The sequence below is a fragment of the Leucoraja erinacea genome, chromosome 30, assembly GCF_028641065.1.
Source record: "Leucoraja erinacea ecotype New England chromosome 30, Leri_hhj_1, whole genome shotgun sequence".
Lineage (NCBI taxonomy): Eukaryota > Metazoa > Chordata > Chondrichthyes > Rajiformes > Rajidae > Leucoraja > Leucoraja erinaceus.
Genome location: NC_073406.1, coordinates 5,166,930 through 5,288,825, shown reverse-complemented (window position 1 = coordinate 5,288,825; position 121,896 = coordinate 5,166,930). Strand labels below are relative to the sequence as shown.

Sequence of the window (121,896 nt, the reverse complement as noted above, 5' to 3'; positions counted from 1 at the left end):
AACTTAATATCATACATATATAACACTATTTTAAATATAGAAATACCTACAACTGACGGTATTAGAAGAGACTGGGAACAAGAACAAGCTATAAAAATTTAAAAAGGGAGCTGGGATAAACACTTACTATATGTGCATAAATGCTCGATCAACATAAGACACACTCTAATTCAATTCAAAACATTACACAGACAATACTATTCAAAAACCAAAATGCAAGATTTATAATGGTGTTTATAAGTTTCCTGTGAAGTTAGTAGAAACAAAGTTCAAGAGCAACGAGGTGATAAGATGGTGGCATGTTGATAACAACAGTGAGGTAGTGATCTTAAGGTTACAGCTTAAAATCACTGAATACATTTATTGAATTTAATTATAAAACATGGATAATCGTAGGTTATTGAAAACTAAATGGCTCCATTAGAAGGCATCAGTCAAAGCAAAACCGAGCCCAAAATTCACATGGCCCCACTTCCACATCACAAGGTTGTTCCCAGGCCCTCAGGCCCATTGGAACAGGCAGTAACTAAGTGTTTGCCCATGTCAAAACATTTCCAGTGCAAGCTAAATTTTTGCTAGATGATTCACAGATGTGATTGAAGCTTTTTTCCAGTCCAACCTTCTTCATTATTTAAGCATAAAAATTGAGGTATTTTAATTTGTGGAATATGGAGGGAGAGAATCGCAAACTGAAATCTGGGGTATGGCTGGAAACAGTGGTGACTTCAAGGAGAGGACATAAGCTGAGGAAGGTTGGAAGATCCAGTTTATGTGAGAGTGGGGGAAGCTGACGATTTCTTCACCTGTACATCACAGAACATATCGGAGATACAAATGTTCTATTTGGTTCCAGATAACCAACGTTGTAAACAGTGAAGTAAGATTGCAGGCGCCCTTCATCTACTGCTATCCACGGTGGTGTCCATGATATGTCATCTTCAAAACTAATGACAAATATATCTATCATTTGATGGGTCAACTTTACCACAGTTCCACTGGTGAAGTGTAACTCAAGTTTCATAAAAGGAGAATAAAAAATGTTCCAAATACAGGGTAGTCTTGCTGAGACGTCTGTTCCACACTTCTATAAATCAAAGCAGTCGAATTACTGTCCTACTCGGAGTTTGGTTACAAAGTTCTCGCGTGAAATGTCTCTTGGGTTTTGTGAACAATCCTGGTGCAGGAAGTTTGTATCCATCCAAAGCTTCTACATGAGATGCTGCTTTAAGAATGCGGCATATATCATCAAGGAACTTCACTATCTGAGCCATGCTCTCTGATTGCTACTACCATCGGGCAGTAGGTACAGGAGCTACAAACCCCGATTCAGGAATAGTTACTTTCCTATTCAGGAATAGTTACTTTCCTACAACCATCAGGTTCTTGAACCAATGTTTAAGAAAGAATGCAGATGCTGGTAAAATCGAAGGTAGACACAAAATGCTGGAGTAACTCAGCGGGTGAGGCATCATCTATGGAGAAAAGGAATTGGCGACGTTTCGGGTCGAGATCCTTCTGTCAGGGGACAAAGGACCTGCATAACCCTAATCCTACTTCGCTAATGGTACACCAGGAACCATTTCTTGCACTACCATGGACTTGTATTCTAATTATGTTTTGCACTAAGGTTTTCTTCTCTTTATTGTTGTATGTCGTTTCCATGTAGCCTGATCTATGTACCTGAACCTCCCCGTGCGTGCAAATGACAATAAACATGACTAGACTTGTTCCCTTCATGGCTTAGCAGTCTGGCGCCAACACCCCTATCCCACCCATTCCACCCTTCAAGGCTCCCTCCCCTTATAGTTATTTCAACTGTTCTGGTAAATTTGTCCTGTCATTGAGGCAGAAGACTGGGATGGTGCCTCCTCTGTATGTGTGAGTGACACATCAGTTTCAACTAGTTTGTGGGACCACTCTATGACTGTTATCATGTCCCTCCCTCCTGGTGAGATGCCAGATGAGCGAAGCACAAAAAAAAAAGACCATCTCCCGATTGCCAAAGATTGCCTTTTTAATACCTCTTCGCAATAATACATGCAATCTTACCTCTGAATTATCAAAGCAGGGGATGTTATTCCACAGGCTCAAGACATAAACTAGGATGCCACATCAATGCTGAGGTTGGGTGTATAACCTAAGGGGATTCTTCAATGCTGCATTGCCTTTAATTTAAAACATTTATGACCCATCTGCCTTTGCAAATGAATGCAAATAATTTCATGAATTTGTAGAGGAGCACAATAGCTGTCCCTGTTTGGGTAATATTTATTCTCCAATAAGCCCTGCAACAAGAGATTATTTAGTCACCTACCTGTTCCTCAATCCCCCAAATAATCCCACATTTCTACCTTTTCCTATTCACCATGACACATTCACACCTCCTCCTAAGGCGCATTAATACCACTCAACCCATTTAACTTTCTAGCCCCTGGTTTCCCCATTCCACCTTCCCAGCCTCCTCACCCACTATAACCCTGTTGTTTCCTCATCTCACCACTTTATCCCTTTCCACCGACCTTTGCTCCTTCACTGTATCGTGACTTAATCCACTCTTCTATCTGTCAAGTACGTGCCATACCACCCACCTTCTCGGCCCCATCCTCTCCTCCCATCCCTCTGCCCCGCAGCCCTCTCCATAAGAAGGTGTTACTCCACGGTCTCAAGGTGTAATCTCCCTCTCCCCTCCCCCCATGCCCTCCCACCCTTTCCCTCATCCCAACCAACCACCCCCTCCACCCTCTCCTCATCCCTCCTGTTTTCAAGAGAGTTAGATTTGGCTCTTAGGGTTAAAGGGTTATGGGGTAAAAGCAGGAATGGGGTACTGATTTTAGATGATCGGCCATGATCATATTGAATGGCGGTGCTGCCTTGAGGGGCCGAATGGCCTACTGCACCTAGTTTTCCGTTTTCTACTGTTTCTTCATCATCCCCCTCATCATCATCCTCATCCCTCCCACCTCATCCATCCCCCTCCTAAGGCGCATTAATACCACTCAAACCATTTAACTTTCTAGCCCCTGGATTCCCCATTCCATCTTCCCAGCCTCCTCACCATGATCATATTGAATGGCGGTGCAGGCTCGAAGGGCCGAATGGCCTACACCTGCACCTATTTTCTATGTTTCTATCCATCCCCCTCATCCCTTTCCCACCTCTCTCCTCATCCCCCTCCCACCCCCCATCTCTCCCACCCACGCTGCTCCTTTACCCCCATCCACCCTTCAGATCTTCCCCCAATATATACACACTCAACCCGCCTCCATATCTTCTCCCTCCCCTCCCTTCCAGAGTGTACTGCGGCAATTAAAAACAATAAACAAATGGCATCTTGAGGCAAGAAGCAGCAGCAACACCTCTTACCCGGGTGGGGGGGCTTCGGTTGGAAGGCTCTATAATCTTCGGTTGGAAGCCTCGGCGGTTCGTGCAGTCCGCGAGACAAGGGGAGGGCGGGAAGCGCGAGGGCGGGCGCTGGGGGCGTGGCCGCCGCGAGACCACGCCCCCCCGGTGCGGACTACAGTCGCCTCCAGACGCCCGCGCCGTTATTTCGCTCCGGACCGGCGTCTGAGGCCTTGATCCTTGTCTTCCCGCAGTCTAGGCCGAGGCCTGGCGTCGTGTCTGTTTTAGCCTGTGGACGATCTATCCCCCACCCACCCACCGAAGGATATGGACCGCCAGCGGTGTCCGCTTCATTGAGTTCCCGATCGTCGGCGCGACCATGAACCCGGCGGCGATGCTGAGCTGCGGCCTGGTGGAGCCGAACCCCGTCACCCTGGCGCTGCGGAACGACCTGGGCTCCAACATCCACCACCTCAAGACGCTCAACCTACGCTTCCGCTGTTTCCTGGCCAAGGTCCATGAGCTGGAGCGGCGTAACAAGCTACTGGAGAAACAGCTGCAGGACGCGCAAGAACCGCGGCGGAGCCTGCTCGGCCGCTCCCGGTCCATCGCCACACAGACTCCACTCGACTATGGTGCCGGCTTCACGCTGGGCTCATGTTACAGCTACTCGGGCTACGGTTATGCCCCCGGCTCGGGCAGCGGATACACCCCCGGCTCGGGCAGCGGATATACCCCGGGCACTGACACCGGCTACACCCCGGGCAGCAGTTATACCCCCGGTCTGGGCACCGGCTATACGTCTGGCCTGGGTACCGGCTCCGGCTACACCCCGGGTACCGGCGCCAGTTACACCTCGGGTACCGGCTCCGGCTACACCCCGGGTACCGGCTCCGGCTACACCCCGGTCACCAGTTCCAGCTATACCGGTTCCAATTGCACCCTTAATTCCAATTACACCCCCAGGACTGGTACGGGATTTTCTCCAAGTGGGGTCTCTATGCCTCATTACTCGAGCCGCCTCCCCGGTACCATTTGGAGCTTCACCCACGTTAGGAAGGTGGGAGGCGGCCTAGAGACTGTGCAAGGTCCTGGGGTATCCTGGACCCACCCGGACGGAGTGGGCGTTCAGATCGACACCATCACCCCCGAACTGCGGGCCCTGTACAACGTGCTAGCCAAAGTGAAGAGAGAACGAGACGAGTACAAGAAAAAGTGAGTGACCGCTTTCAATGCGGAGCTTGGCGCAATGTCGGGCAATAGGGAGCAGCCGGCAGATTGGTGGATGATCCGCCTGCTGTGTGTTGCTGATACTGGACTAAAACACGAATTTCCCGTTATTAAATAGGCTCTATCTAACATGAACACCATAGAAATTGATTTCTATAGGCATGATTAATTGAAAAGGGATGCCTGGAGATTTGCAGGAAATAAATTAGAATGATCAAGTATTACACGAGAGAGAAAGGATTTTCAATGAGATCATGACTGACCTAAGTCCACAAACCAACCTCTTCCTCCATATCCCTTAACATGTTAACAATCTAATAATCCCAAATACACATTTTGCAAATGTTTAGCATAAGTAGCCACCACATACAGAAACGAGTTCCGATTTGTATCACCTTTTACATATTGCATTGTTTTATAACTTCACTCGCAAAAGGATCTTGATTTTTAGACAACCCATTGAGGTTGGCTTGAGTTAAGAGTAATTTGATTGAATATCTTAAACTTCATTCAAATCATGAATGTATTTTCCTGCAAACCTACCTTTCAAAGGCAATGCATGAGTCACTCATTAGGTGTGGTACCCTGAATTGTTCACATAACTATGGTAATAGTTGCAACATTTAGTTAGAATTCAAATGGAAATATTTTGTATTTGACAGAAGGTAATTGCAGGAATTTGGGGGTAAGGATATTAAAGATCAAAATTTATGAGTTTCTTCCTTTACAAGGAGTATCCCCTTTTAAAGTTGCTAAATAAATTCAGTTCAGAGAACAATTGTAGCTTCATGAGCAATAAGAGAACTAAAAAAAATCAATGTATTTTTGATATTGGGGTCATTGAGTCATTTATAGGTTTACAACATGATCAAAAATGATGAAGGAAGTTTCTTGAGTGCGAGGGAGGGCTGTCACATTTTAAATAAGATGTTGCTAGGTTCTAAGAAATTAATTTATTAATTGAGATTTCCATAAAACATGCAATATGTGTATGAAGGTCCTCATTTCATCCAGGAACAATGCAAAGTTGTCTGCCATCACTGTCCAAAACAGTAGGATAAACCACATCACGATGTGCATGCTAATGTGAAACTTGAGCTGGGTATGTCTGCAATATGCGAGGTTGAGAGCCAACATTGATGGGCTGTGGTTCTTGATTCTTTCTCTGTAGGTAATCCAACAAGCTTAAAAATCAGGGAAGCTGATTTAAACTAATTTCACTCAGTATCTCCACTTCTTTAAGGGTGATTTACATGTAAATCCTTTAAAATGAAGTCTAGATTTTTAAATTTAAGATTGTTCAACGTTCTGTCAGCATGCCAATCTGTATAGAAATTGGTATGTGTCATGGTCTGAGTTTGGAGACGTTTGATTTGGTTTGCTTTTGTCAAGTATCAAAGAACAGTTTGTTACTGGCTTCAGTTCCACAATGAATAGCCGCATAAATGTGGGGAAATTATGGTTAAAATATGCAGCGTTTTATTGTAGTGTTACTAAATGATGTTATGAGAATGATTTGAGTCTCAAAATTACATCAGCTTTTTAAAGGAATAATTTGAAGTTAATGTTATCCTTTCAAATGATGTAATTTAAGATTGACTGGAGGAGCTGGAAGTTAGTTGTAGAATATAAAACCTAACATTGTAATTTCCGCAAATTAAATGGAAAATTGTTCTTCGTTCAGCAGCTCCTGAATATTTTTTGTAGTAAATTATGAATTATTACTCTTAGAAGGAGCTATTCAAGTTTTTTTTAAATATCAAGGTCTTTCGTTAACAATGTATATATAAAGTGAGCGCACACAATCTAGAGATAAATCAATATGCAGTCTGATGGCTTCCTATTTTCCCTTGCAGTCCAAATGCAGAAAATTCATGCCAGGTGTTTCTCATTTTGGTGAATCTCTACAAATGCTCTGCTTTCTCTGCTTTAGTAAAGCATCACAGCATAGCAACCAGTCAGTAAGATCTTCAGTAAGATCCTGTTGTATTTAAAATTCTTTCTCACTATTGTAATGATCCCTTTCATGCATACTTTAACTTTGCAGGCCACACCAGGAATTGAATACTTTCAGGTTGCCTTGAATACTTCTGTAAATACCAACAAGTTGATTAAAGTAAAATGTTGAATGTCATTTTTGGGTTGGATTCTGTACCGAAGGGATAATTGCAGAGGTACTGACTGCATCTGCGAATTATTACCAAGTATATCTTGATTAAAGCAAATTAGGTGAAAGAGAATAGAAAGTGTTCAGCTGCAGTATGTTGATACCTATTTATAAAGCGCAGGGTGAAAAAACCAGGGGCAAGTTTAAATGATGACACCTTCCTTCCAATGGATATTTGGAGTGTTGGCAGGCAGGTTACTTCAAATTCAGCCCTTCCAGACTCGTCTGGTGTTGATCACATTTTGACATCAACATCACTCATCCATTCTTGCTAAACTCTTTGATTCACTTGTACTTTAACATGTCTGACCATCCTTGACTTTAATACATTCGATAATAATGTCCCTGAGCTCTTAGAGAATGTCAAAGATTCACGACTCTTGGAGAAGAAAACATGTCTTTAATGGGTGACCCTGTAGTCTGAAACTCTGCCCCCTAATTCTTGGCATTTACACTGAGGGCAGTATTCTCTCATCATCCATCCAGTCAATCCCTTTCAACATTTTGCATATTTCAATAAGATCGCCTTTTATCCTTCAATAGTAGAATGGGTATTAGTTGAACTTGCCCAATTTTTTTTAAATCACAGTGTTACCTCTAGCTCAGCAATCAACCTGATGAACCATCTCTGCACCACCTCCAATACAAATGTATCCTTTCTTGGATAATTAAACTAAAACTGTGTGCAATACTCCAGGTGCTCTCCCATCAGCGCTTAGAAAGTTGCATCAAAACTTTTACCATGAAGAGCAATCCACAATAATAAGAAACTTCGCCTTTTCTAAATTCCCCAAAATTATTTTGCCTCCTTTTCCTCTGATGTCAGATACTCTATTTTCATGATACCGATTGAAGCGTTTACTTTCTATATTTGCTAATTTGATCATCCATTATCATCTCCCTCTTAATAATTATTTCAATCAAACTTTGCTGCTTTCAAAAAAAAATTCTAGCCAAATAAATATTATTTATTTATTCCGGTTTGACACCATCCTCAGAAGGTGCCTTTCTCTTAGAGCTTTGTTTTCCTTCACTGAAATGTACTTTTGCTGAGAATTTGAAATATCTTTTTAAATGTATGTCACCACTGATGAAACATTTTGTCATTTTGTCTATTTTCCTGATAGATACAAACTTTGCCTTATAGCACTGTAATTGCCTTTTATTTCAATTTAGGATACTAGTTGCAAACCTAATTTTCTTGAAATTCTTTGGTGCGATATTCATTCTTTTCTAGGAGATCGTTTATTATAAGATCATTAATTAATCCCCTGTCATTATATATTATCAGACAGAAAATAACCTGTTCCCTTTTGATTCACTAAGGAAGACACAAACAATCTGTCAGAAATACTAGGGGACCGAGGATCTAGTGGGAGGGAGGAACTGAAGGGAACCATCATTCATTGGGAAATGGTGTTAGGTAAACTGTTGGGACTGAAGCCAGATAAATCCCCAGAGCCTGATGGTCTGCATCCCAGAGTACTCAAGGAGGTGGCCCTAGAAATTGTGGATGCATTGGTGATCATTTTCCAATGTTCTCTTACGCTGGATCAGTTCCTGAGGACTGGAGGGTAGTCAATGTAACCTCACTTTTTAAGAAAGGAGGGAGAGAGAAAACGAGAAATTATAGACCAGTTAGCCTTACATCGGTGGTGGAGGAAGAGGATTGAGTCAATTGTTAAAGATGTTATAGCAGCGCATTTGGAAAGCAGTCACAGGGTTGGTCAAAGTCAGCATGGATTTATGAAGGGAAATCATGCTTAATCTGGAATTTTTTGAGGATGTTACAAGTAGAATGGATAAGGGAGAGCCAGTGGATGTGTATCTGGACTTTCAAAAAGCCTTTGACAAGGTCCCACACAAGAGATTAGTGTGCAAAATTAGAGCACATGGTATTGGGGGTAGGGTATTAACATGGATAGAGAACTGGTTGGCAGACAGGAAGCAAAGAGTAGGAATTAACGGGTCCGTTTCAGAGTGGCAGGCAGTGACTAGTGGGGTGCTACAAGGCTCAGTGCTGGGACCCCAGTTATTTACAATATATTAACGATTTAGACGTTAATTAAATGTGACATCTCCATGTTTGTGGATGACACAAAGCTGGGTGGCAGTGTGAGCAGCGATGAGGATGCTATGAGGCTGCAGGGTGGCTTGGATAGGTTGGGTGAGTGGGCAGATGCATGGGAGATGCAGTATAATGTAGATAAATGTGAGGTTGTCCACTTTGGTGGCAAGAACAGGAAGGCAGATTATTATCTGAATGGTAGACACAAAATGCTGGAGTAACTTAACGGGTCAGGCAGCATCTCTGGAGGGAAGGAATGAGTGAGGTTTCAGGGTCGAGACCCTTCTTCAGACTAATCTGATGGTGTCAGATTAGGAAAAGGGGAGGTGCAACGAGATCTGGGTGTGCTTGTACATCAGTCACTGAAAGTAAGCTTGCAGGTACAGCAGGCAGTGAAGAAAGCTAATTGGCCTTCATTGCGAAAGGATTTGAGTTTAGGAGCAAGGGGGTTTTGCAGTTGTACAGGGCCCTGGTGAGACCGCACCTGGAGTATTGTGTGCCATTTTGGTCTCTTAATTTGAGGACAGACATTATTGCTATTGAGGGAGTGCAGTGGTTCACCAGGTTAATTCCCTGGATGGTGGGATTGACATGTGAAAGAATGGCTCGACTGGGCTAGTGTTCACTGGTATTTAGAAGGATGAGAGGGGATCTTATAGAAACATATAAAATTCTTAAAGGATTGGACAGGCTAGATGCAGGAAAAATGTCCCCGATGTTGGGGGAGTCCAGAACCAAGGGTCACAGTTTAAGAATAAGGGTTAGGCCATTTAGGACTGAGATGAGGAAAAACTTCTTCACCCAGAGAGTTGTGAATCTGTGGAATTATCTGCCACGGAAGCTAGTGGAGGCCAATTCACTGGATGTTTTCAAGAGAGAATTCATTTTAGCTCTTAGGGCTAAAGGAATCGGGGGGATATGGGGGAAAAAGCCGGAATGGGGTAATGATTTTCGATCATCAGCCATGATCATATTGAATGGCGGTGCTGGCTCGCACGGCCGAATGGCATACTCCTGCACCTATTTTTCGTTGTTTCTATGATTCGGCAGTTTTAATGAGCCTTTTTATTTTTTCCCCTTACAATCTCAGTTCCCTCTATGCTCATTGGTATGGGAATAAAGTTACTCTTTTCTCTCTAAATAACAATCAATTATTTTTTGATTATCCATTTGTCACTATACTGCTCCAATGGGTCTTTAACTACTTATTCATGCCCACCTTTAACTCTATTCTGGTTAAAATTTTAAATCATACCCATCCTAATTAATGATTTGTGCCATTGAAACTCGGAACAGAATAAGATTAGAACTACCTGTTTTCACACTCTCTTCTCAATTACAAAAATAATCTGTCACATCTAACAATCAGGGAATCTTTTGTGTTCTTTGTCTTTGTCACAGGTTGCAATACTCTATCAACAAATTACAATATTTTTATATTGAAATTTATGTAACTGAAATGGAAACTCCCAGCATAGTTTTAACGGATACACCATTAAATCTCATTGAATAGCTCAAGGAATTCTATATGTCAATCAGAACCAGATGCTTGTAATTCTGGAATATAAATCTCAGCAATTGAGCTCTGTGCTCCCTTTACAGGTCCCTGTTGATCACTGTAGTCTCTGTGAAAGAGAGAAAGAGAGTTCCATATGATGTGGTGGAAGACATGAGGAAGACTAATTTATGTACTAGTGGCCCATTATACGATACACACAACTGTCAGTGTTGTTCTCAAAGATTTCTGAAAAATTGTCACTTTTCTCAACCTGCTGCAGTCTTCTGGGATGGGCACCTTTGGAGCATCATGACTTTTTCTCTGTAGTTACTTATTGGTGGATTTTTTTCTCAATACCTATGCAATATTTGACTGCATATTCTGAAACTATCTCTTCCACTATCAACAAATTCTGTGCACTTCATTTGGTAGGAGTTAAACCATATAAATCACAATCTTCAATCTCAGCTTCCCAAGTAATACTGATTTTCACCGTGTAGGTTGAATTTGTGTTGGTATTTGATGCATCAACAGAGGGCTCATAGATTTATGCATTACTGAAGGGGTGCAGTGTTCCTTTGTGGGATATCAGCATGATATCAATGTTTCTTAGAAATTATTTAGCATTTCATGTTAAATGGTTGAATTTGAATAGTTCTTGTCTATCTTCCCATAATTTAATATTTGATTAAAATATATGGTATGTTTTGCTTGATTTGTTTATTATTTAACAGGGTGTGCTTTAAATTGGTGTTACTCGCACAAATCATTTATGATTGTTTATAACTGAGAAAGAAGTGAAAGCTGGTACAGGTATATAAAGATTCAGAATCAAATTAAAGCTTATTTACATGGCCTTTTGGGAATAGCATTGAGGGGGGGAGACTGAAGGAATATTCATCAAAATGGAGCATCAGCAGGAAAATGGTCTGTTACAGCACCTGAAAGAAAACTGCAGTTCAGTGTCATGTCACAAAGACAATTTTGCTGAGGAGTATTCACTTGTGTATTTAAGTGTCCACAACTTTAATATCACACAATTGAGCATACAACCATCTAAGCCAAAGACAAAATGCTAACCTGCGGAGAAGCCGAGTGAGGCATCTTTGAAACCCAAATAAAATCTAAAGGGCCTGTCCCACTTACGCGACTTTTTCGACGACTGCCGGCGCCCGTCATAGGTCGCCGAAAATTTTCAACATGTTGAGAATTCAGTGGTGACCAGAAAGACGCTACGACTCTTTGGGTGACTACGAGATCACTCACGACCATACAGGCGACCCCCTGGCGCCATGTTTTCGGCGACCTATGACGGATGCCGGCAGTCGCCGAAAAAGTTGCGTGTGGAACAGGCCCTTAAGTATAAGGTCAAGAAGGAAAACACCAGCATACTATTAAACCAGGTGTAAAACTAGATTGGAAGGGAAAAAAGTTATCCCATTGATATTTTTTAGAATTGGTGTGATTTTGGAAATTCTCACATTCATTTACATTGCTACGGAAATCTGTATACACCTCTTTTAAAAAAAAAAAAAAATGTTTTAAATGGGCACATGAGCACAGCTATTGGCCTTCTTGTTAAGTTGACAGTTCTGCTAACTGTTGACCATAGATTGATATAAATTTAATACCTCAAGGCAAATTGTATTTAAAACTGCTACTCCATTTGTACTGGGAATTTCATTCAGCCAGCAAACAATGTGTATTAGACCAGCCCTCGAGTTATTTCAAAAAAGCTTTGCTCTTCTGTCCTACTAGTTTTTGTTTGGCAGTACAAATTACAAATGTCGAAGTTGTTGTGTTGGACCAAACTTCAACCTTTCAGTTAGTTATGCTGGAGATTCTTTTGAACTAAGAGGTTCATTACAAAGAAGTCCAGTTGTAATAGGGCTTTTCAGAACCAGAATAATGCAGTGGTGTTTTTTTTCTGACCCGAATACTAATGTAGTGTAATGTTCGGAAGTCTCTTTATTTAACACAGGATATTTTTGGTTTCCATGTTTACTGATCTTGTAGGTAAAGCCTGATTCCCAATATTTAAGCGGAGCGTATTTCCTTCGCCATAAAACATTGACTTGTAGTAAGATTGGGGAATGAATAGAGAAACATTCTAGCATTTTTTCAAGTTACTGTCTTTTCACTCTTTGGAATATTTTTATCCAAGTTTTTAATCTGACAATATCATTAACTAAAAGGAACAAGTAAATTACATAATACCTCAAACAAAACATGGCAGGCATTTAATTTTTAATCCCTTCAGATTCCCTGGTAATTTTTGTTTATATTTCTGGTATTCTCTATTGGTCTTGCGCTATTGGTGGATTGTGAATGCTTAGCTAATATATTTATTTACAAGCTTTGAAAGAATGAGATGTAACACCCTATCTTGATTTTAGATTTAACTCCAATGTACCCTACACTTTCATGAAATGCATACACGTGATTAATCGCGATTTGCATCTTGAATGATGCAAGGAAAGGCAAAAATTTGTTGGGCAATTATTAGTAAGAGTGGTGTAGGAAAGAACTGCAGCTGCTGATTTAAATCGAAGGTAGACACAACATGCTGGAGTAACTCAGCGGGGCAGGCAACATCTCTGGAGAGAAGGAATTGGTGATGTTTCGGGTCGAGACCCTTCTTCAGACTGAAGAAGGGTCTCAACCAGAAACGTCACCCATTCCTTCTCTCCAGAGATGCGTCCTGTCCCGCTGAATTACTCCAGCATTTTGTGCCTACCATTTATAAGAGTGGATTGTCTTTAGAAAAAAAATACTAGTTTCTCAGTTATAAATACAATGGATAAATTAGGTTGCATCCTTTTTGGATCACAAATTGGCTAGTAATATTTTTATAATTCAGCATGAAAGTTGCATTCAATTTAAGCTACTCAATTTTATTTCTGGTTTTATGCAGTTATCTAGAATTTTACCCACAATTGTGTTTCAGAACTTACCAGGATCATAAAGGAAAGTAACATTTTTACAGCTTGATCGTTATTATGCTCCAGTCAATGTGGCGATTGCAAGTTAGGGTCAATAGATTACAGAAAAACAATCAAATGTTATCAATTTTATCCTAAATGTAAAACATTGCAGGTTTTGTAAAAAAGAATGACCCGAGTAACCAGTGAATATTGCAGGGAGCTAAAATTATCCAGACGACTTTAGACTAAAGAATGTGGAAAGGAAAGTATATTAGGAAACAACTTAAAACTATTTAGGGGACCAAGAGCTTGTTCCTTTAAATATTACACAGCATGTTGCAGCACCTGACAGCATAGATCTCGCAGCTTTACGCTTATACAATAAGTCTGAAAAACAGAAATAAACTCAATGTTAAAAAATAAACTGCTGTAGGAACTCAATGGATCATACAGCATTTACAGAGGGAAATTACAGACAACGTTGTGGATCGGGACCCTTCAAGACTGTGTCAAACAGTTTGCTTTTTGCTCAAGATTCCACCTTCCACGGTCTCTTGTTTCTAATAACCTAATATTGTTAAATTACATTTATAATAATGCCTGTACGATCACAGCAATCTGCAATTCACACCCTTCAATTAGTCCAATGGATACTGGAATAATAGAAGCCTTTAAGATTGAAATTTCTGGATTTTTGTTCACCTGTGTATGCATCTGTTTTGATTGTATGCACCTCTACAAGATCACTCCCCAGCCTCCTGCACTGTGAAGGATAAAATCCCAGCCTGCCTAACCTTTCCCTATAGCTAAGGCCCTTGTGTCCTGGCAACATCCTCGTAAATCTTCTCTGTACCCTTTCCAGCTTAAAGGCATCTTTCCTACAGGAGGGTGACAAAAGCTGAACACGATTCTCCAAGTGTAGCCTCACCAATGTCTTAGAAATTGTAACTATCCGATGACTTGTGCAATTATAACATTACATCCTAACTTCTATATTCAATTTTCTGACTAATGAAGGTCAGTGTACCAAGAACCGCCTCACTGCCCTATTACTTTAATTACCCCCTCTATCTTTCGCCATTCTACGTTCAGAAACTGTGTACAGGTACTTTGAGATCATCTTCTCTACCACACTTCCCAGAGTCCTGCCATTCACGGTGATGATCCTGGCTTTATTTGACTACCCTAACCCCTTGCACTTCTCTGACTTAAACTCCGTTCGCTATTCCTCAGCCCATTTGCCCACCTGATCAAGATCCCTCTGCAATTGATAGCCACTAGTCACAGCCCCTCCCCCCCCCCCAGTCTGAAAAATAACCTTCTGCCAACACCTTCTGCATCCTATCAAGCCAATTCTATATCTAGTTTGCTAGCTCTCCCTTGATGCCATGTGACCTTGCCTTCCAGAGCTGCCTACCATCTGTAACCATGCTAAAAAGAGATATGTCTACAACCCTGTCCTCATTAACCTTTATGATTACTTCTTCAAAAAAGCTCGATTAAATTTGTGAAACATGATGTCCCTTGCATAAACTATGCGGACTGTCCCTTAACAACCCGTCTTTCCAAATGTATGCATATCTTTTTCCTCTGAATCATTTCCGATCACTTTTCAATCACTGATGATAGGCTTGGAAAGTGAGGAGGCAATTACTGTAATTCAATGTTAGTTGAGTTTTTTTAAATTCTGCTCCATTATTAATTCTGCAGGCAAGTTGTAACAAGCTTTATCCGAAGACATTGTAGTTGAAACACGTCAAATGTTGACTCCAAGAAGAGAATTTCTTCCATTTATTTTGATCATTGGGTGTACATCTTGACATAATTATATGGGTGTGACTGAAACCCAGTGTGAGTAATGTATCTTAGAAACACAGAAAATAGGCCCTTTGAGCATGCACCACCATTCAATATGATCATGGCTGATCATCCAACTCGGTATCCTGTACCTGCTTTCTCTCCATAACCCCTGATCCCTTTAGCCACAAGGGCCACATCTAACTTCCTCTTAAATATAGCCAATGAACTGGCCTCAACTACATTCTGTGGCAGAGAATTCCAGAGATTCACCACTCTGTGTAAAAAAGTTTTTCTCATCTCAGTCCTAAAAGATTTCCCCTTTATCCTTAAACTGTGACCCCTTGTTCTCGACTTCCCCAACATCGGGAACAATCTTCCTGCATCTCGCCTGTCCAACCCCTTAAGAATTTTGTATGTTTCTATAAGATCCCCCCTCAATCTTCTAAATTCTAGCGAGTACAAACCGAGTCTATCCAGTCTTTCTTCATATGAAAGTCCTGACATCCCAGGAATCAGTCTGGTGAACCTTCTCTACTCCCTCTATGGCAAGAATGTCCTTCCTCAGATTAGGAGACCAAAACTGTATGCAATACTCCAGGTGTGGTCTCACCAAGACCCTGTACAACTGCAGTAGAACCTCCCTGCTCCTATACTCAATCCTTTTGCTATGAATGCTTACATACCATTCGCTTTCTTCACTGCCTACTGCACCTGCATGCCTACTTTCAATACCATGACACCCAGGACTCGTTGCATCTCCCCTTTTCCTAATTGGCCACCATCTTTGATGGTGAACTTCTCTCGAGACAAATTCCACTCTTTTAAATCTGCAAAATGTAATAACACCCGGTGGGGCAAGGGAGAGCTGTCCGAGGAAAGAATATAAATACTTTATCATCCTGATTGGGCTTTAAAAAAAGGCCTTACCTTTTCATTGTGCAAATTAACTTCTTTGTTGTTTACTGTAGGATATTTAATCTCTAGCTGATTTGACTACTACTGGTTGTATGAAATGGTACTTGCAGCATCGAAGAAGATTATTGTTATAAAGTTAACCAGAAAATTATAAGTATCTCAAGATAAATGGCCCTATGTTGTGCAGTTCTATTTCTGCTGTTTCCCTCCATAGCACGTTTTGGCGTTTGGTTGGGGTAAGCAGAGTCCCTTTGAAGTCATTCAAGGGACTCAGCACTTCAACTCCCCCTCCCACTCCGTCTCCGACCTCTCTGTCCTGGGTCTCCTCCATGGCCACAGCGAGCAGCACCAGAAATTGGAGGAACAGCACCTCATATTCCGTTTGGGGAGTCTGCACCCCGGGGGCATGAACATCGAATTCTCCCAATTTTGTTAGTCCTTGCTGTCTCCTCCCCTTCCTCAGCCCCCCTGCTGTCTCCTCCCATCCCCCAGCCTTCGGGCTACTCCTCCTTTTCCCTTTCTTGTCCCCACCCACCCCCGCCCCCGATCAGTCTGAAGAAGGGTTTCGGCCCGAAACGTTGCCTATTTCCTTCGCTCCATAGATGCTGCTGCACCCGCTGAGTTTCTCCAGCTTTTTTGTATAACCTCCCTTTGAAGTCAAATTGATTTCAAAATAATAACCCTTCAAGTTAATATTTAAACCTAATCAATCCTTTTGATGAATATCTCAGACTGAACGAAGTGTGGAAATAGCTAGGGGGCAATAAAAGACAATGGCAATCTGTAGCTAATCTCTCAAATTGCAATTATACGTAGAAAGAACTATACAAAGGATCCATTTGGATATACCAAGGAAAAAGTATTAATGTTTATCAGCTAACGTTAGCTATTATTAATAGCTAACGTTTATTAGCTATTTGCGTCTCAAAACTTTTGTATCCATTGATTATATATCTGAACTGGAGTGTTGTCTCTCGAATAGGAGGTTATTGCTCCAAATAAAACAGATCAAGATAAAGATTAATAAATGCAAACATTCTAAACTAGGGTGGAATGGTGGCGCAGCAGTAGAGTTGCTGCCTCGCAGCGCCAGAGATCCGGGTTTGAACCTGACTGAGTGCTTGTCTGTACGGGGTTTGTACGTTCTCACCGTAACCTGCGTGGGTTTTCTCCGAGATCTTCGGTTTCCTCCACTCCACTCCAAAGATATACACGTTTGTAGGTTAATTGGTTAAATGTAAATTTTCCCTATTGTGTGTAGGATAGCATTAATGTGCGGGGATTGCTGGACGGTCGAAGGGCGTGTTTCCGAGCAATATAAAGTAAACTAAACTTTGTGTATTTGTACTGGTTAGAAGCATTTTTATATAATCATGTGGAACTTGAAACTGTAAAATAGTTTTTTTCTTCAAAAGGTCTTGACCAGTTTCTACAAGCAAGTAGACTCGACAGATAATGTGTTTGGAGATAGACCAGGGTAATCCTTTGAGAGTTGGCTAGACAGTCCAGAGAGACCAATGAACTAATGTGTGAAAATTGTTGTTATGTTATAGTTATTTTGGGAATACGTAGCATCTTCAATTAACTGACTTGGCCATACCACTTTGATCCAAAGACCAGGCCTGCCATCATTTTTTAAAGCATCTGTCAATTATCCTGTTGCACTGAGTATTCAATTTTGTTTTGAAAGTTGTGATTGAATCTGTTTGCTGCTCGCCACACAGCAAATTCCAGATCCCCGTTCAATATTTCTCTCAAACTGTTACTTTTAAAGCCAGTCATAAATTTTTAACACCTGTGGTGGTTAATCTGTGAATTATATTACCACAGACTGTTGTGGAGGCCAAGTCAATGGATATTTTTAAGGCGGAGATGGATTGATTCTTGATTAGTAAGGGTGTCGGGTTATGGGGAGAAGGCAGGTTGAGAGGGAAAGATAGATCAGCCATGATTGAATGGCGGTGTGGACTTGATGGGCTAAATGGCCTAATTCTGCTCCTATAATTTATTAATTTATGAACCTCCAATAAATCACCTTTTCCAAGAAGAAGAATCCCTGCCTCTATAATCTTGCATATAATAAAATGTTTAATCTTTTGCATCATTATTGTAAATCTACTCTGCATACACTGTAATCATTGGCACTCTTTCAAAAGTATATTAGACCTATAATCTCTGGTTTGGAAGAACAGGAATGCCACACAGTAGGCATAATAAAATGAGATTAGATGTATTTTTAGTTCAGAATAAAATTCAACCCATTGAAGCACACAAAATTCTGAAGAGCCTTAGTTGGTGTTTTGATGTCTCTCACGCCTACCCTTGCTGGGTTAGATAGAACTCACGCAGCTAGCATGTGTGAATCGCCCCATGCTGATGTATATCTCACTCTAGCTCAGATGCTATCTCTGTCTTGATTCTCTAACCTCTCAAATGATCTGTGTTATGGGAATCTGATCTGTCTCCCTCATACCATTTCTTCAGCCATACAGTTTATTAACCAACTTTAATTTTCAATTCCTTACTCACTTGACAGCATTTGCTGCTGGTATTTGTGACCAGCAGTGGTTCAGAGCTTATACCTTTGAGGAAATGTTCTTTAGTTTTCGACCTCAACCCTAAAACCATAAAGCCATGTAAGGGCATATTTATTTTGTCATTTGTTCCTTTATGGCTAATGACTTCTGGCTGACCCATCCACTGCAGAATATCCCGCACCTGTTCTACAATATTGTGTACTGTGCCACCAGTGAAGCAATGCAATGACAGATGCTTGTTAACAGTTGCAATATTACTTGGTATTGGCACTGCTTTAATGATTGAAATGATCTGATCGAAGTTTGGCTGCTTTTTTTTCCTATTAATTCCTTTATTTGGCTACGTGATATGTTGGATTGCAGAGAAAAGCATAGTTGGGTTGCAGAGAAATGCATCAAGATGAATTATTGACGGTGTTGATTTTGACAAACTGCTGCTCAAAAACTATACATGCATTAGGTCTTGTAATGTTTGAGGAAGCCTAAGCGACAGAGGTTTTATTTGATATGTTTTTAATGATGGGAAGCGCTGGGGGATTACAGTGTCCAGCAGATAATTTATAGTATGTTCAATAGTGGAACAAGACCCTATAGTTATTTTATTTTACCCTGAATGAACACTTATTATTCACTAAACGAGTGTAATTATGAAGCATTGTAAGATGTTGATCCAATAATTATTTTAATATGATCTCTGTAATAACTATACTTGTATTCTTCCTTCAGATGGGAACAAGAACTCAACCTTAGGCAGCATCTGCAGGAGATTGTAGCTGCTCTACAGGTGGTAAGTTATGAGTAAAAATATAAATGTTGCTTGGGATATGCAAAGTCATCTGAGCAAGTTAATATGTACATGTATTCTGGATTGGTTTACTGGGATTGGGGTATATATAACACATAAAAATGAGATTAAAAATAAAATTCCACTTATATTAAATGCAAAATCTGATTTGTTTAGTAAGCAACGAAATTAAGAGTGGAATTCAATTTCACCTGAAGATTTAGGAAAGAACTACAGATTCTGGTTTAAATCAAAGGTAGACACAAAATGCTGTAGTAACTCAGCAGGACAGGCAGAGTCTCTGGAGGGAAGGAATGGGTGACGTTTCGGCTCGAGACTCTTCTTCAGACTGATGATCATACAGTATGGGGTATTTGGACAAATTGATGGATGCCAAATTTATTCTCGTCTTATCCAATCCTCATCCATTTAATCAGCATTTTTTATACTTAAGATAGACACAAAATGCTGGAGTAACTTGGGTCTGAAGAAGGGTCTCCACCCAAAACGTCACCTATTCCTTCTGTCCCGCTGAGTTACTTCGGCATTTTGTATCTATCTTCGATGTAAACCAGCATCTGCAATCCTTTCCTACACATTTTTTATACTTTCCCTTATTTGGATCCCATTCAATAACTCCAGTTTATTTGGGCTTTACTGTTTTGGTAGCAGAATTGTTCAGGTAATAGCTTTTGATTTCCCTTTTGCACTTATTCTTGACTGTCTAGCATTTCCAGCTTCTTGCACTGGTCTCTCCTATAAGTGGGAACATTTCCGTCTTTACTCTTTGTGCTGAATAGTTTCAAATGGACGTGGAATGATAGAATTGGCATGGCCTTCAATTGTTAATATTTAAATTGTGCAATTTAATAGTTATAGGACTATTCAAATGCAGAAATGTCTGACTGCTTTGCTAAATGAGAATGTCGACTATGAAGTGACTCTAAAGAGGTTACAAAGGAATAAAAAATGATTGAGTAATTTGGAAGGAATTAGCAAGTGCATATTATATGGGAAAATGTAAAATTATCCACTTAGATAAGAAAACAAACAGAATATTCTTTAATCTGACGGAAGCAAATGTGTAGGAATGAACTGCAAATGCTGTTTTAAACTGAAGATAGACATAAAAAGCTGGAGTAACTCAGCAGGTCAGACAGCATTGCCAGAGAAAAGGTGATGTTATGAGTTGAGATGGGCCGTCTGAAGAAGGGTCTCGACCTGAAACGTCACCTATTCTTTTTCTCCAGAGACGCTGTCTGACTCGCTGAGTTACCCCAGCTTTTTTTCTCTATGTTCAGATAGAAGCAAATGTTTAATAAATGTATGAGTTTTCACAGGCCTTTTGCAGTGGAGAATTCCAGTTTCCTTGGCCCACCGAGTCCACACCGATCATTGATCACACTAGTTCAATGTTATCTCATTTTCTCATCCACTCCCGTCACATTAAAGGCAATTTTACAGAGGCCAATTAACCTACAAACCGGCACATCTTTGGGATGTGATTGGAAACCGGTGGAAATCCATGCAGTAACAGAGAACGTGCAAACTCCAAACAGGCGCACCCAGGGACAGGATCAAACCTGGGTCTGGGGTGCTGTGAGGCAGTGGCTTGACCAGCTGCATCACTGCCATCTCACCCAAACAAAAAGTGGAAGTAAAGCTTGTAAATGCCTAGAACTTTGAGAAGGGTTTAGGTTTCTGGACTCTTTCTTCAATAATTGAACTTCCTTGTAGCTGGTTACACATCAACTCCATCCTTTTGGCATAGTTCCATATCGTTTGAAATCTTTTTCCAATGAATTCACGTGTCCCACTATTCTCAGAGATTGTGCAGAAATCTGATTCTTCAGCAAATAGCTGCAGTTTTGATATCTACCACCCCCCTCCACCAAAACCAACCTGTCCTGCTGCAGAGGTTGCCGTGGCCCTGCTGCTGACGTATTGTCTGTGGAGGCAGGCTACTGGAGACAGTTGGCAGTCGGACTGGAGACTGCAGAACGAATACTGCAATTTTCATATGTACTTGAGTTTTTGTTCATGTCTGAACATGTATATTTTTATTATTTGTATTAACATTATATATTTGATCTTCATGACTGACTTTATTCAGTATCTTTTCCATTGTATTTTTTTCATTTCATGTTCAAAATGTTTTTTTTGCATTTAAATGCATCAACTCATTGTCCTTTCTGTTAATACAAACATGTGCACTGTCTCCTCACTGTTGTCTATTTGGAATTTGCATGCTCTCCTTACTGTTGTATGAACATTTTAATACATAGCTATTCATTTTCTGCCTCTGTAATATTCTGGGGTGGATATGAAATTTAATTCCATGGGAATGTTTTTGAACTAATCAGAATCACTTTTTTTTAACCTGATCGTCACTATACTATAGCAAGTCTAAAGCAAGTCATTGTGATTTCCAATCTAATGATTTTCACTGTGCAGGAAAGATTTGGTGATGTTGGATTGACTAAAGTTTATCAGCAACTTGATGGTGATGTACTGCTATGTCAAATGTCGTGACTGCTATATCACAACTAGAACTGTACCCTCATTTTTGAAGCCATTTCTTATTTTTTCTGTGAATGATAATTTGGGCTTGCAGCTGAGAATGCAGATGTCTTTTTAATTTCAGGATTCACAAGAAGCTGAAGCCATTCAAAAGGAACTCAATGAGAAAGTGGAAAAATTGAAATCTGAGCTGGTAGTATTTAAGAGCCTGATGAGTGATGTTAGTAGTTTGAAGGTGAGCAAATAGTCGTTGATGTTGAGGACATAAATTATGTGGTATGATTGTTTTTAATATAACACTAAATTTGAATTCATACAGTGAATAAGTGAAGTTTTGTCTTGTCAAATTCACCTAGGTGAACCCTGAAATCAATGTCAATCCCTGATGCATTTCTAACCCTGCACTCCCTGTTCTCAAAACAATTAATTTCTTAAAACCTCTAGCTCTCCCTGCTATGTCGATTATCACTTTCTTGCAGCTACCTGCGCTCCCTACGCTTGTAGAACAGCTTCCTAGCCCTAACTACCCCTTCCCCCAGTGTCTGTTCTTTTCATTTTACAGTTATTCCTCCATTTCTCATCACTCCCCTCCCCCCTCTTCAACCAAAGCACCTCTTACATCCATGATAAAGTCTTGATTAATTTCATCTTCAACCCTACCCGCTTCCTATTCCTGCTTTCAGGCTGCTGACATTGTCACTTGTTCCTTGGCGTATGCATATGATATATTATCAGAGCAAACCATTTAACCACTCAAGGTTGCTGCAATATTCAATAAGATTATAACTGATCTGTGACCTAACTGCATATACTTGCTTTTCCTCTGCATCTCTTAATAAGTTCAATTAACAGAAATCTTTCAGTGTCAGATCATAAATTAACTAAGCATCTGCTGCTATCTGTGGAATAGTATTCAAAACTACTGCTTCTGTGGAAAGTTTCCTTAATGTCTAATAGGCATGGGCTTGGGAAAATGAATGCTTTTTGTTGAGGAGATTTGTGTCCGTGGTTATTTTACACTCCAGCCTCTTCTCATCTCGCATCTGAATTTACATCTCCTTCATGCAGATACCTAGCTTCTCCACATCCTGTTTTCTTACTCTCCTGAAAATAACTTGCTTATGAATTCTTTTTGATTTATTGATGATCTTAGATTTATAGAATCATTGAGGGCAGCTATTTAGCCCATGGCATTATAGCTGATTCTAAAAAGAGAACCATCCAATCTAATCCCATCTTCTGGTCCTCGATCGTTAGCTTTGCAAGTCAGTTTTTCAAGTATTTTCAACTATTGGTCAAACATGATGAGGATATCTGCCACTAGCACTCATTTAGGCAGTGAATTCCAAACTTCTCCCTTGTGTGTGTGTATTAATTTAGCAATTCTCTTTATTCCTTTAGCAATTCTCTCAATCACTTTAAATATCCTGCTAAGAGAAATAAATCCTTTCTATTTACACCATCTTAACCCCTCATTTTTATGCACCTCAGTGCATTCAGTGCCTTCCATAATGTTTGAGACAAAGAACCATCATTTATTTATTTGCCTCTGTACTCCACAATTTGAGATTTGTAACAGAAAAAATCACATGTGGTTAAAGTGCACATTGTCAGATTTTAATAAAGGCCGTTTTTATATAGTTTGTTCCATCTATAATTTCTCACTTGTTGACCTTAATGACAAAATGGATATCATCCTGCTCTTTTATTCAAATTATTCAATAAGGATGTCACCATCTCCTCCACTTCGCAGGCCTTTTTGGTTCTTTAATAGGCCCTTGTTTGTTATCCCCTTGCTCTTTGTGCTGATGAAGTAGCTTTAGATTTTCTTTGATTTTGCTTGACTTTTCTTTTTTGGCTTTCTTAATTTCACTCTTATACTGTGTGCTCTCCAATAATTTCTTTATTACGCTCTCTGTGTCTGTTATCTGCTTTCCTTTTTTGTTATCCCTGCACCTTGTCATGACGATTTGATAGTTCTACCCTTTTGCCTTGTGAGAATATTTACCCAGAACCCCTTTAAAATCATTGAACATCTCTCATGGCTGTGAAACCGATGGATAGCTGATGTAACCCCACTTTTTGAGAAAGGAGGGAGAGAGATATCAGGGAATTATAAACCATAGAAGAAGCTTGAGTTGATTATTAAAGATGTAATAGCAGCGTATTTGGAAAGCAGTGTCAGGATCAGTCAACGTCAGCATGGATTTATGAAGGGGAAATCATGCTTGACTAATCTTATGGAATTTTTTGAGGTTGTAACAAGCAGAATGGACAAGGGAGAGCCAGTGGATGTGGTGTATCTGGATTTTCAAAAAGCCTTTGACATAGTCCACATAGAGATTAGTGTGCAAAATTAGAGCACATGGTATTGGGGTTAGGGTATTGACATGGATAGAGAACTGGTTGGTAGGCAAGTTATTAACATGCAATTTGTATGTATCTCCACTATCCTTTCATTCGTCACAAAGTAATTGTAAATTTCTTTGAAGGACCTCTCCATTACCCTTTTTTTGCTTTCTTGAAACTTATGCTTTCAACTAGACTTTTTGCAATCATGGTATTTTTAACTTCACTTTTTGTAGTGCTGGGAATGTTCATTCTATCTGCTAACTCTTCAAATTGTGATCAGTCATTTCTGAGAACTTGCACTTATTTTTGGATCTTTAAAAAAAAAAACTTCCTTTGACCACATGGTTTCCTGTCTATGGAAATCGTATATTGTTTAACGTAGCAGTTGAACAGATTTCTAACTGGTGCAAGACTGATTAGATGATTAGGTCACTTTTTATACTTCCTATGGGTAAGCTGTTGCTTTTGTTCAGACTGAAAAGGAAAACCCGGCTACCATTGTGCAAGGAGCAAATTACACATTTACACGCTGACCCCACTCGTAAATATTTTTTGTACTTCACAAATTACAGTAAAACGGATTGAATATGAACTCCATTCGCAGAGCTGAGATTACAATGGAACTGGAGATAGTGTGGTGTTATTTTCTTTGAAATAATATCCATTTTGTGGTTCCCAGGAGGGTCCAACTTGCTTGTGGGAGACAAATTTGGGTTTGATTTTCTCATGGATAGCATTGTTGTCTTAATTTTGGAAAAAGTATTAATAGGATATATTTAAGTTTAATATCTTTAGATTGCTGAAATAATTTGGAGGTGAGATCAAGCTGAAAATTGCTTCAGCTAATCACCTTCTGAATAAATTTAGTAACGGAAAAGCTCAGCATATGATATTTTTAAGAATCATGTTCGACTGGATATTCTAGATAGCCGCTAGGTAGAATTGGCTAAGGTGTAGTATTTGTGATAAAACCTTAAGCATCGAATAAAGTACCAAGGGTAAATTTAAATGAACAAAAACTCCAAATATTACAATTTTGTTGGCCATTTCCCTTATCTGGAATTCTCATTAGTGTTGCTTGAATGGTTGAGGCTACAGCTGGTTATATACTATGCTTGACAGTCTAACTGCAGACATGGCAGTAATGGTTTCAAGATGTTATTGCAGTTACCACATGATTAATCTGATGCCAAATTTGGTAGAATTCCCATTGGATTGTGGCCATGTAATTTTGGGGAGAGGTTTCACATTTCAGACATTTTTTCACTTAACTGCTGTGCATCATATTGCATTAAAAGGCAAAGTCAGATAGCTGCTTCACCTCATGACTTGCCTTTCCCACCCCTCTCCCAACATCTGTCTGGTAGGAAATAGTTGTGACGAATGTAAAGCCAGGGGAATGTTAAGCCTGTTCCTAGAATTCTTTGCTGGCACATATTCTCAGTTTAGATCCAATAATACCATTGTTTAGTTTTGTCTGGTACTTCACAAAAGAATGAAGGGAGGACTTAAGGTCATGAGTAGGGATTTTATTAATAGTAATGTGTGAGCTGCAGACTTCTGGTTTTAGAAATGTTGCTCAGTCAAAAGACTGCCAAGATCACATGTATGACGGAAAGGGGGGAAGCCATGATTGCGATGAGGGCAAGAAAGTAGAAACAAGCTCTTTGACCTATGCCGACCAGAAATCACCGCATACAACAGCACTACCCTACACACCAGGGATAATTTAGAATTTTACGGAAGCCAATTAACCTACAAACCTGTACATCTTTGATGTACCCCTTCCCAGTTCTCCCACTAGTCTTACTGTCTCCGACTACATTATATCTTTGACCCCACCCCCGCTGACACGAGTCTGAAGAAGGGTCTTGACTCGAAAAGTCGCATATTCTTTCTCTCCGGAGATGCTGCCTCACCTGCTGAGTTACTCCAGCATTTTGTCTACCTTCGATTTAAACCAGCATCTGCAGTTCTTTCTTACACAATCTATTTTATAGATTCTACAGATCTACTAATTATATAGATATCTATTTCATCCTTGCCTCCATCCATTTTTCCTAGTGTTCCCCCTTTTTCGTTGGAGCTCCCCAGCTGCCTTACCCACCTCTTTATACCTGCCCCATCTCCTTCCTTACCCTCTATTCCTGCCTTGCTACCTCTACCCTGTCCTCTGTACCTTGTACAGCTGGCATGATTCAATTTTTTAAAATCAGAAATGCACGTAATAAATCACAGAAACTAAGTTGTCAGGTTGCTGGCTGTTATTGCTATATACGTGAAGGTAGAAAAATGATTTTGTAAAGTTTGAGGTTGTCTTAAGCAGGTGTTATTTAATTTCATTAGTGCATTAATTAAAGATGAGTTTCACTTTGAGCTGTAGTATCTTACTGCACAGGAAAAGACCCTTCAGCCCAACTTGCCCATGCTGACCAAGATGCCCCATCTACACTAATCCCACCTGCCTGTGTTTGGCCCATATGCCTTTAGCCCATATCCGTGTGCCTGTCCAAATGTATTTCAAATGTTGTTATGCTACCTGTTTCAACTACCTCCTCTGGGAGCTCATTCCATATACCCACCGCCCTCATTAGTGTGGAAAAGGTTGCCCTTTGGGTTCCTATTAAATCTTTCCTCCTCACATTAAACCTATGTCTGCTGGTTCTTGACTTGCCTGTCCTGAGTAAAAGACTCGGTGCATTGAATCATTGAATTGAAAAGCATAATTTTAGCACAGCCTTTATAAGTCGTCTTCAATGTCACTTCAGCAAATGTCTGACCTGGATACCAAGATTCAAGAGAAAGCCATGAAAGTGGATATGGATATCTGTCGTAGGATTGACATCACTGCCAAACTCTGTGACGTGGCACAACAACGAAATTCTGAGGACATGAGCAAAATATTCCAGGTGAAAATTGAGGATGTGAATAAAAGTGCATGTGAATAAAAGTTTTTAATATTACTGGCCAGCAGATTAAAACATTCTCTGCATGGTGTCAGATGAGATGTAGTATAATGACAAATAATGTTCACTGAAATTCAAGATTCTCCTGATGTACATTGTCTTAAAAGATTAGTTAAGACAAATAGAAACATAGAAAATAGGTGCAGGAGTAGGCCATTCGGCCCTTCGAGCCTGCACCACCATTCAATATGATCATGGCTGATCATCCAAATCAGTATCCCATCCCTGCCTTCTCTCCATACCCCCTGATCCCTTTAGCCACAAGGGCCACATCTAACTCCCTCTTAAATATGAACTGGCCTCAACTACCTTCTGTGGCAGAAATGTGGCCCCCTTGAAGACAGAAACAGGTGAATTTATTATGGGGAACAAGGAAATGGCAGTCGAGCTGAACAGGTAATTTGTTTGTGTCTTCCTTAGTGAAGACAGAACCAATCTCCCAGATGTACTAGGGGACAGAGGATCAAGGGTGACGGAAGAACTGAAGGAAATTCACATTAGTCAGGAAATGGTGTTGGGTAGACTGTTGGGACTGAAGGCTGATAAATCCCCAGGGCCTGATGGGCCCAGGGTACTCAAGGAGGTGGCTCTAGAAATTGTGGACGCATTGGTGATCATTTTCTACTGTTCTATGGGTACTGGATCAGTTCCTGTGGATTGGAGGGTAGCTAATGTTATCGTACTTTTTAAGAAAGGAGGGAGAGAGAAAGCAGGGAATGTAGACCAGTTAGCCTGACATCGGTGATGGGGAAGATGCTGGAGTCAATTATTAAAGATGTAATAGCGGCGCATTTGGATAGCAGTAACAGGATCGGTCCAAGTCAGCATGGATTTACGAAGGGGAAATCTTGCTTGACTAATCTTCTGGAATTCTTTGAGGATGTAACAAGTAAAATGGATAAGGGACATGTCACCTGTGGATGTAGTGTACCTGGACTTTCAGAAAGCCTTTGATAAGGTCCCACACAGGAGATTGCGCAAAATTAAAGCACATGTTATGGGGGTAGGGTATTGACATGCATAGAAAATTGGTTGGCGACAAAAAACAGAGTAGGAATTAACGGGTACCTTTCAGAATGAGAGGTAGAGACCAGTGGGGTGCTGCAAGGCTCGGTGTTGGAACTGCAGCCAATTACAATATTAATGATTTAGATGAAGGAATTAAAAGTAACATTAGTAAAATTGCAGATGACACGAAGCTGGGTTACTTGGATAGTGTGAACTATGAAGAGGATGCAGGGTGACTTGGATAGGTTTGGTTGAATGGGCAGATGCATGGCAGAAGCAGTATAATGTGGATAAATGTGATGGCAAGAACAAGAAGGCAGATTATTATCTGAATGGTGTCAGATTAGGAAAAGGGGAAGTGCAACGAGACCTGGGTTTCCTTGTATATCAGTCACTGAAAATAAGCATGTAGGTGCAGCAAGCAGTGAAGAAAGTTAATGGCATGTTGACCTTCAAAATGAGAGGATTTGAGTATAGGAGCAAATAGGTCCTTCTGCAGTTGTACAGAGCCCTGGGGAGACCACACCTGGGGTATTGTGTGCAGTTTTCGACTCCTAATTTAAGGAAGGACATTATTGCAAGAATCCTTGCAAGAACTTTGGTGTCAGCTCTGAGTAGCCCATCTGGTCCATCTCAGTATACCATTTCATCCATGTATTAACGTCTTATTTTCCTGCTGCTGTACCATCCAGCATTAGAACTCTGGGAGTTACTGAGAGATTGCTACCATTTGGGATTCTACTTTTTGATTTACAAAGGTGCCAACTGTCAGCAAAAAGAAAGAGAAAGATAAGGAGAAAGAGAAGAAGCCCGCATGTGATGATGAGAGCTCTGAAACTGATGGAGATACAACGCGGCATTCGGATGATGATGTGAGCACATCTATTAATATAACAGATGAAATGAAACGGATGCTCAATCAGCTGTAAGTAATTAATAGTTTCCTCTGGTTAGTTAATGCACTTTGTATACATTTGCGGTATCTCCTCTGTGTCTAATGACAAAGCTGCCGCCTCATTAATTTTGTGGCTTTACAGAGGGTTAGAAGATGGACCATCCTTTGTGGTTCCTTTAAAGATTTTAATTCATTTAATTTCAGAGGCTAATATGGGCAATTTATGTAAGATGAAAGTAGAAGAGAACGGAAGATGGTAATTCCCAAAATGTTACATAACTCTACACTTACATAGTGCTCTACACTTACATAGTGCTCTACACTTGCTCTACACTTACATAGTGCTCTACACTTCGAGACTGTTTGTAAAAGTCAAGAGTGTTTAATTGTCATATGTACTGACAATCATATGTACCAACTAGAGCAATAGCATTCTTACTTGCAGCAGCATAACAGACCTGTTAATACAATACATGTAGATAATATATAACAAACTAAAATTCAATAAATATGACGTGTTGCGGGTGGTGATCTGAGGCTGCGGCAATGTGTGTATTTTGTTGAATTAGGATTGATACCTGCTGTTTCTTTTTAACTCATTTCAGTTCTAAGGGCAAAGCATACACTGATATGATGAGCCACCTGTTCATATGAGGAAAGGAAATACAATTAATATCATTTTGGGCATTGTTTAGAGTTTAGTTGGAGAAAAAATAATTGTATCTCTGAATTAAAGTTGAATCAGGCCTATTACATGACATGAATCGGGTGAACAAGAAGTTCTTGTAATACTGGGGAAATGTTTTATTATTGAAGATATCCTCATCTTGAAAGGTTTAGATCTGAGACTCTTGCTATTTGGATGATGGTATTTCAAGTTTTATGTAAGTGAAGTATTTCTCACATTTTTATGGCAGCATTCCACACAGTCGGCATTCCATACACAGTCAGGCTAGTTCTCTGAAGTCTGAAGAAGGGTCTCGACCCAAAACGTCACCCATTCCTTCGCTCCGTAGATGCTGCCTGTCCTGCTGTTATTCCAGCTTTTTGTGTCTATCTTTAGTTTCCTAAATGGTTGCTTCTGAGCTTGACTGGATAGTCAAATTGGCAATATGGGATTTTAACCTGGACATAACCAGAACACATTAAGTGGAAAATGGCTTTATGCATTAGAGATTACGAAGGATTTCTCTTCAACACAGATGCAGATTGACCTGCTGACTATTTCCAGCTTTTTCTGTTCTTATTATTTTTCTGTCAAGTTGTCTGAAAAGGAAGGAATTTATTATTTTTTCCTAACTGTTTGTTAGCATCATTGATTTGTAGGCAGACCACAATACATCAAAGTTATATGATGTGAAATAACAAACTTGTACAAATGCAGATATTATGGCTTTTCACACCAAGCAATTATTTTGAAAGAGGGCAAATGGATAAGCATTGAGTAGCTGGAGAATTTGTTGCAGGCTGATGTCGATGTCAACTGAAATGGGCCAGTCTTCATAGCATTACAGGCTCACTGGATCTTTGCTACAGGAAGGATATTGGAACAATGGAAAAAATGCAGAGCAAAATTTATCAGCTGACGTCAGTCCTATCCTCCAGTTATTGACAATTACCTTAAAGTGCATCATCTTTTTTTATGGACCCTTCTATCACTGAAAGCAGTTGGTGCTTATTTATGTCAAAACCATTGAATCTTTATTAAATTTCTTTGTGATCTTCTAAGGAAGACAAGCTGCAGACTTTAAACAACAGAATTCCTGCATTCATGGTCCTGTTCTAGTATTTTTGCCCTGTACTCTCAATATTTCCTAAACTCCAGTGCCCCCCGGTGATTCATGAGGGTTTAACACGTATTGTGCTGTTAATGAAACCAAGGATCCTGTCTGCCTTTTTTAACAACTTTTTCATAGATGCTGGTTTAGTATTTTTGCACAGGCATTTGCTTTGTAACCTACTTTAAAATATTCCTGGTTTGGGTTATATACCTCCTTTCATTAATCTGATAGAAATAAATCACTTTACACAACCTTTGATTAAATTTCATCTGTGATGTGTGTCCATTTCATCAGTCTGGCTTTCATGGATTATTTTACCCTCATTAACGTTTTTGGATACTTCTTTAAAAAACTCATAAGACATGATCTCCCACAAGCAAAACCATGCTGGCTATCCATAATCAGTCCCCGTCCATCTAAATACATAGCTAACTTATCCCTCAGTGTCATAGTCATAGAATCATAGAGCGTGAAAACAGGTCCTTTGGACCAACCTGCCCACACCAACCAACATGCCCCATCTGTACTAGTCCCACCTGCCTGCGTTTTACCCATATCCTTTTAAACCTGTCTAAATGTTTATTAAACATTGTGATAGTCCTCTGCAGTATTTGCTGACACTTCAAGGGAGAATTGCACAACATGTTGTTTTACCTTTGCATGTATCTATAATTAATATTATGTGTGTTTTTCCCCAGGCGAGAGACTTTTGACTTTGAAGATGATTGTGACAGTTTAAGCTGGGAGGAAAACGAAGAGACTCTACTACTCTGGGAAGATTTCTCTGAGTACACAAACATTGTGGAGCCTCCTGCAGAGGTATTCTTATTTGTGAATTAGTGAATAATTCAACATAATTTTGCTGGGATTCTTTGAAATTATCCTATCAGGCTATCAATATCTTAAAATGTTCTGATCTTCAATGCTATGTTAATATAGTGGATTGTTTTGTATGAAATATCTGACCCAGACATTCTGAAGGCATTATTTCTTGCACTCGAGAATTTGTCAAAACTAATAGATATCTGTAAATAATGTTTTGTACCATTCTGAAATACAGAAAATACAAGAGGTCTGTTGCTACCTTCCTTGGCTCACATTAACTCCAGTTCAAATATTTCAACATTAATCAAAGTTGAATTTTCTTTTGAGGTTCTGTATGATGTCTCTATTTGCCTTTTCTCAACTGCCGGTGCAAAGACAGGGTTCTTTTCTGCTAGAGATTCAGTTGGTGATCATTGAAAAATATGCTGAACAATCTTGGCTTTGTTTATCCTTTTATATTTTATATTCTTCCATATTCTTTCTTCCCCCTCCCCCTCCATCTGAATGACATGTTGTATGAAATTGACTGTACCCCCATGATATTAATATTTGAGGGTTACACTATAATTCCATCTCCAGTCGTTACTGCTATTCTAGAAGAGGTATTGAGTCTCGCTCCCTCATTGCCAATCCAAGTTATCTCTGAACAGATATGGCATTATTAAAGCATGGATGAAAAAACCTGTCACTCTCGGGTTTCAACTTTACATCTTAACTATGTCTGGTGTACAAATGCAGTCTCCTGCACTCAAGTATAGAGTATGGGCACGTGACCCAGTGGGGTCTTTCAATGTTTTATGGATTTTGTAAAGAATAGTTAACCATGTCATTGTTTTAACCAAAGGATGAAACTTTGGAAACGGTGATCAAAGAAACAGAATCACTTTTCAAGACCAGAGAAAAGGAGTATCAAGACACTATTGGCCAAATAGAGGTAAGATTGTTTCAACGAACATTAAGTATTGTCTGAAAGTTTCAGATTTCATTAACATTGCTGACTCCATTTGCTGAAGTGCACAACATCTGAACTGCTTAATCTGTTTCATTGCATTTTTTTTTTTCTGGTGTAGCTGGAGCTGACCAGTGCCAAAAGTGACATGAACCGTCACCTCCACGAATACATGGAAATGTGCAGCATGAAGCGTGGCCTAGATGTCCAGATGGAAACCTGTCGTCGGCTCATTAAACAGTCAGGAGGCAGGTCAGAAATTCTTGATGTTAGAGCGCAGAATCTTAAGATTTGTATAAACGTTAAGTGCAAGATATTTCAAAGCGTTACTGGCACACTGTCGTGGTGCATAGAGCATAGCTGTGATCCAACTGTTTATAGATGGATGGGTGAATAATAAACCCTATCATTGCTGCTGTATATGGATATTGGGGAATAGTTCAAAACTATCATGGTGGCCTGTTCTCTAATCAGCACCTCTTCCTGACTGAAAGACCAAGACCAAGAAAATTGTACACAAGCACAACCTGTAGCTTTTTACCTTCCATGACAAAATGCATTAGAGTAATGCGCCATGTTCTATGAAATGCCTAGAAAAATGACATTCCCAAGAACCATTGGAGAAATTAGGAAAGCTAAGAATGTTTTCTCTTGAGGAAAACATTACAGGGACATTCAGATGATGCTCAAAATTATTTGGTTCTTTCGACAGTAAATTTGGAATAGGAGATTGTCATCAGAGGGAATCATTTAATGTAATGGCAGAGACCTGAGAGAAGATTACATTTTTTTATGAATTGCATTGTTTCATCTGAAATTTGAAAGGGATTCAGTTAAAGAGCAGTACAGTGAAACAAATTGGAAAGATCTGCTATAGGCATCGTCAGCTGAATGCTCTCTCGTGTACTGTAGGATTTAGTGCATGACATTTATCACTTCTAACATTTCCTTTTTCTCTTTCATTGGACAGAAATTCCCCATCAGTCAGTTCTGCCGCAAGTAGTGACTCAGGAAACACAGATGATATTACAGATGAACTTGAGCGCGATGGAGAAGGCGATAGTTCTGTCAGCTGATGAATGATACAAGTGAAGTGGACACAATCTGCCTGTACCCACAACAATCACCTTTTAACCCTATTTTTGGTAGGGTGCAAAGGGCTTTGTTCATATACATATAGTCAAGCCCTAAGCATTGGTGCTGTACATTTGTATAGTTGTACAGAATATCATCGAACAGAATTGGAAAAGCAATGACAACTTCCCACCTGGTGCAGAAACCCACCATGATAACTACTATGCAAGTGGCTTGCCTTACACGTCGACAGCCTTCATCTTGATGAGGGAGCTAAACTCCACAGCATTTCTGAAAAAATGCTGAACTATCTTTGAAATGCATGTGGCAGCTGATAAATATTAATGTCTGGGTTAAAGAAGTGGATTATTCGTATAGTTTGTTTATGCTAGTTGATAGAGAGGATCAGCAAGGACCATTCTGGGTTTCTGCATATCCTTAATGTAAAGTATTTCAATCAGATTAAACTGTAATTAATTATGTAATTACCAAAAACAGTGTGAACTGTTTGATGTGGTCTATTCATCTGCACTGGAAGTTAGTAACGCCATAAAGCTCTACTGTCTTTATTCTCTGCAAACCAATGTTGCTAAGGAACTGGATTATTGTGTCCTGCACAGAATTGTTATTTCTTTGGGCTGTATTTAATGTCCTAACATTGCCAGGGCTTTGAGAATGTACAATGTTGTATTTGGAGGATAAATTATAAACTCTTTGTAGGTTGCTCTTCATATCTGAAGAACCGGATTAAAGTTATAGATGGAAAACTGTATATTATGTAATTGTTAGCCCTTACTCCCACAAAAAATAAGGACAGCAATCAGTAATACCTTCAATATACCTCTTATTATTCATTTAGCTTCACTACCACAATCTGAGATTCTAAAAAGGAGCTAGATGGAGTTTACATTAAAACTGTACAGAATGGGAACTGATTGCAGTGAGAGATTCAGGACCATGAATAATTGATGGTTCATGCTTCTGTTCTGTAAACTTAGCATTTTACTTCAATTACAATTCCTAGAATCCTTCAACAATTCAGTTTTGAGCAAAACAAGGATACCTCAAGGTCCTATTATTTATGGATAAGAATAGTTCTTGAAGAAGTTTGAACGCGTTAGCCACTAACCAGCAGTGGATGCATGTGGTCTATTGTCTCAGTGATAGGATCTCAGATGTGAATGATCCAGAACCAGGTGATACTACAACCTTTTGTCTTACAAGCAATGGATCTTCCTGACACAGCTTAAGATGGAAGGCTAGTGCTTCACTGCAGTCTTTCCTCTTCATTAATTTATCGTATATTATTTGTTTAAAATGAGCATTTGGTTGCTTAAATGTATCCAAGTACTTGACATGTACTTTTATTAAAACAAAGGAGCTGGCATATTACCAGAGTTGGAAACTGATCATATACTGACAAAACAGTGCTACTCCTAAAAGTACAAAATGGAAGAGCAACCTTCCCCACCAATGCTTTCCATTTGAAGCTTGCATGTCTTAGTCTTTGGGAAATCGGGTTAGCAGGTAGCCTGCTAATTTAAAGCTAGTGTTCGATAATTTATACCAGAAACGTGGATAACTGGTTGGGTCTGGGGTGTAATATCCCATCTGTCTTCTTTGAATTATTTAGACTTTTATCAACATTCAGTCATAGGAAGAAAATTACTGTTATTGCATGAGGTTCTGGGAATTCACTCTATTTTTGTACATTAAACGCTTCCTGTATAAGATGTATAATGATTAACATAATTAAAAGAGGGAGTTGTCTAACAGGAAAGCAATTCTTAGTCAGTTATTATTTGATGTGATCCCATCTTTCAAACAGCTGTTGAGCTCCATTCTTTCTCTAAAACAATATACATTAATGCAAGCAAATCTTTTTCCAAAATCAAAATACATTAGTACAGTAAATTAAGTGTTCTCTCACTCGCAGAGTTTGATTTTAAATGTCAAAGCGGCACAGTAGCGCAGCTGGGAGAGATAATTCCTCACAGTGCCAGAGTTCGATCCTGACCTTGGGTGCTGTCTGTGGATTTTCCTCATCCAAAATACGTCCATTTTGTGGGTTAATTGGCCTCTATAAAATTGTCATTTGTGTGTCGGATGTGGATGAGAAGGTGGGATAACATAGAACTAGTGTGAACAGGTGATCGATGGTTGGCATGGACTCAACGAGCCAAAGGACCTGTTTCCATGTAGTATTCAATCAATCATTATTGACAGTGTCATGTTATAATAGTAGTTGAAAGATGGGAGTGGGGCTCTAATTCAATGGGTAGTGCTCAGCTCCCTTAACATGTGGCACATTAAAGGGAGATTTGCTCTGGGGCAGGAGAAACCGCTTTATGCTGCATCATAAATAGCCATCACCTAGCACCAAAAAAAATGATGCAGTTTAACCGAGAATAACCTTTTTATAAGTATTAACATTTGCTATTTGAATTGAAAGCATAATTTAAAGAGCCAAAAGAAAGATGGTAGTGCATTCAATTTTAATGCCTTTAAATATTGGTAAGTAAATTAGTGTGTCTGGACTTTTTTTCTCGTGAATTTATGTTATATTGAAATATTGAAGTATTTATTTCACTTGGCAACTCAGGCAAGCAAAGTACTTCCATATATTAAAACAATAATTGCTTATGAGATTGATTCTCAAAATGCTGTTTTTTATTGTCCATCTGCAATTGAACTTGAGTGGAGGAGGCAATTAAAAAATAACCACCATTGATGGGTATGGAATCATGATATTACAAATGGCAGGTTTCCTTCTCTGAAGGGCATTAATAAACCATACAAGTTTTTATGACAATGTGGTAGCTAAATAATTACCACAACAATTACTGGTGCTTTGTTTCAGATTTGTTCAATTGAAATATAATTCCCCAATTGGTGGATTTTAAACCTGCTTCTCTGGATCAATGTACCAGTTTTCAGTATACAAGGCAAATAATGTAACCGGTTGTGCTATCATGCCCTATTTAATCTCTGTTTACATTTTTTCATCCAAACAGTCTTACCTAAGGATTAAAATATTAAAATATGATAGTTTAATTATTCTTTGTCGAATCAATATATATGTGGAGTAAATTTGCAATTTTATTTTCATTCACTTGTGCCTTGACGGTGTTTTTTTTTACATATAGGCTGGGTTAGCTTCCCAGTCTGTCTCTTTCGTGAGAAACACACCCAACAAAGCTACGAAAAGGCCTAATGAACCACCGTGGCCTAAAAATCCATCGTGAGAATGAAATGCTCGGAGAAGGCGAAAGAGGTGCAGCGCACAGGCCTTGAACCTGTGGAGATGCAGGAGGGGCCCAGCCACGATTCACCCCGCAGAGGCCCAGTCCCTCCACGCACTAGAGTCTCCAAACCCCTGCAGAGTAGTTATTAAGAGGGCTGATCCGTGGGCAGTTGCTGCTGGGACGCTAGTCGGGGCCTGATCAACCCCGGCTGGGTCGCCTGGACGAAGGTGTCTGATGTTGTGAGACCCGAAACACCCGATGACCCCTGGTCACATCACTGAGGATGCGTCCTAGCACATCTAGAAGATGTATCTATCTGTCACATTTTGGAGTTATAGCTTATCCAACTGGATGATAGTTTTACAATCACCTATTAGAGGCAGGGAGAGAATGAAAGCTTCATCTATATATATAAAAATACACGCCAGAACTAAAGCCGTCGCTTAGAGACACCAAGGCCTGGGTTGCAGCTACAATCTATATTAAAAATATAGACGCAGACTCTCGGTACTCTGCCTTCATTTATTGGAGATGGAGCCAGAGACTTAAAATATAGTAGTCAAGCTTTCATCCATGGGAAACACAGCAGCATTACAGCTTCTGTCTGTCAGAAGCCAGGTGAGGGACAAAGCCCTCATCTGGAGAAGACCTGATCAAGGTTCAGATCAGAACAGCTCATCTAGATCTAGGTCAAGGATTTAAGAAGGAACTACAGATGCTGGAAAATCGAAGGTAGACAAAAATGCTGGAGAAACTCAGCGGGTGCAGCAGCATCTACGGAGCGAAGGAAATAGGCAACGTTTCGGCCCGAAACCCTTCTTCAGTCTGAAGAAGGGTTTCGGCCCACAACATTGCCTATTTACTTCGGTCAAGGATTTATTAGATTCTGCGGAAGAACACATCTGACCTGATGAAATCCAAGCTAATCCTTCCAGTGGAGGCCTGCTTGATCAGCATTTGACTGAAAAAATACTGGAGAAAAAAGATGTGTGACGTTTTGGGTTGGGGCCCTTCAAACAATTTAATTATGTTGTGAGCAAAGCAACGGCCTGTGAAAGGATGGCTAACTATATTTATTGAATGCTGATTTGCATGTTATTGACCTCTGACTCCTCATCACACACGCCTCATCACCACACAAGTTTATTTCTGTCTGGAAGAAATTAATTTAGAGGGAAATTAATGGAAAATGAAAAGCGGAGACTTTGCAGGTTTGCTTTGAGATTTTATTGCATGTTATGGAGAGATGGCTGCAGTAAAATTACTCACCAGTTCTCTGATTTCACAGCAGAATTAGCCGACAGTTATACTGTGTGGTAAACAACTTTTGTTAGATACCACTCTACGAAAATATTCTAACAACTACATGGGTACCAATTATTAATACAACAGATGGTTAATACAAGACAAAGCCAATACAAGGGCATCTTCCAGGCGGCCCGCGTCACTATCACTTCTCCGAACCAATCATAAGCCTCATAACTTATGACATAAGTAACGTATCTACGCTACAAGCGGTAGGGGACGCGGGTGATCTACTGTAACTCCTCACAGAAGGGAAAACAAGCTTTGTTATCTGCTCTGCTATTTCATGTTTATGTTTACCATCCATCCTTCAACACATTCCCAGACAAGAGGTAATATGTTTAATCTTACTTTGCTGATTCCCACAACCTCTTCTGCACATGGTCAAGCAAGAGCTGCCAATTGTCTCATCCAAAACACCCGTTCGTTACCTTGTTCAATTCCAATCAAAATTAAATAAGGAAGGATATTAATTTTTCTTCCACACTGTCTCATGTAGTTGACTGGGCAATTTGATATTGTTTTATTTTGTAAATAGAATAAGCTTATTTTAAAGCTGTTAAATGTCATAAATATTTATCAAAAATGATATTTTGAAAGGATAAAACATTATCCAATGTTGGTGAACGAACTGATCAGACTGCTGGATGCACTAATTTGATTTCAGAAAATTCTGAAAATAAACTATTCTCTCAAATTGCTTTTGTTGTGATGGTCTGTACAATAATGAAATATTAGGAATGTTGCATGTCCACCTGGTTTTGGAGATTGCAACCCAAGCAGCTGATTATTCAATTCCTTTTGTGGCCGTCAACTTTTACAGTGGTAGCCTGTCTTTTCACTACTTAAGCTTGGTACCTGCAGTAAGGATGGTTTGTCGTGATCAGTGAAATTACTATTCTATGCATTTTGTTTTCTTGTTCTGTACTTGTTGCTAGGGGTTAGCATTTAAGGTGATCCAATGGAACAAAATAAAAACAGGATGCGGGTTGTGGGATGTTGTTTTATCTTGAAAAAATAAGATATCATCAATAATTCTCCTGCTGGTCAGGAATAGATATTACAAGTTAAGATGGTAGGATAAATTCCAACAACTGCTGCCACCATGTGGCAATGTTTGTTCCGGGGAAGGAACTGTGATGAATAAAGTTTTATCGTAAAGGAAATCGACCCTAGTGTTGTAAAAGTGGTGAGATGTATTGGATTTCTTGGAATATATGCGGGATAATTTTCTAAACCAACATGTAGAGGAACCAACGAGAGAGCAGGCTATTCTAGACTGGATATTGAGTAATGAGGAAGGGTTAGTTAGCAGTCTTGTTTTGCATGGCCCCTTGGGCAAGAGTGACCATAATATGGTTGAGTTCTTCATTAGGATGGAGAGTGACATAGTTAATTCAGAAACAACGGTTCTGAGCTTAAAGAAAGGTATCTTTGAGGGTATGAGACATGAATTGGCCAAGATAGACTGGCAATTGATTCTTAAAGGGTTAATGGTGGATATGCAATAGAAGGTAATTGAGGACCGCATGGATGAACTACAACAATTGTTCATCCCAGTTTGGCAAAAGAATAAATCAGGGAAGGTAGTGCATCCATGGATAATAAGGAAACCGCATCAGGATGAACATACAAAAAGCCAGAAAAATTGAAATTCATCCAACAGAGGAGGACAAAGAGAATTAGGAATCAGATTATGGAAGGCAGTGCATCCCTGGATAGATATGTGAAGAGAAAAAGATTAGTTAAAACAATGTAGCTCCCTTGCAGCCAGAAACAGGTGAATTGATCATGGGGAACAACGACATGGCAGATCAATTGAATAACTACTTTGGTTCTGTCTTCACTAAGGAAGACATAAATAATCTGCCGGAAATAGCAGGGGACCAGGGGTCAAATGAGATGGAGGAACTGAGTGAAATCTAGGTTAGTCGGGAAGTGGTGATGGGTAAATTGAATGGATTAAAGGCCGATAAATACCCAGGGCCAGATAGGCTGCATCCCAGAGTGCTTAAGGAAGTAGCCCCAGAAATAGTGGGTGCATTAGTGATAATTTTTCAAAACTCTAGATTCTGGAGTAGTTCCTGAGGATTGGAGGATAGCTGATGTAACCCCACTTTTTAAAAAGGGAGGGAGAGAGAAAACGGGGAATTACAGACCAGTTAGTCTAACGTCGGTAGTGGGGAAAATGCTAGAATCAGTTATTAAAGATGGGATTGCAGCACATTTGGAAAGTGGTGAAATCATTGGACAAAGTCAGCATGGATTTATGAAAGGTAATTCATGTCTGACGAATTTTATAGAATTTTTCGAGGATGTAACTAGTAGAGTGGATAAGGGAAAACCAGTGGATGTGTTATATCTGGATTTTCAGAAGGCTTTTGACAAGGTCCCACATAAGAGATTAGTATGCAAACTTAAAGCACACGGTATTGGGGGTTCAGAATTGATATGGATAGAGAACTGGCTGGCAGACAGGAAGCAAAGAGTAGGAGTAAATGGGTCCTTTTCAGAATGGCAGGATCCTCGGCAAAGGATCCGCAAGGCTCAGTGCTCATACAGCATGATCTCCAAGTTTACAGCATGGCAGTGTAATGCTAACTTGCACACACTGGACCTAACATGTACCATCTACATTAGTCCCATATGCCTGCGTTTGGTCCATTACCCACCAACCCTATGCCACCTACAGTATGTACCCCAGATAGACACAAAATGCTGGAGTAACTCGGGCAGCATCTCTGGAGAAAAGGAATAGTTGACTATTCTTGCTATTGAGGGAGTGCAGCGATGGTTCACCAGTTAATTTCCGGGATGATGGGACTGACATATGATGAAAGAAGGTGTCAACTGGGCTTGTATTCACTGGAATTTAGGAGGATGAGAGGGGATCTTATGGAAACATATAAAATTCTTAAGGGATTGGACAGGCTAGATGCAGGAAATATGTTCCCCATGTTGATAGTCCAGAACCTGGAATCACAGTTTAAGAATAAGGGGTAGGCCATTTAGGACTGAGGAGGAAAAACGTTTGTAGTGGCCATTCGGCCTGTTTTGCATGTCATTGTGGATGGCATGTTCCTTTAAATTTTAGCCAGCCCGTTATAATGTGGGTGGGATTTTATGACGTGTCTTGGGGCGTGTTTATGCAGCTTAACTGCTTGCGTGTTAGTTTAGTTGGTGATTCGTTTTGGACAGGAGAGGGAGAAGGTTTATCCTTCGACCATGTCAAGCATGTCAAGCCTCATGTGAAGAAGGAGACACGAGGAGTTTTCTAGTATCTGAAGCAATGCGCTGGAGTTCGAAGAAGATTGCTGGAACAAGTCGGAAAACCTTGGATGTATCTTACTGTTTTATATCTACAATAAAGAAAATATTCATTAAAAGACTGTGTGCTGAAGCTTTATGAAAGTAGAAGCTCTGAAAGTCTCTGAGGCAGCTTGCATGCGTACCGAAGATATTCCCCTTATCCCCTCTCACCCAATTAGTGGCTAGGGAGTTAATTTCCTGAAAGATCTGAAAAATCTGCTGCTACAACGTTTTCACCCTGAGAGTTATGAATCTGTGGAATTCTCTGCCACAGGAAGCAATGGAAGCCAATTCACTAGATGTTTTTAAGAGAGGGTTAGATTTAGCTCTTGGGGCTAATAGAATCAAGGGATATGGGGAAAAAGCAGGAATGGGGTACTAATTTGGAAGATCATATTGAATGACGGTGCTGGCTCGAAGAGCCGAATGGCCTACTCCTGCACCAATTTTCTAGGTTTCTATGACATTTCAGGACAAGACCCTTCTTTAGACCTTGGGTCTCGACCTGAAACGTCGCCCATTCCTTCTCTCCAGAAATGCTGCCTGTCCTGCTGAGTTACTCCAGCATTTTGTGTCTGACTTTGGTTTAAACCAGCACCTGCAGTTTCTTCCTACACTCTCTATGTACCTGTCAAATTGTTTCTTAAACGTTGCGTTCGTTAGTCTTGTTTCATTATGTTCTGTCTCTATCTGGACGATACATAATGGACGACCCCCGTACAGCAGTACTTAAATAAACAATCCTATTGTTACAAGTCTCTGCCTCAACTATCTCAACTGGGGTCGTTCTATGCACCCACCACCCTTTGAGTGAAAATGTGACCCCTCAGGTTCCTCTTCAATCTCCCCCTCCCCCTCCCCCCCTCACCTTGAACCTGTCCTCTGGTTCTTGATTCCCCTGCTCTGGGCAAGAGTCTCTGTGTGTTTACCCTATCTATTCACCTCATGATTGTATACACCTCTATAAGATCTTCCCCCCATCCTCCAAGGCAGAGGCTACCAAAGGATCTTTGGAGGCTACTGGTACCTTTGCTCCAAGGCTCCCACGCGGGGGGCGCACTCCTTCCTGCAGCGCGGAGGGTGCCCGCTGACTAAAACCAGCGGAAAAGTTGGCGCTCAAACTCCGCCGCCCAACGAGATGTCAATTTGATGTGAATGGTGGAATTAGCAAGGAGTGAGAGAGAGAGAGAGGGGGAGAGAGAGAAGAGGGGGGAGACAGGGAGAGACGGATAGAAAGAGGGAAAGAAAGAGGGGGAGGGAGGGAATTTTGTGGAGCGCGCGCTCACGGTGATGCGGCCCGGCGCCGACCGCATCGCGCGGCCAACCCCCCCCCGTAGCATCACTCCGCGCCTCAGACCGCGACGACGACGACGACATGTTGACGGTCAGGCGGCTCCTGGCCCGTGGACGCCCGGGGTGAGTGAGAGAGTGAGAGAGAGGGTGAAAGAGGAAGTTAGGCACCGCGGGGCGACACCCTCAGTGGCAGAGAAAGGTCATGTGTCTCTGCCGGGAGCCGGCGGTTCCCTCAGTTGTATCCCGCACCTCCCCATTCCATACGTCCCCTTGACCTCTTCCCCTCACTCAACCACGACCCCCTCACCCCCCGCTCCCTCCTATTCTCTGCTCTCCTATTCCCTTTTCTTCCCCCCCCCCCCTGTCCCTCGACCCCCATGTCCCCTTTGCCCCCCTTATTCCTCGCCTTCCCATGTCCCCTATTCCCTCACATTCTTCACATGTTCTCCCATTCTCTCACCCCCTTCACCTGCCTCCTATTCCTCGAACCCCCTCTATTCCTGAACCCCCCTCTGTTCCTCGCCCCCCTCCATTCCTCCCCAATACCTTCTATCCCTCCCGGCCACTCTGTTCCTTGCCTATTCCTATCTCTCCCCCCGCCCCTATCCCATGCCTCCCCCCACCTCCCTTCCCCAATCAACCTTCCAGCTAGTCCCAGACCTCAAGGTCGTTCACAGCGCAGTCCAAATAAAAAGGTCGAGGTGGCTGACAAGATTAGTTAAATAAACAGTTTGCGGAGGTATGGGATAGGTTTATTCAGAGGGATTTCTAACGTGCTGGAATCTTGTGCAAAACACAAAGTAGTGGAACTCAGCAACCTGTGGAGGGCTGAGAGTCTGAAGCAAGGTCCAGACCCAAAATGTTGGCTGTCCATTCCCTCTGCAGATGCTGCGTGACCCACCGAGTTCCTCTGGGATTTCTCTAGGGTGGGTTTGGCAAAGAAGGTCAGATGAAGCCTGTTTTTGGAATCTGGTTTAAGATGAGAGGATATAGATTGGAGGGATGACTTATAAACCTGTAAGTTATTGGTAAATTAAGTTGGGTTTAAACTGCAGGTGGATTCTAAAACAGTTCTGTTAAATTTATTTTTAAACCCGATGGATGCTGGAAGTCTGAAACAAAACAGTAAAATAATGGAAGCTTGGCAGGGAAGCGTTACACATCAAGGAAAGATAATCTTAATGTGTTGACAACCCTTCTGAATAAATTGTTTCAAATGGCATGGGGGAGGTGGATGAGGAGGATGGATGGACATGACCGGGAATATCTGTGTTGGGATGAGGCTAAAGTTACTATGGGGATAAGTTATAAGGGCAGTTAGACAGTGACAAAATGTGATACTGTAAATAGTACATTAGGATGTGCTGATGGGGAGGGAAAAAACTAATGGAACACAAGAAATAGATGCAGGGATAAGTCGCCATCCCCTCATGTCCGTGAAATTCTCTGCCTCGGTATAGGCAGGTTCAATGGATGCTTTCAAGAGGGAGCTAGATAGGCCTCTTAAAAATAGCGGAGTCTGGGGATATAGGGAAAAGGCAGGAATTGATTGTGGATGATCAGCCATGATCACATTGAATGGCGGTGCTGGCTCGAAGGGCCAAATGGCCTACTCCTGCACCTATTGCCTATTGCCTGTTCTGCCTCTCTTCTGTTTAAGCCCAACATTTTCTTATTTCCTTAAAATGCAAATATATTGATCTCTGCCCCGATAACACTCAGCAATTGAGAATGTAAAACTCTTTTGGGTAGAGACTTTCAACAATTCACTGAATGAGGACATTTCTGCTCATCTAATTCCTGAATAACTACTTATTTTGAAGCCACGTGCCCTGATACTACAAATGTAATTCCTGCATTTACATTGTCAAGCCTGTTAAGAATTAGAGAACTGATGAATTCTTGTTGGAGGTGGAAATACAAAAGTGAAGGGGTCTAAGGGCATAATACTGGTGGAAAGAACAGCAATTAGTATTCTAAGATGACTTGGGAGTAACTGACAGTTTACGTCAGAGGTAAAGCATTACTGATAATGATTGATGTAGTCCAGATGACTGACTTGGGTGCCTTTCCTCACAGTGGGAAACTTTTGATTCTGCTGTGTGAGGATGTTTTATGTTAAACTCTATTGTGTGTTGTGTTCTTTATGTTATTGTATGGCTGTATGGTGATCACATTTCACTGTGCCAACTGGTACATGTGACAAATAAATGTATCTTGTCTTGTATCAAATGTGTTAATCAGTTAATCATAGGCTCACAGTTAAAGGAGGTAAGATGTTTCACATACAAAGGGAAGGATGGGACAGTTTTATGTTGGGTGGGGAAGACAGTTTTATGTTGGGTGTTAGCTGCAGAAATGTCATGGTGAAAAGAAGTGGCAAAAGGGAGGCAGCAGGCATGAGGCTTTTATCACAGGAGACACAAGGAACTGCAGGTGCTGGAATCTTGCATGGAAAAAGTGCTGAAGTAACTCAGCAGGAAAGGCAGCATCTCTGGAGGACATGGACAGGCCACATTTCAGGTCGGTACCCTTCTTCTCTGGAGGACGTTTGTAGGCAATGTTTTTTTAGGTCGGGATGCTTCCTTCTCTGGAGGACGTTGCTAGGTGATGTTTCAGGTTGGGGCCATTTTCTCGGGAGGACATGATAAGTGATGTTTCAGGTTTATACCTTTCTCTGGTCGATAAGTGACTGACCCAAAACATCACCTACCTAAGACCCCCAGAGATGCTCCCTGACCCACTGAGTGACTCCAGCACTTTGTGTTCTTCGTGAAGTTTTAGTCAGAGGGTAACAGATCTAAGTAGCTTTTAGTGGGTTACAGGAATATAGATAATTAATAGGGACGCTGTAACAATAATTTATGATTGTGAGAATGGAATTTGATAGACCACCTCAAATTTGCATGATGAAATGCAAAACCATTGCACTGTGCAATAAACATTATGCAAACAGTACAGTCATTAAAAATGGACCTGAAGTAAAAGATGTACCTTCTGAAAACTTGAGGATGTAAAATAAAATTATAACATTACTTTTAGCTTTTGTTTTATTATATTTGCATTTTGTATTTGATGTGGGACTCAGTTGACTGGATGTTGAACATTAGCCTTAAGGATGATTGTTTGGCCATTTGTTGCAGATTCTGCTTGACACACACGGCTGCAGCAGCAGTAAAGAATGAACCTATCCTTGAATTCAAACCGGGAAGCTCAGAACGGCAAGCTCTGCAGAAGGTGTGGTTATAAGCTTTATACAGCGCAATGAAGCAACCGCACATCCAACAAGAAATGCTACTTGACTTCAGTAAAACAGACAGTCAGATGATCCAAATTTGTAATTCATTTCAATATCGAAGAAGGTCGTTAGTTCTATCAAGTCTAGGCCTGGCTTTAGAGCAATCCCAGTTCCCCACTTATTTCTTGTAACCTATTCTCTTTCATTTCCTCATTAACACCCCTAATTCTCCCACCATCCATTTGTACCAGCTGCAATCCCCATTTGCCATTTAATCTATGAATCAGCATATCTTTGGGATTTTGGAGAAAGTTGGAGCACATGAACGAATCCCAACAGTCACAGGAGACATGCAATTCCACATTGGTGATAAGATCATAAAACACAGGAGAGGAATTGGGCCAATCAGCCAAATATGTCTGCTTAATCATTCGATCATGGCTGATCTATTTTTCCATCTCTACCTCATTCTCCTGCCTTCTCCCTGTATACTTTGATGCCGCTACTACTCAAGCACCTATCAATCAGAAAGAGATGTATCTTAGCGCATGAACAGAAATGTCCACGTTGAACTGAGAGCCTGCTCATGTTCAGCTTGATGAAACTGATATGGAATTAATTGTGATATTGTCAACAAAGTTATTGTATTTCAGGTCATGTGATAGGAGCAGAATTAGGCCATTCAATCATGGCTGATCTATCTCTCCCTCCTAACCCCATTCTCCCCATGACCCATGACACCCGTACAAATCAAGAATATATCTATCACTGCTATAAAAAATATCCATTAATTTGGCCTCCACAATCGCTGTGGCAAAGAATTCCATAGATTCGCCACCCTCTCTCTAAAGAAATTCCTCTCCATCTTCCTAAAGGAATGTCCTTTAATTCTGAGGTTATGACCTCTAATCCTAGACTCTCCCACTAGTGGAAACATCCTCTCCACATCCACTCTATCCAAGACTTTCACTGTTTGGTAAGTTTCAACGAGGTCCGCTTCATGCTTCTAAACTCCAGCGAGTACAGGCCCAATACCATCAAACACTCATCGTATGTTAACCCACTAATTCCTGGGGATCATTCTTGTAAACGTCTGGACCCTCTCCAGAGTCAGCATATGGTGTGTGTCTTGGTTCTTTGTTTCTTGTATGGCTGCAGAAACCAAATTTCGTTTGAACCTCATATGAGGTTCAAATGACAAATAAATGGTATTGTATTGTATATCCTTCCTCAGATATGATGCCCAAAATTGCTCACAAAATTCCAAATGCGGCCTGATCAGCGCCTTATAGATCCTCAGCATTACATCCCAATTTTGTATACCAGCCCTCTTGGAATAAATGCGAGCATTGCATTTGGCTTCTTTACTAGTGGTTCGACTTGCAGATTAACTTTTTGGGAATCCTGTACCAGCACTCTCAAGTCCTGTTGCACCTCCAATTTCTGTATTTTCTCCCCATTTAGAGATTTCTATGCCTTTAGTCCTACTACCAAATGACACGACTCCAAATATCGCTACACTATATTCCATCTGCCACTTCTCTGCCTCTCCCAACCTGTCCAATCCTTTCTGCAGAGTCCCTGCTTTCTTTACACTATCTGCCCCTCCACATATTTACATATCATCCACAAACTTAGCCACAAAGCCCTCAATCCCCTCATCCAATTCATTAATATATAACGTGAAGAGTAGCAACTCCAGCACCGAGCCCTTTGCAACTCTGCTCGTCACTGGCGGCCAACCTGAAAAAGCCCCCTTTATTGCCACTCTGTCTATTTCTATTGTCTGGTAATGTATGTGTTCATTTCTTCTCTACCTGAAAAGGTAATAGTTATAATTTTATTCTGATCCTAGTTCACAGTCCTGGGACAATGAGCCCTGAGTTGAGCTAATCTCATGTTCTCTTATTATTATTATTATTACTGTATCCATATTTACATCATTGCACTGCAACCCAAGACTGACTCGTACACACTGTACAGCTTGGAGTTTCATTTATTCCCAACCTTATCCCCTCCATCCTCAGTATGCTCGGAGGATAAATTAGGTAAGATAATTGAGGCATGTTCAAGGAGAAAGTTTAACAAGCTTGAACGGATTTTGGAAGATAATTATGTAGTGCATGCCAATGATGGCTTAATGTCCTGCATTGAAAAACAGTGTAAACAAGAAGGAAACGCATGGCAGATAAAAATTAGAAGAGTAGGCGTATAGGTGGATCTGAAGGCCTTGGCTAATTTGTGGATTAAGTTGGTGCATTACTTTCCAACATGTAACACAGCTGTCTTAGATATGGAAATGTAATAATTGCTCTCCCATGATTCTGATCTGTAGATTATCTTTCTGTTAGGCTCTGAATGATTTGAAGGGAAGAACACTCGAGATCCCATGTGTTATTGGGGGAGAACATGTCTGGACTAAAGAGATACGATACCAGCTATGTGTAAGTACAGAAGTGAATTAAACATTTATTCACTTTTACTTCATTGAGAATACTTCTGAAATCCAACGTTGACTGGCTGGCGAGCTGTAGCAAAGCTGTTAATTCAATTTCAATTTTACTCCATAAATTTGAATTTCTTGATCTTTTGAATATGAATAATGTTTTGGGCAGGTTGATTTACAACCTGGAGACAGGCCATTTAGTACATTGAGTCCATGCCAACTCTCCATAGCAACAATCCAGCCATTCACACTCTCCCACCCCATTCCCGCAGACCTGCATTTTATTTTTCTTTCAATTATTTAACCAGTTATTTTTTAATAATATAATTAAATCTTACTCCACTATAGTCATGGGCATTTGAGCCACTTTCTTAATAATATTTTTTTGCTCGTGCTGTTTTTGATGGATTTGTCTATTTTCTTAAATCGTATGCTCATCAATTCTTCAGCCTTTCACTAATTTGGTTTTAGATATGCAGCGCGGAACCAGGCTCTTTTGCCCACCGAGTCTGCGCTGACCAGCGATCACATGTATACTAGTTCTATCCTATACACCAAAGACAATTTACAGAAGCCATTTAACCTACAAACCTGCACGTCTATGGAATGTGGGAGGAAACCGGAGGAAATGTTTTTTATTACCGACTGTATATAGGCATTTTTATTAATTTAAAATCTCTATCAGATTCCCTTTCAATCTTCTCTATTCTGGGGAGAACAATCACAACCTCAATCTGCCACACAAATAAAGCGTCACATCCTCACAATTATTCTCCTAAATCCATTTTGTTCCCTCTCTCTGACTTCACATCTTCCCCAAATGGTGGTGCCCAGATTTGTACTTATGGTGTCGCGATGAAATGCCTACACCTTAAATGCCATGTATCTTTGTAATTCTTAAAATTAAATCATTGTCTTGTATTTTTCTGAATATGCTCATGTTTGATTTGTAGGTTTTCTTACATACAATGTTATAGCTAAGTACATATTCTAGCAACACAGCATCATCACAAAATGAATGTTCTTTTCTTTTATTTTAGCCATTTAACCATTCGCACAAGATAGCCAAATTCTGCTATGCTGACAAGGTAAGCTGAGCAGCATGAATAACTGGATTGATATATACAGTAACAGCACCCCAGGTTTATGGATTTTACAATAATATATTAAAATGATCTAAGTGGGTACCACTGTTGCATCCTGAATCAGGCTGCTATGGGTTTGAGCTCCAATGGGCTGCGACATTGGTGCTCTAATGAGAGAATATTGCATTGTTGGAGGTAGCATCTTTCAGAGAAAATCAGATACATATTCATTGGTGCTCTTTTGAGCTCTCTGTCATGTTGTAGCTATTTTTTTCTCATTTAATTAAAATCAATTAAAGGTAGCAGTTTAATTGACATTGTCCTTTGGTATCATGGGACCTTGCTGCATGCTAATAGGCAGTCACATTTCCCTGAGTTACATGGTATAATGCTGAAGTGCTTTGATGAATATTGAAGTTGTGAAATTGGCTGTGAAATGGAGATTAGTTTTGTATTGCATTAGAATACCGTGGGTTAGAATTAGTTTCATCCCCAGACAAAACTGAATATAGAATGATTTTCTGATCGGCAATAAAAGATTCAGGGTTTGGGAAATATGTTTTCAGTCTGTGGCTAAAATGCCTCTTGCATTGAAGTTAAAATAGCTTCCAGAAGTATTGATAGGCAATAAAGGGTATGAAAAAAAGTGTATTCATTCTGCATAATTTATAGTGACCAGGATCCAGTGACAAAGTCTGGCCTTGGACTTCAAGATCTTTTCACTTAGGAAATGTGATGGAACAGTGGTTATCCACGTTTGCCTCCCAAACCACCCCCTCCTCCTTAAAAAAGGGTTTTAACTCTCTGATTTCCTATTATACATGATGGAATGTTATAGCTTGTCAGTAAAAAAAACTAGCGAATGTGGGGGAACGTAAACATTTGATGTTCATCATAACTCCCGAGATTAAATGTATTTTAACCTAAATTATTTTCACACAAGTAAATGCTGATTTTACGTTTTTCCTTTTGCAGGAATTAGTTAACAAAGCAATTAATGCGGCGCTGTCTGCTCACAGAGAATGGGATCTCAAACCCGTCGAGGATCGAGCTCAAATATTTTTCAAAGCGGCTGACCTGATCAGTGGGTCAAGACGTGCAGACCTGTTGGCTAGAACCATGGTTGGCCAGGTATGTCGAATGGATTCACAACAGCAAGGAAGAGGAAAAGGACATTCTTAAGCATATGTTCTTTAGAGCTAATCCAAACGTCTTTATAGACAATTCATTAAGTATGTGTGGTGAAATTTAAAATGCAGCAGTCCATTTGTGCACCTCAATGCCACTCACTGCATTATGACCAGATAATTATTTTAACTTATGTTAGTTAAGGAATTGACAACTTCACTATCCTATTTATGTGGGATCTTTTCCATCTACTTGAGAACATATAAGGCCTCAGACCAAAGTCTTAAGTGGTAATCTATATGAAATTATAAAATGTTCATATTGGTCTTTTTTTTCAGGGTAAAACAGTCATTCAAGCAGAGATTGATGCAGCAGCAGAACTAATTGACTTCTTTCGATTCAATGCCAAATACGCTTTGGAACTTCAGCATCAACAACCAATCAGTGAATCGCCAAGCACCAACAAAACTCTGTACAGGAGTTTAGAGGTGAGGGTGTAACGAGGTGAGGGTGTAACTAGGAGTAAGCAAAACATAAAGATACAAGAGATCTGCATTTAGTTTCGTCAAAACACTTGGGGGGAAAAAATTGCCAGAACAGTGTATTGCAGTAAATGATCAATAATAGTATTTTTTGTGTTGAGCTCCGATACTGAACTGACTATTTTTTTTCCTGCAGGGCTTTGTAGCAGCTATTTCGCCTTTTAACTTCACTGCAATCGGTGGGAATCTGGCAGGAGCTCCAGCTCTTATGGTAAGAAACAAATAATATATTAAAAATCCGACGTTACACGAGAGCACATTGCAAACAGAATCCCAAGGGTGTAGAGGGTCGCCTTTCACCGTATTCACAATAAACCATTTTAAAGATTGTGACTCATCTGTTCTCTTTCTATCCTGGTTTATTTGCTTTTAAGTATTTTGTTTATAGTTTCTCTCATTCCTCCATTGCAGTTGGAATTCATAAACAAATAGGCTAGTGGGTGCTTGTGGCAAACTGATAGAGTATTAAGACATTTGAAAAAACATATTGTAGAAACGATTGCTGTGGGAAGCTATTATATTCCCTTTTAAACTGAAGGATACTTGGTGCTTTTTGGGATCAAAACCTGACCAGGCAAAGAACTGTATATACTATCCCTGTAATTGCTGGGTGATTATCTCAGTAAGATTTGTAGGTTTCTTGATACGTAAGTGCTGTGTATGTGTAGTCCGTACCTCTATCTAGATATGCCATGTAAGATTCTACGATAAATCAAGTTAATTTGTCAACTATATAATTTGGCTATATTCACATACCAGACCGTCATACAACAAAAATGATAAGGGAATAACACAAGGGAGCGCAAGAACTATTTATTTTCCTGGGGCTAGTGGAATCCTGTTATTTTTGTGATAACAGGTGTGCTTAGTTTCTACAAATCCAGCTACAGCCAGTATTGCACATCTTTATGACGCTCTTCTGTTCAAGATGCCACAATTTATTCTATCATGCAGTTTTGATAATAAATTAAGAATTTCAAGTAAGATGGTAAACTTGTATATTGTTTCAGGGTAACGTGGTGGTCTGGAAACCCAGTGACACGGCTATGGCTGCTAGTTATAAAGTGTACGAAATACTACTTGAAGCCGGACTTCCGCCGAATGTCATTCAGTTTGTCCCAGCTGATGGGCCGTTATTTGGCGAAACAATTTTGGATTCTGAGCATTTAGCAGGAATCAACTTCACTGGCAGTGTCCCGTAAGTATTGACAAACTGCATTTATTGGTGAATAGCAGCTTCACATGAATGTTGTTGAAGATTGACATCAAGTCAAAGGAACTGTGGATGCTGGCACATAAAGTGTGGAGTAACTCAGCAGGAAAGGTAGCATCTCTGGAGGACATGGATAGGTAATGTTTTGGTTAAAGGCCCTTTGGGATATTAGAATAGTGTCTGAAAGCCAAGTCAAAAAAGTTGGGTTTAAGCTCCTGCTTAAGGGAGCAGAGAAAGGTGAAAAACTAATAAATCTTTTCAACTGTATTTGAAAGTAACTACCATTAATTATGAAATGTATAACATTAATCTCCGATGAGACAGAAAAATAATGTTGTAATATTCATTTCCTGGGGTGGGGAGGAGTCTGCAAGATTTCAAGCATTTGATGAAACATGCATAACAAGATTGGAGAAGAAAGTTATGCTTATTTTTTATTCCTTCGATTACAAAAAAGTCCAAATGTTGTATCTTCAGAATGTATATTGTCTAGTTTCTTGTTACTTATGTAAAAATAACACAATCACTCTTGTAATTGCATTTCAAAGTGAATAGGATTTTTAGTTTTCACTTTAGCTGAGTTCGAAGACAATGTTACTGAAGGCATGCAGTAATAATATCTCCATTTAAAATTTCTACTTTTTCTATGAAATCAATATGCTTAACTATAAATAAAAGTAAGAATTGGGAAGCAGAACTGGGGTATACAGGCATAGGGGTACATAATTGAGGTGATACTGCAACAGTAGTATTGGAATTAATTATACCAGCACAGGATTACATAAATGTGGACGTGAATTTTTCATTGAAGCACATATACAGGCCGCAGAAATTGGCTTTGTACTTATTCAGCAAAATACTTTGGGCCTGTTTGCCCTGATGTGCATATGCCTCCTTTTTGGTAAAACTGAAGGGCTATTATTCAAACCACAAAGTGCTGGAGGAACTTGGCGGTTCAGGCAGCATCTGGGGAGTGAATGGATGGACAATGTTGATGGTTGGGACCCTTCAGCTATTTGTATTCCTGTTTTCCCCTTTTCCTGTCTCCGTAACACTTTAACATTCAAGCTTTTATCCAGATCTCTTTTGAATGTTATTTCTGAGCTTGCTTCTACCCTGGTTTTGGATTCTGCATTCAGATGGTCATAACTCACTGATCTGAGTTTCTTGTGCCTCTGATATATATCACCACTTAATACCATCCAAACAAAAACTGGATTTAAACACCTCTTTTGAATCTTCCTTCAACATTCTTTGCCTTGCATTTTATTTATGGTGTAAGGTGATAAGTTTTTTTTTCCAACTTGGGTTTTAGAAGTGTGAAAAACTATGGTGTATATTTTATATAACTTGGCACTCTTTTTCTTCTCCAGAACATTTAAGTATCTTTGGAAGCAGGCTTCTGCAAGCCTGGAAAAGTACCGTAGCTTTCCTCGTATAATTGGAGGTAGGAACATTTCTTCTTAGTTCTGACCAACAATCTTTTGAAACAATCCCATACAAATTAACATTACTAAATATTTAACATGCCCAATGTCTTTTCTATATTTCCGAGATTCCTACTTGAAGTTCCTGAGGTCTTAGTTATAATGTCTAATTGATTTCTCAAATTAGTGCGAATACAAGGAAAGTTCATCTGAGGAAGATGTTATTATAAAGATATTGATTATATTAAAATGTGGAAGGTTTCTGACCTGAAATACCACCAATCCAGGTTCTCCAGGTATGCTGCATGACCCATTGAGTTACTCCAGCATTGCGTGTTTTTTCTTTGATTGTGTTAACTTACCCGCATACAATGTGGCAGTATACTCGTCTTGTAAATAGTTCCAAACCAGCATTACATCGCGCATTGTCTGTCATTTATAATGTGGGTAATGATGTAGATTGGGATCATTTATGTATTCTTTCTTAGAAGATAACCTGTAGCTTTTCCAGAAAGAACAAGGGCAGCACGGTGGTACAACGGTAGAGTTGCTGCCTTGCAGTGCCAGATACCCAGGTTTGATCCTGACCATGGATGCTGTCTGTATTTTCCCGTGACTGCGTGGGTTTTCCCTGGGTGGTCTAGTTACCTCCCACACTACAAAGACGTGCAGGTTGGTAGGTTAATCGACTTTGGTAAAAAAAATATAAATTGTCCCTAGTGTGTAGGGCTGGTCGGCGCAGACTCACTAGGCCGAAGGACCTATTTCCGCATTGCATTTCTAGACTAAACTGATTGTTGTGGTCAACGTGTCAGGAAAAGAATTATGAAACCACTTCAATTATGCATTAAAAAAAAGCCCAGGAATAATGTCACAAATAGTGCGACTCTTTAACTAAAATACGCCAGGAAGGAAAGTGTAACTGGTAGACCTGAGGGCAAGGTTTTAAAAACTGAGAAGGAAACTATATTCAATTATAGATGTGGTTAATTCACAAAAGTAACTGAATAATATCAACAGTGGATAATATGTAAATTTGTTCAGAGCCAAGGAATTTATCGTTTTAAAATGATTTTCTATCCCAAGTGATTAGTGGTCAAATCCTCGTGTCATAAAATAATCTTCTTCTTATCGAGTCCACACACAAGATTAGAAGTTGTTCAACCAGAGCTGAATACACTTCTCGGCATCTGCATACAATGGTGTCTGTCTTGTCGCTCGCTTCTTGTGCGTGGTGGTGGAAAGATTGGTAGAAGCAGGTCCGCGACGTGAACGCTCTTTCCTTGACTCCATAAAATATTTATAAGCCTTAATTCATTTATTATGCTCTGGAAGCTTTCTCTACAAAGTCTGTCCTCTTCTGGTAGCACTTTCATATAATATCCTCGGACAAACCAGAATTAAAACAGCTTCTAAGATCTATCATTTTGGGAACCTCTGTTTAAAACAGTTTAAAGCAAATGCAAACTGGTCATGTCTTTTCCTTATTCAACTTGGTTCCTTTTGCTTTGTTGGATTATTTTGGAACTTTTACAAAAAATATATAATTGGAAACCTTATTTATTCATGCTCCAAGTTAGGGGATCAGAGGGATTTAAGATCTTGTCTGTTGGCAAACCTTTACCTCTTGCTTAGCCACATTGGTATGTTCTAAATCAAATAAATTTATCAGAAAACTCTTGTTTTTTTACAGAATGTGGCGGGAAAAACTACCATTTTGTGCATAAATCAGCTGATATTACCAGTGTAGTAAATGGTACAATTCGTTCTGCTTTTGAATACGGAGGGCAGAAATGTTCAGCGTGCTCAAGGATGTATGTGCCTGATACACTGTGGCCTGAAATTAAAAAGAGTCTCCAGGATGAGCAAAAGAAAATAAAAGTAGGAAATGTAAGTATGAGAAAAATTCAGCCAATTTGTCCTTTTTTATTCTTGAGAATCCAGGATGAAATGCAGGATCCTACGAAGGTTAAAAATGGTAATTAAAAAGTACGATAAATTAGAAAGTGCTGATTAAATGAGGTTAAGCTTGTATTTAGAAATGATTTGTATTATGGAATGGAATGTGACTAAAATATTTTTTATTTGGATTTGTGCTCATGATTTATTATTGCTTGTGGTCTCATTGAAAAAAAAACATGAATCCAGAAGATTGTTGTGGTATTAGATCAAAGCTGACACGTCATGTTTAATCTCAAAAGTTGGTCTCTTTAAAGCAGCAGGAGAATTTGCTGATCACTCAATTTTACCACTCAACTGGCTTAAACTGTAGTGCTGTGTATCCACCCACTTCCCTATGCGCCACAGTTGCCCTTTGCTCCACTAACTGCAGATGAAGTGAGCACAATGAGCATTTCTTTATGCTAAAATAAATGTTTGATCCAAATCCCATTTGCACAATTGCAGCTTACTATCATAATAACCAACTTTGAAGTAGTAAAATCCTCAGTGTGGGGATATTAGTGCTATTATGTAAATTTTGTTTTTCTAAATGCCAGTGTTTCTACACATCCAACATGCTGAGTCACACCACTCTTACCACAAAACCTGTTTGCCATCTTAATTGACCATCTATGTTTTAAATGATGGTCAAAGTGTTTTCCATGCACTGCTGCTGGAAGTGTAGTTTCAGTATGCTGCTTTACTGGCATGGACGTGACAGGTTGTATAGGCTCCATCTGTGGTGAATTTCCTTGCCTTGAATCATGTAGAATGCTCGGAAAGTAATCTACGTTAGAGATCGCTTTGGTAATGGGATAAATGTTTGTATGGGGAAATAATACATGTTGGGTGAGGACAGATGATTTCCATGAACTACAAAATAACCTTTATTTTTAAAAAAAATACACGCAAGTCACTTTTATCCTATCCTAGAGGGATTGCTCCTTGGCTCTGGATTTTGCTGACCTTGCCATATAAAGTTAAAATAGTGTCTGAGTCGTGTCGCCAAACTGTAAGGCTTGCATTTCAGTGGAGTTGTTTCCCATTAAACTGCCAATCCAAAGGTATGAGTTCAGCGTGGGGTGACAGGCTGTGTAGTTGTCAATGCTTCAGTGCTCCATCTTATTGGATGTGGTTATGATTGGCGAGCTGAAGGCATAGTCAGTTTGTGCAGCAAACAAATAAAGACATGGGGATATGTTTGAAGGCGCTTTGCCATTTGCGGAAATTATGTCTGATCTGCAGTTTATCTCCACCTAATTTTGCAACCCTTTCTACGTCAAAATCACCATTTGTTTTTCGGTTGACAGTCTACCTTTTACAGCTTTTTAGAGAGAGTTCCAGTTGTTTCCCTTGTGTATCAACAGTACTTCTGACATCAGTTCTAAACAGTTTCTCCAATGTTAAGGATGGTCCCTTTTTTACTGGACTTTGGTCAAAAGCTGGTTTTGATTTTGTAAATTGCTGGTAATCTGACTGGAACTAACCAGACAGTTGCCTTGTGTGTAACTGAATTGGTTTGCGATCCTAAGACCTTCATATTTGAACATGCTTCTGCTAGAAATTACCATCTATTAAGATTATTTTAACATGGGACTCTGGGTGTAGGTTGATCTAATTTGAACCATGTGAGGCAATGCAGAACATAATGAAATTTATTACCCAACTCTAACCTCTGGATAACAATTTGTCAAATGATCTCTCTTTGCAGAGCTGGGATTATTTGTTATTGTGAAATGTAGCTTGGGTTTGTGCTGTCAATTGAATATTGTGTATAAAGTTGCAATGTGATTTTGATCTCAATAAATGTTTTGTCTTTTTTTTTTAGCCAGTCGATGACTTCGAAACATTCTTTTCAGCAGTCATTGATAACAAGGTAAAGAATGCTATTGGAGATTTAATTTTTGGCACTCAATCGGAAGAAACATCAAACGAAAACAAAAAAATACTTGGAGAACACAGCAGGTCAGGCAACATAGTTAATATTTCATGGTGGAGAGAGTGAAATAATTTAGTCCAGGTAGCAGAGAAGTTGGCAGAGGGCAATGAATGGCCTTTAAGGTAGTTAAGGTCCCTCTTGTAATGTGTCTGTGTTATGTTATATGGTCTGGGTATGCCCAATGACACCATGATCAGGGGAACTCTTCTTGTCCTGTGAAGAAGAAGGATGCGAGCAAATCTGTGGGAAATGGCTGATCAAGGGTCTGTCTACCATGGTAGAAGTATCTTCTTGCATATACAATACCGTTTATGGTGTGCACAGCCTAAAGTTGTAGGTCAATTTGTTCTATTTGATCTAATTGTTTGTGCACGTTGGGTTGATTGCATAAGTCGAAACAGGTTGCAATCTCCCACCCCGGTAGAGGGGTAGTCATGGTTCAGGAAGAAAGAGAGCAGTTCAAAAGCATCTGTGGAGAAAATTGCAGTGTTTTGCTTGCTTTACATGTTGCAACATTTTTTTTTCTTTCTTTCAGTCTTTTGCTCGAATAAAGAAATGGCTGGAGCATGTAGAATCCTCCCCAAATTTAACAGTAATTGCAGGGGGGAAATGTGATGATAAAGTTGGTTATTATGTGCAGCCATCAATTATAGAGACAAAAGACCCACTGGATCCTATAATGAAAGAGGTAAGGATATCACCCACCACAGATCTTCTGCAAATAATAGGAAATATCTGAATTTCAAATACTCAGTCCATATTATAGAGCATCTTTAGACTGATTATATGGACAAATTTGGGCCACTCAAGCCTATGTGAATGTTATAATATCCTTCTGTATGACATTTATTTAAAATATGTACTTTAAATGATCAAACTACTTCCAAAACATTTGCGTGCATATCAGGAAATTTCTCCTTATATCTGGTATTGAGAATATCTGCTGGTTTTCCTTTACAATGCTATGTGATTGCTATTGTATGTACAAATCGTACTGGGTACAGTTTAGCATTTATCTCAGCCGGGCAAAATTGCATTTTAGTTCTGGAAATTCACAGCAATGCTCTTTCTGCTTAAGCAGGACTATGGTTGTATGCTACTTTATGGCCCAGAGTTTGGGAAGCAAGTGAATATCTTGCTAATGTCGATGTCAAAAGATCTCACTTGGTCCTCGTTTGCTATTTTAATCGCAGACTGCACAGACCAAGCTAGGAAACTTGCTGTGAAATTGACTGTGGAGTGGCCAAGAAAGAAATATCTTCAAAACATTTATGATTTCCTTTTAGATCAAGAATGTACCACCATCTGTAACTAAGCTCAGTTTAGTTTATTGTAACATGTACTGAGGTATAGCGAAAAGCTTTTATTGCATGCTGACCAGTCAGCAGAAAGACATTACATGATTACAATTGAGCCAGTTACCGTGTGTAGATCCACAATAAGGGAATAATGTTTAGTGCAAGATAAAGCCAGTAAAGTCCAATCACAGATAGTCACTAAGCATCACTAAACTCAGTTACCTCATTCTTTTGACGCTTCCTTATGTATGAATCTGGTCAGGAATTCTGCTCCTGACTGCTGGCCTCAACGTCATGGAAGCCTTCTTTGGAATATACTGATGGTCAGGATTAAGGAGGTTCACCTGCACAACAAACCAGCTGCACCGTTCGAGAGGCATTCATACCCTCTAGTTAAAACCTGGGCTTGTGTCTCAGCTGCTGCTGCTGCTGCTGCTGCTGCTGTGGAATTATCGAGTAGAGTCATAGTGATAGTGTCGAAACAGGGCTTTTGGCCCAACTTGCCCACACGAGCCAACATGTCCCATCTATGCTAGTCCCACCTGCCAGCATTTGGTCATATCCCTACAAACCTGTCTATCCATGTGCCTGTGTAACTGCTTCTTAAAGGTTGGGATAGCACCTGCCTCAACTACCTCCTCTGGCAGCTTTTTCTGTTCATCCACTACCCTTTGTGTGAAAAAGTTACCCCTCAGATTCCTGTTAACTATTTTCCTCTTCACCCTAAACCTATGTTCTCTGGTCCTCGATTCACCTACTCTGTGCAAGAGACTCTGTGCATCTACCCGATCTATTCCTCTCATGATCTTATACACCTCTATAAGATCACCCTCATCCTCCTGCGCTCCAAGGAATTAAGTCCCAGCCTACTCAACCTCTGCCTATAGCTCAGACCCTCTAGTCCTGGAAACATCCTCGTAAATTTTCTCTGTATCCTTTCCAGCTTGACAACACCTTTCCTATAACAGTAGAGCACAACTGATTATGAACAAAATGCTTTTATTGCTTTCAGGAAATCTTTGGACCCATCGTGGCTGTGTATGTTTATCCAGCTGATCAGTACCAGGAAATTCTTCACTTGATTGACACAAGTACCCCTTATGGTCTCACAGGTGCAATTTTTGCACAAGATAAGTGAGTTTTTGGTGGATTTACAATCATTATATTGAGTGTGATCAATGCCTTAAATCATCATGCAATATGCAGACAATGCTTGTGCTATTTATTTAGATAATAGCCTTTAGAATAATCGCAAATGCTCTGATGCAAATTTTTTAAATGTATCTGTCACAGATGGGTGATTATACTTTCAAAACTTTAAAAGGGGGTGAAGCCTATTATTTCTTGCTAGTTTCCCCTAGCCAGAGGGGCAAGATTTGCAATTCAGGAATGGTTTGTTTTCCAGAGCTCTCCCCAGCATTGCTACTGGCTGCCCAAAGGCTTGATAATTGTCTCTAACATGGCACAAAAAGCTCTTAGATGTCCTCTCTTTGGCTTCTCTGATTCGAATCATAGAACCATCGAGCACGAAAAGACACCATTCATCCCAGTGTACTCTACCACCCTTGAAAGAAATATCTATTTGTCATTTGCTCTTTTACACCTGCAATTTATTTCCATTTTATTATTATTGAAGGTATTATTGAATCTGGTTCCTCCTTTTTAAGGCATTCCAGATTGGAAGGAACTGCATTAGAAAAATATTCATCCTCTGTTCTCAGGGGGTGTGGTGGAGGGGGGGGAGGGAGTTGGTGGCTGCTAATACTCTTTTGGGGGAGTTTAAATTAATGTGGTAGACGATGGGAACCAAACAGTGGAAACTAGAAACATCACAAGTAATATAAAAAGACAGTGGAACAACAGACCCTATGTATTCATCCTATCAATTCCCCTCATGATTTTATAGACCTTTATCAGATCACTCACCCTTTGCACTCCAAGGAATAAAGCCCTAGTTTGCCCAACCTCCCCCTATGGCTCGACCTCTCATGTCCTGGCAATATTCTCATAGATCTTGTCTGCACTCTATCCAGCTTAATGCCATAATTCCCATAGCAAGGTAACCACATCTATGTCTAGTTCATCTATAACATAACGATCCACTTCGATCCTCAATACCTTGATTGATGTTGGCCCTTTCACCACGCTATCTACCTGTGACGCCACTTTCAGGGAACTATGTACCTATATGCCTAGATCCCCCTGCTCTACAACACTCCCCAGAGCCCTACCATTTACTGTGATGGTCGTGTCCTAGTTTTACTTCCCAAAATGAAACCTCTCGCACTTAGCTACATTAAACTTCATTAGCCACTCTCAGACCACTTCCCAAACCGATTAAGATCCTGCTGCAATTTTTGATAACCATCTTCACTTTCTATGATACCACCCACATCAATCATCTGCATTTCCTATACGCATTCCCAATGTAGTTTAGTCTCATGGAGACACATGGCAGAGAAACATGCCCTTTGGCCCATCACATCCATGCTGACCAATGTACCTGGCTCCACCAGTTCCATTTACCTGTGTCATTTTCAATTAGTTTAATGTTTGATTTGCACCTGCCCAAAATTAAAGTAATCCATTTCCCTCCAGGTATTAATTGAAAATTTGACGCATTTTGTTTCAGAAATGTTATAGCTGAAGCAAGTAAAGTTCTGCGATTCTCTGCTGGGAACTTCTACATCAATGATAAGTCGACTGGCTCGGTTGTGGCACAGCAACCATTTGGAGGAGCTCGTATCTCTGGTAGGTGAACTTGGTTTAGAACAATCCATATGATAATTTCTGTTAAACTGTTTTAATGCCTGTCTATTTAATTCCGTTGAATGTCACATTTATTTCACACTGTATCTCAGGCTCTTGAGTCCTGGCAACATCCTCATAAATCTGCCATGCACTCTTTCCAGCTTAAAGATTCCTTCCTATAGCAGTGTGACCAAAACTGAACACAATACATCAAATGCAACCTCACCACATGTTACACAACTGTTACATAATGTCCCAACTTCTATATGCAATACGCTAACTGATGTAGGGCAATCTACCGAAAGCCGCATTGACCACCATATCCATCTGTTGTGCCATTTAAGCATTTATTATTGTATTTATTACCAATGTATATTTTTTACAAGGCATTTCATCGAACCCCTGTGTCTGATAAACCAATAGTAAGTTGATTTGATGAAAACATGTTGTTGAAAACTCTCTGTTGAAAACATCCAGTGAATTGGTCTCCACTGCCTTCTGTGGCAGAGAATTCCACAGATTCACAACTCTTCTCAGTCCTAACTGGCCTACCCCTAATTCTTAAATTGTGACCCCTGGTTCAGGACTCCCCCAACATCGGCAACATTTTTCCTGCATGTAGCCTGTCCAATCCCTTAAGAATTTTATATGTTTCTATAAGATCTCCTCTCATCCTTCTAAATTCCAGTGAATACAAGCCCAATCGACCCATTCTTTCATCATACATCAGTCCCGCCATCCCGGGAATTAACCTGGTGAACCTACGCTGCACTCCCTCAATAGCAAAAATGTCCTTTCTCAAACTAGGAGTCCAAAACTGCACACTATTTGTCTCACCAGGGCATTGTACAACTCCTTGTTCCTGAACCTCCTTGTTCCTGAACTCAGTGCTCAAAGATTTGATTAAACTGCAATTGCAATTAATTGATTCGTCATCATTAACTCTTTCCCTCTCTTAAGGAACAAATGACAAGGCTGGAGGACCCCACTACATCCTTCGTTGGACATCACCTCAATCTGTGAAGGAAACACATGTTCCATTGACGACATGGAGATACCCATATATGGGATAGTTAACCAAAATATTATATCAAAGTGCTCCACTAAGCATTGTTACAGTGTGATACTTCCAGCTGCTAAACTACTGCCAGAGGTTTATTTGGGAAGTAGTCCGTCCATAATACTTTCTGAATACTGTGTGGCTGAATTCTCGTGTCTGCTTCGTTCATGGTCCGAAGAAACAACAGGAGTAGAAGACTAGAGATCAACCGAGGACAACTTTTAAACTATTTTAATTTTTTTAAGAAATTCTGTATTCAGAGTTTATTATTTTACGACTAAGAAGTGTAATCAATGGCACTGATACAGCAAGATTTTTATTAGAAAGAATTCTCTGCAAATAATTATTATTTGACAAAAGATATGTTTCATTTTAATCTCACTACTTCTGCCTAACTACTCAAAACAAAATCACTATCTTCCAAAATTATAAATGCTTAATCTAAAGCTGAATTTAAATTGCACTGAAGGAGATGCATTTGTTCAGACGATAAGACATTCAGTGAATCACCAGGATTGTTGATGTGGTTGTGAAGAAAAGCTAGCAATCTGCTGGCTTTGAAATGTTGTCATTTTCTGCAGTGGATTGTTTTAACCAGAATTTTGTTTTATATTTGTAGTTCTGTGCAATAATCAGAGCAGTCTGTGAAATCAGAATGGAGGAGTGTATGGAAATGAGTGTTTTTAATTGGTTCATCTTATGCCTTATTAGGAATGTCGAAAAAACTATCAAAAATATGACTGCAGAAAAATTTGTTACTAACTGTATCTAGATGATGATTCAGAATTTAACGATTGGGGAAATTATAAATGTGAACGTCACTGAGAGAACATGTTCTGAACTTTGTGAAAATGACTGTGTTGGACTGTGTAGCTAATCAGCTGTTGACTTATTTTGACTGATGGATGAAATTAAATATATGTGGAAAACTCCTTTGTTGGTGTTTTTGAACCTAATAATAAAACAAATCAACCCTAATTCTTTCCAGAAAACAAATATAATTATTCAGTCACTCTCCCACGATTTAGAAATGTGCCAATAAATACTGCTCCATTCAGTGTCAAAAGTGTTTTTAAATTACTGTCAGGCTTTATTACTGGGTGCGTAAGAAGGAACTGCTGATGCTGGTTTAAACCGCAGATAGACACAAAAAGCTGGAGCAACTGAGCGGGCGGGACAGGCAGCATCTCTGGAGAGAAGGAATGGGTGACGTTTCGGGTCGACCCAAAAAGTCACCCATTCCTTCTCTCCAGAGATGCCTGTCCCACTGAGTTACTCCAGCTTTTGTGTCTCTTCGGTTTATTACTGGGTGCTTCAGTTTGGGGTAGAATAGTCATGGTAAATTTTCAAAAATTGAAGTCTCAGTAAATTAAAGGGTATAGGGTCATTTCTACTTAATATTACTTTAGGGCTTAACATTAATGTAGGGTGTGTTTCAATCATTGGGCAGCAAAAAGCAAAGAAAAACATACTTTCTTAATCACTCTCAACGTTGCTACTTTCCCTAATGTTATTTCCATCTTCACTCTCAGTCCACGGTGCAATGACGTGAAAACATAAAATGCTATCTATTCCCAGCTAGCTGGACCACACCCAGTACCATCAGCAATGGGTCAACTCTTGCTAAAACAGCTTACCACATCCGAATCGCATTGCAGAGCACCTTTCTCTGTCCCCGAAAGCAGCTACCTCTAAACCCTATTAAACTGCTCCATTTCCTCAAGCCCTATAAACACTTCCATGTCTACTTCTAGTCGGCGCAGTTGAGGGGGCTATGGATAGAGTTTTTGGGAATATTGCGTGTGGGGAGAACGTTTCGTCAGATTGTGGTGGAATATTTTGTACAAAACCCTACTGGGTGAACGGCAGTTAGCAGCGTATGGGTCCCACTGCCCTTCTAGTAAATAACAATATCTCATCGTCGCAAATGAGGGAGGGTGAAACCCTCCAATTGTGCGCCTGCGCAGTTACAGATTACCCTTTTAATCGTCGCAAATGAAACCCTCCAATTGTGACTACAGATTACCCTTTTAAGATGCCTTTGATGTGGTAAAAACTGCTATTCCTTGACAGTGTATCCATAGATCATCTGATTGCCAATAATTATTTAATAATAACCAAAGGGTGATCTCCAACAACAATATCTGTTCCCCAAGCTGTTTTTGTTTTTCCTTCAGAGACCTAGAATTTTTCCTTGACCTCTCCCGCATGTTATATGTCTGAAGGAAAAGGTGATGATGAACCTGACAGGCAGATATAAAATTATGAGAGACATTAATATGACACAGTCGTAACCATTTTCCCCAGGGTGAAAATGTCAAAGACTAGCGGGCATAGCTTTAAGATGAAAGGAGCAAAATTTAAAGGAAATATGCCGGTCAATTAAAATAGAAATTGTGACAGGTGCTTGGACTCGCTGTCAGGGTTGGTTGTGGAGACAGATAAGATTGTGGCATTTAAAAGGCTGTTGGATAGGCTTATAGATAAGGATGGCCATGGATCATGTGCAGGCAGAGATTACTTGAGCAGTATGTTTGTCACGGACATTGTGGGCTGAAGAGTCTGCCCTGTGCTGTTCTCTTCTGTTTTATGATGTGGGCAGCCTGGTCAGTTGGACAGAGCGTGATAAATGAAATTGAAATCAGAAAAGTGAGAGGTTTAGTATTCAGAGAGTAGCAATAAACTAAATGGCAGGGCATTAAGGGGTATAAAACGGTGCATGTCCAGGTAGAAAGGATTGTTAAAATATATTTGGAATGCTTTCCTTTATTAGCTAAGATTTGGAACGTAAATACCGAGAGCTGTGTGGGAATTGTTTATTGTACTTCATAGGCCACTGCTTGCCTAATCCTAAGGGGAGAATATTACATTGGAGTGGGTGGAGGGAACACTTAGAGGATGTTGCTAGCACTAGAAAGTTCTACCAATGGGGAAAGATTGGATTGTCCCTGTTTTAGAATAAAAAGGCTGAGGAAAATTAAGGAATATTTCTGAAATAATGAAGGGACTAGACGGAGGGAAATATTCCCCATAACTGAAGGTTCAAATACCAAGAGGTGATAGAAGGATTGGCGGGAAGATGAAGAAAATAAAATCATCCCGTTAAACTCCTTAAAGCTCCAATTGAAAATCTGTGACCCATGTGGATCGAGTCTTGGGAAGATGCATGGGAGAAAAGCTTGAAAAGTATTGAACTAATTCATCAATTTAAAATAAATTAAAAATCATCAATTTAAGTGCAATCTCGCGAAGTGTCAGATCGACAACTGCGGGCAGAAGAGGGACCCATTGGAGTGGTTGTGGAGCCCATCCTGACCTTTTATTCGCGGGCCCACCTGGACATATCCAGCCTGAGGCGACGACCTAGACTGCAGCAAAAACACACACACACACACAGGCTGCAAGATCTGCCCGTAAAGCGGAACCTTCGTTTAGTGTCTGAAGGGGAAGGGTTTGCCTGCCGTTACCGGATGTAGTGGACACTCTGGATGGGGTAAGTCAGATGCTCTAAAGCTTCACATAATCTGTCTGTATTGGCCGGTCTAAGTCGCCACAAACCCTGTCCCTACAACCAGCATGTCGCCAGGACTCCAGGCCCTGGGTTACAGGGGGTTGAACAGACAAGGACTTTATCTCTTGGAGCACAGGAGGATGAGGGGGTGATCATATTAGAGGTGTCAAAACCAGGAGGCAGGGTGGATACATATAGTCTTTTACCCAGAGTAAGGGAATCAAGAACCAGGGGACATAAGTTTAGGGTGTGAGTGGGATAGATTTAAATAGGAACCTGTGGGGCAATCTTTTCAGTCAGGGTGGTGGGTCTCTGGAACAAACTGCCAGGGGTAGTTGAGGCAGATGCCTGTCAAGAGTTGAGTTTAGTTCATTGTCACGTGTACTGAGGTACAGAGCAAAGTTTTTGTTGCGTGCGAACCAGTCAGCAGAAAAACAATACATGATTGCAATCGAGCCAGTGTATAGATCGTATAGGGATAACATTAGTGCAAGGTAAAGCCAACAAAGTCTCAAGATTAACATTAGATAGTCCGAGGCGCTCCCATGAGGTAGGCAGTAGTTGAAGACTACTCTCTAGTTGTGGTAGGATGGTTATAAATATGGACGAGCAAGCGGCTCGTCCATGTTCCAGAAGTAAGTTAGTATGGAGGAATCAAAGCTGCCATGTAGGTCAGTTGCCTTGTGTCAAGTCAGAGATCTGGGTTTATCTAGAGTCGTACGGCTGGAAACAGGCCATTCGGTCCAACTTTCCCATGCTGAACAACATGCCCCATCTACACCAGTCCCACTTGCCTGTGCTTGGCCCACAACCCTCTAAACCTATCCTATCCATGTACCTGCCCAGCTGTCTGTTCAATGTTATGGTAGTACCTGCCTCAACTACCTCCAACAGCAGCGCATTCCATACACCCACCAGCCTTTGTGTAAATAAAAAAAGTTGCCCATCTGGAATAGTCTCTTTTGTCTTTTCATCACTATTTTCCATCTTTATTCCCATGAGGAAATGAGAGCCGGAGTAGTCCACTAGACCCCCTCAGTTCTGCTCTGCTATTCAATACCATCTATGCTGGCTCTCCAGCAACCTTGATGGTTGTCCTGCTCTACCCCCACCTCATCCTGCTGTTGGGTTTGAGGTCTTGTTGGACTTATAAATATATTTATTTTTAGGTTGAACTGAAGACTCCAAACCATTTGCTTCTGAATGAATGACCGTAATGATTCTGTCAAGATTGTCTTTGCAACTGGCGAAAGCACACAGGATTCCAGGTAAGCTGAAGTTCCACAATGAGCTATTTCAGAACGCAAAGGAGCCGCATTCTGATCATGGTCTAAAAAGAACATTGATCAAGAAATATTCTACTGAGGTGGGAACGAGCTGCCAGAGGAAGTAGTTGCGGCAGCAACGGGTACATGAACAGGACAGGTTTAGAGGGATAGGGGCCAAATATGGGTGAATGGAATTAACTTAGATAGACCACTTTGGTCGGCATGGGCAAGTTGGGTCAGAGACCTGTTTCCGTGCTGTGTGCAAATGCTGCCACGATGAGCAAAGGAGCCTCCTTCCTTACTGCACCATTCTGTGGTTTTGTGTCTTCTCAACTCCCTTGCTTAGTTGCCATCTCTCACACAAATCGTTCCTTCTCAAATATGGCGTGTAATGATTTACACTGTTGTAAATATGAGCTCTTTATTACAAACCAAAATAGACTGATTATCTGTGTCCTTACTTGAGGTGAACAGCTGGTTATCTGGTTGCCCATTTCCTTCGCTCCATAGATGCAGCTGCACCCGCTGAGTTTCTCCAGTACTTTTGTCTACCTTCGATTTTCCTGCATCCGCAGTTCCTTCTTAAACACATGGTTATCCACAGACCTGGGGGAGTTTTGTTTGTCTGTGTAATTCTGTGTGAGTTCACTTGTTCAAGTTCAAGTGATTTATTGTCATGTGTGCCTGATAGGACAATGAAATTCTTGCTTTGCTTCAGCACACAGAACATAGTAGGCATTTACTACAAAACAGATCAGTGTGTCCATATACCGTAATATAAATATATACACACATGAATGAATAAACTGATAAAGCGCATATAACAGATAATTGGTTATTAATAATCAGAGTTTTGTCCGAGCCAGGTTTAATAGCCTGATGGCTGTGGGGATTAAAGTATAGAAGAAATAGAAGCAGGTCGTGGCTATTTGACCCTCACGCCTTTTGTGTCATTCAGCAAAATAGGGGTGGCACAGTAGAGCCGCTGCCACACGGTGCCAGAGACCCGGGTTTGATCCTGACATTGGGTACTAGCTGGGTGAAGTTTGCACGTTCCCTCTGAGACATGGTTTCCCCCCCCCACATCCCAATGACTTGTGGGTTTGTAAGTTAATTGGCCTCTGTTAATTGCCCCTAGAGTATAGGGGGTGGTAGAATCCGGGGGGAAATTGACAACAATATGGAGGGAATAAAGTTGGACTAGATTAGTGTAAAGAATGGTTGATAGCCAGTGTGGACCCGGTGGGCCAAAGGGCCTGTTTCCATGCTGTATCTCTCCATTGACAAAATTACAGTTAATCTTATTTCAACACGAATTTCCTACATTAACTTAATGTATTTGCTTGATTCGCTTAATATCTGCCTAACTCTTGTGAATACACTCCAACCAAATCAAGACCATCCTGTCAAACCTCGGAAGAATTCAATAATGGACCATTGTTAAACCAATGTTAGTATAAACTGGACATTGAGGAAGGATAGTGGGGTTTTTGGGATGAAACTTTTTGCCTGGTATGTTGAAATGCAAATACATTGGTGGATTTCTAACTATCACTGAAAGCATGGGGATTTATTAGAGCCACTTAAAATGTTGAAGTAATGGAATGGGTAAGATTTGCAAGAGTCAACTGTTGGCGATGAGCATGTCACACGGGAACCCAGAGATGCAAAGTTAAGGGGAAGGATTTGGATGCAGGGAGCAAAATATAATCATCAATAAGTTCAAGAGGAAATTTAAGATAAACTCCTTTCAATATAGAATTATTGGGATCATGAGCAGTTGAGGCATTGTAGAGGGTTCAAATAAACATGAAGTAGAACGGAAGAGAAGGAGTTGATGGGCGGAAGGAGGTTTGTGTTGAGCACAGTTTCATTGTGGACTGGAAACCCCTTCCCGAGTTAGTGTGAGATGGAAGATGTAAATAAACTGTATTTATATAGCAACTTTTGTGACCTCAAGAAATTGCAAAGTGCTTTTTGCTAATTAAGTATTTTTAACACAGAGTCGCTATTCCCATGTTTTTTTTTGCTGAGTGAATTTCTCCATCCTTTCCTGAAAGGGCAGTGGGAACCTTGACTTAATGTTTAGTTTGTTTTAGTTTAATTTAGTTTAGAGATACAGAGTAGAAACAGGCCCTTCGGCCCACCAAATCCGCACTGACCAGGGATCCCCACACTAGGGACAATGTACACTTATACCAAGCCAATAAACATGTACTTTTTTGGAGTGTGGGAGGAAACCAAAGGTCCCGGAGAAAACCCACGTGGTCACGGGGAGAACATACAAACTCCGTACAGACAGCACCCGTAGTCGGGATAGAACCCTTGTCTCCGGCGCTGCCTTCGTTGTAAGGCAGCAACTCTACCGTTGCGCCACCGTGCCCCCAACAAAATTGCCAGGCTTGTACAATGTTAGGCCTTTGTCCTCCTTGATGATGGAGATTGCAGGTTGAGGCAGTGCTTTTGAAGGAACTTGGGCAAGTAACAGCGGTGCCTTCTGTAAAGGGTACATACAGTGGCCACTTTACGCTGCTGTGATGTTTCGTGCGGTGTCATTCTAGCAGTGTACACTGTCCTCGATGTTGCTGAACAGCTTGAGAGTTGTTGGAGTTACATTCATGCAGGCAAGTGGACAGTAGACTATCAAACCCCTGACAGATGCCTTGCATCTCATAGACGGTGGAAATGGTTAAGGCCGTCACGAGTATGACACTGACCACACGGAACTCTGCCTCTGGCCAGTTCTTGTAGCCATGGAATCATTGTGGCTGAACCAGTTCTGTTTTCTGTGACCGTTCCAGTGTCATTGCCAAAACGTTTGCCCTCGAGATCATGTCTACATTTGATAACCATTAACTAGCAATCACAAAACCTTCAGGCAACCTTTGGAATAATTTACTAAAATTTCCACCATGGATGTTGGGAGTGCCGATATGTTTCTGAATGTATTCTGCTGGGGTGAACTCCTGGGCTGGAGCACAGGGTTGTTCTCTCTCCAGCGATTTGCCCCCAGCCGGAATATAAAATGTTAGATAGGAACGGAAAATGCTAGTAGCACTCGGCAGGTCATGCAGCATCTGCGGAAAGAGAAACATATGTTTCAGGTGGAAGCCGCTTCAGTAGAACAGGGAAAGTGAAAAAGGGTGTCACTTTTAAGTTGCATAGAGAGTGGATAAAACATGGGATATCTTTGTATGGACGTGTGGCCTGGCTTGCTGTGGTGATAAACGCGAGAGAAAGAGAGAGGGAGAGAGAGAGAGGGAGAAGAGAGAGTTTATTTCAGTTTATTATAAGTTGCTGAGCACTGCAACTTTCAAAATGGTACTTAAGAAAATATTTATGTCATCCAATGTTATACAAATATTTAACTTTGCAACGTAGATGATTAATCTTATAGCCAACAAAGTGCAGTAACGGTATCATTGGAAAATTCCACTGACCATGTCTCCCTTGATCTTTAGGACAGTGACACCAATGTGATGTTTATTGCTGCTGTACATTTAAGCTAGACTGTTAAAATACTTTGTGGAGTATTTGCTGCTTAAAGAGATCTGGCACAGATAATTCATCATTAATAAATGTTCTGATTGCAAACATGTCAAATGACCTCGCGTTACAAATTCTCGCGTTAGTTACACCACACAGACCCACCTCTTCTGTTTAACCAGGCTGTGAATAACCTGATGTCCTCTGTGCAAATCTTTCCAAACTGCCAGCCTCTGCTCTGAACAGTGAATCGCCTACAGATTATAGGCCTGTACAGCACGGAAACAGGCCCATCTGTCCCCATGTCCACGCTGACCAAGATGGCATATTTGGTCCCATTTGCCTGCACATGCGCCATAGTCCTTCGAATCCTTCCTATCTCAAGAAAGAAATGGGTTTTAATTCTATAAGTTTATGTTCTCCTTTGTGTTCCTCTTCCAATGAAAGGACTGAGATAACAGTTGATCTTGGTGCTGGCAAGGTCAATGCTGCACCTTGATCAACCTCACAATATTGAGAATTCCTTGATGTATCTTTCCTATTTCCTAATATCATCACTTGTTTCGTCATCATTTATTTGAATATTAAATGATTGATTGAAAAATACATTAAAAAAAGTGCCTTTTCCCCACCTGTTCCACATCGATCCATTCACACTACTTCCATGTTTCCCACTCTCGCACCCACTCCCTACACACTTGGGACGGCGGTCAATCGACCGACAAACCCGCACGTCTTTGCGATGTGGGAGGAAACCGGAGGATACCCACCTGGTCACGGGGGGAACATGCAAACTCCACAAAGACTGCGTCCGAGGTCAGGACCGAGCTCTTGTCTCTGGCACATTGAGGCAGCAGCTGTGCCACTGTGCTGCCCTAATACTAGGACTTGAAAGGTCTCTTCAATCAATTGAATCCGATTGCAAAAGACTCTTTGGGTTGTATTAGTTGTTGCAGGATTTGATGCAGACTTTTTATTATTTTCTTTTCAGCAACACAGTCTCTTTTTGGCTCTGTTCTTCAACGATGTAGTGCACTATCTAAAAATTGTTACACATCACCAAGACAAAGTAATGTGAAACCGCAAAGTTGGTGTACGATAGATCATGAACTGGAGGAGCTGCTGATTCCACGGAAACTGTCCATTAGTCCCTCAGAAAGTTGGCTAACAATTAAATACTGGGCACCCAGTCTGGACCCACAGAATGGACAAGGTCTTGGTGTAGGTTTGTGGGATCGTTCTCTGCTGTATGAATGCCCTCCCGTTGAGGGATCCCAACATTTTGAAGAGGATGGTGCAGCAACAGACTATAGTGTGGACAACATCGAATGTAGGAATGTACTGAAGATTCGCCGGCGAAAGATGAACAGGCACAAGTACAAGAAGTTGCTGAAGCGAACAAAGTTCCTGCGTAGACGGATCAAGGAGATTCGTAGAAAACGGCGGCAGGTGAGAAAGCATAAAAGTAGCCTGGTACCGTACAATATGTGTAGTTTATCCACAAAGCCCCTGGGTAAATGGGAATTCAAGGGCACAACGTGTTAAATGTGTTTAAAACGTATTTAACAAGTTGTGCTCGAGGTATATTCCCTTCTCCCACATCCTTACCATGCGATTTTCTCCACCTCTATTACAGAGCGAGCAATTAATCGATGTTGCAGCATAAGGTCCAGCTTTTGCCCCCTATCACAATCAGTCTACTGAAGTGCCCGACACAATATGTCACCTATACATGTCCTCCAGAGATGCTGCCTGACATGCTGGGTTACTCCATACTTTGTTTTAAAAAATATATAAAACAGCATCTGCAGTTCCTTGTGTTCTTCATGTGTCGAGGAGGAGAGTTAGACTTTAGACGGTAGAGATACAGCGTGAAACAGGCTCGAGTCCACGACGATCAGCAACAGCCTCGTACACCTGCACCATCCTACACACACTAGGGACAATTTACAATGAACAGAAGTCAATTAACCTACACACCTGCACGTGTTTGGAGTGGGGGAGTAAACCGGAGCACCTGGAGAAACCCTGGTCGTAGGGAGAACGTACAAACGGCGTACAGACAGCACCCGTGGTCAGGATCGAACCTGGGTCTTTGGCACAGTAAGGCAGCAACTCTAACGCTGTGCCACTGTACCGCCCTTTTCACGGCCTGTTACTTGGCTGCATGTTTGTTAAGAGATAGAAACATTTGCAGCATCACTCAACCTGAAATATTTGGCATCTGCAAGAACAAAAAGCGTTGGAGTAACTCAACGGGACAGGCAGCATCTATGGAGGACAAACATAGGCAACGTCTCGGGTTGGGCCTTCTGTGTCTATGGTGTCTGGGAATTATTATTGGTCACGGGTTAACAATTGACCACAAGGGTGACGGACGATTCTTCACTCACATTTCTCTGTGATCCACCTGCCTGACGTCAGCTAATTCATTCCAGACTAAGGCTTGAATTTCAAATTCCTGTCCTGAATTAAAGCTCAGTATGTAAGCCTTGCATTTACCCAATAATTGCAATGTTCACACTGTGTTTATATGGAGTAAGTTTTGTTTTAAGCAAGTACATTTGTATTATGTTCAACATGCTCTGTCAAAGTTTCAATTATGAATCAAAGTTATTTTAATTTCCAGGCACAATTAAAGAAGGAATTTGCCTCTGATCAAATTGATCTATCTTGTATCTTGTTACAGCTAAGGTTTGAGAGAGATTTGAAGCGAATCTGGAAAAAGGCTGGTTTGAAGAAAGCACCGGAAGGCTGGCAGGCCCCGAAGATATTTGTGAAGCGATACCAGGGCAAGTCTGAGTGATGCTGAGATCAAAGTAACTGCATTCTCTGCAGTGCGGAGTGTAATACCTTGTCCAGAATTAAAATCTAATTATCCCTGACACGTGTTTTCATTCAGGATCCAATACATCTCGCTATTAATTTAAACATTGAATTGAGTTCACGCGTACACACACACACACACGTACACACACACACACACACACACACACACACACACACACACACACACACACACATACGTACACACACACACACACACACACGTACACACACACACACACACACACACCCACGTACACACACACACACACACACACACACACACATACGTACACACACACACACACACACATACATACACACACACACACACGTACACACACACACACACGCACACGCACACACATACACACACACACATGCACACACACGTACACACACACACACACACACACACATACACACACACACACGTACACACACACCCGCACACACACACACACACCTTCTCACTCTCCCCTTGCAGGGAAAAATAATGAAATAACAATTAGTATTTTAACACATTGGTTTTATTATTAAAGAATATTTATATGTTTAGATTCTCTATAATTGTTGCAATAGTTTTATATGGGTTGCTTTTTTTCCCACACAGAATAACATGGGATTATACAGGAAGGGGGGGGGGTTTGGCCATTGGGCCCAATAGCTTTATGTTGATGCTTATACTCCACATGAGTTTGTTAAAAATATACGAGTGATATATTACTTCTTACTCCCTAAACTACATGTACATTATATTACAAAAGTTGATTTATAAATGGCAAACTCTGCAGACTATACCTGTATAGTCCGAACATTCATCCTTTTTTATTATACAAATGCAAATGCACACAGTCTCATAAAAATGATCAGTACCGACCGGTCTCTTAAAAATTAGCTTGTAATAAATAATGTTTAGGAAACTTAATGATCCTTCCAACAGAAAGTGCTGAGCAATTGTTAAAATATGATCAATTCTTTACTTTTGTCTCCATTCCATTGCTTACTGATTTTTCATCCTTCCCCTCAAGGGAGCAGTGCCACATTGAAATCGGGCTCATCGCCAATCCAAATCTAACTCTGAATTCATGAAAGTATGTTTGTGATTGAGATCAGAGGGAAACCTGGTGCCCTTCTCACCTTTCAGATGATCAGGAAGGGGAAGTTTCGAACAAATAGTCTCCCCATCTAATTCAGAGGTGCTGTAACTAATAGCTTATGCCTTATCCTGCACATACTTAGGTAAACAAACACAAATTGGGGAACAAGGCTAGGTTTGCTGTTGGCTGAGTTCAGTGGAGTCATAAGGAATGGGGTGTTTGTATTGAATTGGGATCGACTTCATAAACTTGCGTAGGAAAGAACTGCAGATGCTGGTTTAAATCGAAGGTAGACGCAAGACGCTGGAGTAACTCAGCGGGACAGGCAGCATCTCTGGAGAGAAGGAATGGGTGACGATTCAGGTCGAGACCCTTGAAGGAATGAGTGACGTTTCGGGTCGAGCCCCAAAGGGTCTCGACCCGAAACGTCACCCATTCCTTCTCTCCAGAGATGCTGCCTGTCCCGCTGAATTACTCCAGCATCTTGTGCCTGCCTTCTGCATAATAAACATGGTCCTTTGCTTTGGGAGACTGTGTTTTAGGGTACATACTATCATTGGCGTCCTCTGTCCAAACTAATGGAATGGTTAGTGGTTGTTACAAATGTAGACAGCATCAAGGGGATTGTCTGGTATAGAGGAAAGACAGAGTAAGGTCTTTACCCAGAAGTTTGAAAGCAATTTGATAATGACAACTACACTTAAATTTGGTGGTCTCTACAAAAAAAATGTGATTACTCTAGACTTTTTTTTCATTTTATACAGCATTGCCCAATTATCAGAGATAATTTAAAAAGTACAGTGTTACAATAATTGATAGAAAATCCTTAGTACTTTAAAACATATTTTTTCCCCTCAATTTCATAGACCTACAATAACTACTCTTGTTAACTACTCAAATAGGTTAATGTTCACATTTCTGTAGATGGTAGTGGGTTTTTATGGTGTTAGATTAAGGAATCACTCTACAGTGCGGGGGGGGGGGGGTCCATGTAGAGGCCAGCCTCTCGTTCAGTAGAGGCCAACCTCTCATTTATTTCACTCCTCACCAATTGTCATCTCAGATTCTAAACAGTGATGCCTCACAGACATAGCGTCCTGACTCTATTTGGCTTTGTGTCTGTTGCCATTGAATCTCAAGCCACCAGTCATTTCTACAGCCTGTGTAGAAAGGAACTACAGATGCTGGTTTACACCGGAGATGGACACAAAGTGCTGGAGCAAGTCAGCGGGTCACGCAGCATCTCTGGAGATCGTGGACTGGTACGAGGTGTAGCTCAGATAACTGTGGGAGTCGGTGAGTTTATAGTAGACGTCAGTCGATAGTGTGTCCCCTGTGATGGGGACAAAAGCGATCAAGAAAGGGGAGAGAGGTGCCCGAGATAGTCCAAGTGAATCTGGTGGGCAGGGTGGAAGTTAGTGGTCAATGGGGAATTAAGCATTTCGTTGGTCAATGGGGAATGAATTAAGTCTGGAGCTCCAACCCAAATTGACTGGTGTTTTCATTGAGACAAGAAGGATGGTGGCTCATTTAAAACAAATATTTCTCTGTCCTACTTGGAAACTACAACTCAGTCTGCATCCGACGATGAATATCGGAATTGTCAAGTACTACTGGTGTCGTCCGGAGACAGGAATTTGCCGGGACTTTGGACATTGGCAACCCTTCCTGATGGTTGGCTTGGCTGATGGCCCGAGTCTCCTGGAGACGTGCTGTGGCCTGGAGTGGCATCTTCATATGTTACCTGCAGGATGGGCTGACCTGGAAACTTCGCCTGTTGAGCTTCTCGGGATTGTTGGACGCCATGTGGGAGAATTCCCTAAAAATATCATGATAAGTTTCGTCACCTGCAAGATAAAATGCATTTGGAGTGTGAGGTGGTAAGATGCTCGGAGGAAATAATCGGGCAGCGTGGAAAAAGGCCCCTTCGGCCCACACCGACCAACATGCCCCAACTACACTAGTCATGGCTGTGTGACTGTACTATCTTAAATACATTATAAAAAGACTTGTTATGGAATGGATTCTAGATGATAATAGAAATTGGTGCAGGAGTACGTCATTTGGCCCTTCGAGCCAGCACCGCCATTCAATGCGATCATGGCTGATCATCCCCAATCAATACCCCGTTCCTGCCTTCTCCCCATATCCCCTGACTCCGCTGTTTTTAAGAGCCCTATTAAGCTCTCTCTTGAAAGCATCCAGAGAACCTGCCTCCACCGCCCTCTGAGGCAGAGAATTCCACAGACCCACCACTCTCTGTGAGAAAAAGTGTTTCCTCGTCTCCGTTCTAAATGGCTTACTCCTTATTCTTAAACTGTGGCCCCTGGTTCTGTACTCGCCCAACATCGGGAACATGTTTCCTGCCTCTAGCGTGTCCAAACCCTTAACAATCTTGTGTTTCATGATACCAGAAATGCAGAGAGACAAAAAAAAATGCTGGAAATACTCCACAGCATCGATGGGCTTTTTGACCTGAAACATTACACTTCTCTTTCCACAGATGGTGCCTGACTTCTTGAGATATCTCAGTAATTTCAGGATTCTGGCATCTGCAATTATTTATTTTTTGTTTGTTTTATTTTTCAATTAACGGGGGAAATTGAAATTGACTGCAACACTTAGCTTTAATACGGAACAAATGCCAACAGGTCTGAAGCCCTGGCTGCCCTGCATGATTCAGTTTACCCAGCCGCTGCTTTCAGCTCTCTCCTCTCCACGGAGAAGCACCTACTGTATGTCTGTCTACTGATAATTCCCAATTTAAATGCCGCAGTCAGTCCACAGCCTTGTCTCAACTTGTCGCACTGTGCTGATACAGCACTAGGGGGCAGCATCGGCTCGTCATCTACTGCATATCACACACAGCACCTTTCTGCATGAGTGCCAACCTGCATGTATACACACTTCTCTTTCCACAGATGGTGCCTGACCTCTTGAGTTATCTCGGTAATTTCTGTTTTAAAACAGGATTCTGGAATCTGCAATCTGTATACACAGATGTACACACAGGCATGCAGTAGAACAAAAGGCACTACTCAATCTCAACCATACAAGATTTGCTCGTTAAGAAACCCAAGGCTCCATAGATGCTGCCGCACCCGCTGAGTTTCTCCAGCACTTTTGTCTAGATTTTTACTGGCTGCAGCTTAACAACGCATTCTGCTTCCTCGTTACTTCATAGAACCTGGGTCTGTGGAACTCCCCGCCTCTATCCCTACAAACCTCACCATTTCTTCATTAAACCATCTCTCCCATCTGTGTCACCGTTGCCACTCATCCCTACCGGAATCTCCCCAAGCCCAGCCGTGCTTTCCCCAAAGTCCAACGTATCCCCCCCCCTTGCTTTTTCTTTAAAAGTTTCAAAAAGTTGCCTTCCGTCTTGTGGATTTCCAAGCTGGTTCCCGGAGCTTTAAGAAAGCCGGCCCAGGGGCGATGGACCGAATGGCCTTGGACTGACTCGACCACCCGCAGCACCTCACCGGGATGGAGTCGGGAGTCTAAGAAGGAACTGCAGATGCTGGAAAATCGAAGGTAGACAAAAAAGCTGGAGAAACTCAGTGGGTGCAGCAGCATCTATGGAGCGAAGGAAATAGGCAACGTTTCGGGCAGAAACCTTTCTTCAGACTGAAGATGTTTCTCCAGCATTTTTGTGTACCTTGGAGTCAGGAGTCCTTCTGAAACTTCTGAATTTTATAGTCAGCAGGGCAGTACTCTGCATATCGCCAACTTGGACAATTTAACATTTTTATCAAGCCAATCAAGGCAGCAAAACTCTACCGCTGCGCCACCGAGTCAGGACTCGGACCTGAAGCCATCGGACCCCGTGGCTTTAACCCCCCCCCCCCCCCCCCCCCCCCGCGCCATTGGCCATCGAGCTGCACCGGTCAATTCCATTGGCGTCTTATCACAATGTTCATTGATCCCCATAGGTTCCCATCTGTCATTGGTCATCGAAGTCTATGGGTTCCCAACAGCCAATGGTCATCCATCCCCATTGGTTTTCATCTACCCCATTGGTCGTTGAGCTCCATGGGTTCTCAACGGCCATGGGTTAGACTTCCCTGCCGTCATTGGCCGTGGACCTCCACCTCCAATGGCCGTGGAGCTGCTGTGATGCCGGGGCCCCGGATACTGGCGTCAACTCAAGCGGGAAACTCAACCCAGGAGACGGGGATGTGAGGCAGGTTCCATGAGAGAGGCGGCTGGAGGTGAGGACACTCCCTCAGTCCGGGCTCCACCGCCGGGAGACCATCGCCCAGCCCCAGACCAGGTGGCCCAGAGTTCCTGATGTGGAGTATCACCGTCCAACCAAGTCACATCTGCAGCAGGTTGAAGGTGACTTATTATTCCATATGTTTATTTACACTCTGCATTGAGACGTGCCGGGGCCTGGCTACTCTCAGCGTGATGGTACCAGAGGAGGATCGAATATCATCCGTGACAATCTACCACTGTTTACCCTCCCCTTCCCTCCAACCGTCGTACTTGTTTTGGACTGATTGTACTAACTATGACAAGTATTAACCGATTTGCTTGGGAATACACGCAAACACCAACTAGTCACTGTACCTCACTTCACGTGAAAGCAATAAACCTGAAACCTAATATTACCATTTTATTGAAGGATTCAACCCTCAAGTTCCAAAGTGCTGAGATCTGAACTCTACCTTCTGGTTATTAGTTCAACTATAGCCCAATAGCTTAAACCTTTACAACACCCCTACATTGTTTATACTATGTGTTTTATCTTTCGAAATCTGTTCAACGAGTCTCCCAACTCTCTCCAGAATGTACCACCTTGGTACCAACCATCTCTTGCTATTTCTCAATCTCCCAAAATATATTTGCCTGAAAGTTTCTTAAAATATATTTGGGCAGGTGCATGGCTAGGAGTGGTTTGGAGTGATGTGGGTCGTGTGGGCAAATGGGATGAGGTACCTTGGTTGGCATTGATTGATTCGGCTGAAGGTTCTGTTTGTGTGCTGTGTGACTGTGATTTTTTGTTATGGACCAGTTTGGCCCCATTTCTAAGGGGCTTGTGAATGAAACAGGGTCTTCCTGCCCCAGAACACAGTGGTGGAGCGGGTAGAGCTACTACCTTGCGGTGCCTGAGACCTGGGATTGGTCCTGACATCGGGTGCTGTCTCTGTGGAGTTTGCATGTTCTCCCTGTGACCGCGTGGGTTTCCTCCGAGTGCTCCGGTTTTCTCCCATGTCTTGAAGATGTGCAGGTTTATAGATTAAAATGGGCCTCTGCAAAATGCCACTTGCGTGTATGCTCTAGATGAGAGAGTGGGATAATATAGAATTAGTGTGTTTGGGTGATCATTGGTCAGCGTGGACCCGGTGGGCTGAAGGACCTGTTTCCATTTGTATCGCTAAACTAAACTAAAAAATGGGTTCTGGTATAAATCCGCTCAGGATTTTGCTACAATATATACTATGTAGTCTTTGAGTACAGAAGCAGGCCCTTGACCCAACATGGCCCATGCTGCCAAGTTGCCCAACTGAGCCAAACCTGCTTACCTGTGCCTAGTCCATATACCTCCATACCTTTCCTATCCACATATAACTGTTTAGCAGTCACAGCTTCCTTTTACATCTCGTTCAATGTACACCTCGCCCTCTGTGAAGAACTTGCCCAAGGTCCCTTTCAAATCATTCGCCTCTCATCTTCAATCCATGCTCTCTAGTTTAGGGTTCCCCTACTTTGGCTGTTCACCTTATCTGTGCCCTTCATGATGTTTTAAAGATCCAAGGTCTCCCGCTAACCCTCATTTGTTTTAAATTAGCATAGAAATTATGGTAGACAAAGAGTCTGAAGAAGGGTTTCGGCCCGAAACGTTGCCTATTTCCTCCGCTCCATAGATGCTGCTGCACCCGCTGAGTTTCTCCAGCACTTTTGTCTACCTTCAATTTTCCAGCATCTGCAGTTCCTTCTTGAACATAGAAATTATGGTTGCAGCAGTTTTGTGCATTTTCAAATAGTCTGAAGCAGTTTACAAAGCTAATGCTGCAAGTTCCAACATGTTGAAAAAAGAGGCACAGCACAGGGAACACCACTCTGACTCCTGGCCCAGTGGGAGAGACGGGTGCAGAACAGGTCTGTCCCAACACCTGGGTCTCCAGCTCCAAGCTTGTCTCTGCTCAAAGCTGTTCAACGTCTATTGATGTGTTGGTACACAAAATTGCTGGAGAAACTCAGCGGGTGCAGCAGCATCTATGGAGCGAAGGAAATAGGCGGCGTTTCGGACCAAAACCCTTCTTCAGACTATTGATGTGTTGTTTGGTCGAAGACCACACTTTAAATATTTTAACCTTCTGTGGGGTTTTGCAAAGCCAGCGAGTTAGGCAACAAATAATAATCAAGAAAGATAAAGGCTGGACAATTCCCTCCCAGCATGTGGCCTGGACAGGCGAGGAATGCTGGGAGAACAGAGTTTCTCATTGAAGGTGAGTGATTGGTCGTCCAACCAGGTCATGTTTTGGCCGGGCACGAGAATAGTTTTTGTGGAAAGGTCCATCATTTATAGTGAAACGCAAAATGTTGGGGAAACTCAACGGGTCAGGCAGCATCTGTGGAGGGAATGATCAGGTGGCATTTCATGTTGGGGCCCTTCCTCACCAAAATGATCCTAAGAGGAATACATACATCATTACGAACTGTGGAACTGGTTAACAGACTTTTAGTGGTGAAGTGGGGTGGGGGGGGGGGGGGGGGGGGGGGGGGGGGGGGGGGGGGGGGGACAAGGGGGGGAGCAGTGCATGCAGACGTTACCTAAAATTAGCAAATTCAATGTTGATGCCGCTGGCTTGTAAGCTACCCAAGCGAAATACGAGGTGCTGTTCCTCCAGTTTGCATGTGGCCACACTCAGGCAATGATGGAGGCCCAGGGCAGGAAGGTCAGTATGGGAATGGCCAGGGGAGTTAAAATGGTTTGTGACCAGGTGATCCAGTAGTGGTGTTGTAGTAACAAGCAGATGATACTCTGATATTTTTTTGTTTGAGGAATGGATTTGTTTTGGCTGCTCGGGAGATTTCCCTGCACATTGTCAAGGGGACCTTTGGATGCAAGCTGTAACCTTGCATCCAAATTGACCCGAACTATGCAATGCAGCACGGTGAGAAACCAAATTCACTTCACTGATTCTGTGATTGTATGCAGTTCTGGTCGCCTCTTTACAAGAAGGATGTGGAGGCTTTAGAGAGGATGCAGAAGGGATTTACCAGAACACTGCCTGGATTAGAGGATACTCGTTACGAGGAGAGATTGGAAAGTGTCGGAGGGCGAGGGAAGACTCGATTAAAAGTATGTAACGCTATGAGAGCCATTAATAGCTGGTCATAACCTTTTTCTCAAGGTGGAAATGTCAAAGATGAGAGGGCAAGGCTTTAAAGTAGGGAGGGGCAAAGTTTAAAGGAGATGTGCCGGGTAATTTTATTTTCTGATCGAGGGTGGTGAGTGCGTGAAATATGTTGCTAGGGGTGGTAGTTGGGGCAGAATCGATAGGTGCATTGAAGGGATATGGTTTCATATGCAGGCAGAGGAGATGATGTAATTTGGCATCTGTTCAGCACGGACATTGTGGGTCGAAGGGCCTGTTCTTGTCCTGTTCTAAAATGGGTCTCCAGAGTTGGACCTAGGCTCTCGACCATGTGAGGAGATTGAGCCACAGCTGACATGCACAAGGGTCGCGAGGGGCGGGAGAGGCTGTGAGCCGTGTACACCACAGGGCAGCGGAAAACTAAAGTAATGAAATTCTTCGCATCGGAATTACTCCTGCGAACTTTAACACTGATGCAATGTTTCTTAAAGAGGATATCAGTAACGGACACGGCAGCAAGTGCCAGGATTTAATCTGTCGTAAACGAGCCAGCAAAAGGAAGCAGCACCATTTATTGTTAGGATTTCAAACTGAATTTATTAAGTGTTTCAAAAGACATTAAGAAAGCAGACACAGGTGTAAATTGTACAAAGATATACAGATCCAGAATGTGTCCAAGTACAACATTCAGTACAGATAGAGAATGCACAGGCTCATGACCAAGCAGGCAGTGACAGGGTTAAGTTGCAAAGCTTATTTACAGCAAGACTTGCAGCCTATAGCAATTCTACACTTTTCACAATAATTTTACTTAAAATGCAGGTTTGCACTTTCTACTACGATATCTAACACTCACATACACGCAAAGTTAGCCGTGGTACTTTGCCAATTATCCTTTGGCATCGACTACTAACTATCCAATTGGTCTCCACATGCCCACTCCTCTCCTCCACCCCACCGCTCCCCTGTGTCCTGGGGCAAGGTGATACAGTTTGACATTTATCAGGCTCTCTCCCTCCCCCTGCTCCGCCCCAATCCTGAAACTGCCTCCATAAACAGTGAGGTGGGTGGTGGGTCGACCAATCTGTGACCCTGATGAAGCATCTGGGTGAATCCCTGGGATGGACAACATCATTTCCTGGGCAATTTAACTATTTGTGTTTTGAAGGAAGTAGTGAATTTACGGGGTATTGTGAGAATATTTTGCTTCATTTCCTCTGGAGAAAAGATGGCAACAGAGGCAGGGGGTTGAATATCCAGCCACGCTTACATTTGACCACACGAGTTGGACGTTACCTCCCTCAAGGCTGATGCAAGGTAACAGCTGGGACAAAACTAAAGCCGCCCCAATAGCTGGCGAAGCACTGAGTTTGCCCACTCACGAGGCTGATGGGGAAAACCTGGCACATTCAGAGGGGGAACAACGATGTGTTAGTTGGCAGACGGATAAATCAAAACACTTCAATCTAAACAGAGCGAATGTCGTTGGAAAAGGTTCTTAAAAATCACTGTTTTTATTTATCTGGTTGCCAACTAACACATAGTTCTTGAAAAAACTCCTCCTCATTTACCAGGGGCTTTGGGGACACTGCGTTCTAAATCTTTCCTCCTGAAACAACGCTACGGAATTTTCTTTAGGGTAGCTAGGTTTTTCTCTCATGCACAAATCTAGACTTTCTGTACTAAGTTTGCAGATCGAACCTCTGAGCAATATTGAAAACCAGCAGCTCTTGCATTACAGGTGAAATCTGGAATGTAAATGTAGGGTAACTCGATCAAGGAACGACAGGCATTTGCTAACAGCCATGGACAACCTAAAAACATTGGGAGTTAAAGTGTAAGACCACTGGAGTTCATAAGTGATAGGAGCAGAATTAGGCCATTCAGCCCATCCGCCATTCAATCGTGGCTGATCTATCTCCCACTCCTAACCCCATTCTCCTGCCTTCTCCCTGACATCTACTGAGAAAATCTACTGACATCTACCATTGCGAATGGTATGTTGGCTTTCATAGCAAGAGGATTTGAGTATAGGAGCAGGGAGGTTCTACTGCAGTTGTACAGGGTCTTGGTGAGACAACACCTGGAGTATTGCGTACAGTTTTGGTCTCCAAATCTGAGGAAGGACATTCTTGCCATAGAGGGAGTGCAGAGAAGGTTCACCAGACTGATTCCTGGGATGTCAGGACTGTCTTATGAAGAAAGACTGGATAGACTTGGTTTATACTCTCTAGAATTTAGGAGATTGAGAGGGGATCTTATAGAAACTTACAAAATTCTTAAGGGGTTGGGCAGGCTAGATGCAGGAAGATTGTTCCCGATGTTGGGGAAGTCCAGGACAAGGGGTCACAGCTTAAGGATAAGGGGGAAATCCTTTAAAACCGAGATGAGGAGAACTTATTTCACACAGAGAGTGGTGAATCCCTGGAACTCTCTGCCACAGAGGGTAGTTGAGGCCAGTTCATTGGCTATATTTAAGAGGGAGTTAGATGTGGCCCTTGTGGCCAAGGGGATCAGAGGGTATGGAGAGAAGGCAGGTACGGGATACTGAGTTGGATGATCAGCCATGATCATATTAAATGGCGGTGCAGGCTCGAAGGGCCGAATGGCCTACTCCTGCACCTAATTTCTATGTTTCTATGTTTCTATAAAGGCTACCTCACTGGAGTCTGTGGATGATTTGTGTCAGATACTGAGGGCCTGTCTGTCCCAGAGGCTGGAGAGAGTGGTTAGTGTCTGCTCATTCTGCTGTTTGTGCTGGAGATACTGAGGCCATTCTAACAATGAGCTCTCTTCCCACAGAGGTGACGTGCTGTTCCAGTAGCCCCATTACTGGGTGAGGCTCGGCCTCGGGCTGAGGGGACAGCCGTTAAGGATCGAGTTGGAAAAAGTAATTTTAACTGGAAAATCCTCAGAGTCGTGTGGGAGACGAGTGAGTGTATATTCAATTGTATGGTGGGAAGATAACTGGAATGTTGTGTACAGATGTCAGCATTAAAGGGCCTGTCCCACTTTCAAACCTCTGCCGAGTTTGCCCTTGACTCGTACTCGCAGCATGGTCGTCACGAGGCCATAGGCAGGTCGTGCTGCTAGTCGTAGGCACTCGTGGCATCAAGTAGGTCGGGGCGTTTTTCTAGCCTGATGAAAAATGTCCACGAGTAAAAATGGTGGTGAATCAGGTCGTGAAAGTGGGCCGGGCCCTTTAAGAGGCGCACGGATATGGATGTATGTGCCTCGTGTGCAGCCAGATGCGGATCGTTTATCTTGGCATCATGTGTGGCTGTTCCTGTGCAATATTGTTCTAAGCAGATCTGGATTCCAACTCAACAAAGCCACACTTTATGAACAATGAAGTTGTTCATTTAGTTAAGTTGGTTAATTTGATAATTTACAGGGGAACGGCAATGGTGATAGAGGGAGGGAGCAAGGAGGATAGTTCCCCAGGCTAGGGGGGGGGGGGTCTAACCCTGGGGTCTGTCTGCAAGAAAGGGGTCTGTGATTCAGAATTAAATTGATAACATTTACTCAGCCTGAAATAGTGAATCGTTGATTCTCTAATCGAGAGGGCAGTGGAGGCTCGATAGGGTTTAGAGTCATATAATACGGACACAGTCCCTTTGGCCCAACTCGCCCATGCTGCCCCATCAACACCAGTCCCATTTGCCTGTGCAGGGCCCATAGTTGAGGCCAGTTCATTGGCTATATTTAAGAGGGAGTTAGATGTGGCCTTTGTGGCTAAAGGGATCAGGGGGTATGGAGGGAAGGCAGGGATGGGATACTGAGTTGGATGATCAGCCATGATCATATTGAATGGTGGTGCAGGCTCGAAGGGCCGAATGGCCTACTCCTGCAGCTATTGTCTATGTTTCTATCCCTCTAACCTTGTCCCATACACGTACCTGTCATTTAAATGTTATTGTACTTGCTTCCACTGACTATCCCTTACTTCATCTTTGGATGTTAAGAACCTCTAGAGATGGTGTTAGCGCGGGAGAGCGGCTGTGAGATTAATGGTCAGACACGTGCCGATTAACTCTCTGCCCAAGGCTGATCTCAACACCATGAGGGAGTCAGACTCGGGACCAGGACTGACACGAACATTGAATGACAAAGCAAGCTCCAGCAGCCTGCAGTCCAATCCTGCTTCATTGTCTCTAGTCGGGAGACTTGGTAAACCACTTCAACTTGCTGGTGACATAAATCCAAGATATGGAGGCCAGTGTTTCCCCTATAACGGTGGGCCTGGCCATTAAACAGACCTGAGTGAGGATCAATATCTGGTGGAAGTACTTTACTGAATCAACGTCACTTGATAATGTCTAGAATGCACTGTGGCGCAGCAAGCAGAGCGCCCTCCGTGGTGAGGTCATGTGTCGATGGGAGGAAGGGGTGTGTGGTGAATGTTTGCTCGTTCTTCTGTTTGTGTGAGAGATACTGAGGCACCCTAACAGCAGCCTCTGGTCACCCTGTTACAGGATGTGGAGTCTTTGTAGAGGGTGCAAATTAAATTTACTAGGATGCTGCCTGGAATCGAGGGTTTTAGTTACAAGGAGGGGTTAGATAAACTAGGACAGGCACAAAATGCTGTAGTAACTCAGCGGGACAGGCAGCATCTCTGGAGAGAAGGAACGGGTGATGTTTCGAGTCGAGACCCTTCTTCAGACTGAAAGTCGTGGGAAAGGGAAACTAGGGTCGTTTTGTCTGGAGGCTGAGGGAGACCTGACAGAAGTATATAACATTGAGCCATCGATAAGGTAGACTTACTTGTCAGAACCTTTTTCTCCAGGGTGGGAATATCAAAGAGTAGAGGGCATGGCATTGGGGTGAAGGGGACTAAGTTTAAAGGATATTCAGGGCAAGTTTCTTTTGAGGGTGTTGGGTGCTTAGAACACACTACCAGGACTGGTGGTGGAGGTAGTTATGAGAGTGGCTTTTGGTTGGGACATGGATATGCCAGGAATTAAGCAATAATGACATGGAGGCAGAGGAGATTGGTCTTACATGGGATGATATTCTGCATAGCCCGAGGAACCTGTTCCTGCTCTGTTCTATTCTCACCCTGACACTGGACACAGAATGGCAAACCCACTGAGTGCTGGAAAGGGATGGGGCGTTTAAACATTGGTATACGCAAAATGCTGGAGTAACTCAGCGGGACAGGCAGCATTTCTGGAGAGAAGGAATGGGCGACGTTTCGGGTGACCCTTCTTCAGAGTCTGACGAAGATAGACACAAAATGCTGGAGTAACTCAGCGGGACGGGCAGCATTTCTGGAGAGAAGGAATGGGCGACGTTTCGGGTCGAGGCCCTTCTTGAGACACGTTTAAACATTAGTGTTTTATAGTTCCCTTTTTTTGCCCAAAGGCACACTTTATTTACCAGCCTTGCAACGTGCCTCTCGCATTAGACTACGAAACGATGAGTTGTTTTTTGAGATATGACAATCCAGTTTAAAAACTGTTCCATGTAAAGTACAAGGCAGAATTTCAATTGAAGATTTTTTTTTTTTTCGCTTTTTAAAATTGTACCTGGCTAACGCCAGGTACAATTTTAAAAAGCAAAAAAAAAAAAAAAAAAAAATCTTCAATTGAAATTCTGTCTTGTACTTTACACTCCGAGGCTATCCGAGTCCATCTAACCTCTCCTGTAATCCGAGGCTTAGCGGAAAAATCAAGCACTTTAAAAAAAACCAAATGCAATAAAACAGATCTATTAAGAACTTGCCGTGTGCTCTATGCCAAACAACGGAATAAAAACCGCGCAGATGTGCGCCACGCTGACTAAAAGCTCAGACATTAGGTCTGCACTGGGCCAATACAAAACAAAATGTGTCAATTTAAAAAAATACACTCTATGGTGTTACAAAAGAAAAAAAACACATCTCCAACAATAAACACAGTTTACCTGTATTGGTTCTTTTTTTCATTGCACAATTCCTCCGGGCAATTCATATAAATAAACAATTTAAAACGACACTTCTACTGTTTGTTGCGAGAATTCACAAATTGTAACAGAAAACAATACTGTAAGGTAGGAAAAGTGCACCAAGTTGCTTTATACATATAATCTAATTCATACTCTATTTCATTTTAAATAAATTGTCCCGACCAGAACAAAAACTCCTTTTTTAAATATTTACAGAACTCCCCCCCCCCAAAAAGTGTGATTTTTTTTTTTTTGATGATTTGAGAAAGACTTGTAACCAGCCGATTAAAGGAAATCAAGCATGAACACATCATCTACACACACACACACACACACACAACACCTACTGTACAGGCACCAAGCCAGAATCAGTACAATTCTTTGACAAGGTGAGCTGGTCTGTCATTGATAAATCACCATTCGCACAGTGTCACCAGGGAACTGAGTTACAGGAAACCCTCGAGCTGGATCTCGACGACTCAGCCCCTGGTTCCTGGATGCAGCCTCTCAGTAAAGAAATGTTTGAATGAGCTAGGTTGATATGGCTCCACACCTCCTCGCTCTGCATTTCCACAGATGCGTCATAGAAAAGCTGAATATCATATAAAGTCATATTTAGTTCCTATTTCAAGTTATTCAACGGGCAGTTAAAAATGGCTATTCATAAACTGTTGATGTTATTAAAGTGAGCCCAGTGCAGGATGTTTCACTGAGCTCACTTGTACTAATAAATCTTCCTAATGTGCCAGAATGCATTTTACCCCCGTGACCAAGGTAACGGATTCTGCAGCACCAATGCAGCCAAGTCCGAGTGCATGTTTCTCATCTCAACCCAGCAGTGCCGCATGTATCAGGCTTGCAAACTGGCATCACGTTGCTGGTGAAAGCGGAGAAGGTTTTTTTTACGTTACATTTGGTGACTTGTGAACAGCCTTCGTTTTGAAACAAGTAAGCCTGTTGATTCTGCCTTTCGTTTGGAGACGCAAGGAATGTCAGATGCTTGTTTACAAAAAAAACAGATCTCTGATAGACATTGGGTATCCCGACCTGAAACGTCACCTATCTGTGTCCTCCAGAGATGCTGCCTGACAAGCTGAGTTACTCCAGCACTTTACTTTTTTGTGGGTTACTCCAGCACTTTTTTTGTGTAAACCGGCATCTGCAGTACCTTGTGTCTTCAAATTGAAATCTCCATTCCTGACCTGTCTGTAGGAAGGAACTGGTTCCAGTTTAAACCGAAGATAGACGCATTGCGCTGGAATAACTCAGTGGGGTCGGGCAGCAAAACCCACTGCCGAACCCGCTGAGTTACTCCAACTATGCGTGTCCATCTTAGTTTCTAACCGTATGATTTTTTCCTGTTTCGAGACTGTGAATTCTCCGTTTTTAAGAAGGAACTGCAGGTGCTGGAAAATCGAAGGTAGACAAAAGTGCTGGAGGAACTCAACGGGTGCAGCAGCATCTATGGAGCGAAGGAAATAGGTGACGTTTCGGGCCAAAACCCTTCCGGGTTTCTGCCCGAAACGTTACCTATTTCCTTTGAGTTTCGGCCCGAAACCCTTCTTCAGATCTGGTCGGGTCTGTGCAGGTGAAGTGGCCCACCAGCAGAGATAAGGGATGCCCTGTCACTAACTCTTTCATAAGTTACTAAATTTACAGAGCTCGCACAGTAAAACTGGAAGCTGGCGAAGGCTAGTTATCTGTTCACACAACAACAAAGGCGAGCGCTGTACCTAGTCCTGTTTCACCACCAACGCCAGTGAATGCGGTCATGGGACAAATGTCCCACTGGCCCAGACACCACCCACGAGGAAGGCCCAGTGACATCGCCCGCTGGGGGCGGCCCCTCCTAACACTCGTCTATCTTAAGACTGATAAACTCCTGAATGCACTTCCTGTACTGGAGCTCGGTGGGACTGCTGCTGGGATATTGACCTGGCTGTCCAAACGGGCCTTCTGTCTCACGCATCTCCTCGTTCATCCTTGCCAGTCGCAGCCTGCGGGGGGGGGGGGGGAGAGAGAGCGTGGATTAGTAATCCTTCATCACCGACCTACCCTTAGAGCAAGGGGGGAGAGGGGACGGGTAGGGGGGGACAAAGAGAGGGGGCGAGAGGTGATAGGAGGGGGGGCGGACACGAGGGGGGGGGGGGGGGCAAGCGAGAGAGGGGACGGGATCGTGCTGCCAGGGGTGGTGGTCGTGGAGGCCGATATAACTGGTGTTTGACGCGGCGTTTGGATGGGTAGATGAAGCTTACAGAGTGACGATGTCAGCGTTGGCCGCCTGCACGGCAATGCTGAGCGGATCCTGCCCGTCATCGTCCACCGCGTTCTGGTTGGCGCCCCGCTTGAGGAAGAGGCACACCTGGCTGTAAAGGGGGGGGGCACAAAGTGAGATGACGTTTGCTTCACGCCAACCCTCACTAACATCACACTGCACCAGTACAGCAACACGCAACACAACACACACACACACACGCGCACACACACACACACAGGCACACGCACACACGCACACGCACACGCACACGCACAAATGGTGACGGGCAAAGTTTAAAGGAGATGTGCGGGGCAGATCGTGGTGGATGACTGGGATATGCTGGCTGGGGTGGGGGTGGCGGTGGAGGCAGGTACAACAGTGGTGTATAAGATGGGCACATGGATATGCAGGGAGTGGAGACACATGGATCACCTGCAGATGGAGATTAGTTTAACCTGGCATCACATCCAGCACAGACATTGTGGGCTGAAGGTCCTGCTCCTGTGTATCCCAGGAAGGTGTGAGTTTGTGGGCTAATGCCCTCTGTAAATTGCCAGTGGGATAACAATGAACAGGTGATGGAAGGACAGGATTCTGGATCTTTAAAACTAAAAGATGTTGGAAGTTCAACGTTTAAACAGCTGGGATGCTGGGGGGTGAGAGGAGGGAGTGGAGGTCCCTTCCCCATGGCATCCATTCATGGCTCCTCTTCAGGACAAACGACAAACACATGCCACACTAGAGGCCTGGATTAAACGTCTGACAGAGGATTTCTGCCGTTCCCCAAATTTACTGACGGACTGAGAGAGATGGGTAAAAGGGTCGTTACCCAGTGTGGCCCAGGTAGGTAGCGTGGTGAATCGGGCCACGTTCTCGGATGTCCTTCTGATTCACATCGGCCCCGTTCTGCAGCAGAAACTCACAGGTGACGAGCGATCCCTGGCGAAGACAAAACACATCTGATAAAGGGACGTGGAAGAAGGGACTGCACCGAAGATGGGCACAAACGGCTGGAGTAACTCGAGCACCCGCTTGCCAAGGAACACCCGCTTGCCAAGGAACAACAATAATTATTGTGCAAACAATGGGAGGAGAGAGTTCTGACAAGGTGCAAGTGTCACACAACACAGAGGCAGGCCCTTCAGCCCATCTAGTCCACACTGACAATCAAGCACCCACTTACACTAATCCTCACGGATCATATTCTCCCCACTTTCCCAATCACAGCCCACCTGCCACTCACACTCATCTACACAATAAAGAGCTATTTACACTGGCCTGTACTTCATCAGCTGACTTTTCATCAGCTGACTTTATAAGGTTAAGAGTCTGAAGCTAAGGTGTTAAGAAAACTCTCCCCACGTTTCACACCCCCCCCCCCCCCACAAAAAATCCCTGCCAGACAGACAACCTCAAAGTTTACCAGATGCCATGAACATTAACATCTACACCTAAGTCGGGCCCCCACCCCAGTGTTACACCCATCTCTCCCACCCTGCTTCTATCATGCTCCAGTCCCAGGAGTAGGCCATTCTATCGAGCCCCACGCTTCAATATGATCATGGCTCATCCCCCTCAGTATCCCGTCTCTCTCCATACCCCTCCCCTTTTACAAGGGCCACATCTAACTCCCTCTTAAATATAGCCCCCCCCCCCCAACTACCCTCGTGGCAGATGTTCCAGAGATTCACCCTCCTCTGTGCTTCACATTTCTCTCCCGCTAAAGGATTCCCCCTCTCCTCACCTGTGACCCCTTGTCAGACAATAGACAACAGACAATCGGTGCAGGAGTAGAGGCCATTTGGCCCTTTCTCTCGAGCCAGCACCGCCATTCAATGTGATCATGGCTGATCATCCACAATCAGGACCCCGTTCCTGCCTTCTCCCCATATCCCCAGACTCTATTTTTAAGAGCCCTCTCTTGAAAGCATCCAGTGTTTCACCTCTAGCCTATGTCATTTACTGAACCAAGCGGCCAGTCTAAACTGCCTTCACCTGTATCCATCCATTCCCTCGCCAGGCTGTGTCCCACCCCTACCTCTCTTATCCAGCTTTCTCTCCCCCTACCCCATCAGTCTGTAGAAGGGTCCCGACCCAGAAGATCGCCTGTCCATTCCCTCCACGGATGCTGCCTGCGGGATCCTATAACTCAACGTTAGAAGTTGAAGCCACAGTCTCCGTTTAGTTTATCATCACGTGTCCAGCGGGAAGCTTTTGTTGCGTCAGCAAAGAAAGACAATACATGATTACAATTGAGCCGTCCACAGTGTAGATACACGATATCTTTGCACTAAATGGTGCATCCTTTATCTTTATGTTGAAGAAGGAACTGCAGATGCTGGAAAAATCGAAGGGAGGCAGAAAAGTGCTGGAGAAACTCAGCGGGTGAGGCAGCATCTATGGAGCGAAGGAAATAGGCAACGTTTCGGGACGAAACCCTTACGGGTTTCGGCCCGAAACGTTACCTATTTCCTTTGAGTTTCGGCCCGAAACGTTGCCTATTTCCTTCGCTCCATAGATGCTGCCTCACCCCGCTGAGTTTCTCCAGCATTTTTGCTATCCTCTATCTCTATCTGTGGACTGTGGATGGGTTGATGTGTCAGGTGCAGTCTTTGACTGGGGAGCAAGAACGCAGATGTTTTTTCACTGGACCTCGGCACACGTGACGGTAATAAACTAAACAGAACAGTTCTCGAACGGTGCAATGAGCAGGCAGACAGGCTGTGTGAGAGGGGGAGGGAATGCACAAAACTCCCCCAAAACTCCTGTGCTCATTAAAGGTGAATCCATCTCCATCACTGACACATTCAAACTCCTTGGAACCCACATCAGCAACAACCTCAAATGGAGGACAAACGCAGACCACATCTATGGGAAAGCCCAGCAAAGACTTTTCCATCTCCGACAGCTCAGGAAGTTCAGAGCAAGGTCTCATCTCATGCTCCGCTTCTATACAGCCATCATCGAAAGCATCCTCACTTCATCCATCACAGTCTGGTTCGGCAGTCTCGACTCACTCTCCCGGAAGAAATTACATGGCTGATCATCAACAGAGCATCTAAAATTATTGGCTTACCCCTACCATCCCTTGAATCACTTTACCACAAACGGACATTACACAGAGCCCGCAAGATCATCTCTGATCCTACTCACCCTGCACACTATGCCTTTCAGCTACTGCCCTCTGGAAGGCGCTACAGGACAATTGCCTCAAAAACAAACCGCTTTAAAAGCAGTTTCATTCCCACTGCAATTAACATTTTAAACTCTGTATGGTGAGGAATAAGAATAAGCATGGCCCTTATGTATTATGTAATGCGTCTGTTTGTATGTATATCTATGCTATATGTTTAATGTTTGATGAAATGTTGGAACCTGTACCGAGCTGTACTGATAACAAATTCCACCAGCCTGGCTGTGTGGTCATTAAAATACAATACAATACAAACCCACCCCGATGACAGCCTGGATCAGCGGCGTCTTGTTCTCGTCCTCATCGTTGACCCAGTTGACGTTGGCCCCGTGGGCCAGGGCCTGGGCCATGACGGCCAGGTTGCGGGCCTGAGCCGCCTTGTACACCAGCATCCCGGGATGCAGCTCCCGCACGTCCTCCGAGTCCGAAGCTTCCGGCTCAATCTCCACCTCGCCGCTCGACTCCTCCGACACCTCGCCCACTGTCGACAGAGCAAAAGCCACAGTCAGCCCCTCCCCCTCAGCATCGCTCTGCTCCGGCTTTCTCCCTTATGCCCCCTGGCCCGCTTAGGAAATCCGAACGGAAACCTCTGGAGACTTTGCGCCCCACCCAAGGTTTCCGTGCGGTTCCTGGAGGTTGCAGGTGGTTGCCGGAGGTTGCAGGTAGTGGAAGCAGGTGGGGAGACCGACAAAAACCTCCGGGGACCGCACGGAAACCTTGGGCGGGGCGCAAAGTCTCCAGAGGTTTCCGTTCAGGTTTCCTAAGTGGGACAGGGGCATTACTCCCCACCATGTGGCGCAGGTGGAGTTGCTGCCCGGGTTCGATCCTGACTACGGGTGCTGTCTGTGTGGAGTTTGTACGTTCTCCCCGTGTCTGCGTGGGTTTCTTCCAGGATCTTCACTTTCCTCCCACACTCCAAAGACGTACAGGTTTGTAGGTAAATTGGTTTGGTATAAATGTAAACATTGTCCCTAGCGTGTGTAGGATAGTGTTACTGTGCAGGGATCGCAGGTCAGTGTGGACTCGTTGGGCTGAAGGGCCTGTTTCCACGCTGTATCTCTAAACTAAAGTACTACAACCAGTCCGACTTGAAAAGCCAATTACCCCACAAACCTGTACGTCTTTGGAGCGTGGGAGGAAACCGAAGATCCTGGAGAAAACCCACACGGTCACGGGGAGAACGTGCAAACTCCGTACAGACAGCAACTGGAGTCAGGTTCAAACCTGGGTCTCTGGTGCCGTGAGGCAGTAACTCTACCGCTGCGCCACCGTGCCGCCCACAGTTCAGTGTATTTGGTATTTAAGAATGTTTTACTTTGTGTTATGACGGTGGGTTTGTAGATCGTGTTCTTGCACTGGACATGTTTTTATTGTAAATAATGGATTATATTTATTTTTGGTAATTACAAGGAGGGCGCGGGCGGAGAAGCGGGAGCGCGGTGACTAACCTTCCTCAGTGACGCGGTCCACCACCGTGCCGAATACCAGGATGTCCGTGCTGCCGTCAGTGCTGCCGCCCAGCCCACTGTCGCTGCTCAGACCTGCAGGGCCTGCGGGTGGAGAACAGGACTCGGTCAACACCCGCACACTGACCACGGGGGGAGAGGGGGGAGTGTCGGCGCCCCAGGGAACACCTGATGTACGATACTGTCACCAGAGGCAGAGATGGTGCAGGGAGTGGACATGGTCTTGTTCACCCAAAGATTACACTAGTACACACACACACTCTCACACACGCACACACACAGACTCACACTCACAGACACAGACTCACACACACACTCACACAGACACACACACACACAGACACACACACACACACACTCTCACAGACACAGACTCACACACACACACACGCACACACGCACATACAGACACAGTCACAGACTCACACACACACGCACGCACAGACACACTCACACACACACACACACACACACACTCACACAGACACACACACTCACAGCATTTCACACACTCACCATGCCCACACACACACACACATGAAATGGCACACACACACATATACACACTCTCTCATATACACACACGCATTCATTTCTATCCCCACACACACAACTACATACACACACACACAGACACACCTACACACACACATATTAATATACACACACACACACACACTCACACTGCACACACACGTCACACACACATGCACACACTCACTACATTCACACACACACTCTCACTCGACAGTGACTCACATGCAGAGTGGCCACCCACACACACTCTCTCACAGACACAGACTCACATGCACACACGCACACACACACACACTTACTCACACACACACTCTCTCGCACACACACATGCACACACTGGGGAATGCCTGGACCATCCAGGGATAGTGCTGGAGGCAGATGCTATAGTAGCATTTGCGAGCCACCTGTATATGGAGGGAATCCATATGGAAATGAGGGGATGGAGGGATATACAAGGCTCACATGCAAGCAGAGGAGATTAGTTTAACTTGGCATCATGTTCAGCACAGACATTGTGGGCCGAAGGGCCTGTCCCTGTGCTGGTCTATATTAAGATGCAGCAACACGAGCCCACTCGGTCTGCACTGACCGTCACGCACCATTTACACTAACCCTACATTGATTGGGATTCATACTCTCGTTCTCGCAGCAGTGAGGGTCCCGGCAGAGTGGCCCCCAGTGTACGTTGGGGCCAGTGTGTTGTGTACCCGGGGCCAGCGCGGTGGGGTCGGGCACGAGAGGAGACTTACTGCGAGGTCCTGCCGTCGTGTCGAAGTAGGAAAACAGCGAGTCCATCTCGTCGGGGCAGAACAGCGAATCCCTGCGGAACTTTCTCTCCAGTGCGGCTGCTGTGTTTGTCGAGGGGACGGGGCAGGAAGGAGAGCAACAGTGAGCCAGAACCGAGAAACAACGTCGCTGATCTCTGTCTCACTTAGGGCAGCATGGTGGTGCTTCAGTGTCAGAGACCCGGGTTCAATCACCCACCCACCCCCCCCTCACATCCACTCACTCACTCACTCACTCACTCACTCACTCACCCCCACTCACTCACCCACCCACCCCCCCTCACCCCCACTCCCCCCCTCACTCACCCATTCACCCACCCCCCCTCTCACCCTCCCACCACCCCCTCCTCACTCACCCACCCACTCACTCACTCCCACCCCCCACCCACTCACCCTCCCCCACCCTCACTCCCCCTCACTCACCCACCCCACCCCCCCTCTCACCCCACCCACTCACCCCACTCACCACCCACTCCCTCCCTCACCCACCCACCCACACACATCCATCATCCACCCACTCACCCCACCCACCCACCCCCTCACTCACCCACCCCCCCCCACTCACCCACCCCCCACTCCCACTCACTCACCTCACCCACTCACCCACCCCCTCACACCCCCACTCACCCACCCACCCTCTCCCGCTCACACCCGCCCACACACACACACACACCCCCCCTCACTCACACCCACTCACCCACTCACTCACTCACCCACTCACTCCCTCCCTCCCTCCCACTCACTCACCCACTCACCCACTCCCTCCCCTCCTCTCACCCACCCACTCCCTCACTCACCTCACCCCCACCCCTCACCCCCCCCCACTCACCACCCACCCACCCACTCACCCACCCACTCACCCACCCACTCACTCACTACCAGATGCTACAATATAACGCGGTGAAACGGAACACGGTGCCTCTCACCTGCAGCAAACGTTGCTGGCGACACGTTGCCGGGATCGTGGCGATACCGTCGCCGGGCCACCGGGGCTTTGGTGGAGCTGTTGTGCCGCCGGCACTTCTTGACGCTCCATCGCCGCGGTTTGCGCTCGGCGTCTGTCAGCGCCTCGGCCGTCGGCAACTTCTTCAGGAACTTCTTCTCCACGTATTTGGCTTTGATCCAAGCTTCCTTCTGCTGCCTGGAAGGTGTATGTACAATTCAGGGATGGTGCGGGAGTCGGGCCAGCCGCGGTGAGAACGCTCGGCCTCCTGAGCGGCCATGTGTACAACCTACACACCACAGCGATAGGCCCTTCGGCCCACAGTCACCGTGCTGGACACAACACCAAGACCAACTCAGACAAGAGGTACAGAAGCATGAAAACTCGTTCTTCTCATGGGTATCGTGATTGTAATCACATATTGTCTCTACGCTGACTGGTTAGCACGCAACAAAAGCTGCTGTGCTGCTGCAAGTAAGAATTTCATCCTTGGCTTATATCGCTGTAATGTACATTACATTTAATAAATAAAATATATATATTTTTTAATTAAAAAAAATATCATTGTTCTATCTGGGACACATGACAATAAAACACTCTTGACTCAGTTGGCAACAGTTGGCGGCGCAGCCTCACAGCTCCACAGCCTGGGTTCGATCCCGACCGTGGATGCTGTCTGTGTGGAGTGTGCACGTTCTTGCTTTGAGCGTGTACATTTTCCCCTGGTGCTCCATTTTCCACCCACATCGCAAAGACACCCAGTTTGGTGGGTTAATTGGACATTGTAAATGACCCCTGATGTAGTAGGCGGGAAGCAGGAAGACACCGACCGGGTGGAGTGGGGAGGATTCACGTGTGTACGGGAGAGAATAAATGACAGAGACATATAGGCAAGGGATGGGACCGGCCATTGTCTCGATGGGCTGAATAGCCTCCCATGCTGTCAGGAAAATTAGAAAACGAGAAGCTTTTGAGTGCAAATTAAAAACTCAATCCTGGTAATGACATTCGCTGTGGGGCCCGCATTCACACACAGGTTACAGGAGTCGAATTAGGCCATTCGGCCCATCGAGTCTACTCTGCCATTCAATCATGGCTGATCGCTGCCTCCGAATCCCATTTTCCTGCCTTCTCCCCATAACCCTTGACACCCGCTCTAATCAAGAATTTGTCTATCTCTGCCTTAAAAATATCCACTGACTTGGCCTCCACAGCCCTCTGTGGCAATGAGTTCCACACATTAACTACACTCTCACCTCCTTTCTAAAAGGAGACTTGTTCTGAGACTATAATAATAATAATAATAAATACATTTTATTTATGGGCGCCTTTCAAGAGTCTCAAGGACACCTTACAAAAATTTAGCAAGTAGAGGAAAAACATGTATGCGGAATGAAATAAATAGTAGAGACATGACTAGTACACAAATTAAAGACAGAATTCAATTCAAAACATAGTATGAGGCAATTCAAGCACAGATGAAAAGGGAGGGGGACTGTGACCTCTGGTCCTAGACTCTCCCACCAGTGAAAACATCCTCTCCACATCCACGCTATCTATGCCTTTCATTATTCTGTAAATTTCAATGTAGTTCCCCCTCAACCTTCTAAACTCCAGCGAGTAGAGGCCCAGTGCTGTCAAGAGCTCATCATATGCTGACCTAGTACTTCTTAAACTATTTCAATGTCATTCATCCTTGAGTCTTTATCACAAAATTTAATTCACCCTCGACTTATTTTTTTAAATGTTTGTGGTAATATTCGTTATTCTCCTTTCTGTATAATTTTTATATAATTTATTTTGTCACATGAGTAAAAACCACAAATTAACTAATTCACCCCAAAATAATTTCATTCACCCTTGGGTGAACCATTCACCAGTTTGAGAAGCACTGTGCTGACCCACTCATTCCTGGAATCATTCTCGTAAACCTCCTCTGGGCCCTCTCCAGAGCCAGCACATCTTTGCTCCAAGGGACATGGGGCCCAAATTTGCTCACAGTACTTTATTGCCCTTATTGCTTCTGGCAAAACTTTTGTTACAAGAACAAGGTTAGTCTGTTTGTGATAACCTTGTGCTCTTGCTCTCGACAAGAGTGGAGATGGACTGGGACAATTCTAGAAGCACCAGAGGGCTCCAAGAATGGGCATTATGCGGCGTGAGTGAGTGAGGGGCAGCCGGCCACTGACTGACTGACTGACCTCGTGCTGTTGGGCTGTGGCTTCTTCAGTCCGTGCTCCTCACACCTGCCCTCGTAAATATGATTCATCGTGTTGTTCCCCAGCTCGCACATCAACTGGAAAAAAATAACCTTGCTGTAGAAATTCATTCCACGTTTAAAAGCAACGGAAAATAACACACAAAAGCGCTGGAATAAAAGCCCTGTCCCACTGTACGAGTTCATTCAAAGAGTTCTCCCGAGTTTCCCCCCCGATTCGAACTCGGAGATTTGTGGTAATGGCCGCTCTTAGGAACTCGGGGCTCCCGTGGGCATTTTTCAACATGTTGATAAAACTTCACGAGTCTTCCCGGGTTTACCGCGTTTCCCGAGTCCCTGCCGTTAGCGTTACGAGCCGCTAAGGGACGTCCCCGAGCTCCGACGTACCCGCTACGTACATTCCACGTGCTTCCACGAGTTTGATTTTTTAAAAACTCGGGAGAGCTCTTGAATTAACTCGTACAGTAGGTCAGGCAGCATCTCTGGAGAACATGGGTAGGTGACGTTTCACAGAGTGCTGGAGTAACTCAGCGGGTCAGGCAGCATCTCTGGAGAACATGGGTAGGTGACGTTTTGGGTCAGGACCCTTCTACAGATTGGTCAGAAGTTTAATTTAGATTAGTTTAGAAATACAGCGCAGAAACAGGCCGTTCATCTCAAGTTAATGCCGACCAGTGATCCCCAGACACTAACACTATCCTACACACACTAGCGACAATTTAGAATTTTACACACTTGTACATCTTTTAATGTGGAGGAGACTGGAGCTCCCAGAGAAACCCCACTCAGGTCACAGCGGTTATACGTACTACGTACAAACTCCGTACAGACAACACCCGTGGATAGGATCGAACCCGGGTCTCCGACGCTGTGAGGCAGCAACTTTAACGCTGCACCTACTGAAGAGTCTCAACCCGAAACGTCACCTATCCATGTTCTCCAGAGATGCTGCCTGTCCTGCTGAGTTACTCCAGCACTCCGTTGCCGAACCAGCAGGTCGAGGAACAGCTTCTTTCCGGCGGCTGTCACTCTACTCAACAACGCACCTCGGTGACTGCCAATCACCACCCCCCACCCCGGACACTTATTATTATTTATTCAAATCGTTTGCCATGTTGCTCTTCAAGGGAGATGCTAAATGCATTTCGTTGTCTCTGTACTGTACACTGACAATGACAATTAAAATTGAATCTGAATCTGAATCTGAATCTGAAACGTCACCTATCCATGTTCTCCAGAGATGCTGCCTGACCCGCTGAGTTACTCCAGCACTTTGGTTCTTTTTTGAAAACCAGCCTCCGCAGTTCCTGGTATCTAAAGAATGATGTATAAAAGTTCACTCTACCTTCAGCAGCTCAGGCTCCCAGGAGTCCAGCGTAAGAGATCGCACCTTGGAACACTGAACGCCAAGACTCCTTTAGGAAAATATAAAAATAGAAATATCACAACCCAAACAAGACATGGTCCGCACCTCCCTTTCTGAGGGATGCCGGTTAATTGTGCTACTCAATCTCATCAACTTATTCTTTGTTCACATGGCTTAGCTTGGTCACAGGATTGTGGTGGGAAGATCAGAGACTCTTCTGTGTACAGAAGTGGGGGGGGTTGAGAGGAGAACGGAGGGTAGCACAGTATTTACAATTATGAGAGACATAGATAAGGTAGACAGTCAGAACCTTTTCCCCAGTGCGGAGATTCAAAAGAGAGTTAGATAGAGCTCTTAGCACTAGCGGAATCAAGGGATATGGGGAGAAGGCAGGAACGGGGTACTGATTGTGGATGATCAGCCATGATCACATTGAATGGCGGTGCTGGCTCGAAGGGCTGAATGTCCATCTATCTATGAGATGCCACACATTAGAGGGCGTAGCTTTCAGGTGAGAGGGACAAAGTTTAAAGGAGATGTGCAGAGCAAGTTTTTTTAAAGAAAATGACACAGAAGATGGTGGGTGCCTGGAACGCACAGCCAGGCGTAGTGCTGGAGGCAGATACCATAGCAGAGTTTAAGAGGCTTTCAGGTATGCAGATGAATATGCAAGAGATGGAGGGATATGGATCACGTGCAGGTAGATTAGTGTTGGTCTTGGCATCATGTTGGGCACGGACATTGTGGGTCGAAGGGCCTGTTCCTGTGCTGTAATGTTCTATGTTCTTTGGTTCTCAACTGTGGTATTTGACTCCATCGTCACTTCGAGCAGATAGGGTGAATACACAGAGTCTTTCACCCCGAGTAGGCGAATCAGGAACCAGAGGACATAGGTTTAAGATGAGAGGGGAAAGATTTAATAGGAGCCTGGGGGGCAACTTTACACACAGAGGGTGTGGGGACATGGAACGAGTTGGTAGTGCAGGCAGGTACTAACAGCATTTAAAAGACATTCGGACAGGGAAATGGATAGGAAAGGTTTAGAGGGATGAGGGCCAAGTAGGACTTGTTTTGATGGGGCATCTTGGTCAGCATGGATGTTGAGCCGAAGGATCTATTTCCACATCCAATGACTCAATGACATTTAAAGCCCTCAATTAGATGTAGAAGGCGCTAAAAATACTCTCCAGCTTCTGTAGACAGAGAAGGTGAGTTCATATTTCAGGCTGGTGCCCAGAGACTGATTTAGGCCACTCAATATTCTCAGCGCTGACCCGGAGCGCTGTAAACCCGTGCTCATCGAGGCGAGAAGGGGACTAACTACACCCTTGGTATTTAACTTCAATGCCGCCCATCTCAACCTCTGGAGATCCGCTCGAGTCGCCAGTTCAAACCCGACCTCCCCACAGCCAACCCGATGCCCACGTACTTAATGGGTAAATTGTAAATTGTCCCTAGTGGGTAGTGTGTGCCATTGTAACAGGGATCACACTGGTCGGCAAAGACTGGGTGGGCCAAAGGGCCTTTTTCCACGCTGAATCTCTAAACTAAACTGAAGCTGAAAGTGCAGGATCTCTTAAAATATCAAACTCAAATCCCAACAACTACTCTCGCCAGACCCAAACTACAAAAAAAACCATTAACTCATGTAATTTTATTCCTCCTTCCCGCCTCAGCCTTCCTGAGAACACTTCCTTCTTGACCACTGTTCCCCGGAGTAATAAGCAAGTAGGTTAGGATGCCTGCTTCATCATTGAGTGTTAGAGTCAGCAAGACGTGGCGGATATATTAGGCTGCATTTGGATCATTGCGTGCAGTTCTGGTTATCCTGTTACTTATAGCTAATGCCCTATAATCCCGGCAGCGTCTGGCAAACCTCCTGCATCTTCTCCTCAGCTTCCATACCCTTCCTGCCCCACAGCGCCAGAGACCCGGGTTCAATCCTGACCTCGGGTGCTGTCTGTGTGGAGTTTGCATGCCCTCCAACCCTTCCTTGCTGCTAATGAACTAATCTTTAAACGTTAGACTTTCGAAATGCAGCATGGAAACAGGCCCTTCGGCCCACCTAGTCCATGCCGACCAGCGATCACCCCAAACACTAGCACTGTCCTACAACACAGTAGGGGCAATTTACAATTTCACCAAAGCCAATTAACCTACAAACCTGGACATCAAGTGTTGGACAAAGCATCTGGTGATGCCGCCTGACCCACTGGGTTACTCCAGCACTTTGTGTCGAACTTTGGTGTATGCCAGCATCTGCAGTTCCTTTCAACACAACCCACAAAACTGAACGTCCTTGGGCTGTGGGAGGAAACCGATGCAGTCACGGGGAGAAGGTGCAAACTCCACACAGACAGCACCCAAGCTCAGGATCGAACCTGGGACTCTGGCGCCGTGAGGCAGCAGCTCTACCCGCTGCGCCAACGGAAGCGTGGTGACGTGCGGATCGCGGGCGCGGGGACGTACCGGTGGATCCCGGAGCACTCGATGCAGAGGGTGATGCCAAGGTTAATGCTGGCCCAGCGCGGGTCGGCCTGGCTGCAGTCACAGCACTGCTCGTTACCCGGGATGCCCTGCACCCGCTGCAGGATGCTCTCGCCCTTCACGTTGCGGTCCCGCGCCTCGCTGGCAGAGTCGATGCTGCTGGTGGATGGCGACGCCGTGCGGTCCAGTCTCTGTGGGGAAACGGGCAGAGTTAGAGTGGACACGCGCCAGGGTCACGCCCACACCTTTTATCTCCCCCCCCCCCACCCGCGAGGTCGGCTGTGCCAGGCTCTCCTCTGGGGCATGAGAACTGAAGAGGGCCGGGCAAGGAGAGGGACATCGGATAAGATTGTTAAGGGCTTGGACACGCTAGAGGCGGAAAACATGTTCCCGATATTGGGGGAGTCCAGAACCAGGGGCCACACACAGTTTAAGAATAAGGAGTAAGCCATTATAGAACGGAGACGAGGAAACACTTTTTCTCACAGAGAGTGGTGAGTCTGTGGAATTCTCTGCCTCAGACGGCGGTGGAGGCAGGTTCTCTGGATGCTTTCAAGAGAGAGGTAGATAGGGCTCTTAAAGATAGCGGAGTCAGGGGATATGGGGAGAAGGCAGAGAAGAGGTGGGAAGTGATCACAGGCGGTGCTGGTCGGAGCCTCCTCAGTCTATCACTTACATGGCAGCAATGGGATGTATGTTGCTGGGTCTAAAATGGCGGCAAAATTTCCTCTGCTGTTGTATACATTCTGTTCCAACCAGGGTGGTTATGGTTATGTACCGAACCATTGCAATGAAGATGATCATTTATTGTCACATGTACTGGCCTGCACTGCCTGGATCCAGCCCAGTCGCAACTTCTCCGAGTCTGCCTGCTGGATGCAGTCAAAACTCTTTTGTAATGCAGCTCCTGCAGGGACTGGGTGCTGGACAAATGACCGTCGTACAGTGTGGAACTGGCCCTTCGCCCATGCCCTGCCTAACGCCGGCAGTCATGATAACTGTTTCTTAAACGTTGGGATAGTCCATGTCATTCTGGCATTCATTCATACATCCATCGCTGAAAAAGATATTTAGGCCACAGACGCAGCGATGTATGCTCTCTGGTGATTACAACTGGGGACTCTGTGTGACGGATCCTCTCATGACTGTATACACACATCAAGATACCTCTGTAAGGGGGGGGGAAGAATGGAGCAGACTTACATTGATGCTCCGGACTTTCCCTGTGTGGCAACACTCTGGATGAGCCCAGGGAATCTCATGCCTGCAAACAGCTATAAGATTGTTAATGGGCAGGGACACGCTAAAGAGGCAGGAAACATGTTCCCGACATTAGCGACGCAGGTGCTGGTTTACAATGGGACTGGTGACGGATGTCCAGAACCAGTGGGGCAGCTGGGCTTTTAACTCTGGAAGAGGGGAGTAAGCCATTTAAGAACTTGGAGACTAGAGGCAGGAAACATGTTTTTCTCCACAGAGAGTAGTGGGTCTGTGGAATTCTCTGCCTCAGAGGGCGGTGGAGGCCGGTTCTCTGGATGCTTTCAAGAGAGAGCTAGATAGGGCTCTTAAAACTAGCGGAGTCAGGGGATATGGGGAGAAGGTAGGAACGGGGTACTGATTGGGGATGATCACCCATGATCACATTGAATGGCAGTGCTGGATCGAAGGGCCAACTGGCCTACTCCTGCACCTATTGTCTATTGTCTATCTCTGTCCTCCAGTACCACCGCTGGAAGTATAGGAGTTTGTTGTGTGTGTGCTTTACCTTTGTGCCTTACAATGCTATAAACGACAGCGATCGCAACTTCTACTGAAGTGTGGATGGCCGTTGGCTCGTTAGGAGCTCATGCGCCCTTTGCCATTTCATCTGCTTACTCACTTATTGGGAGAAACGACCTCGAAGCAGAATCGCCTCTCGATGTCCTCGCAGGGCTTGACGGAACAAAGCCGCAAATCGTCCACCACGACCGTTAGCGCGTCCTGCAGGTCAGACGCAACAGGATATCTCAAAGAAGGAAACAATCTCACCCTGTCATTAACCAAGTGAACAAAGATGGCGCTGGCAACAACACAGCCTCAGGCTGACCCCGGCTGATTCAAGGGTCAAAGATGTTCTCTGCTCCCATCCGCAGTCTGCATTAACTGGTCTCAGGCTGGGTAACAGTAGATGTTGGTTTAGAGATACAGTGCGGAAACTGCCCCTGCGGCCCACCAAGTTCGCACCAACCAGCGATCCCCGCACAATAACATTACCCTACACTCACCAGGGACAATTTTTTTTTCTTTCCAATTTACACCAAGCCAATTAACCTACAAACCTGCACGTTTTTGGAGTGTGGGAGGAAACTGGAGATCTTGGAGGAAAAACCCATGCAGGTCACGGGGGGAATGTACAGACAGCGTCCATAGTCAGGATCGAACCCGTGTCTCTGGCACTGTAAGGCAATAGCTCTACCACTATGCTACTGTGCCGCCCAAACTGTCAATAGACAATAGACAATAGGTGCAGGAGTAGGCTATTCGGCCCTTCGAGCCTGCACCCCCATTCAATGTGATCATGGCTGATCATCCCCAATCAGTACCCCGTTCCTGCCTTCTCCCTATATCCCCTAACTCTGCTTTCGTTAAGAGCCCTATCTAGCTCTCTCTTGAATGTATCCAGAGTGTCCTACTGTTCCTCATTGTCTACCCATGGTCCAGGGAACATTTTTCATGCAGAGGGAGGAGGGTATATTGGTTGAAAGATACAGCATGGAAACAGGCCCTTCGGCCCACTGAGTCCATGCTGACCATCGATCACCCGTTCACACGGGTTCTCTGATATCCCACTTTCTCATCCACTCCCTCCACTCTAGGGGTGATTTACAGAGGGCTAATTAACCCACAAACCCGCACGCCCACTTCCTCAGTGCTTGTGGCCGCTGGTGGGGAATCCTGGACTGTGGTTAAAGCTGACCCTCTGCTGGTGAAACCCCCCCCCCCCCCCCCCCCCCCCCAGAACTGGTGCAGAAACAGGGGGGGGTCGCTGTAGAGCGGGCCTGTTCTGAGAAGCTTTCATTCAGTTTAGAGAGACAGCTTGGAAAGGGGCCACAGAGTCCATGCTGGCCATCGATCGCCCGTTTACACTAGGTGGATGTTATCCCAAACCCCCACTCAGTTTACACAGGACAACAGACCTACAAGCCCGCACATCTTTGGCTGTCCTGGTGGAGGCGCTGCCCTAAGTGTAACATTACCCAATACAGACCTGGCAAAATCTTTCAGCTCAAAGGTGGTACAGCTGCAGCACCAAAGACCCGGGTTCGATCCTGACTTATGGGTGCTGCCGTTACAGAGTTTGCACGTTCTCCCTGTGACCTGCCTGGGATTTCCCTCGGGTGCTCTGGTGTCAACCCCACACTCCAAAAAAATCGTACAGATTTGTAGGTAAATTGGCTGCTGTAAAATTGTAAATTATCCCTATTGTGGGTAGAATAATGTTAATGCGCGGGGGTCGCTGGTCGGCGTGGACCCGGTGTGGCGAAGGGCCAGATTCTGTGCTGTATCTCTAAACAAAACGAAACCCACAAGAACTGCTGGACTGCAAAAAATAAAATGTAACTGCCCGAATTTCACGACATTGAACCAAAGATAATAGAATGTTCCATGTGATAAACTGTTACCATGGAGACCACATACCTTCATCTTCTTCTGATACACCAGCTGACTGTTTTGTATAGAAAACCATCTCCTAAAAATAAATTTTTAAATGTCACGATCAAAAGTCATCAGACACATTCCAAATCAAAACAAGCCCAAGGACATGTTTTTTTTTTTAAAAACACATTCTAAATCAAAACAAGCCCAAGGAAATTTTTTTTTTTTTTTAAACGTACGTTACACATTTAAGTCCTCAAATTAATTTCCAGATTGGTAGCTCCACTTAAATTAGCTTTTTAGACAGAGATAGGTCAGAGTGGTAACTATGGGATTTCTGCTGCTGTTACGTAATGGACATCTTTTTATCAAATATAATCTCTGTGTCAAGTTCAGGAGAAAGAAGCTATCAATTTTACACAGAAGTGAGAGGTTTATGTTGACAGGGGCGATCAATAGGATGTTATCTTTGGGGGAGAGCATAACAAAGGGATCGCAAGGTATCCATCAATGGAGGCTGCCCACCCCCCTTGCGTTAGCTTGGACAGCACGCGGCCTACAGTGGCGGAGGACACCATGGCTACGCTTGGCCAGGCCGACCCTGCCACGTCGCCACGCCGACGGGCCCTCGTGGTCAGGTCAAGATCCCTCCACTCACAACAACTGGGACTTGAAAGTGGCACCAGACTGGCGACTGTACACTGGCTCAGTGTACTAGTGCTACACACTTGCACTGGATCTGAGATGCTTATCTATGTTGTTTATTTATAGTGATACTTATACTGATCTGTCTGAACAAAGATGAATGTCACTGTACATGTGGCACATAAAGTAGAAACAAAACAAATGCAGACCAACAACTACGGATCTCTGGTCAAACGGAAAGTCCCGAGCTCGGTGACTAACCCTCCCGCACCGAGGTAAACTGCAGGAAGACCACAATGTGGAAGCTGGTGTTGGGGGAAGGGAGATTTGAGGACCATATCCAGAGGTCAGGATCCTGGTATCTGGTCCAATCGAGGTGCGTGGGGACATCTCACAGAGGGCGGTGGACCTATGGAAGTCTTCTCCCCCATTGGGCTGAGGAAGGGAGATTGTTGCTTTAGTTTAGGAGGGTGTCAGGTGTGCAGAGAAGAGGTGATGTGAAATCTAAAGCCGACTATCTTTGATCGGGCTTGACCAGACACGATCTTACACTAAACTTTATTCCGTTTATCATGTACAGTGGGCACAAAATGCTGGAGTAACTCAGCGGGTGAGGCAGCATCTATGGAGAGAAGGAATTCTATTGGAGAGAAGGGTCTCGACCAGAAACGTCGTCAATTCCTTCTTTCCATAGATGCTGCCTCACCCGCTGAGTTGCTCCAGCATTGTGTGTCTCCAGGTATATCATGTACAGTATCTACACATTGCGGACGGCTCGATTGTAATCATGACTGGTTGGCACGCAACGAAAGCTTTTCACTGTACCTCGGTACATGTGGCCATAGACTCAACCCAACCTCAACGTACGCATCGACCGGTTCACCGTCTGGAAGCGCCACCACATACCTGTTCCAGCTCTTGAATGCATTGCTGGCTCTCTTGAACAAGTAACCTTCCATCACCACGCCGTTGGGGGCATCAATGTTGAATTCAACCTTGGAATCATCATAGGAGAAGTCCTGGGAATGGGGAGGAGAGATGTTCAAATGTGAGGCCACTCTGCCGTGTAACATTCGGAACGTCAGGAGTGGATCTCGCTGCCGTTCATTGTTGATACATGATTTGACAACCAGAGATACAAGCAAAGAGTGTATCTCAATAGCAGCAAGGCAGCGTAGAGTCACGATGGAACCCACTCACGCACGCGTACTGTACGACCCGCAAGGATGAAGTGAAGTAAGTAAAGTATCCTTTATTCAGTCTGAACAAAATTGTGAACCTTGCGTCATAACATAGAATAAAATAACAAAACACACACTTAACACAGTTTAACATCAACCAGTGAGTCGACCAGGCACCTCCTCACTGTGATGGAAGTCCTGGTCTTGGTCTTAAAGTCCTTGTCTCTACCCTCCTTGTTCTCCCTCTGCATTGAGGCGATCCAGGCTTCCACTCTGATCGCCAACATGTACTGCCCCAACCAAGATGGTTGCGTAAAGGCACCGCAACTAATCTCCACCAGGCGGAGCTGATCGAGAGGTATAAGGCTGGGGGTTGGCTAGATCAGCAAGATATCGCTGAAAGCAGATATTTTGATGCCTGTTGTTAAACTCACATAGGAATGATGGTTACACAAAAAAGCTGGAGAAACTCAGCGGGTGCAGCAGCATCTATGGAGAGAAGGAAATAGGCAACGTTTCGGAAGAAGGGTTTCGGCCCGAAATGTTGCCTATTTCCTTCGCTCCATAGATGCTGCTGCACCCGCTGAGTTTCTCCAGCTTTTTTGTGTAACCTTCGATTCTCCAGCATCTGCAGTTCCCTCTTAAACACTAGGAATGATGGTTGATGGCAGGGTTGGGACCAGTAGCAGCAGTCTTTAAGGAGCCAACGACATTTTAAAATTAGCTGTAGACCTTCAATGGAGATTACATCCACCATTTACAAAGGGCGAGTGGTGGAAACAGAGGCTGTTAAAAGTTTCTTCAAATTCCATCAGGATAGAAAAACCAACATTCACCAATTCATATTCTAGAAACCTGCTACACACACAGTTTCATCAGCCATACCACCATTATCATTTTTCCCCCCCAAATCAAATCTGTAACGCCACTTGAAATTGTCAGCAGTTAATAAGTCTTAAATTTTTTATTAAATATCTTTCATTTGAAATGTAATTGAAGCGAAGAGTGTTAAGATGAACAATGAGAATGTGGGGGAGGGGGGGAGGGGGGGGGGTCCTCTATCCATGGTGCTGAAATTTCACGTGGCATCGTTTAATTTATTGAAACATGACATGACTAGACCGGTGCAATTAGTTTTATCCACAGCCCATCCATGCAGCACTAACGAGGGTTAATCTAATTAATCATGGCCAAAAGACCTGCATACACTGTCAGTCAGGGAGGAGAAAATATGCCTTTGTTTTTTAGTGATTTAAGAAAAGGCCAGACTCCTAATCCAGATCATTTCTTATAAAGTGAGCTGGGCAGTGCCCATTCTACTTGTGTTACAATGGATACTAGCCTCTGCTCCGACTTTGGTTACAGGCCAAGGTAATGTTGGCCCGTCACATATGGTCATGGTATGAGCTGGAAATATTGGGGTTCAGAAACCACACGACGCCATCAACTATCCAGTCTGCTGAAGGGTCCCGACCCGAAACATCACCTATCCATGTATAGACTTGAGAGATACAGTGTGGAAACAGGCCCTTCGACCCACCGAGTCCGTGCTGACCAGCGGTCACCCCCGTACACTAACACCACCCGACACAACAGGGACAATCTATAATTTACAGAAACCAGAGTTCTCCAGAGATACTGCCTGAACCGCTGAGTTACTCCAGCACTTTGAGACCTTTTTTGATAAACCAGCATCTGCAGTTCCTAGTTTCAACATCATTAATTTCAGCCTTATGTTCATACATTTTAAAATGGCATTGACAACCTGCTTATGTCTTTGCTGATAAATTCACAGGCAAAAATTCATGTTATTCCCTTTATCGTGTATCTGTACACTGTGAATGGCTCAATTGTAATCATGTATTGTCTTTCCGCTGACTGGATGGCACACAGCAAAAGCTTTTCACTGTACCTCGGTACATGAGACAATAAAACTAAACTCGGCTAAAGTGCTGGAGGAACTCAGAGCGTCAGGTCAGCCTGTGTGGAAGGTTTCGGGTTTGGGACCATTCTTCAACCCCAACGTCACCTGTCCATTCCCTCCGCAGATGCTGATCTGGCCCACTGAGTTCCTCCTGCACTTTGTGCTTTTCCCCTCAAGATCCCAGCATCTGCAGTTCCTCGAGACTCCGTTAAATAAGGGGTTGGACAGGCTAGATGCAGGAAGATTGTTCCCGATGTTGGGGAAGTCCAGAACAAGGGGTCACAGTTTGAGGATAAGGGGGGGGGGGGGGGGGGGAGTCTTTTAGAACCGAGATGAGAAAAAAAATTCACACAGAGAGTGGTGAATCTGTGGAATTCTCTGCCACAGAGGGTGGTTGAGGCCAGTTCATTGGGTATAGTTAAGAGGGAGTTAGATGTGGCCCTTGTGGCTAAAGGGATCAGGGGTTATGAAGAGAAGGCAGGTGCAGGATACTGAGTTGGATGATCAGCCATGATCATATTGAATGGCGGTGCAGGCTCGAAGGGCCGAATGGCCTCTACTCCTGCACCTATTGTCTATGTTTCTAAATTCACATTGCAAGCAAAGCTAGAAACAATCCTTGTAATGAAGCAGCATCCCCATTTGTTACGTCAAGATGGAGAGGAGAGGAGAGAGGAGGTGGAACAGCTTTGGCCATTTACTGAGATGTCAGTTCAATGTAGGTGGGAGGGGGGGGGGGGGGGGGGGGGGGAGAGTGCTGTCATCGACACCCAGTACAGTGAGTAAGTTCATCAGGTTAAAAACAAAAGCAATTAGAATAAAGAATCACCAAACCATAATGTTCTCCCTCTGGGGGAGGTTATATAACGAACATTTAGCATTACTGCAGAAATAAATGCTCCAGCATAATATCTCTGAACCCGAATCAGGACCATGTCAGACTCAGCAATCTGATGCTTTGGGAATTATAGATTTTTACTTAAGAAAGAACTGCAGATACTGGAAAAAAAAATCGAAGGCAGACAAAAATGCTGGAGAAACTCAGCGGGAAAGGCAGCATCTATGGAGCGAAGGAAATAGGTAACGTTTCGTGGTCGAGTCTCGACCCGAAACGTCACCTATTTCCTTCGCTCCATAGATGCTGCCTCACCCGCTGAGTTTCTCCAGCATTTTTTGTCGACCACAGATTATTACTTCCTTCCTCCAGAACTGAGAAATGTTGGCTCATTGGGATGGGCTATCAGCCAGATAATGATTAGGGCAAAACAAAATCAGCACATTTTACACAAACTGTGAATCTAATATTGCAGACTAGCAGTTAACGTTCTCTACAGATGCTCCTGTATTGGAGAGGGAGAGAGAGAGAGAGAGAGAGGGAGACAGAGAGAGAGAGACAGAGAGAGAGAGAGAGAGAGAGAGAGAGAGAGAGAGAGAGCAAAAGCAAATGGTCTCTTATTATCAAAGGCAGCAGGAGACCATACATAGAAGAAACAGTACAGCACTGGTACAAGCCCTTCAGCCAAATCAGTCTCCTGGTCTCTAAATGCCTTTATTATATCTGCCTCCACCACCATCCCGTTCCAGGCACCACCAAAAAAAACCCCCGCCAAGCACATCTCCTTTGAACATGCCCCTCTCACCTTAAAGCTTTTTATGCCCTCTAGTCTTTGACATTTATACCCGGGGGAGAGGGGGAGGCTTCTGACAGTCCACCTTGTCTTTGGAGGGGGTGAAATCACACACAAAACCCTCGTGTGGTCAAACATTGTGATATTACAGATAGACGCAGAATGCCGGGACAGGCAGCATCTCTGGGGAGAAGGGATCGGGTGGAGACATTTCTTCTGACAGAGTTACTCCAGCATTTTGTGTCTATGAACCGGCATCTGCAGTTCCTCCCTGCACATTGTGATATTAAGACGGGGTGGTTCTTTCTTGCTCTTGCAGCCCAGTATCAGCACAAACTGGTGAGCAAGGAACACCACTCACTCCCCCCCCCCGGTCTGGCCGCAGTTACGACGCGGAGATCACATCCCACACACACACACACACACACACAAGCGGAGATCCACTCACCAGCGTGGAGTCCAGCCGCCCGAAAATCTTCATTGTCAAACCGGCTTCACAACGCCGCTCACAGGGATTGGGAAAAAATAACTCGGAACGCCGAGGAGGCAGGAAAAGTTTCCTTCCAAAATTACTTTAAAAAATATAGTCTTCTCCGCCCTGGACAGAGGCAGCGAGGAGAGGACAGGAGAGGGGAGGAGGAGAGGAGAGGAGAGAGCTGTAGTGTCGATGCGTGCGGTGCGGGGCAGAGGAGGCGAAGGCAGCGCAATGCACGGGGGAGAAACGCAGCGGCTGTGAGCAAAGATACTAGAGCCGACCCGCTGTGTGTCAATGCCCAGAGAGGGGGAGGGAGAGAGGGGGAGGAGAGAGGGGGGTGAGAGGGGAGGAGAGTTGGGAAGAGAGGGAGGAGATAGGGTGGAGAGAGGGGTGGAGAGAGGGGGGTGAGAGGGGGAGGAGAGAGGGGGGTGAGGGGGGGGGGGAGGAGAGTTGGGAAGAGAGGGAGGAGATAGGGGGGGAGAGAGGGAGGAGAGGAGAGAGAGGGGGAGGAGAGGGGGGGAGGAGGGGGGGGAGAGAGGGGGAGAGAGGAGGGAGGGGTGAGAGGAGGGGGAGAGAGGAGGAGGAGGGAGAAGTGAGAGAGGAGGAGGAAGAGAGAGAGGAGGAGGGAGGGGGAGAGAGGGGGGGAGAGGGGGAGGAGAGGGGGGGGGAGAGGAGGGGGAGGAGGAGGAGAGAGGGGGAGGAGAGATGGGGGAGAGGAGAGGATAGAGAGGGAGGGGAGAGGGGGGGAGGGAGGGGGAGAGGGGGGAGGAGAGAGGGGTGGAGAGCGGGAGGGAGGGAGGAGGGGAGAGAAAGAAAGGGTGTAATAAGGAGGGGAGAGGGGTAAAGGGGAGGGGGAGAATAAAAGGGAGGGGGGTAAAAGTGAGTGGGCCAGTTGCCGCTCCAGCCCGCCCTCCTTCTGCATTCAGCTCCATGATGGCAGTATTAGCATACAGTATTAGCATACAGTATTAGCATACTCATTAGCATACTCCAGCGATCATTAGCAAACAGCTGTCACTCCAGCAACCAGGCCCCGCCTCCCCTCTCCGCAGCCAATCAGCAGGCGGAATAATTCAATGTGATTATTCGTCTTCTCAAAGGCCGTGATCTGGAGACCGGAGCACCCGGAGAAAACCCACGCGGTCACGGGGAGAACATGCAAACTCCGCACAGACAGCATCCGTAGTTACCGCTTGGGGAATATTGCGGGGGAATTCTGATAGAACTCTGTACGAGGAACGGCACAGACCAAAAACATGGGTCTGAAGAAGGGTCACGGCCCAAAACGTCACCCATTCCTTCTTTTCAGAGATGCTGCCTGTCCCGCTGAGTTACGTACTCCAGCATTTTGTGTCTATCCAAGAACATGTAACTTTTTTTGTGGGTTACACAGTATAATTGCACTGTGCTGTACACAGGTGACAACAATGAGCCATTGAACAGCACTGCACACTCACAGGCCCTTCATGAGTTCATAGGAGCTGAATCAGGCCACTCGGCCCATCGAGCTCTTAGTTTCCAGGGAGGGTTTCGGCTTAGGTCTATTATTGTCACCTGTTACGGCGAAAAGCTTTGGTTTGCTTGCTAGTCAATCAGATCAGATAATACCATCGAGACATCCACCACGGCATGCACTGACCTCCCCACCATCAGAGGGATCTGCAGGAGTCGCTGCCTCAAAAAGACAGCCAGCATCATCAGAGATTCACACCCCCCTGGCCATGCTCTCATTTCACCCCTGCCATCGGGAAGAAGGTACACGAGCCTGTAAACTAACAGCCAGGTTCAGGAGCAGCTTCTTCCCCACAACCATCAGGCTATTAAACATGACAAATAAGCTTCTGAACTGCAAAGATTTGGGGACATTGTATTTGTCTTTGCACTATTCTAGTTTGTTTTTTTTATACTGAACTTTTGTTATTGTTTATTATGGTGTTTGCAGAGTACCTGTACTATGTTTACATATCGATTATGCAAGTTTGCTGCAAGTTTTCATTGTTCCATTTTGGGACATGACAATAAAACAGGGGAAGGCAGGAACGGGGTTCTGATTGTGGATGATCAGCCATGATCACAATGAATGGCGGTGCTGGCTCGAAGGGCCAACCTCTGCACCTATTGTCTGTTATACTTCAGAGATACAGCGTTCAGCCACTGATTCCACACCAACCAGCGATCACCCCTACACTAACACTATCCTACACTCCAGGGACAATTTACATTTTTTTTAACTGAAGCCAATTAACCTACAAACCCGCACGCCTTTGGAGTGTGGGAGGGAACCGGAGCACCCGGAGAAAACCCACGCGGTCACTGTGAGGACATACAAACTCCGTACAGACAGCACCCGTAGTTAGGATCGGACCTGGGTCTCAGGCACTGTAAGGCAGCAACTCTACCGCTGCGCCACCGTGCCGCCCTACGCCCCAAAAATCAGTAGAGTGCAGGATAGTGTTTGTTTATGGGGGGGGGGGGGGTGATCGCTGGTTGGCGTGGACGATGGGCCAAAAGGGCCCGCTTCTCTACTCCTGCACTTTGTGTGGTTTGTTTTGTAAGCCAGCACCTGCAGTTCCTTGTGTCTCTGCGAACATTATTATATGGAAACACGTGCTGGCTGGGAAAGTGCGAGTGGAATGGGGAACACAATGCAGTGAGGCAGAGCAGAGACACTGCACAAGACAGCGAGGCGAGACCTGCAAGAGGCAACAGATGTGGGAGAAGGGAAGAATGAAAAGCACTCGTTAAAAAGACAGGAGGGTATAGAGATGAAGATGTACAGCCTGTGCGTGGTCTATAAATATTACATCGGTGAATACCCCATCCAGCAGCTGATGTCCTTTGCCCTGCCTGCCCCCAACAACCCACACTGACCTCCCCCATTAACTGGGACAAAAGGTCAAGCTATGAGTTTAGAAATTTCAACCCATCAAATTCCACAAAAGCTCTGGAGGATGCACAGTGCAACGTCTGAGACCTCTCTTGTAACAGATGGTTTAGCCAGGTTAACATCGCCCTGTTGCCTCGACTCGAGCTACTGGGAGAAGTTGGGCAGACTAGGGCTTTATTCCCTGGAGCGCAAGAGGCTGAGTGGGTGATGGTACAGAGGTGAATTTAATCATGGAGATGGCAGTCTTTATCAGGGGAAGGAAAATCTAGAAAGCGGTTTAAGGTGAAAAGGGAAAGATTTAATAGGGACCTACATTTTCCCACAGAGGGTACGGGTACATGGAACAAGCTGACAATAGACAAATTGACAATAGGGACAGGAGTAGAGGCCATTCGGCCCTTCGAGCCAGCACCGCCATTCAATGTGATCATGGCTGATCATCCCCAATCAGTACCCCGTTCCTGCCTTCTCCCCATATCCCCTGACTCAACTATTTTTAAGAGCCCTATCTAGCTCTCTCTTGAAAGCATCCAGAGAACCGGCCTCCACCGCCCTCTGAGGCAGAGAATTCCACAGACTCACTACTTTCTGTGAGAAAAAGTGTTTCCTCATCTCCGTTCTAAATGGCTTACCCCTTATTCTTAAACTGTGGCCCCTGGTTCTGGACTCCCCCAACATTGGGAACATGTTTCCTGCCTCTAGTGTGTCCAAAGACTGCTGGGACGTGTATAGAGACAGGCTGTGGTTCGACAACGTTTCGCCGGTACAGGGTTAGGGTGACCGGCACCCGCCGGCATTGAGGTCCCTCGGGATCCCACTTGCAGGGCCAGTGAGCAGACGGGCTGTGTGGAGGGAGTGCACGGCCTCGACGGGGGGAGTGGCCTCGACACTGGAGGCCCTGCAGCAGCAGCCTGGAGCTCGGCTGCACCGGGCACCGCTACAAGTGGACGAGCACGTGGACCGCACGCGGCCGACAGCGGTGGATCGCGGCTACGCTTGGCCAGTCTGTACTGTATCTGAGATGCTGATCTAATAAGTATCCTCCCTTTTTCCTTCCTTCTCCCCCCCACCCCCAATCAGTCTGAAGAAAGGTTTTTCGGCCCAAATCGCCACCTATTTCCTTCACTCTATAGATGCTGCTGCACCCGCTGAGTTTCTCCAGCATTTTTGTGTACCTAGTATCTACAGTGATACTTGCACTGAACTGAATGCACACATTAATTTCACTGCACCTCGGGACATGTGACAAATACAGCCCCAGACCATCCTAGCATCTGTTTTGGGAAGTCCCTGTGTCTTTGCAAGTCATGGGCAGAACAGTGCGGGAATCAAACACGACTAAAATCTGAAATAGGGTCTCGACCCGAAACGTCACCCATTCCTTCTCTCCAGAGACGCTGCCTGTCCCGCTGAGTTACTGCAGCTTTCTGTGTCTATCATCGGTTTGAACCAGCATCTGTAGCTACTTCTTACACACCACTGTAATCTTAACGCACCTTCACCCCGATCCCCAAGCGTTAAGCATTTAATCGGACTGATACCCAGTATTAATGGTGGAAGCATACCATGGAATAAATACAAGATTAAATCACAGCTTCTACAAATAGAAAATGGTGCAGCGTAATCGTTTTATTATGTTAAACCATGGAGCTGCTATTTCGGGATCCTGCATGAAGAGAATATCGTTCCAGCCCATGGCAACAGAACCGACTGCGGGTTGATAGTCCTTCCCACTCCTGCATGTTGCGTTATCTTATATAAGTGGCCTCTTTTTGTCAATACTTACACAGGCACAGCCAGAAGGATTATGTCACCTTTATGTTCAGGGCTGGTTGAATCTCTGACATGGTTATTCATACTCACTGCTGATTAGAAGCTCGAGTGTGGTTGGCCACTCACTAATCAACACACACACACACAGCGACCGAGTGGACAATGTCCACCCACCCTGGCCTCAAGCACAGGACCCCTGCACTTGTTAAAACCAGGCCAGGGTGGGAGATGAGCTTTTGAGATTTTACCCTCCCTTTGAACTAACCCCCCCCCCCACACCCCCCCTGGCACAGTGGCCCTGCTGCTATGTGATTGAGTGATTCCTGAGCTGCCAACATCAGATTAGATTTCCCGAGGTCTTTCAAAGGCAGCAATGCCCATGGCAGTGAATGTGCATGGCTGTCCTTTAGACTGTAGAGATACAGCGTGGAAACAAGCCCCTCATCCGACCAGCAATCATCCCGTACGTTGGCACTTTCCTACACACAGAGGGGACATTTTACAATTTATACCAAAGCCAATCAACCTACAAACCTGGACATAAGATGCTGGGGTAACTCAGCGGGTCAGAAGGCCTCTCCAGAGATGCTGCCTGACCTACTGGGTTACTCCAGCACTTTGTATCTAACTTCAGGTATACCAACACCTGCACTTCCTTTCTACACAACCTACAAACCTGCATGTCTTTGGAGTGTGGGAGGAAACCGGAGCTCCCGGTGAAAACCCACGTGGTTAGTCAAGTCGAGTCAAGTTTATTCATCATATACACATACGAGATGTGCAGTGAAATGAAAAGTGGCAATGCTCGCGGACTTTGGGCAAAAGACAAACAAACAACCAAAGTACAAACAGAATGGAACAGAATCACATATTCACACATTACATCATTTGTGGGCAGATAGAAAAAGGAAAAAAACAGCAGTTTGAAAAAAACAGTAGAATGGTTTCAGTAAAGTTAGTCCCTGGTGAGATAGGAGTTTACAGTCCGAATGGCCTCTGGGAAGAAACTCCTTCTCATCCTCTCCGTTCTCACAGCATGGCAACGGAGGCGTTTGCCCGACCGTAGCAGCTGGAACAGTCCGTTGCAGGGGTGGAAGGGGCCGCCCATGATCTTGTTAATAGGGAGAACATGCAAACTCCGTACAGAAAGCACACGTAGTCAGGAACGAACCTGGGTGTCTGCCGCTGTAACGCAGCAGCTCTGCCGCTGCGCCACTGTGCTGCACTAAAAATGTTTTTTGCGAACACAGTCTCTCACGACCTCAAACGTTGCAGTCAAATATCCCGCATTTGGGGGGCATTTGTACACCCGGTGCAATGGGATAGCTTTGTGCTGCAAGATCGGCCTTTGTGGACACTGAGTCCCTTCCCCACCCCCCCTCCCCCCGTCAGGGAAGTACCGCAGGGGAGATAATGATAGAAGAGGCGTGAAATGTAAAGCCAGAGGAAGGGATATCGGGGAAGAGGTAAAGGGGGTGAGACTTTTAAAAATCCATAACCCTGTGACCCATGGACACTGATAATCCCAGAGCCGCCCTGTATCTGGAACAACACTCCATCCCAAGAGAAAACCGCTCGGGAAAGTGATGACCAGCGGTACGTTGTGCAGCGGGAGAGTTGCTGCCTCACAGCGCCAGAGTCCCAGGTTCGATCCTGACTACAGGCGCTGTCTGTACGGGGTTTGTACGTTCTCCCCGTGACCTGCGTGAGTTTTCTCCGAGATCTTCGGTTTCCTCCCACGCTCCAAAGACGTACAGGTTTGCTGGTTAATTGGCTTGGTATAAGTATAAATTGTACCCTAGTAGTGTGTAGGATAGTGTTAATGTGCAGGGATCGCCGGTCGGTATGGACTCGGTGGGCCGAAGGGCCTGTTTCCGCGCTGTATCTCTAAACTAAACTAAACTAAATCACCTGTAAGCATTCGATTATTAAAAAAAAACGATTGGATCTGTGGTCAACAGTTCAAAGAAAATCTTTCATAAGATTTTGGGTTGCTACAGAGGACACATTTACCAGAGGCATGTCTCTTAAAAAGCTTATTTGGTCAGTGCCTGAAATAGTCTATCGGAGTAGTCATTTGCCTGCTCCGAGCCGTAAGGAAAGTGTTTTTTCTTGTAGAAACTCTGCATTTTCATTTCACTAATGGAACACACAATGACTTATAATGGGTTTTAAGTGCCATGTACTTCCATTGCAAACTTTCCTTTTAAATGTACACAAAGATTGCAGTTGGGAGTGCATTTTTCTATAAAGTGCTGTGAGAGATGGCCGGCTAGCGTTAGAAGCAACTGTATTAATAATGGCGTTTCTTGAGCAAGTACAGGGGGCACAATCTCCAGAGTAACAATGTGAGCCACGAGTCCCCGTCCACAAACTTACTCCCCGGTTGACAGCCCGTCCTTGGAATTTCCCAGAATAGAACCACAATTGCTCCGTCATCAGAAGTTTAGACACAGTTTCCTTCACACAGTTGCTCCCCTCGGGGTTAGGTTGGGTTGAGTTGGGGATTTCTAACTCAGCTGACGTGTCTGGTCAAATTAACATTTTGACGTGGAGACTCGAGGAACTGAAGGCGCCGGTTTACAAAAAAAAAAAGGAAGTAAAGTGCTGGAGTAACTCAGCGGGTCAGGACAGCATCTGTGGAGAACGTGGAGAGGTGATGTTTTTTGGGTCGGGACCCGTTTCTTCAGACTGAAGGGGAAAGGGATGGTGGGCTAATTTCCTTCGGGGGGGGAGAAAAGATGTTTCAATTGACAGCGTTGTGAAGGAGATGGGCCGAACCCAATCCCGTCAACAATGGCCAACGTGATGAGTGTCTCAGACTTAGTGGAGACACTATGGGTGGTGAGTGGGAGAAACAGGTACAAACTGCAACCTGTGGTTGGTGGGAAGCATTGCCACATAATGTGCACGGAATTTGAATGACATCACAGAAATGGGGCTGCGTTCCCGGAGGATTGAACCGTGGGAAATTGTGTTCAGGAGGTTAATTAATGCGACGGTCCTTAATTGAGGCATCGAGTCAGACTGCACGGCCTAACCCCATCCATGCCGAACAAGATGCCCCTTCCCTCTTAACCTTTCTGATCTAAAGGTTCATCCGTTCATAAATGATAGGAGCAGAATTAGACCATTCGGCCCATCAAGTCTACTCCACCATTCAATAATGGCTGATCTATCTCTCCCTCCTAACCCCATTCTCCTGCCTTCTTCCCATAACCCCCAACTCCCGTCCCAAATCAAGAATCTATCTATCTCTGCCTTAAATATATCCATTGACTTGGCCTCCACAGCCTTCTGTGGCAGTAGGTTTACTGGTTATACACCTCACCTGATAACTAGGGCCGTCCTGTTTCTTTCGGGTTGTGTGTGATGGTCATATGTTTGGGTCGTGTTAGGCAAGCTGGTATAAAACATGAAGGTACGTCAGCAGCCTTTGTCGAGGGGAGTTGCCTCTAATTGCAGCACTTCACTAATGTAGGAACGGCCGCTTCTCAATCAATGCTGGAGAGTCCCCAGTCCATTAACCCATCCGTGTCCTCACAGTGCCCTTGATCAGCAGCGGGCTCGGAGACGTTGATTGCCGAACTGTGTACGATGCTCCAGACTCACAGGGGAACTGTGATTCACTCGCCCCAGTCCTGGCTCACAGGAAGGGATTCCATTAGAATTCTTCAGCTGGGGAATTACGTCAGGCTGGTGCAGGCAGCCTCAATAAATTAACACCAATTAGCTCATGAGAAGGGCAAACGCAAAATGATTCAAGGTGATTTAATGAAAGGGGATGTTGGCAGGCACATACGTAAGGTGCTCACATTTCATTCCCTTCTCTTCCATTTTGGCAGAGAAGTCAAACCGGTTTAATAGGTGGACGGCTGCAGTTAAACAAGTGCACGAGAGTAGATCTAGATTCTCCCGTATCCAACTATCATTTGCCAGACTTTGCCCCTCTCCCACCACTCTTCCAGCTTTCTTTCCCCCCCTCCCCCCTCATTCCTCCCCCCCCCAACCACAATCAGTCTGAAGAAGGGTCTTGACCCGAAGCATCGAAGTACTTTGTGAAATTTGCAACAATCCGAAATTGTATTGCCTCGTGATTAATAAAAATGATTGCATCGCCTATCCATGTTCTTCAAAGATGCTGCCTGACCCGCTGAGTTACCCCAGCACTTTGTAACTGTTGTAAACCAGCATTTGTA

General features: G+C 43.7%; 4 protein-coding genes across 5 annotated transcripts in view; 3 read left to right on the top strand and 1 right to left on the bottom strand.

Annotated features, from left to right (window-relative positions):
* The first annotated feature begins 3,571 nt into the window (after window positions 1-3,571).
* iffo2b (intermediate filament family orphan 2b) lies at window positions 3,572-34,399 on the top strand. 2 transcript variants are annotated; one of them, XM_055659228.1, is made up of 9 exons: window positions 3,572-4,554; window positions 19,205-19,265; window positions 21,907-22,017; window positions 26,903-27,043; window positions 28,867-29,033; window positions 31,483-31,603; window positions 32,454-32,543; window positions 32,680-32,806; window positions 33,529-34,399. In XM_055659228.1, exons 1-9 carry the CDS (start codon window positions 3,719-3,721, stop codon window positions 33,639-33,641), a joined length of 1,767 nt encoding a protein of 588 aa, XP_055515203.1. In that variant the 5' UTR covers window positions 3,572-3,718; the 3' UTR covers window positions 33,642-34,399. The 2 variants fall into 2 exon arrangements, with proteins under 2 accessions (XP_055515203.1, XP_055515204.1); XM_055659229.1 differs by having other exon boundaries at window positions 32,680-32,810.
* An 8,358-nt stretch (window positions 34,400-42,757) lies between these two features.
* Window positions 42,758-63,784, top strand: aldh4a1 (aldehyde dehydrogenase 4 family, member A1). The gene is given in 16 exon segments (XM_055659221.1): window positions 42,758-42,822; window positions 42,824-42,907; window positions 45,928-46,021; window positions 48,374-48,466; window positions 49,509-49,556; window positions 50,529-50,684; window positions 51,020-51,169; window positions 51,360-51,434; window positions 52,234-52,421; window positions 53,810-53,883; window positions 55,557-55,753; window positions 57,633-57,680; window positions 58,279-58,431; window positions 60,054-60,175; window positions 61,674-61,792; window positions 62,753-63,784. Coding segments are annotated over 16 exon segments (1,755 nt in total). The 5' UTR covers window positions 42,758-42,781; the 3' UTR covers window positions 62,866-63,784.
* Window positions 63,785-66,220: 2,436 nt separating this feature from the next.
* aurkaip1 (aurora kinase A interacting protein 1) lies at window positions 66,221-74,002 on the top strand. The gene is made up of 4 exons (XM_055659220.1): window positions 66,221-66,345; window positions 67,533-67,631; window positions 72,109-72,566; window positions 73,807-74,002. The coding sequence occupies exons 2-4, from the start codon at window positions 67,571-67,573 to the stop codon at window positions 73,921-73,923; spliced, it is 636 nt and encodes a 211-aa protein (XP_055515195.1). The 5' UTR covers window positions 66,221-66,345; window positions 67,533-67,570; the 3' UTR covers window positions 73,924-74,002.
* Window positions 74,003-82,787: 8,785 nt separating this feature from the next.
* Window positions 82,788-121,896, bottom strand: part of acap3b (ArfGAP with coiled-coil, ankyrin repeat and PH domains 3b) — a 155,432-nt gene continuing 116,323 nt past the window's right edge. The window contains 14 exon segments of the mRNA XM_055659219.1: window positions 82,788-90,293; window positions 90,552-90,662; window positions 91,383-91,492; window positions 94,007-94,227; window positions 95,195-95,296; window positions 96,499-96,597; window positions 97,461-97,675; window positions 99,679-99,773; window positions 101,041-101,110; window positions 103,531-103,780; window positions 104,357-104,438; window positions 105,424-105,528; window positions 107,227-107,278; window positions 108,736-108,848. Of these exon segments, the coding sequence (XP_055515194.1) occupies window positions 90,146-90,293; window positions 90,552-90,662; window positions 91,383-91,492; window positions 94,007-94,227; window positions 95,195-95,296; window positions 96,499-96,597; window positions 97,461-97,675; window positions 99,679-99,773; window positions 101,041-101,110; window positions 103,531-103,780; window positions 104,357-104,438; window positions 105,424-105,528; window positions 107,227-107,278; window positions 108,736-108,848 (1,773 nt within the window). The 3' untranslated portion in view covers window positions 82,788-90,145.

Bases quoted from the DNA above. Each gene is read 5' to 3' on its own strand.
- iffo2b (XM_055659228.1), top strand. From the start codon at position 3,719: ATGAACCCGGCGGCGATGCTGAGCTGCGGCCTGGTGGAGCCGAACCCC. The intron at 29,034-31,482 runs GTAAGTAATTAA...GTTTTTCCCCAG, and splicing joins AAACGGATGCTCAATCAGCT to GCGAGAGACTTTTGACTTTG. The intron at 32,544-32,679 runs GTAAGATTGTTT...TTTCTGGTGTAG, and splicing joins ACACTATTGGCCAAATAGAG to CTGGAGCTGACCAGTGCCAA.
- aurkaip1 (XM_055659220.1), top strand. From the start codon at position 67,571: ATGACCGTAATGATTCTGTCAAGATTGTCTTTGCAACTGGCGAAAGCA. The intron at 67,632-72,108 runs GTAAGCTGAAGT...TTTTCTTTTCAG, and splicing joins GAAAGCACACAGGATTCCAG to CAACACAGTCTCTTTTTGGC. The intron at 72,567-73,806 runs GTGAGAAAGCAT...ATCTTGTTACAG, and splicing joins TTCGTAGAAAACGGCGGCAG to CTAAGGTTTGAGAGAGATTT.